At 52.9% G+C, this 121,896-nt stretch overlaps 4 protein-coding genes across 10 annotated transcripts; 2 read left to right on the top strand and 2 right to left on the bottom strand.

Annotated features, from left to right (window-relative positions):
- Nucleotides 1-6,872: 6,872 nt before the first annotated feature.
- RAB6A (RAB6A, member RAS oncogene family) lies at nucleotides 6,873-69,731 on the bottom strand. Of its 3 annotated transcripts, XM_064144200.1 has the most exons (9): nucleotides 69,391-69,731; nucleotides 31,687-31,745; nucleotides 26,989-27,042; nucleotides 22,420-22,560; nucleotides 22,204-22,309; nucleotides 17,397-17,508; nucleotides 16,221-16,314; nucleotides 9,035-9,101; nucleotides 6,873-7,398 (listed from the first exon to the last, which is right to left on the bottom strand). In XM_064144200.1, the coding sequence occupies exons 1-9, from the start codon at nucleotides 69,458-69,460 to the stop codon at nucleotides 7,334-7,336; spliced, it is 768 nt and encodes a 255-aa protein (XP_064000270.1). In that variant the 5' UTR covers nucleotides 69,461-69,731; the 3' UTR covers nucleotides 6,873-7,333. The 3 variants fall into 3 exon arrangements, with proteins under 3 accessions (XP_064000270.1, XP_064000269.1, XP_064000268.1); XM_064144199.1 differs by lacking the exon at nucleotides 22,204-22,309 and having other exon boundaries at nucleotides 22,455-22,560; nucleotides 69,391-69,729; XM_064144198.1 differs by lacking the exon at nucleotides 22,420-22,560 and having other exon boundaries at nucleotides 69,391-69,727.
- Nucleotides 69,732-70,102: 371 nt separating this feature from the next.
- Nucleotides 70,103-101,170, top strand: MRPL48 (mitochondrial ribosomal protein L48). Its single transcript, XM_064144069.1, has 9 exons — nucleotides 70,103-70,154; nucleotides 76,185-76,483; nucleotides 77,445-77,497; nucleotides 77,836-77,873; nucleotides 95,941-96,026; nucleotides 96,925-97,091; nucleotides 98,240-98,342; nucleotides 100,094-100,183; nucleotides 100,937-101,170. Exons 1-9 carry the CDS (start codon nucleotides 70,103-70,105, stop codon nucleotides 101,009-101,011), a joined length of 963 nt encoding a protein of 320 aa, XP_064000139.1. The 3' UTR covers nucleotides 101,012-101,170.
- Nucleotides 101,171-102,654: 1,484 nt separating this feature from the next.
- LOC135176437 (cytochrome c oxidase assembly factor 4 homolog, mitochondrial) lies at nucleotides 102,655-103,632 on the bottom strand. 3 transcript variants are annotated; one of them, XM_064145590.1, is made up of 2 exons: nucleotides 103,545-103,632; nucleotides 102,655-103,052 (listed from the first exon to the last, which is right to left on the bottom strand). In XM_064145590.1, the coding sequence occupies exon 2, from the start codon at nucleotides 103,038-103,040 to the stop codon at nucleotides 102,768-102,770; it is 273 nt and encodes a 90-aa protein (XP_064001660.1). In that variant the 5' UTR covers nucleotides 103,041-103,052; nucleotides 103,545-103,632; the 3' UTR covers nucleotides 102,655-102,767. The 3 variants fall into 3 exon arrangements, with proteins under 3 accessions (XP_064001660.1, XP_064001661.1, XP_064001663.1); XM_064145591.1 differs by lacking the exon at nucleotides 103,545-103,632 and adding an exon at nucleotides 103,424-103,447; XM_064145593.1 differs by lacking the exon at nucleotides 103,545-103,632 and adding an exon at nucleotides 103,281-103,304.
- A 53-nt stretch (nucleotides 103,633-103,685) lies between these two features.
- Nucleotides 103,686-118,454, top strand: PAAF1 (proteasomal ATPase associated factor 1). Of its 3 annotated transcripts, none has more exons than XM_064144179.1 (12): nucleotides 103,686-103,791; nucleotides 103,871-103,911; nucleotides 104,627-104,730; nucleotides 105,186-105,275; nucleotides 106,992-107,090; nucleotides 108,749-108,899; nucleotides 111,500-111,694; nucleotides 113,001-113,092; nucleotides 113,773-113,888; nucleotides 115,583-115,665; nucleotides 116,640-116,722; nucleotides 118,101-118,454. In XM_064144179.1, exons 1-12 carry the CDS (start codon nucleotides 103,745-103,747, stop codon nucleotides 118,176-118,178), a joined length of 1,179 nt encoding a protein of 392 aa, XP_064000249.1. In that variant the 5' UTR covers nucleotides 103,686-103,744; the 3' UTR covers nucleotides 118,179-118,454. The 3 variants fall into 3 exon arrangements, with proteins under 3 accessions (XP_064000249.1, XP_064000250.1, XP_064000251.1); XM_064144180.1 differs by having other exon boundaries at nucleotides 103,699-103,791; nucleotides 103,874-103,911; XM_064144181.1 differs by lacking the exons at nucleotides 103,686-103,791; nucleotides 104,627-104,730 and having other exon boundaries at nucleotides 103,896-103,911.
- Nucleotides 118,455-121,896: the final 3,442 nt, after the last annotated feature.

Here is a 121,896-nt window from a genome sequence, read left to right as displayed (position 1 = left end):
TTTTCCTTTCTTCCTTTTCTCTTTCACTTCTTTCCATTTTCCCCTTCTTTTTCTTTCTTCCTTTTCTCTTTCATTTCTTCCTTTCCTTCTTTCTTTCTTCCTTTTCTCTCTTTCATTTCTTCCTTTCCTTCTTTTCCTTTCTTCCTTTTCTCTTTCACTTCTTTCCATTTTCCCCTTCTTTTTCTTTCTTCCTTTTCTCTCTTTCATTTCTTCCTTTCCTTCTTTTTCTTTCTTCCTTTTCTCTCTTTCATTTCTTCCTTTCCTTCTTTTTCTTTCTTCCTTTTCTCTCTTTCATTTCTTCCCATTTCTTTTCTTTCCTTTCTCTCCTCTCTTTCCTTAATTGAATTGAATGCTCATTTCCTGGTCAAAAGTGGTGGTGAGGATCAAATCTCTTTCTCTTCTTCCCATTACCTCAATTTCTTTTCTTTCACTTCTTTAACCCAATTTCTTTAATTCCTTTCCTTTATTTCCTTTTACTTCTTTATTTTCCTTCATTGTATTTTCATTATTTCTCTTTTAATTCTTTTTCCCCTAATTTCTTTTAATTTTTCCTTTCCAACTCCTTTAATTTCATTTTCTTTAGTTCCTTTTTCTCTATTATGCCTTCTCTTTGATTGCATTTTTCTTTAATTCCTTTTAGTGCATTTTCCCCTTCAAATTCATTTTTCTTTGATTGAATTTCTTCTATTCCTTTTTTATTGAATTTATTCACTTTTCTCTCTTGTATTTTATTTTCTTTTATTAATTTTCTTTTTATTCCTTTCCTTTCTTTTATTCCTTTTATTTCTTCTCCCTTATTCCTTTTATCCAACTGATTTGTTCTTTCCTTTCTTCTCCCTTCTTCCTTTTATCCAACTGATCTGTTCTTTCCTTTCTTCTCCCTTCTTCCTTTTATCCAACTGATCTGTTCTTTCCTTTCTTCTCCCTTCTTCCTTTTATCCAACTGATCTGTTCTTTCCTTTCTTCTCCCTTCTTCCTTTTATCCAACTGATCTGTTCTTTCCTTTCTTCTCCCTTCTTCCTTTTATCCAACTGATCTGTTCTTTCCTTTCTTCTCCTTATTCCTTTTATCCAACTGATTTGTTCTTTCCTTTCTTCTCCCTTATTCCTTTTCTCCAACTGATTTGTTCTTTCCTTTCTTCTCCCTTATTCCTTTTCTCCAACTGATTTGTTCTTTCCTTTCTTCTCCCTTATTCCTTTTCTCCAACTGATTTGTTCTTTCCTTTCTTCTCCCTTATTCCTTTTCTCCAACTGATTTGTTCTTTCCTTTCTTCTCCCTTATTCCTTTTCTCCAACTGATTTGTTCTTTCCTTTCTTCTCCCTTATTCCTTTTCTCCAACTGATTTGTTCTTTCCTTTCTTCTCCCTTCTTCCTTTTATCCAACTGATTTGTTCTTTCCTTTCTTCTCCCTTATTCCTTTTCTCCAACTGATTTGTTCTTTCCTTTCTTCTCCTTATTCCTTTTCTCCAACTGATTTGTTCTTTCCTTTCTTCTCCCTTATTCCTTTTCTCCAACTGATTTGTTCTTTCCTTTCTTCTCCTTGTTCCTTTTATCCAACTGATTTGTTCTTTCCTTTCTTCTCCCTTCTTCCTTTTATCCAACTGATTTGTTCTTTCCTTTCTTCTCCTTGTTCCTTTTATCCAACTGATTTGTTCTTTCCTTTCTTCTCCCTTCTTCCTTTTATCCAACTGATTTGTTCTTTCATTTCTTTTCTCTTATTCATTTTATTCAATTGAATTTCTTGATTTTTTTTCTGTTCTTCAATTTATTTTCTTTATTTTCATCTTTTATGGAATTTCTTTTATTGAAATTAATTGTTAAAAAATATTTAATTGATTTTTTCTCCAAGTTTTTCTTTTATTTTTTTCTTTTCTCAAATTTTTCTTTTCTTCAAATTATTTGATTGAATTTTTTTTTAATTTAAATTCTTTTCTTGAATTTTTCTTTTCTGGAAATTATTTAATTGAATTTTTAAATGGAGCATTTCTTTGCTTGAAATTATTTTATTGATTATTTTAACTGAGTTTTTCTTTTCTTGAAGTTATTTTACTCTGTCTTTTCTTGACTTTGTCTTTTATTGAAATTATATTCTTGATTTTTTCTTTCCTTGAAATTCTTTTCTTGATTTTTTCTTTCCTTGAAATTCTTTTCTTGAATTTTTCTTTTCTTGAAATGATTTTCTTGAATTTTTCTTTTCTGGAAATTATTTAATTGCATTTTTTAATTGAGCTTTTCTTTGCTTGAAATTATTTTATTGAGTTTGAGTTTTTCCTTGAAATTATTTTATTGAATTTTGCCTTTCTTGATTTTTTTCTGCTTTTGAAATTATTTAACTGATTTGATTAATTTTTTATTCTCTCAAAATTAAGTTTTTCTTTTCTTGATTTTTTCCCTTTCCTTGAAAATATTTAATTGAATTTTTAAATTGAGTTTTTCTTTTCTTGAAATTATTTTCTTGAATTATTTGATTGAGTTTCTTTTCTTGCAATTATTTTATTGATTTTTTCTTTAATTTTTTATTTTATTGAAATTGAGTTTTTTTTCTTGAATTTTTCCTTTTCTTGAAATTATTTGGGGTTTTTTAATTGAATTTTTCTTTTCTTGAAATAATTTGCTTGACTTTTTCTTTTCTTGTAACTATTTTCTTGAGTTTTTCTTTTCTTGAGTTTTTCTTTTCTTGAGTTTTTCTTTTCTTTAAAATATTTAACTGAATTTTATTGAGTTTTTATTTTCTTGAAATTATTTTGACTTTCTTTAATTTCTTTTCTGAATTTTTATTTTGAGTTTATTTTCTTTAAATTATTTTCTTGAATTTTTATTTTATTGAGTTTATTTTCTTTCTTTTCTGAATTTTTATTTTCTTTAATTTCTTTTCTGAATTTTTATTTTCTTTAATTTCTTTTCTGAATTTTTATTTTCTTTAATTTCTTTTATTGTCTTTAATTTCTTTTCTGAATTTTTATTTTCTTGACTTTATTTTCTTTAATTTCTTTAATTTTCTTTTATTTCTTTTCTTGATTTTTTCTTTTCTTGAATTTCTTTTAATTTCCTTTATTTTCTTGAATTTATCTTAATTCCTTTTTTTTTCTTTCATTTAACTTCATGCCTTTTTTCCCCTTCCCCATTCCCTTTCATTTCTTTTTCCTTCCATCACCCTGCTCCAAAGCAGGTGCTGAAGATGCTTCCCCTTTTCTCTTTCTTTCCCTCCCCCTTGCCCTGGGGCTACTTAAAAGCTGCTCAGAAGGGGGAATCAAAGAGAAGAAAAAAAGAGGAGCCTGCAGAACCCCAAATCCTCCCTTGGCAACTCAGGGGCAGGCTCTGTCCAGGACACTGCCAACTCAGCCACATCCACCCAAGCAAACAAAGGTATTTACAAGTTGTGTTTTATTAACTCAACACAGCAACTTCACAAGGGACTAAGTCAAGATTATAAAGGGTGCACTTCTAGTGTGTTCCATTCCGTGGTTCTCAGGGAGGGTTTTAGCTAACACCTTGCCACAGCAGCAAAACAAAAGAGGTTCTACAAAAGGTTCCTCAGCCCCAGAAAATACAAAAAAAAAAGAAAACTAAAAATCAAGACTGATAAAAATTGAGTGGAAGAGGAAAAAGAGTAAGTGAAGGAAAAAAATGAAGGAAAGGGGGGAAATAAGGAGAGGAAACAAAATTAAGGAAAGAAAAAAAATGAAGAAAAAAAGCGCAAAATAAAAAAGGAATTAAAAAATTAAGAAAAAAAAGCAAAAAAAGAAATTAAAAAATAAGGAAAAAATAAGCAAAAAAAGGAAAATAAAAAATTAAGCAAAAAAAAGGGAAATTAAAAAATTAAGCCAAAAAAGGAAAATAAAAAATTAAGCAAAAAAAAAGGAAATTAAATAATGAAGCAAAAAAATAAGCAAAAACATTTAAGCAAAGAAAAAAAATTAAGAAAAAAAATAAGCAAAGAAAAAAATAAGGAAAAAAAAAGGGGAAAAATTAAGAAAAAAATTAAAGGAAAAATTAAAGAAAAAAATCAAGCAAAAATATTAAGCAATAGAAAAAGGAACAAATAAAGAGAAAAAAAATCAAGCAAAAAAATTAAGTAATAGAAAAATGAAAAACTGAAGAGAAAAAAAATCAAGAAAAATATTAAGCAAAAAATTAAAGGCAAAAATAAGCAAAGGAAAAATCAAGCAAAAAAAATAAACGAAGAAAAAAGTTAAGCAAAAAAAATAAGCAAAGAAAAAATAAGGAAAGGAAAATTTAAGCAAAGGAATAAATCAAGCAAAAAAATTAAGCAAAGAATAAATTAAGCAAAAAAAAAAGAGGAAAATCAGGGAAAGGAAGAATTAAGAAAAAAAAATAAGCAAAAAATAAGCAAAGAAAAAAATGGGAAGGAAAAAATCAAGGAAAAAAAACAAAGAAAAAATTAAAGCAAAGAAAAAAAGGCCAAAAATAGAAGCAAAGAAAAAATAAGGAAAAAATTAAGCAAAAGGAAAAAAATTAAGCAAAAGGAAAAAAATTAAGCAAAAGGAAAAAAATTAAGCAAAAGGAAAAAAATTAAGCAAAAGGAAAAAAATTAAGCAAAAGGAAAAAAATTAAGCAAAAGGAAAAAAATTAAGCAAAAGGAAAAATTAAGCAAAGGAAAAATTGGCAAAAAAATAAGCAAGGGAAAAAATTAGGCAAAAAAAAATCAGGCAAAGAAAAAAAGGCAACATAAAAGCAAAGGAAAAAAAAAAGCAAATAAAAAAGTTAAGGGAAGATAAAATTAAGGAAAGGGAAAAAATTAAGGAAAGAACAAAGGAAAAAGAGCAAAGGAAAAAAACAGGTAAGGAAAAAGTATTAAGGAAGGAAAACAAAGCAAAGAAAGAAATAAGGAAAAAAAGGAAGCCAAGAAAAAAATAAGCAAAAAATGAAGCAAAGAAGAAAAGATGAAAGAAAAACAAATTCAACAAAGGGGAAAAAAAAGAAGCAGAGAAAAAACTATTAAAAGAAATAAATATGGAAGAAAAAAGAACTCTAACGAATGGTTAATTGGTGAGGTTAATTAAATAGGAATCCTAACTGAAGTCCTTGTTGGAGCCAACTACAGCTCTAGGGAGACAAAAACTAAACCAACTTTGGAAGACTAAAACCAAAGGAAAAAAGGCAGAAATCTGCAGAATCAGAAGTTGGTCTCCACCCATCCTCCTCCTCCTCACCTGCCCTACCTCTCCCAGCTCAGATCTCTCCCTGGTTTTCTGGGGAGAACAAATCAAACCTCTCCCCCCACCTCCTTACCCCTTCCTCCTCACCCACCCTTCCTCTCCCAGGATTTCTGGGGAGAACAAATCAAACCTCTCCCCCCACCTCCTTACCCCTTCCTCCTCACCCACCCTTCCTCTCCCAGGATTTCTGGGGAGAACAAATCAAACCTCTCCCCCCACCTCCTTACCCCTTCCTCCTCACCCACCCTTCCTCTCCCAGCTCAGATCTCTCCCTGGATTTCTGGGGAGAACAAACCAAACCTCTCCCCCCACTTCTTTATCCCTTCCTCCTCACCTCCTTCCCCCATCCCAGCCAAGCTCTGTGTTATCACTGCCCCCACCCTGCTCCCAGCCCTGCCCTGCCCCAGGGGCTCTCCGTGGAGGTAAATCCAAGCTGCTCTCCCCTTTTTTTTTGTGGGGAGGAGGGAGGCAAACACGAAAAGGTTTTAGCTGAGCAGGTTTTGGTGCCTGGATTCAGTGAATCTTTCTCCCTAAGAAGCAGAAGCAAAGCAACAGCTCCAATGTCTTGCTCCGACCTCCGGGGCAGTGACAGTTCAGTGCTGGCTCTACTCAAAGGATGACCAAAAACCTGCTTTGGAAACTCAGCCTGCACCCAACACCTGTTCCTACACCACCCCCTCCCCACACACAGCTCTTCCCTGCAAGTGTTTTGCTAATGCACATCCACCCTTCTCCTTCCCTCACCTCTCTACCTCTTCCAGCAGCCCTCCATCTCCTCCAGAAAGCTATTTTTTGGGGCTGGTTCTCAGCTGGCTTTCTTGGGAATATCTGCAACAACTAATAATAATAATAATGATTAAAAAAAGGATAATTAATCATCCAGGACCTTTTTTTTTTATTGGAGGGGTGTCAAAACCCCCTCCCCCCACCCCGGTGCCGATAGGTTGGTTTGGGGCTTCTCTCTACTCCCAAAAGGGAGAGTTTGGCTTTCATTCGGTCAGCAGCAGCAGCAGCAGGAGGAAACCTTTCCAGCCCTGCCACCTCCCCACCCTCCTTTTTCTCTCCTGGCTGCTCTAAAACACCTCCCCAAGCTTGATCAGGGTTCAAAGATCTGCCAGCAAAGTCCCTTCTGGCTACCTCCTCTTAAAATCCCAGTTCCAAAATTAACTTATTTTTTCCCCTTTCCTATTTTGTTTCCTCCCCATCTTTCCCCCATCCCTTTTCTGTCTCCATCCTTTTTTCCCCCATGCTTCCCCCTCCCCTTCCTTTTTTAAAGCTTATCCTTTCTCTTTCCCCATCCTCTTTTCCCCATCTTTTACCCCAATCTATTTTTCCCCCATCCTTATTTTTCCCCTTTTTTCCTCCCCATCCTTTTTCTTTCCCTATCCTTTTCTCCCTCATCCTTATTTTCCCCATAATTTCCCCCCATCCTTTTCTTTTTCCCCCATCCTATTTTCCCCCACCCTATTTTCCCCCACCCTATTCCCCCCCCCATCCTTTTTCTTCCTCCTTTTCTTTTCCCCCCATCCTATTCTTTCCCCCATCCTATTCTTTCCCCCATCCTATTTCCCCCCCATCATTTTTCTTCCCCCACCTTTCCCTTCCCCCATCCTTATTTTCGTTTAACCCCCATCCTTTCCCTTTTTTTTCCCCCCCCAAAGTGCCACAGTTAAAAGGAAACCAAACCAAAAGGGAAGGTTAAGAAACTATTACCTAATTCGGTTCTGGTGGTTGTTGTTGTTGGGTATTTTGTTTGTTCCCTTTGTGTTTTCCAAGGCCTAACTTAGCACAATGCCGGAATCATTTGGGCTGCTTTTGGCCTTTCTTTCTCTCTCTCTTTCTTTCTCTCTTTCTTTTCTGGTCTTTTTTTTTTCTTAGAAATGCTGAAGACACTGACACCTTGGGTGTGGTTTTGTGTGTGTGTGCTTGTGTGAAGCTTAAAGGGATCATCTCCACGAGACAGCCAGCAATGAGGAGCTGCAGTTACTGGAAGGGGGGGGGGGAAGGTTTCAAGCCAATATTCACACCGCAGTCAATGAAGAGTTAAAAGGAGGGGGAGAAGAGGAGGGGAAGTGGGGGTGGGGAGGGGGGAAGGGAGGAGGGGAAAAAAGCAGTGATGGTTCTGGAGGGAAGGTAGAAGAAGCCACCATGGTATTAGCAGGAGCAGCCTCCTTCACTGACAGGCTGCTCTTGAGGCTTTTCCAGTTTTATGTCGATCACTGGAAGGTTGTGGGTTAAGGGAAACAGAGAGCCAGCTGCAGGGGTCCCAGCTGCAGAGCTTGCAAGTGCAGAGGTAGCAGCTGCACAGTTCCACATGCAGATGTTCCACCTGCAAAGGTCCCAGCTGCAGAGCTTTCAAGTGCAGAGGTATCAGCTGCAGGGGTTCCACATGCAGAGGTTCCAGCTGCAGGGGTTCCACCTGCAGAGACTCCAGCTGCATTGGTACCAGCTGCAGGGGTTCCACATGCAGAGGTTCCACCTGCAGAGACTCCAGCTGCATTGGTACCAGCTGCAGGGGTTCCACATGCAGAGGTTCCAGCTGCAGAGCTTTCAAGTGCAGAGATACCAGCTGCAGGGGTTCCACATGCAGAGGTTCCAGCTTTTCATCCTGCTCTGAGCAGGAGGACAGGAGAAGGAACCTCCCAACCCAGCTCACTCCAAGGTTGAAGAAGTCACATCTGCAGGAGCCACACTGGGGCTTGTCAGGCCTCTCTGTAGCTCTTTTCTCCCACTCCACAGTCTCCCTGCACCTTCCCCACATCCAATCTGCTCAAACACCAAGCAGAGGATCCCTATGGATCTGCTTGCCCCTTTCTGCACCTTCTTGCTGTTCTCCACTTGATTTTCATTTCATTGCCCTCACTTTCATGCTACCTTACAGCCCTCAGCACCTCCACTTCCCTTACCTCCACCCTTAACATCCCTAGTCCTGATCTTCTGCCCCACCAAGACTTCTTCAGTACCTCAAACCTGGAGGTCACTTCCCCTGTTTGCAGCCTTCTACCCCACCAAGCCTTCCTCAGGCTTGAAGGTTCTTTGCCCTAGCTCCAGCCTTCTATCTCACCAAACCCTCCTCAGGCTGGAAGGTTCCTTGCCCTAGCTCCAGCCTTCTATCTCACCAAACCCTCCTCAGGCTGGAAGGTTCCTTGCCCTGGTGCCAGCCTTCTATCTCACCAAACCCTCCTCAGGCTGAAGGTTCCTTGCCCTGGTTCCAACCTTCTATCTCACCAAACCCTCCTCAGGCTGGAAGGTTCCTTGCCCTGGTGCCAGCCTTCTATCTCATCAAACCCTCCTCAGGCTGGAAGGTTCCTTGCCCTAGCTCCAGCCTTCTATCTCACCAAACCCTCCTCAGGCTGGAAGGTTCCTTGCCCTGGTTCCAACCTTCTATCTCACCAAACCCTCCTCAGGCTGAAGGTTCCTTGCCCTGGTTCCAACCTTCTATCTCACCAAACCCTCCTCAGACTGGAAGGTTCCTTGCCCTGGTTTCAGTCTTCTATCTCACCAAACCCTCCTCAGGCTGAAGGTTCCTTGCCCTGGTTCCAGCCTTCTATCTCACCAAGCCTCCTTCTCCAGTACCTCAAACTCCAAGGTCACTTGCCCTAGCTCCAGCCTTCCATCCAACCAAGCCTTCCTCAACCTGAAGTCTACTTGCCCTGCTTCCACCCAGCCTTCCCCTTCACACTCAAAGGTCACTCACTCGCCCACACACCCCCTTCTCAGGCCTCTTTCTGGGGTGTCCACAAGCTGACCCAGGGTTTCAGAAGAGATATTTCTCCTTCCTCCTTGCTCTTCAGGACCCTCCTCCTCCTCAGCCAGGCCTGGCAGGGAGCTGGGGCAGGGCCAGCCAAAGGATACTGTCTTCTCTACTTTTGTCTTGTGTGCTTTCCATTCCAGGCAAGGCAGCTGCCACGCGTCGGAAAAGCTGGAAGAGAGCACAGAGAGGGAACAGATCAAAACCAGCAGGGGCTGAGGAGCAGGCAGAGCAGACAACGACTCCAAGCATCCCAGGGTGGCATCTTGCAGGGCTTACATCCAAGAGCCTGGCACCAAACATTGCCTTTCAGCTCAGGAAATGGCTCAGGGTTGGGTCTGAAGATCAGCTGCAGGCAGCAGAAGCTTTCCTCATCTGCTCTGGCTGGGATCCAGCATCTTCACCTCACAGCTGTCCCCAGGCATCAGAGGATCACTGAATGGGTTGGGTTGGAAGGGACCTTAAAGATCATCCAGTCCAAGCCCCCTGCCAGAGTAGAGGCAGCCAGGACAGGTCACACAGGAACACATCCAGGTGGGGTTGGAAGCTCTCCAGAGAAGGAGACTCCATAACTTCTGTGGGCAGCCTGCTGCAGGCCTCCAGCATCCTCACACCAAAGAAGCTTCTCCTCACGTTGAGGTGGAACCTCCTGGGCTCCAGTTTGTGTCCTATCACAGGGCACCATCAGAGCACCTTCACCTTGACACCCACTGGGTGGCACTGGGCATCTTCACCCTGACACCCACTGGGTGGCACTGGGTACCTTCACCCTGACACCCACTGGGTGGCACTGGGCACCTTCACCCTGACACCCACTGGGTGGCACTGGGCACCTTCACCCTGACACCCACTCTTCAGACACTTGTAGGCATTGATCAGGTCCCCTCTCAGCCTTCTCCTCTCCACACCAAGCAGCCCCAGGGCACTCAGCCTCTTTCCACAGCAGAGATGTTTCAGTCCCTTCATCATCTTCACAGCCTCCACTGGACCCTCCCCAGCAGCTCCCTGTCCCTCTTGAAGTGGGGAGCCCAGAACTGGACACAACACTCCAGATGTGGAAGGTTTGGGGGTCCACCAACCCCCAACAACTTGCTCATGTCGGGTAGGAACTCAGCCTTTGCATCTCCAGAGTTACAGGACACAGAGGATGGGACCAGGCTGTGTCCAGCAGTGCCCAGGGACAGGCCAAGGGGCAGTGGGTACAGAATGGAGCATCAGGAGTTCCACCTGAGCATGAGGAGGAACTTCTTGAGTTTAAGGGTGGCAGAGCCTTGGAGCAGGCTGCCCAGAGAGGTGGCAGAGTCTCCATCTCTGGAGACATCCCAAAGCCATCTGGTTGTGTTCTTGTGTGACCTGGTCTGGGTGCCCCTGCTTGGATGACCTCCAGAGGTCCCTCCTGGACCTGTGACTCTGTGACACACTGGTAAAGTCCAACACAACATCCAGGAGTCTGTCACCAGCATGGGCCAGGCTGGAGAGCACTGGAAAAGGGAATGTTTGTGGGGATAGGCTGAGAGAGATGGGGTTGTCCAGCCTGGGGAAGAGAAGGCTCCAAGGAGACCTCAGAGCTGCCTTCCAGCACACAGCCAGACCCCAACAGCTGCCACAGAGAACATTTTTACACCCCCCCAGAACCTTCCTTAGCAAGCACCCAGGACCCTGGCTGCTGCTGAGCTCTCAGCTCTCCATCCAGCAGCAGCCCTAAGATCACCTCCCTGCAGCCTGACAGCAGCTGGGGAGCCCCAGAACAGCTGACACAAGTCTGTTGTCAGCCTCAAGGTGTCTCAGCTGCTATCACTGCTCCTGCTTCCAGGCCTCTCCTCAAATGACCTGGAGCCCAACCACTGATTCCCAGTGACCCACTTTCCAGGGAGAACTGAGCCAAGCTGCTGCTGATGCTAGGAGCAGCTCTGGAGAGCTCTGTCCCAGTGCTTCTGGCCCTGGGCAAGGCTGAGAAGACATCAAGACAACTCTGTTGGCTTGGCAAGCATCCTCCACGCTGACCATGGTGTGGGCAGCAGGAGCAGGGCAGGGATTATCCCTCTGGGCTGGGCACTGGGGAGGGCACAGCTGGAAGCCTGGGGGCAGGGTTGGGCCTCTCAGTGCCAGAAGGACATAGAGGGGCTGGGGCAGGGCCAGAAAGTGGCTGGGGGAGGGTCTGGAGGACCTGGGGTTGGGAGGGTGTTGAGCCTAGAGCTAAGAAGGCTGAAGGGAGACCTCATTGCTCTCTACAGCTCCCTGGCAGGAGCTTGAAGCCCGGTGGGGGTTGGGCTCTTCTCCCTACTAACAAGTGACAGGACAAGAGGAGGTAGTCTCAAGTTGCCCCAGGGGAGACTTAGGTTGGACATCTGAAGAACCTTCTCCACTGAAAGGGTTCTCCCAGACTGGCACAGGCTGCCCAGAGAGGTGGTGGAATGCCCATCCCTGGAGTCAGAGCTGCAGTGCTGTGGGGCAGGGGTGAGCACCAGCCTTGGCAGAGTTGGATAGGATGATCTTGAAGGTCTTTTCCAACCACCAAGGCTCTCTGATTCCATTCAGAAGCCCTCCAGGCCCTTTGCAGGACAGGAGCACAAACAGCCCATGCCCACTGGTGTCTGCTCTCTGCCTGTCACTGACTGAAGAGACAAAAGGAGAGGACAAAGCCCACAGGTAGGAAAACCAACCCACTGCCCTGGCAACAACAACTGTGGCCTTGGAACACCAAACCTCCTATTTACCACAGAGGGAAGCAGACTCCAGATTCCCTCCACAGCTTTGTGTTGGTTTATTTTTGGCTGCAGCTGAATCACCAACTCCATTTTCTCCCAGGAGAAGCCTCAGAGGCTTGTAAGCTGGCAATTAAAACCAGAGCCACAATTGGAGCAGAGCTCCATTACAGGAGGAAGAATTTCCTCTGGAGGCTTTGCAAGCGAGGCTGCAGCTACACAAAGGGCTTTCTGCTCTGACAAGCTCATTAGCACAATCCCTGAATGGCTTCAGCATCAAAAGACCAGCAGCCGAAGTTTGTTCCTTCCTCCTGTGTTAAATGGAGCTGCTGTGCTCGATGCTGAAGGCTGCGGTGGCTTCACAAAGCCTCTGTGTCAGCCAAGGACAGCAGCTCCTGACAAAGCAGCCTGCAGGAGCAGCAGGCAAGACCTCACTGCTTGCACCTCAAATCCTCAAGGCTCCAACTGGCCCTCAACAGCCACAAACTGCCTTACAGGCTTGGGCAAAGGCTTCTGGAAAGGTGGCAGCTGCACAACAATTCCCTGCCTCACAGAGTGGCTCAGGGTGAGCTCTGAGCTCCCTCCACACCGTGCCCAGGGGCACCTCTCAGCCAGACTCAGCTGCTCAAGGCCTCATCCAACCTGGCCTGCAAAGTCCCCAGGCAGGAGGCAGCCACAGCCTCCCTGGGCAGCCTGTGCCAGAGGCTCAGCAGCCTCCTGCTGAACAACTCACACCTGGGAAAGAACAACCCCCAGGGATCAGGATGGGTTGGGGACTGAGTTGTTTGTTGGAAGGCAGTGAAGGGGAAAAGGACCTGAGTGTCCTGGTGGCTGGGAGGCTGAGCAAGAGCCAGCAGTGTGCTGTGGTGGCCAAGAAGGCCAATGGCATCCTGGGGTGGGCTGGAAGGGCTGTGGGTAGTAGGTGCAGAGAGGTTCTCCTGTCCCTCTCCTCTGTCCTGCTGAGGCTGCATCTGGAGTACTGTGTCCAGTTCTGGGCCCCCAGTCCAAGAGGGACACAGAACTGCTTGAGAGAGTCCAGCAGAAAGCCAGAAAGATGCTGAGGGGAATGGAAGAGCTCTGTTAGGAGGAGAGCCTGAGGGAGTTGGGGCTGTGCTGCTGGGAGAAGAGGAGCCTGAGAGGTGACCTCAGCTGCTGATGAAGCTGTGCAGGCTGAGTGCCCAGAGGCTGCAGCCAGGCTCTGCTGGGTGATGCCCAATGCCAGCCCAAGGGGCACTGGGGGGAAGTTGAGGCATAGGAAGTTCCATGGCAACATGAGGAGGAATTTTATCCCTGTGAGGCTGACAGAAGCCTGGAACAGGCTGCCCAGGGGGGCTGTGGAGTCTCCCTCTCTGGAGATGTTCCAGACACACCTAGATGTGTTCTTGTGTGATCTGCTCCGGCTGCTCCTGCTCTGGCAGCCGGTTTGGACTGGATGAGCTTTGGAAGAGCCTTCCAGCCCCTGACCTTCTGTGGTTCTGTGACTTTGTGAACCTCTGCCTCAGCTCCACTCTAAGCCTGCTCTGCCTCAGCTCCCAACCATTCCCCCTTGGCCTGTCACTAGACAGCTTTAGCCAAAGTCCCTCTGCAGCCTCCCTGAAGGATCCCTTCAAGTACTGGAAGGCAGCTAGGGAGTAGGCCAGAGGGAGTGCAGAGCTCCATCATCATCACTGCTCTCAGCAAGGCTGCTCTCTCAAGTGCACACCTCCAGTTCAAGCAATCATGAAGGATGCCAGCACTGAATCCCAGTCTTAATCACAAGGCAGGAGCCTAATCTCCAGTCTCAATCCACCCTCTTCCAGCTTCAATCCATTTCATAGAATCAGAATCACAGAACCAAGCAGGTTGGAAGAGAGCTCCAGGCTCAGCCAGCCCAACCTAGCACCCAGCCCTGCCCAACCAACCAGACCATGGCACTAAGTGCCCCAGCCAGGCTTGGCAAGAACACCTCCATCCAAGGCCACTCCACCACCTCCCTGGGCAGCCCATTCCAGTGCCAATCACTCTCTCTGACAACAACTTCCTCCTAACATCCAGCCTAGACCTGCCCTGCCACAGCTTCAGACTCTGGCCCCTTCTGCTCTTGCTGCTTGCCTGGCAGCAGAGCCCAACCCCACCTGGCTACAGCCTCCATGTAGGCAGCAATCAGCTCTGCCCTGAGCCTCCTCTGCTGCAGGCTGCACCCCCCAGCTCCCTCAGCCTCTCCTCACAGGGCTCTGCTCCAGGCCCACAAGCCCTTGTCAGAAGTCCCTCTCCACCTTCAGGTCCTAGAAGGCCACCAGAAGGTCTCCCTGGAGCCTTCTCTCCTCCAGGCTGAACAGCCCCAGCTCCCTGCAGCTTGCATTTCCACTTGACCAGACGATCAGCAGCCACAGCTCCATGTGAGAAACTGCTGGCTGGCAAAGCAGGATCCCATCCTGCAGGGCTGCTGGGCCCAGCCCTCTCCTCACCATCTGCTGGTGAGCATCTCTGTTACACAACCAGGGAGCTCCAGCACCACTGCCTCCCTGCAAAGCCCAGATCAGTCCTGACCACTTCCACCTCCTGACTCTTTGCCAGATGATTTCACTTCACTGTCCCAAGTGCTCAACCCTCACCCAGCAGCAGGTCAGAACCCAAAGAGCCTGCAGCTCCTCCTCCCAAAGCCAACCCTCATTCTGTGGCCCAGGAGACATTTCCCTGCTCTCCCCTGATGCCAAAGCAATTTGTCATCTCCCAGAAATAAACAGGCTTTGGCTCTCCCAAGAACATTTGCTCACACCTCCAGTGCCTCCCAGCAGTGTGGGAACACCACTTGACACTGCCTCCCTCTACAGTGGAAGCATCTGAAGTCATCACAGATCTCCTTGAGTGCTTTCACCCACATTTGGTCACTGAAGAGGTATCACAGCTCTCAGACCTGTGGGTCCCCAATTTTTTTGGCTCATGGCTTAAATCCTTCAAGCTAAACATCAAAGCTGCCTTGGCAGGAGCTCAGGAAGGGATGGTTCTGGACCCGCAAGGATTTGTCTTTCCTAGGGGGAAAGGGAGCTCCAAATGGCTTCAGGTTTGGGTTAGGCTGGACATTAGAAGAGGCTTCTCCACTGGAAGGGTTCTCAAGGACTGGCACAGGCTGCCTAGGGAGGTGGTGGAATCCTCATCCTTGGAAGGGTTTAAAAGAGGCAGAGATGTGGTGCTGAGGGTCATGGTTCAGCACCAGCCTTGGCAGAATCAGAGAATGGTTGGACTGGAAGATCTCCAAAGGCTTCTCAAGCAAAATGATTCTGTGATTCCACCATTCTCTAACTCTTTTGGAAGTTTAGTCTGGAGAAGAGGAAGGTGAGAGGAGACCTGATCTTGGAGGTCTCTTCCAATCTGGTTGATTCTATGAAAGGAGGAGCTGGGATTGGCCTCTGCTGATTCTATGGAAGGAGGCTGCAGTGAGCTGGGATTGGCCTCTGCTGATTCTATGGAAGGAGGTTGCAGTGAGCTGGGATTGGCCTCTGCTGATTCTGTGGAAGGAGGTTGCAGTGAGCTGGGATTGGCCTCTGCTGCCTAATCTCAGGTGATAGGATGAGGGGAAATGGCCTCAAGTTGCTCCAGGGGAGGTTAAGGTTGGAGATGAGGAACAATTCCTTTGCTCAAGAGTGCTCAGGGATTGGCACAGGCTGCTCAGAGAGGTGGTGCAGTCTCCATCCCTGGAGGTGTTGAAGAAAGCTGTGGCCATGGCAGCTGGGGCCATGGGTTGATGGCCCTGGTGGGGCTGGGCTGAAGGACTCAATGACCTTAGAGGGCTTTTCTAACCCAAGCCATGCTCTGGTATCAAACACAGATGTGATCATCCACCTACACACAGGGGGTGCCTGTGTTTGCTCTGGGGAGTCCCCCAAGAACAAATCACAGAATGGGTTGGAAGGGATCTCAAAGCTCAGCCAGTTCCAACCCCCCTGCCATGGGCAGGGACACCTCCCACCAGCACAGCTTGCTCAAGGCCTCATCCAGCCTGGCCTGGAGCACCTTCAGGGAGGGCACAGCCACAGCCTCCTTGGGCAACCTGTGCCAGTGTCCCTCCACCCACACTGCCAACAATTTCTTCCTTATCTCCAGTCTGAATCTCCCCTCTCCCAGCTTCAATCCATTCACCTCTTCCAACCAAACCAAGCCTCTGATTTGTTGCCAGCTCTGAACTCCAGCCACCAACTGAACTCTGAGATGTTTCCTGTTTCTTTCTTCATGGAGCAAAACTAGAAGTGGGGAGATTCAGATTGGGTGTTAGGAAGAAGTTCTTCAGCATGAGGGTGGTGAGAGCCTAGCACAGGTTGCCCAGGGAGGTGGTGGCAGCCTCATCCCTGGAGGTGTTCAAGTCCAGGCTGGATGTGGCTGTGAGCAGCCTGCTCTGGTGTGAGGTGTCCCTGGGCATGGCAGGGGGGTTGGAGCTGGCTGCCCCTTGAGGTCCCTTCCAGCCCTGACAATTTTTGTGCACTGACCACAAACATCCTCCAACACTCTCAGCAAGGGCTTCCCACCACCCAGGGCAGTCCTGCTTCCCCCAGAGTGCATCAGCAGGAGGAGGAGCTGTAGGGCTGGCAGTGCCCAGGACACCACTCACCTGTTTTACATTGTAGCCTGCTTTAGCACTAGTTTCAATGAACATTACATTCAGCTCTTTGGCTTTTCTTTCTCCTTCCTCAATGGACACTTGCCTGGGGAAGAACAAAACACAGTTAAGGGTGGGGGGAAGAAAATAAATAGACAAACATCCCCAAAAATTCCTATTTTCATCTTCAACCCCAATTTATTAACAGCTCTGAAAGCATTTCATGGTTGTTTGGTTTTTATTCTCTCCTGCAGGCATGCCACAAACTGAGCAGAGCTGGAGACAACAGCACCAGTTTGTTGGGTTAGATAATATCATGAAAGCTTTCCTCCAACCCAAATTCCAGGCTTCCAAGCTTGCACTTCCAATGGAACAGCCAGGAGGGCCCAGCAGGCAACTCCAAGCTCCTGTCCAGCAACCTGATCTAGATGAAGATGTCCCTGCTGATTGCAGGGGAGTTGGATAAGATAACACCATAAAAGGTCCCTCCCTACCCAATTTCCTGGCTCCTAAAGGCATCAGTGAGTTTGCAGATGGCACCAAGCTAGGAGCAGCTGTAGAGCTGCTGGAGGGGAGCAGAGCCCTGCAGAGGGACTTGGCCAGGCTGCATGGGTGGGCAGAGGCCAAGGGGATGAGACTGAACAAGGCCAAGTGCAGGGTTCTGCTCTTTGGCCACAACAACCCCAAGCAGCACTAGAGGCTGGGGCCAGAGTGGCTGAGAGTCCTTCTCTGGACACCTTCCAGCACATCCATAGCCCTCCTGTCACAGAGGCTCCAGAACTGGACCCAGAGCTCCAGGTGGGGTCTCAGCAGCACAGAGCAGAGGGCTGGCCACACTGCTCCTGATTCAGCCCAAGATGCCACTGGCCTCCTTGGCCACCTGGGCACACTGCTGCCTCATATCTATCTGCTGCCAACCAGCACCCCCAGCTCCCTCTCTGCCTGGCAGCTCTGCAGCCACTCTGTCCCCCCAGCCTGTAGCACTGCACGGGGTTGGTGTGGCCCAAGTTCAGAACCTGGCACCTGGACTTGCTCACACTCATGACACTGGCCCGTGCCCACCTGTGCAGCCTGCCCAGGTCCCTCTCTGCAAATACACTTCTATCAATAAATATTATTGCCTACCACAACCCCACCCAGCAGTGGACTGAGAGCCAAGGCTGGGAAGCTGAGGCTGTTCCTCCATACCTCTTATCTGCTAGGTCTGTTTTATTCCCCACCAGCATGATGATGACGTCGCTGCCCCTTTCTGTCCGGACGTCGTCGATCCACTTCGTTGTCTGCTGGAAGGAGTTGACATCTAGCAGAGAAGAGCAGAGAGAGGTCATCACTGGGGGGTGCCCAGCAGGGGTCACCTCTAAACACAGCTCCAAGGCTCAAAGTGAAAGCTTCACAACCTCTGCCATCAGCCTAGAAGAATGGGGGTGGGGGTGTGAAGAAGCAGCAAGTGAAACCCTGAGTGTGCCACCAAGATGAAGTGGAGCACTGAAGGGAACTCTGAGGTGGACCCAGGCTGAGCTAGACTTTGGCTGCCTGTAAAATGAGAAGCTTCAGCACTGTGGGTTTGGCCAATTTGCCTTTTGGTTATGGAGCAACAACATCAACTATTTCACAGAGAGGATGGGGTCTGTGTGCCAGAACAAGGTCTGCACCAGCAGGCTGCTGGAACACTGCAACAGGTTGCTTGGAGAGGTGGTTGAGGCCTCAGCCTTGGAGATATTCAAGCCTCAACCTCCAGAGGTCCCTTCCAACCCCTACCATTCCATGGCTCTCTCTTTGCCAACGTTGGTCTTTCGTTACACTCAGTGCCATGGTCTGGTTGACTGCCCAGGGCTGGGTGCTAGGTTGGACTGGATCAGCTTGGAGGTCTCTTCCAGCCTGGCTGATTCTATGATGACCTCCTAGGCTGCCAAGGGAAGCCTTTCCCAGCAGGTCCATGGAGAGAAAAGAAGTTCTGCACCATGAAGGTGCTGGAACACTGCAACAGGTTGCCCAGGGAGGTGGTTGAGGCCTCAGCCTTGAAGATGTTCAAGCCTCAACCTCCAGAGGTCCCTTCCAACCCCTACCACTCCATGGCTCTCTGTTTGCCAACGTTGGTCTTCCATTACACATCCCCTGGGCTGCCACAGGACAAGGGAAGCCTTTCCCAGCAGGTCCATGGAGAGAAAGGAACAAGTTCTGCACCATGAAGGTGCTGGAACACTACAACAGGCTGCTTGGGGAGGTGGTTGAGGTCCCAGCCCTGGAGATATTGAAGGTGAGGCTGGACAGGGCTTTGGACAACCTGACTTAGCAGAGGATGTCCCTGCTGACTGCAGAGGGGCTTGGACTGGCTGAGCCTTGGAGGCAGCCTCTGAGTTGTGGCAGGAGAACTGGTGGAGCCTGACCCTGAAGTCCTTGCTAAAGCTCTGGAAGGCAGCACTGAGGTACCACATCTATGGCTCCATTAGAGAGGGAAGCATCCTGCTGCTCCATCCCTGGAGATATCCACAGGGCTCTGGGCAACCTGATCTAGTGGAGGATGTCCCTGCTGAGTGCAGAGGGGCCTGGACTGGATGACCACTGCAGGTCCAACCCAGACCATTCTATGACTCTATGCTGCTCCTGATTTGGGTATCCATAAGCAGGAGGTTCCTGCAGCTTCACTGCTTCTCAGGAGTGCTTAATACCAGCTACACATCTGGAGCAGCTTCATCTGGAATAGGCTGGAGAGAAGGAAGACATTTTCACACTGAGAATAGTGAGATCCTGGCCCAGGTTGCCCAGAGAGCTGGGAGAAGCTTCATCCCTTGAATCGTTCCAGGTCAGGTTGTTTGGAGCTCCGAGAAGCCTGCTGTAGTTGCACATGTCCCTGCTGACTGCAGGGGGAGTGGACAGGATGACCCTGAAAGGTCCCTTCCAACCCAAACCATTCTGGGATCTCGTTTTTTCACTTGCCAGGTTCAGGATTTTCCCTGGGAATTATCAGCTTTATGCAATGAGTTTAGTCCCAGGGACAGGGGCAAGGGGCACAAAGTGGACCCCAGGAGGTGCCAACCTGAAGAAGAGGAGAAAGTTGTTTGGTGTGAGGGCACTGGAGACCTGGAGCAGGCTGCTCAGAGAGGTTGTGGAGTCTCCTTCTCTGGAGAGCCCCCAACCCCTGTCCTGGGCATTGTGTTGCTGGGCAAGCTGCTGTGGGTGCCCAGCTGCAGCAGGGGATGATCTCCAGAGGTCTCTGCCAACCCCATGCTGGGTTCTGTAACTTCCTGCATCTTCTACACTGAGGGTGGTGAGACCCTGGCCCAGGATGCTCTTAGAGGTGGCAGATGCCCAATCCCTGGAACCATTCCAGGCCAGGTTGTTTGGTGCTCTGAGCAACCTGAAGATGTCCCTGCTGGCTGCAGGGGGGTGGGATTGGATGACCTTGAAAGGTCCTTTCCAGCCCAAACCCTTCTGTGATTAAACCCTGAGCTCCAAACAGCTCCCAAATCCTTTGCATAGAAGCAGAAACTTCAATTTAAATTATCCACAGACCTTAAACCCCAATCTTACATCTCCACAGACCTTAAACCCCAATTTTACTTCTCCACAAACCTTAAACCCCAATTTAACCCCTCAAATCCCAATCTAACCTATTAACAGACCTTAAATCCCATTTTAACCTATCCAGAGACCTTAAAACTCCAATTTTACCTCCTTCAAACCCCAATTTAACCTCTCCACAGACCTCAACCCCAACTTAACCCATCCACAGACCTTATAGTATCATAGTATAGTATCATAGTATCATCAGGGTTGGAAAAGACCTCACAGATCATCGAGTCCAACCCTTTACCACACAGCTCAAGGCTAGACCATGGAACCAATTATATACCAATCCAACCTATCCCACAGACTCTGAACCCAAATTTAACCTCTCAACCCCCAATTTTACCTCTCCACAGAGCTTAAAACCCAACCTAACCTATCCCACAGACTCTGAACCCCAATTTAACCTCTCAACCCCCAATTTTACCTCTCCACAGAGCTTAAATCCCAACCTAACCTATCCCACAGACTGAACCCAAATTTAACCTCTCAACCCCCAATTTTACCTCTCCACAGAGCTTAAATCCCAACCTAACCTATCCCACAGACTCTGAACCCAAATTTAACCTCTCAACTCCCAATTTTACCTCTCCACAGAGCATTTACCCTTAAAAGCTGCCAGGTCAGAACTTTGGGAAGCTCTCCTCATCTAGTGAGGGCAGGCTGCTGGTGGAAAAGCTGCATGCCATGAGGAGCTGTAAAGAAGCTGCCTCGGGAGCTCCAGCAGCTACACAAAGAGCACCTTGAGGGGTTTAGCACTTGAAAAGGGAGGAGAGAGAAGCTCTGCAGCACTTCTGGAGGAGCACAGCAGTATCTTGCAAGACAGACAGGCAGGACTCCATCACTCTGCCAGCATCTCAATTCTTCTCTTCACTGCTTGCTAATAGGTCTGTTTGCTAGGGGGGGTGGAAAAAGCCCCAAACAAGTCCCATTTCCAGATAACCTCTCGTTTGGGCTCTCAGCTTTCTTTCCAAGCCCCTAAATTCCTGTTGTGGTTTGGTTTTTAGTTAGCAAGGCAAAGCTTGGGGTCGGGTTTTGCGTTTGTAGAGGAATTAGGTGACTGCTTCGGTTAGTTTTGGGTTAGAATGGAAAGGTTTAGTTGTCCTAAAGTAAAATTTCGGGGGGGGTTAGGTTTGAGTTTTCTTTTGCGGGGGTAAATAGTATGTAGGAGTGGGGGTGGGAGGGTCTTTGGCTTGAGAGAGGAGGAAGAGAAAGGGTTTGGAAAGAGCAATTGACAAAAGCTCAACGTACCTTAGGAAGGAAGCAAAGAGCAATTGTTAAAAGGATGAGGGCTCAGAGGGCAGCTTTAAGGGGCTGCAAGCTGAGGAAGATGCTGATTGGAATGCAAATGGAGTGTTAAGTGCATCCTCCCCCCCCTCCCCCACCCCAACGCCACCCCTCTCACCCCCAGCATTGGGTGGTGGGGGAGGGTAAATGAAGTGAAGCAAGCTACAGGTCTGGGGGTGTCGTTGGAACAGGCAGTGAAGCCCTCGACGTGATGATTCAGGTGGTGGAGACCCAAAACGGTGACATCAGGAGAAAAGGAAGGGTTAAAAACCAAAAGAGATGGAAGAGGAACAAGGAGCAAGAAGGCTTCCGAAAGCCAAAATGCAGGCTTCAGGAGAGCTTCCAACACGACAGCAACTGGGAGAGGCTTTAAACATCCTCTAGATGAGGCTGTCCCTGCTGACTGCAGGAGTGGGGGGCCGGGGGTTGGGACTAGATGACCTTTAGAGGTCACTTCCAACCCAGACCATTCTATGATTCTACACCAACAAGCTTCAAGCTTGCTTAGAATCAGTGGGGAGGTGGAAGTGTTATTATGAGGAGAGGCTGAGGGAGCTGGGGGGGTGCAGCCTGCAGCAGAGGAGGCTGAGGGCAGAGCTGATTGCTGCCTGCAGCTGCCTGCAGGGAGGCTGTAGCCAGGTGGGGTTGGGCTCTGCTGCCAGGCAAGCAGCACCAGAAGGGGACACAACCCCAAGTTGTGCCAGGGCAGGTCTGGGCTGGATGTGAGGAGGAAGTTGTTGGCAGAGAGAGTGATTGGCACTGGAATGGGCTGCCCAGGGAGGTGGTGGAGTGGCTGTGGCTGGAGGTGTTGCAGCCAAGCCTGGCTGGGGCACTTAGTGCCATGGTCTGGTTGGTTGGCCAGGGCTGGGTGCTAGGTTGGACTGGATGAGCCTGGAGCCCTCTTCCAACCTGCTTGATCCTCTGATTCCATGGCAGAATGAAGAAGGAGCCAGATGAGAGCAAGAAGGAACGTGCAGGGTTAAAAACCAAACTGAGCTTTATGGATGGAGTTAAAACCAAAACCAAACCAAAAGCAAAACCAAGAAGGGGGTCGAGGATCAGAGATGCAGAATTATGTCGGGGGGGGGGGGGGGGGGTTTGGTGGGTTGGGTGTTTTTTTTTTGCCCCCCTCCCCACTCACTTGTGATATCATAAACAACAACAGCAACAGTGGAGTCACGAATGTAGCTAGGGATCAAGCTCCTGAACCGCTCTTGACCTGCTGTGTCCCACAATTGCAACCGTACCTGACAAAAATCAGTCAAACAAGCAAGGGAAAAGAAGAAAGAAAAACAAACAAAACAAAACAAAACAGAAAGTCAAGCCCGAGGTGTTAAAAAAAAAAACAAACAACCACAATCAAAACAAATCCCCCCCCCCAAAAATACCTACTTGTGATATCGTAAACTACTACAGCAGCGGCAGAGTCGCGGATGTAACTGGGAATGAGGCTACGGAAACGTTCCTGACCCGCAGTATCCCACAGCTGCAACCTGATCTGCGATGGGGAGGGCGGGATGGAGGGGGGGGATGGAGGGGGGGAGGGGTGGAAGACAAATTAAACGAGCCCCCCAAGAAAACAAAAGCGCCGCTAAAATCCAACCGAAAGGACAAAGGGGGAATGAATGGATTCTCTGCCCAGCCCAGCCTGCCCCTGCCCACCCAGCCCACATCCCACCCCCCCCCAAAAAAAAAAGGAATGGAAAGGGAAAAAAGGCATGCGAGGAGGGGAGGGGGGGCTGGGGCGGGCGGCAAGCTCGGCTAGCTCTGCTGTTGGGTGCAGCCTGGCTGGGCTGTGCTGTAAGGAGCTGCTCTGTGCTGTTAGGCGCAGCCTGGCTGAGCTTGGTGCTCTCTGGGAGCTGCTCTGTAGTGTAAGGAGCTGCTCTGTGCTGTTAGGTGCAGCCTGGCTGAGCTTGGTGCTCTCTAGGAGCTGCTCTGTGCCATTAGGTGCAGCCTGGCAGGCCTTGGTGCTCTCTAGGAGCTGCTCTGTGCTGTTAGGTGCAGCCTGGCAGGCCTTGGTGCTCTCTAGGAGCTGCTCTGTGCTGTTAGGTGCAGCCTGGCAGGCCTTGGTGCTCTCTAGGAGCTGCTCTGTGGTGTAAGGAGCTGCTCTGTGCTGTTGGGTGCAGCCTGGCAGGCCTTGGTGCTCTCTAGGAGCTGCTCTGTGGTGTAAGGAGTTGCTCTGTGCTGTTAGGTGCAGCCTGGCTGAGCTTGGTGCTCTCTAGGAGCTGCTCTGTGCCATTAGGTGCAGCCTGGCAGGCCTTGGTGCTCTCTAGGAGCTGCTCTGTGCCATTAGGTGCAGCCTGGCAGGCCTTGGTGCTCTCTAGGAGCTGCTCTGTGGTGTAAGGAGCTGCTCTGTGCTGTTGGGTGCAGCCTGGCAGGCCTTGGTGCTCTCTAGGAGCTGCTCTGTGGTGTAAGGAGTTGCTCTGTGCTGTTAGGTGCAGCCTGGCTGAGCTTGGTGCTCTCTAGGAGCTGCTCTGTGCCATTAGGTGCAGCCTGGCAGGCCTTGGTGCTCTCTAGGAGCTGCTCTGTGCTGCTAGGTGCAGCCTGGCAGGCCTTGGTGCTCTCTAGGAGCTGCTCTGTGCTGTTAGGTGCAGCCTGGCAGGCCTTGGTGCTCTCTAGGAGCTGCTCTGTGCTGTTAGGTGCAGCCTGGCTGAGCTTGGTGCTCTCTAGGAGCTGCTCTGTGCCATTAGGTGCAGCCTGGCAGGCCTTGGTGCTCTCTAGGAGCTGCTCTGTGCTGTTAGGTGCAGCCTGGCAGGCCTTGGTGCTCTCTAGGAGCTGCTCTGTGCTGTCAGGTGCAGCTTAGCTGGGCTTGGTGCTCTCTGGGAGCTGCTCTGTGCTGTTAGGAGCTGCTCTGTGCTGTAAGGACCTGCTCAGCTGGGCTTGGTGCTCTCTAGGAGCTGCTCTGTGCTGTTAGGTGCAGCCTGGCAGGCCTTGGTGCTCTCTAGGAGCTGCTCTGTGCTGTCAGGTGCAGCTTAGCTGGGCTTGGTGCTCTCTGGGAGCTGCTCTGTGCTGTTAGGAGCTGCTCTGTGCTGTAAGGACCTGCTCAGCTGGGCTTGGTGCTCTCTAGGAGCTGCTCTGTGCTGTTAGGTGCAGCCTGGCTGGGCTTGGTGCTCTCTGGGAGCTGCTCTGTGGTGTAAGGAGCTGCTCTGTGGTGTAAGGAGCTGCTTGGCTGAGCCTGATGCTCTCTAGGTGCTGCTCTGTGCCATTAGGTGCACCCTGGCTGGGCTTGGTGCTCTCTGGGAGCTGCTCTGTGTTGTTAGGTGCAGCCTGGCTGGGCTTGGTGCTCTCTGGGAGCTGCTCTGCGGTGTAAGGAGCTGCTTGGCTGAGCTTGATGCTCTCTAGGAGCTGCTCTGTGCTGTAAGGAGCAGCCTGGCTGGGCTTGGTGCTCTCTGGGAGCTGCTCTGTGGTTAGGTGTAGCTTGGCTGAGCTTGATGCTCTCTAGGAGCTGCTCTGTGGTGTAAGGTACAGCCTGGCTGGGCTTGGTGCTCTCTAGTAGCTGCTCTGTGGTGTAAGGTACGGCTTGGCTGGGCTTGGTGCTCTCTAGTAGCTGCTCTGTGGTGTTAGGTGCACCTCTGTGGTGCTAGGTGCAGCTTGTCCTGCATTCACACTCTCTAGGAGCTGCTCTGTGGTGCTAGGTGCAGCTTGTCCTGCATTCACACCCTCTAGGATCTGCTCTGTGGTGCTAGGGGCAGCCTGTCCTGCATTCACACCCTCTAGGAGCTGCTCTGTGGTGCTAGGGGCAGCCTGTCCTGCATTCACACCCTCTAGGAGCTGCTCTGTGGTGTTAGGGGCAGCCTGTCCTGCATTCACACCCTCTAGGAGCTGCTCTGTGGTGTTAGGGGCAGCCTGTCCTGCATTCACACTCTCTAGGAGCTGCTCTGTGGTGTTAGGGGCAGCTTGTCCTGCATTCACACTCTCTAGGAGCTGCTCTGTGGTGTTAGGGGCAGCCTGTCCTGCATTCACACCCTCTAGGAGCTGCTCTGTGGTGCTAGGGGCAGCCTGTCCTGCATTCACACTCTCTAGGAGCTGCTCTGTGGTGCTAGGGGCAGCTTGTCCTGCATTCACACTCTCTAGGAGCTGCTCTGTGGTGCTAGGGGCAGCTTGTCCTGCATTCACACTCTCTAGGAGCTGCTCTGTGGTGCTAGGTGCAGCCTGTCCTGCATTCACACTCTCTAGGAGTTAGGGGAATGGACTGAAGCTGGAGGAGGGGAGATTCAGATAGGAGATGAGGAAGAAATTGCTGGCAGTGAGGGTGGGGAGACACTGGCACAGGCTGCCCAGGGAGGCTGTGGCTGTGCCCTCCCTGGATGTATTCAAGGCCAGGCTGGATGAGGCCTTGAGCAAGCTGGGCTGGTGGGAGGGGTTGGAACTGGCTGAGCTTTGAGGTCTCTTCCAGCCCATTCTATGAATCATCCCCAGACCTGTTCAGCTTCTAAACTGAGAGGTCCAAGGAGAAAATTGCTGGTTCTCTGTTCACCTCCAGCTCTGCCTACACCACATTTTCAGGCTCTGCTGCTATCCTTCCTCAGGGCTCACAGACATCACCTCCAGCAGCTTGGAGGATGGTTGGTGGTGGAAGAACCAGACCACCCTTGACACCTCTCTAGGGAGAGCCTTCAGTTGCTGTGAAAGCAGCGGAGAAGCTTCTGAAGGGAGGTGTTCAGGGAGGATAAAACGTGAGGCTCTCGGGAGCAGGGCCAGGGGAGGCCACAGCCATGCTGGGAGGGCTGCAGCCCTTCTGCTCTGAGGCCAGGCTGGGAGAGCTGGGGGTGTGCAGCCTGGACAGAAGGCTCCAGGGAGACCTTCTGGTGGCCTTGCAGGACTTAAGGGGGTCTATAACAAAGCTGGGGACAGTCTTGGGCAGGGCCTGTTGGGATGGTCTGAAACTCCAAGAGGGAGATTCAGACTGGAGAGAAAGGAGAAATGCAGCACTGAGGGTGCTGAGAGCCTGTGCCAGGCTGCCCAGGGAGGTAGGAGATGCCCCACGGCTGGCACCAGCCCAGGGCAGGTTGTTTGGGGCTGTGAGCAGCTTGCTGTAATTGAGGCTATCTCTGCTGACTGCAGAGGTGGGGTTGAAGTGGATGATCTCTGGAGGTCCCTTCCAACCTAAAGCCTTCCACGAATGTCTAAGCAGCTGCTCAGTTGTTAGTCTGTATTTAAGCCTTAGCCACAGAGCAAGAGTAAAACAAACATGCAGACAGATGAGGTTGGAGGTCTCTTACCATGGAGGCTCTGAAAGAAAAAGGCAGGACAGACTAAAAGCAGCCCCAGTGGCACAAGGTGCAGGAGGGCCAGCTTGGCTCTGGAGAGAACTTCCCATCACCAAAGCTCTTTCAAGGCCACCACACTCACCGTGGGGCTTGCCACAGCACCATGGAGCTTCTGCAGCAGCTCTGCACAACCTGCTCCTGCAAACAGCTCCCTGCTTGATTTGCCTTAATTAACAATCTGAGCTCATTTGCTTCCCCAGAGGAGGGATTTTCATTGCAGGGAGCTGGAGCTGCAGCAAGCCAAGAACCAAGTCTGGGGCTTGCTGCTGAAGGCAAGCTTGGAAAGCAAAGGACGTTGGCAAGCCAGCCTGAAACTGGCAGCATTTGGCCACTGGCATTTTATTTGGCCACTTCTATTTCAGTTGGCCAATTATATTCTGTGCTTTGATCAGAAACAGAAGGGCTGAAGCCTGATGCCCTTCTCCAATCCCCCCCTCAAATCATCCACACCATCCCAGAGGGTGACACCAGAGCACCTTCTAGCAGGTGAAGCAGCTGGTGGTGGTTGCCCAATATCCCCCAGCAGTGCCAAGCTGGAAGCAGCTGGTGGAGGAAGGCTCTTCCTCTGCTTCCCTGCACAAGGACAACAGCTGCTGAGCCTCATCCCAAGCCCAGAGAAGCACAACAAGAGCAAGAAGGCAGCAAATGGGACTCACTGTTCGATCCTCCAGGTACATGGTTTTCGATAGGAAGTCGATGCCAATTGTTGCCTGGGGGGGGAAAAACAACAGAAGATGGGAAAAGTAACCCCAAAATCTCTTCCATTCAACCCCAGGAGACTGGGAGAGGACAAAGGGTGATGGCCTGAAGCTAAAAAGGGAGGCTCAGACTAGAGGGAAGGCAGAGAGGTTTCCCAGGGTAAAGGTTTGCTGCTGTCACTTCAGAATTGATGTGAACAGGGGGAGGAGTTTTCTGCTTTCCTCTACCTAGAAGCAAGACTCAAGATTCAGAACCAAACCCATGCCATAAGGCACACAAAGTTCTTCACCTGACTTGCTGTGACCTCCATCCCTGCAGACATGCAAGGTGAGGCTGGACAGGGCTCTGGGCAGCCTGATCTAGTTGAGGATGTCCTTGCTGACTGCAGAGGGGCTTGGACTGGATGAGCCTTGGAGCTCACTTCCAGCCCAGACTATTCCATGATACTGAGGGATGAATCCAGGCAGCCAGATGGGTATCAGCATGCTCTGGGGGCACTTAGTGCCATGGTCTGGTTGACTGGCCAGGGCTGGGTGCTAGGTTGGACTGGATCAGCTTGGAGGTCTCTTCCAGCCTGGCTGATTCCATCCTAGGCTGCCAAGGGAAGCCTTTCCCATGGAGAGAAGGGAACAAGTTCTGCACCATGAAGGTGCTGGAACACTGCAACAGGTTGCCCAGGGAGGTGGTTGAGGCCTCAGCCCTGGAGATATTGAAGGTGAGGCTGGACAGGACTCTGGGCAACCTGATCTAGTTGGGGATGTCCCTGATGAGTGCAGGTGGGGCTGGACTGGATGAGCTTTGGAGGTCCCTTCCAACCCAAACCGCTCTATGCCATCACTCCTGGGGTCACACCAGCACTGGCTGAGTTTTATTCCAGGTGTTTTGAGTTTCCTTGACACAGGACAGGAAGTTCTGGGTTTAGATTCCCAAATGCTGCTTCCCCTGAAGTTTAGGGGTAAGCTGGAGGGCCAAGAGCTGAATTCCCTCTTCCCTAGCAGCCAGCAGGAGCAAGGCCTGAATGCACAGCAGAGATTTCACTCAGTGCTGCTTTCTATTTTTACCAACTGAAGACACAGAGACAAAAATCCCTCTTCAAATAATGATAGGCTGTGGCAGTGTGCACAAAATGGGCATCCAAAATGGATGAGGACTGTCCAGAAGCAGCAAAGCAGCCACCAGCTAACAGCCCTGCAGCTGCTGAAGCACCTACAGGGATGCTCTTGGCTTTGAGAGGACTCCAGAGGGTGCTGGGCACTGGGATGTTTCTGTCCTGTGGGTTTGAAGCTTTCATGAGTCATTTTGCAATCATTTGGTGTCATTATGGCAGCTCAGCCCCTCCTGTGATTAGCAGAAAGCACAGAGGGTCAAAGCTGCCTGAGAAAGAACTAGGACAAAGCTCTGTAGAGAGGAGAGGAGCAGAGCTGAAAGGAAAATGGTGTTGGGGGTGTGGGGAAAAAAACCCCAACCCAAGCAGGTTAACTAAGAGACCTGCACTCAGCTGACCATGTAATTACAGCAGGCAGAACCTGGGAGCATGGTGGCTCTCCTGGGAGCACTGCTGCCTACTGCAGCCCTCTCCCACCACAGAAGCTTTGCTTCTATGATTCTGCCTCATTTGCCTAGGAGCAGCAGTGAGGAACTACAGGGAAGGAAGCATCCAAAAGCAGCGTGGCCAGCAGGTGGAGAGAGGGGATCCTGCCCCTCTGCTCTGCCCTGTGGGGGGGCTCCCCTGCAGCCCTGTCTAGCTACAGGGCCCTCAACACAGCAGGGACATGGACTTGATGGAGCAGGTCCAGAGGAGACCACAAAGATGACTGAAGGGTTGAAGAATCTCTGCTATGGGGACAGGCTGAGGGGGCAGGGGCAGCTCTGGGGAGGAGAGGCTGAGAGAGCTGGAGTTTAGTCTGGAGAAGAGCAGCTTGCTATGGGGACAGGCTGAGGGGGCTGGGGGAGGTTCAGCCTGGAGAAGAGAAGGCTCCAGGGAGACCTTAGAGCTGCCTGCCAGGACCTGAAGGGGGTTACAAGAAGGCTGCAGAGGGACTGTTCCCAAAGGTCTGCAGGGACAGGATGAGGGCAGTGGTTTGAAATGAGAGCAGAGCAGATTGAGATTGGATGTGAGGAACAAGTTCTGCACCAGGAGGGTGCTGGAGCCCTGCAACAGGTTGCTTGGGGAGGTGGCTGTGGCCCCAGCCCTGGAGATCACAGAATCAACCAGGCTGGAAGAGAGCTCCAAGCTCAGCCAGTCCAACCTAGCACCCAGCCCTGCCCAATCACCCAGACCATGGCACTAAGTGCCCCATCCAGGCTTGGCTGCAACACCTCCAGGGATGGAGACTCCCCCACTTCCCTGGGCAGCCCATTCCAAAGGCAAATCACCACCACTCTCTGGGCCTGCCTCTCCAGCTTGGCCATCCCCATCCACTAGCTCAGCAGTGCCCCAGGTAAGCTGCCACAGCTTCCTACAGAGCTAGCAGCAGCAGGCTGAGGCTGGACAGGGCTCTGGGCAACCTCATCTAGCTGAGGATGTCCCTGCTGAGTGCAGGGAGGGTTGGACTGGATGAGCTTTGGGGGTCCCTTCCAACTCAAAGCATTCTAGGATCCTCTGGTTAAGAAGCAAAGAGCTCTAAATGAGATGCTTGGACAGAAGCAGAGAGCTCTAAATGAGATGCTTGGACAGAAGCAGAGAGCTCTAAATGAGATGCTTGGACAGAACCAGAGAGCTCTACATGAGATGCTTGGACAGAAGCAGAGAGCTTTAAATGAGATACTTGGACAGAAGCAGAGAGCTCTAAATGAGATACTTGGACAGAAGCAGAGAGCTCTAAATGAGATGCTTGGACAGAAGCAGAGAGCTCTAAATGAGATGCTTGGACAGAAGCAGAGAGCTCTAAATGAGATGCTTGGACAGAAGCAGAGAGCTCTACATGAGATGCTTGGACAGAACCAGAGAGCTCTACATGAGATGCTTGGACAGAAGCAGAGAGCTCTAAATGAGATGCTTGGACAGGCACCAAGCAACAGAAGAGTCACTGTGGGATTCCTGATGGTTTTTTTACCCCTTACCTCCTCCTCCCACCCCCCTAAAAACCTTTCACATTCAGCAGGGAACAGATTTGTTGTCTCAGTGCATTCAGAACCTCACCACCTGTAACCAAGTCATGTTCTGCTTGGAGAAGAAAGATTTTAAAGGACCTGCAAGACTTTGATAGCTTCCAACCTTTTCAAGATCAGCCTACATCCTGAGAGTGGCCAAGAGCCCCTGCCCCTTTTGCTCTCCTTCATGTCAACCCAACCTGACCTGTCACCCAACTGTCAAGCAGTGAGGCGGCTTCAAGGTCAGCTGAAATAAAAGCCAAGCACTGCTTCAGCCTTCCTTACATCACAAATAAGGAGGCACAGGGTGAGGAAGTGCACAGCAACCACTCCTGTGCTCTCTGCTTCAGCAGGCAGCCTGAAATGGTGTCCTAAAGCACTCCCAGGCTTTAAGCCCACTGCTTTCTGCTCCACCTGTCCTTCTTGGGGTCTTGAAGGACATCAAACTGTTGGAGGGAGCACAGAGGAGGCCACAAGGATGAGGTCAGGGCTGGGGCAGCTCTGCTGTGAGCACAGGCTGAGGGAGCTGGGGGGGTGCAGGCTGCAGAAGAGAAGGCTCCAGGGACACCTCAGAGCTGCTGCCAGGAGCTGAAGGCATCCTGCAGGAAGGCTGCAGAGGGACTTTGGCTAAGGCTGCCTAGGGACAGGCCAAGGGGGAATGGTTGGGAGCTGAGGCAGAGCAGGCCTAAAGCTTCCCTGGAGCCTCCTCTTCTCCAGGCTGAACAACTCAGCTCTCCCAGCCTGTTTCTACAGCAGAGGTTCTCCAGCCCTCTGACCATCTTGGTGGCCTCCTCTGGACCCACTCCATCAGATCCATATCTCTTAGAAAGAAGTTGTTCAGCAGGAGGCTGCTGAGCCTCTGGCACAGGCTGCCCAGGGAGGCTGTGGCTGCCTCCTTTGTGGGGGTGCTGCAGGCCAGGCTGGATGAGGCCTTGAGCAGCTGAGTCTGGCTGAGAGCTGACCTTGGGCATAGTGTGGAGGGTGAAGGAGATAATCTTCAAGGTCTCTTCCAACCTGAACCACTCTATGAAAGGTCCCTTCCAACCTCAGCCATTGTGACCCTCCAGCCCTCTGCAGAACCTCCTGCAGCTCAGCTTTTAGAAGAGAGGGACACCTGTGACTTTCCTCCCCATGGAGCCATCATCAGATCTGGGATGGGCTGATAATAAGTCACAGAATCAGGCAGGGTTGGAAGGGAGCACAAGGAGCAGCCACTCCCAACCCTCTGCCATGCCCAGGGACACCCTACCCTAGAGCAGGCTGCACACAGCCTCAGCCAGCCTGACCTCAAACACCTCCAGCCATGGGGCCTCAACCACCTCTCTGGGCAAAAATGGTGAGTGTGGGGGGGAGAAAACCCCTCCCTGGTAGACTGAACCTCTTGGGAGACAGAGAATCACAGAATATCAGGGGCTGGAACTTTTCAGGGCACATTCTCAAGTCACAGCTAAGCTGCTGGAACAGAATCCAGCTGCTCTGAGAGGTTATCAAAGCAGCAAGCTGCAATCCAGTGGATTCTCCCAAGGGAAGACATGGCAAGTGAAGAGCAGAAGTGAATTTACCTGGTAGGTGTTGTCAAAGCTGTCATACATGAACCTGGTGATCAAGGAAGTCTTCCCCACTGGAAAAGAGAAACAACAAAACACAGGATCAGGGAACAGCTTCAGAGAAGCTTTTAAGCAAAGTGACTTCCAAACAGGAGTTTTGCTGTGATCCATTCCCATGCCAAGGAACTTCCTACAAGCAAGAGAGCAGAGACTTGACCTCAGAGCTGCAAAGTCAGCAGCAGGTTTGGCTTTGTGAGCAAAGTTGGCTCCTGGAGGCTTAGAATCATAGAATCAGGCAGGGCTGGAAGGGAGCACAAGGAGCAGCCAGCTCCAACCCCCCTGCCATGCCCAGGGACACCCTACCCTAGAGCAGGCTGCACACAGCCTCAGCCAGCCTGGTCTTCAAGACCTGCTTCACAAGCATCAGTTGCACAGAAGTCACAGATTGCATCAGGTTGGAAGAGACTCAAAACCCATCCTGTCCAACCCCCCTGCCCTCAGCAGGGCCAGCTCCAGCCAGAGCAGCTGCCCTGGGCCAGCTCCAGCCTGCCCTTGCCTGCCTCCAGCAGCTCCCTGTGGCCTGTGCCAGCCTCTCCCCAGCCTCCCTGTGCAGAGCTTCTCCTCGTGGCCAACCTGAGCCTGCCCTGCTCCAGCTCCAGAGCCTTGTCCCTGCTCCTGCCAGCCCAGGCCCTTCTGGACAGTCCCTCCCCAGCCTGCCTGCAGCTGCCCTGCAGCTCTCCAGGTGCAGCTCTCAGCTCTGCCTGCAGCCTGCACAGCCCCAACTCTGCCAGCCTGGCCCCACAGCAGAGCTGCTCCAGCCCCTCTCAGCACCTTGCTGCCTCCTCTGCAGCCTCTGATCAGGTCCCTGTCTCTCTTGTGATGGGGGCCCCAGAGCTGGCCCCAGCCCTGCAGGTGAGGTCTCCCCAGAGCAGAGCAGACACCTCCCTGAGCAGCCTCTTCCAGTGCCTGACAACTGATGCAGGAAAGAAAAATCTCCTCAATGTTGTCATTCTCCACCCTGGTGAAGGTTAGAGCCCATGGTGGGTGTCTGCACCTGCAATCACAGAATCAGGCAGGCTGGAAGGGAGCTCCAAGCTCAGCCAGCCCAACCTAGCACCCAGCCCTGCCCAACCAACCAGACCATGGCACTAAGTGCCCCAGCCAGGCTTGGCTTCAACACCTCCAGCCACAGCCACTCCACCACCTCCCTGGGCAGCCCATTCCAGTGCCAATCACTCTCTCTGCCAACAACTTCCTCCTCACAGCCAGCCTAGACCTGCCCTGGCACAGCTTCAGACTCTGGCCCCTTCTGCTCTTGCTGCTTGCCTGGCAGCAGAGCCCAACCCCACCTGGCTACAGCCTCCCTGCAGGCAGCTGCAGGCAGCAATGAGCTCTGCCCTCAGCCTCCTCTGCTGCAGGCTGCACCCCCCCAGCTCCCTCAGCCTCTCCTCACAGGGCTCTGCTCCAGGCCCCTCCCCAGCCTTGCTGCCCTGCTCTCAACACCTTCCAGCACCTCAGCAGCTCTCTGCAATGCAGGAGCCCACAGCTGGACACAGCTGGACTCCAGGGGTGGCCGGAGCAGTGCTGAGCACAGGGGCAGAAGCTGCTCCCTTGTCCTGCTGCCCACACTGCTCCTCAGCCAGCCCAGGATGCCATTGGCTCTGCTGCCCACCTGGGCACTGCTGCCTCCTCTGCAGCTCCTCTCTGCCAGCTGTGTGTTCAGCCACCACTGACAGAGAGTAGGGACAGAGGCAAAGCCTTTTTCATGCAGCCACAGGTCCCTCCTCCCTCATGGCAAAGAACTTGTTCCTATCATCCAGTCCACATCTACTCTTCAAACTAGACCAGCTCCTGGTTGCACACAGAAGGCAACCAAGCTCCAACAAGGACTTTTAAGCTTGAATCCAGCTGTGCCCAGTTGAGGGGGTACAATCCCTGCCCTGCTCCTGCTGAGCATGCTCTTGGTGATCTAAGCCAGGCTGCTGGTGCCCTGCTTGGCCACCTGGACACCCCCTGGCTCCTCTTCAGCTGCTGGCAGAACCCCAGGTTCTTATCTGCTGGGCACTTTCCAGCCATTCTGCCCCCAAGCTTGGAGCCTTCCTGGGGTTGTTGTGACCCAGGTGCAGGACCCAGCCCTTGGCTTTGTTGAAGTCCACACAGTTTGCCTTGGCCCATGGCTCCAGCCTGGCCAGAGCCCTCTGCAGAGCCTTCCTGTCCTCCAGCAGATCAAACCTCCCACCCAGCTTGGTGTTGTCTGCTAGCACTGAGAGAAGAATACCCAATCTGCTGCCAGAGGACCTGCAGGAGAGTTTGGATCTTGTTCTGTTTGAATGCTTTCATGGTTTATGTTCCATTCCACAGCCCAGGGCTTGATCCAGCTCACAGAAGGCATCAATTTGGAAGCAACTGGAAGCAAGTTTGAGGAGAGAGCATGCCAAACAACCTTGCACAAAGCAGAAGCACCTTCAAGGGGAAAATGAAGCTCAGCAGGGAGAAGCAGCAGCAAAATAACACACAGAGGCAAGAGCTTGAAATGCAGACTGCAAACAAGAGCTTGAAATGCAGACTGCAAACAAGAGCTTGAAATGCAGACTGCAAACAAGGGGGAGAGCAAGCAGGGGGGGGAGTTATCTAAAGGAAGCAGCTAAGAAAGTCCAGACTTCAGCCTCATTTCATTAAGCTCTTTTTTAATCTACTGGGTTAATTTAATCTCTTGGCAAGATTTCAGCACACAAATGTAGCCATTAGTGAAGGCTGCAGCAGGATGTGACATCCTCAGGGTCAAGATATTTCTGGCATGTTGCTAGGATGAGAGAAAAAGGGAAAAATGAAGTTAATGTCATCCTTGGAGGAATTGAAGGTGAGGGAGGAAAGGCTGCAGCTGGGGTTTTACTGCAGCTTGGGCTGAGAGGGTTCTGCTGGCCAGGCTGACAGCTGTGGCACAGGGAAAGAGGGAATCATCTCAGCTGAGGAATGGAGAAGGAGGTTTTTGGCAAGGAAAATGCCAGCCTGCAGTAGGGGAGGGACAGTGGAGAACCTCATGCAGCTCAACAAGTCCAACTGCAAGAGCCTGCAGCTGGGGCACACCAAGCCCAGGCACAAAACCAGGTTGGGGGCAGAGGGGGTTGAGAGCAGCCCTGAAGAGAGAGGCTTGGGGGTGCTGGGTGCTGAGCAGCTGCCCAGGAGCCAGCAGTGCCCTCCTGCAGCCCAGCAGGCAGCTGTGTGCTGGCTGCAGCCAGAGCAGGGGGGGCAGCAGGGCAGCAGAGGGGATCCTGCCCCTGGGCTCTGCTCTGCTCACTCCTCACCTCCAGTGCTGCCTCCAGGGCTGCTGGCCCCAGCAGCAGGAGGGCACAGAGCTGCTGCAGGCAGCACAGAGGAGGCCACAAGGAGCAGCCCAGGGCTGGGGCAGCTCTGCTGTGAGCACAGGCTGAGGGAGCTGGGGGGGTGCAGCCTGCAGGAGAGAAGGCTCCAGGGGCACCTCAGAGCTGCTGCCAGGAGCTGAAGGCATCCTGCAGGAAGGCTGCAGAGGGACTTTGGCTAAGGCTGTCCAGGGACAGGCCAAGGGGGAATGGTTGGGAGCTGAGGCAGAGCAGGCTCAGAGTGGAGCTGAGGCAGAGGTTGCTGAGCCTCTGGCACAGGCTGCCCAGGGAGGCTGTGGCTGCCTCCTCTGTGGGGGTGCTGCAGGCCAGGCTGGATGAGGCCTGGAGCAGCTGAGCCTGGCTGAGAGGTGTCCCTGGACACGGTGTGGAGGGTGGAGGAGAGGAGCTCTGAGCTCTCTTCCCACCTGAGCCATTCCCTGATCTCATGGATTCAGTGCTAAGCACAGATGCTCTCCACCCTCTTGCTGAAGATCAAGCTCCAACAGCTCACAGCCAAGCACAAAGTCCTCCCACAAAGGACCTTTGAAGTGAGGTCGTTTAACTCTGAACCAATCAACTCAGCTGGGCAGTGGCTTCTCCTCCCTTCCCCTGGCACCCAGAGCTGTCAGGGGTCACTCCACTGGAGGGATTCACAAGGCAGGCATGGCAGAACTGTGTGAAGCAGAGGGGAAGCTCAGCAAGTGACTGAGCAAAGGATCCATTCCTTGCACCACTGCTGCACCTGGACATCAGTCCCGGAAGCTCTGTCAGCAAAGGGCTGAACATCACCAGCAGAGTGGAGTTTATCAGATGACTTTTCTGCTCCTTCAAGCTCCTGATCCAACACAGAAGTCCACATTACCCAGCTCCTGGCTGCACACAGAAGGCAACCAAGCTCCAACAGGAGCTGTTAAGCTTGAATCCAACTTCCTCAGGTGGTTTTCTGCAGCTCCACCAGCTTGGAAGGATCCCAGAATGGTCTGGGTTGGAATGGACCTGCAAAGCTCATCCAGTCCAACCTCCCTGCAGTCAGCAGGAACTTTGAGGTCCCTCCCAACCTAAACCATTCCATTATTCTATCCTCAACTACATCAGGTTGTCCAGAGCCCTGTCCAGCCTCACCTTGAGTATCTCCAGGGCTGGGACCTCAACTACCTCCCTGGGCAACCTCACAGTGCACAGCTTGCTCCTAGCAGAGATGACTGCTGGCTGCTAGCTGAGTTAGCTACTCACCCTCCCTAAGATCAGGCCTGAGGAGCAGGCAGTGCTGCACCTGCACAGCCTGCCTGCTGATTTATTCTCTCTGCAAGCTGCAGAGGAGCAGAGAGAGAGAGAGAAAGAGAGAAAGGCTTTGCTGTAGAAGGCAATGACTGGAAGCATCCACCCGTGTGGATTCTGGGAAGCTGCAGTGATTTACACCTTCTGGGACAGGAACTGCAGCATTACACAGAGCCTCAGCATGGTAGGCTTGGAAGGCAGCTCTGGAGCTCAGCCAGCACAACCCCCTGCTCCAACAGGGCACCCACAGCAGCCTGCCCAGGGGCACAGTGCCCAGGGAGGGGTTGGAAGCTCTGCACACAAGGAGGCTCCACAGCCTCTCTGGGCAGCCTGCTCCAGGCCTCCACCACCCTCACACCAAACAACCTCCTCCTCACCTCCAGATGCCACCTCCTGGCTTCCACTTTGTGCCCCTGGCCCTGGGCAGCACTCAGCAGCTGCCAGCCCCAGCCCCTTGCCCCCCACAGCCCCTTCAGCTCTTGCTGAGCACTGCTCAGCTGCCCTCTGGGGCTGCTCTGCTGCAGGCTCCCAGCCCCAGGGCTCTCAGCCTTTGCTGCTGCCAGAGCTGCTGCAGGCTCTCAGCCTCTGCCCAGCCTGCCCTGGCCTCTCTGCAGCCCTTGCCAGGCTCTCTGGCACTGGGCAGCCCAGAGCTGCTTTCAGTGCTGGGGCCACAACCTCTCTGGGCAGCCTGCTCCAGGCCTCCACCACTCTCAGATTACAGTAGAGTAGAACCTCCCTCGACCTTCTGCTGCCCACACTCTTCCTCATGCCCCCAGGACACCTCTGATTTTCTTGCCCTAGAGCCCCTTGCTGGTTCCTGGGCACTTCACTGTCCCCAGCACCCTCAGCTCCTCCACCTGGCAGCTGCCCCCCAGCAGTTCCTCCCTCAGCTGTGCTGCTGCAGGAGGTGGTCCCTGCCCAGGGGCAGGACCCTGCCCTTGCTCCGTCTGGCCTCCAGGAGCTTCCTCTCCCAACTCTGCAGCCAGCCAAGCTTGGCTGCTTCAGAAATCTGTTGTGCAGCTGCAGCAGCCTCTGCTACTGAGCCACTCAGCCTCTCTCCAGCCTCCCCTGGACTCTCTCCAGTTGTTCTCAGTCTGTCTTCAACTGAGGAGTCCAGAACTGGAGCCAGGACTTCAACTCTGGCAGATCAGATGGAGTGGAGAACCTCCCTCAGCCTGCTTCTGGCCACACTCCTCCTCATGCTCCCCATTATTGGCCTTGTTGGCCAGCAGGTCACACTGCTGGCTCCTGGGCAACTTGTCCCCCAGCACTGCCAGCTGCTTCTCCTTGGAGCTGCCTCCCAGAAGGCCACCCCTCAGCTGTCCTGCTGCAGGGCTGGTTCCTCCCCAAGAAGGATGACCTGGACTGCAACTGAAAATTCCCAGATGGAAGAATGTGAGCCCTGCTGCAGCAGAGGAAGCAGTCAATGCCCAAACCCTCACTCATCCTCCCTAAATCACCAACTGAGCCAGTGGCAGTCAACAGCAAAGGCTCCAAGACACAGAACTGAGTGTAAAGAGGAGCAGAACCTCGTGAAGCTGCTATCAGCCAAGCTGCCACGAGCTGCCAGGGCCCAAACTCAAAGCCTGCAGCAGCTAATTGAGTGCAGCAGGATCGATGCTCTTTGTCTGGCAGCCCTGAGCCACTGCCTAGCACCGATGCCACAAAGAGCATCCATCTGCAAGAGCAGATCAATGCCCTAATCTCCTGCTTCCAGCAACTTTGATCCCACAGCAGCCACCAGAGAGATTTCAAGGTCAGCCAAATCTGATTGCTGAAGAAAGCCTCATCCTGCAGCTGGGGGCCTGGGGGGGAGATTTGTTCCTCTGATGCCAACCACCACTGCTGCCTCCCACTGATGGGGAGCACCAAGGAGCCCAGAATGTGCTGCTAGGAGCTGTGCAAAGCAGCACTCCCCATGCTGTGTGCCCTAACACAGGGGGCAGGAATGGAAGAGCCCCATTAGATAACCACAAATCATCATCATCATCATCCTCTCCCCCTCCCTCCCCAGCATGGGATTTAGGAGGTCAGCTGTTGCCAGGCAGAGTCTGCAAAGGGCTCAAGCAACAGGCAAGAGCGACCTACAAAAAAGGAAGGGGGATTTGGATTGTGCTGCTTCTGCTGGGTGATGGAGGGGGAGCAGCTCTTACACCCCCACTTCACTTCCTCAGGCATCTCTTTGGCCCCCTCAGAGCTGAAATTCTCACTTGAGGACTCCACCAGAAAAGCCACACTCAAAGCTCTCAGCTCTCATTAGTTGTGGGTTAGCAGCTTTTAAAAGCAGCAGCAATAAAGCAACCCAAACAAGCCCCCCAAAACCATCCCCCCAAAAAATACAACCCAAAAGCCAACTCCCCCCACCCAGAAAACAAACCCTCTAAATAATTCCCTTCTAAATAAACCCACCCTGACCCCCCCCAAAAAGAGCCCCACAGGCAACCTCCATAACCCTGCAGCAGGCTGCCCAGAGAGGCTGTGGAGCCTCCTCCTGTGCAGAGCTTCCAACCCCCCCAGCCCCTGGGCAAGCTGCTGTGGGTGCCCTGCTGGAGCTGGGGGGTTAGACTGGCTGAGCTCCAGAGCTGCCTTCCCACCTCAACACACTGGAATGTTGTGCACACTTGGATGAGGAGCCAAGGAACAACCAGAGTGAGGCTGTGGAGTCTCCTTGTGTGCAGCTTCCAACCCCCCCTGGGCACTGTGCTGCTGGGCAAGCTGCGGTGGGTGCCCTGCTGGAGCTGGGGGGTTGGTCTGGCTGAGCTCCAGAGCTGCCTTCCCACCTCACCATGCTGGGGTTGTGTAATGCTGCAGTTCCTGTCCCATAAGGTGTAAATCCCTTCCTGAGGAACCTGCTTTGGTTCCCCCTGCTTCAGTGGAAGGGTTGGACTGGATGACCTCCAGAGGTCCCTTCCAACCCCACCACGCTGGGATCCTGCCCTCAGCTCTCACAACAGAGGACCCAGTGCCACTCAAAGAGTCCTGCTGAACGCTTGAGCTCCAAGACCTTCAAGCCACCAACCTCACACCAAGCTTCAGCCTGGATCTGTTGCCACTTCAGACCCAAAGAGTTGCTGAAACTCAAAAGGTTTCATGGTCAAGATGGGAGAATTTGTCCAGACCTGACAAAAAGCTTCCCAAGACAAGAGGAAGAAGCAGCAGCAGCTCTGCTAAGAGCCATGGGCTCAGTGCTGAACGTGTGGGAGCTGGGTTTAGATCTCTGTTCACCAAGAAGCCCCAGAAGGAGCCTGCTCTGGGTCGACTCAAAACAGGGAGGCAGTAATCAAGAGGAGTATTTTTAGCTCTGCCAGCCTCAGCTCCCAACACAGAAATGTTGCATTCAAGTGAGGCAAGCAGCAGCTTCAGAAGCAAAAATCCTCCTTCTGCTCTTTGCTGCCAGGAGATGGAAATTTCACTCCCCAAAGCAGGAGCCAAAACTCATTCATGACCCTGAAGACACTGACAGAGCCAGCAGCTGCATCCACAGAGCCCTAGGATGGGCTGGGCTGGAGGGGACCTCCAAAGCTCATCCAGGTCCAGCCCCTCTGCACTCTGCAGGCTCACCCCCAACCACAGCAGGCTGCCCAGAGCCCTGTCCAGCCTCACCTTCAATATCTCCAGAGCTGGGGCCTCAACCACCTCCCTGGGCAACCTGTGGCAGTGTCCAGCACCCCCTGGTGCAGAACTTGTTCCTTTCTCTCCATGGACCTGCTGGGAAAGGCTTCCCTTGTCCTGTGGCAGCCCAGGGGATGTGTAATGAAAGACCAACGTTGGCAAACAGAGAGCCATGGAGTGGTAGGGGTTGGAAGGCACCTCTGGAGGTTGAGGCTTGAGTATCTCCAAGGCTGGGGCCTCAACCACCTCCCCAAGCAACCTGTTGCAGGGTTCCAGCAGTCTCCTGGTGCAGACCTTGCTCCTCACATCCAAGCTCAATCTGCTCTGCTCTCGTTTCAAACCACTGCACTCATCCTGTCCCTGCAGGCCTTTGGGAACAGTCCCTCTGCAGCCTTCTTGTAACCCCTTCAGGTACTGTCAGGCAGCTCTAAGGTCTCCCTGGAGCCTTCTCTTCTCCAGGCTGAACTCCCCCAGCCTGTCCCCACAGCAAACTGCTCTTCTCCAGACTAAACAGCTCCAATTCTGTCAGTCTCTCCTCCCCAGAGCTGTCCCAGGCCCCTCAGCAGCTTTGTGGCCCTTGCAGAGCCTGATTAAAACCCAAATCACTCTTGTTAATTAAAACACACACAGCTGGAGGGTGGTTCTTTCCCCCCATTGTGTTTAGAGCCAAAGGCAACATTAAATGCACATTTAGCAAACATCTTTCAAGGAGCCCAGAGCCCAGCATGGGGAGGGTGAGAAGGCAGCTCTGGAGCTCAGCCAGTCTGACCCCCCCTGCTCCAGCAGGGCACCCACAGCAGCTTGCCCAGCAGCACAGTGGCCTGGGGGAGTTGGAAGCTCTCCACACAAGGAGACTCCACAGCCTCTCTGGGCTGATGACACCAAACTGAGTGGTGTAGCTGATAAGCCAGAGAGAGGCTCTAAAAGGGCCCTGGGCAACCTCAACCTGAGTTGAGGATGTCTCTGCTGATTGCAGGAGGGGTTGGAACAGATGAGCTGCATCTGGCTCTGGAGCCCCCATTCCAAGAGGGCTGTGGAGATGCTGGAGAGTGTCCAGAGCAGGGCCAGGAGGATGCTCAGAGGCTGCAGCAGCTCTGCTGTGAGCACAGACTGAAAGAGTTGGGGCTGTGCAGGCTGGAGCAGAGGAGGCTCCCAGAGGACCTTCTTGTGGCCTGCCAGGACCTGAAGGGGGCTCCAAAAAAGCTGGGGAGGGACTTTTGAGGCTGTGAGGGAGTGGCAGGAGTGGGAGGACTGGAGCAAAGGTGGAGGTGGGGAGAGTGAGGCTGGAGGTGAGGAGGAAGTTGTTGAGCAGGAGAGTGGTGAGAGGCTGGACTGGGTTGCCCAGGGAGGTGGTTGAGGCCCCATGGCTGGAGGTGTTTGAGGCCAGGCTGGCTGAGGCTGTGTGCAGCCTGCTCTAGGGTAGGGTGTCCCTGGGCATGGCAGGGGTTGGCACTGGCTGCTCCTTCTGCTCCCTTCCAACCCTGCCTGATTCTCCAATTCTAGCTTTGCCCAGCCCCTTCCATGATTCCATGATCCAGACAAGCCTGAGAGGTGGCATCCCAGAAACCTCCTGAGCTTCACCAAGGCCAAGTGCAAGGTCCTGCACCTAGGCTGGGGCAATCCAATCACGATGGGTGTTGGATGGAGCTCATCCAGTCCATTCCCCCTGCTCCAGCAGGGCACCCACAGCAGCTTGCCCAGGACTGCAATGGCCAGATGGAGTTGGAAGCCCTCCAGAGAAGGAGACTCCACAAGTTCTGCTTTGACCACAGAGCATAAAGGTAGCTGCAGGTTGCCTCCCAGTGTGGTTGTGGCCACGGAACAGCTGCCTCCATTCACCTCCAGAAATCAGAGCCTTTTGTGCAGCTCAAGCTAACAAACAGCTCCTTTTCGTGCTGCCTCTCTGCTTCTTACAGCATGCCAGAACAGCAACAGCTCCTTTCTGTACAAACACAATGCCTCCAAAAGCCTCTTTTCAGGGAATTTCATCCCAGATTAGTTTAAAAAACCCATCTAAGTGAGACATTAACTCTCTCCAATGGAATCTTTAATCACAGAACCCTGGAATGATCTGGGTTGGAAGAAGCTCATCTCTGCAGCCAGCAGGAACATCCTCAACCAAATCAGGTTGCCCAGAGCCCTGTCCAGCCTCACCTTCAATATCTCCAGAGCTGGGGACTCAACCACCTCCATGGGCAACCTGTTGCAGTGCTCCACCACCCTCATGATAAAGAAAGTCCTCCATGAATTATAGAACTGTGGAAGTTGGAAGACACTTTTGAGATCATCAAGTCCAACTCTCACAATCCTACCACTGTTGCTAAGCCACCACCACTAAACCACAGCCCTCAGCACCTCATCCATTGCCTCTTTTAAATCCCCCAGTGATGGTGACTCCACCACCACCTTGGGCAGCCTCAAACTTCCCCTATTTATCCAACTTAAACTTCCCTGCCACAAGCTGAGGCCATTTTCTCTATCACTTGCTCCTTGGGAGAAGAAACCAACCCCACCTGGCTGCAAGCCCCTTTCAAGAAGCTGCAGAGAGCAAGGAGGTCTTCCCTCAGCCTCCTTCTCCAGGCTCAGCACCCCCAGCTGCTCCTCACCAGTTCTCCAGACCCTTCACCACCTTTGCTGCCCTTCTCTGGACATTCACCAGCCCCTCAATGTCCTCCCTGGAGTGAGAGGCTCAAAACCAACCCCAGGATTGTGAGCTGTGGCCTGACCTCATCTTAAATCTTGCTCACCACTTTGTGCTGCAAGAATTTTCTGAGCAAAACCTTTTCAAGGCTCAGTGAAGTCAGCAGCAGCTCCCAGCAGCTCCAGCAAGCAGCCACAGTGACATCATCCTCTTCTTAGCTCAGCAGGCAGCCTTCAGCAGGCTGCTGTTCAAATAGGAGCTGCATTTCACAAGCTAGAAGGGGAGCTGGAGCTAAGGCCCCATGTCTAAAGGGCTGGCAGGAAGCAGACATGAATATTTATGAGTGTCTGGTGGAGAACAGCAGGGAGGGAAGCAACAGAGTGGAGTGAACCTAAGCGTGGTCTAACCAGGAATGACATCCAGACAGCAGATGAGCAGCCAAAGCTGTGCTGTGGATGGCTGCTACCAGCTGCAGCTCCTTTCTCACCTGCTGCAGGGATGAGGACACAAAGGAAGGAAGTTCAGAACCCTAAGATGCTGTCATCCTGTGCCGGGACACCTGATGCTGTTCCCTCCCTGCTCCTCCTCACACAGATTGAGGTCAAGATAGCCAGGTGGGGTTGGGCTCTTCTGCCAGGCAAGCAGCAACAGAACAAGGGGACACAGCCTCAAGTTGTGATAGGATGAGGAGATTAGATTGAAGCTGGAAGGGGAGCCCAGAGGGGAGACTGAGACTGGAGATGAGGAAGAAAGTGTTGGCAGTGAGGGTGGGGAGACACTGGCACAGGTGGCCCAGGGAGGCTGTGGATGCCTCTTAGAATCACAGAATCAAGCAGGCTGGAAGAGAGCTCCAGGCTCATCCAGCCCAACCTAGCACCCAGCCCTGCCCAGTCAACCAGACCATGGCACTAAGTGCCTCTTCCCTGGAGCTGTTCCAGGCCAAGCCGGATGAGGCCTTGAGCAAGCTGTGCTGGTGGGAGGTGTCCCTGCCCATGGCAGGGTGGGGTTGGAACTGGCTGGTTTTCAAGGTCCCTTCCATTCAGTGGCTCCTAGAGCCCAACCCAAGCCACTCCATGAATCCTGGAGTCCAACCATCACAGCTCCATCCACAATCACCCAGGTCTCACCTTGCTAGAAGCCACATCCTGCTGAGAAGCAAAGAGCACATCTCATTTGCCTGATCCCTGACCTGCTCTAGGGTAGGGTGTCCCTGCCCAGGGCAGGGGGGTTGGAACTAGCTGATCCTTGTGGTCCCTTCCAACCCTGACCCATTCTATGATCCCAGGGTTCATTTTGTCACAGAGCAAAGGGGTTTTAGTTCCAGTCAATCTCCCTGGGCAATAAACCCCCACACAGAGTTTCCATGCCTGCTGCCTGGCCAATTGCTCTCTCTCTCTCTCTCTCCTGTCAAGCACTTCCATGATTTAGCAGAAGGGGCCCAATTAGTCTCTTCTCCACAACCAGCAGTAATCAAATGATTAACACTCCAGTTAACTGCCCCATAAAGATGCCTATGGAAATGCACACGAGTCTGGAATGCTCATTAGCAGCAATTTCCATCTGCTCTGCTCTTCCAGGACCTCAGAAGAGCATCCACACAGAGCTGTGGAGCCAGGAGGTGCTGCCTGTGCCACAACACTTCACCTCAGACAGAAGGAAATGGAAGTTGAGGAACTCTTCTGACCTAAAAAGGATTTCTTTCTCAAGAGCCTGTGGGCCCAGCAAAGCTTCTACCACCTGAACCTGGTCCTACACTACAGCAGAACTCCACCAGCAGCAGGTTTCCATCCTAGCTGCTTCTCTTCACAGACTGCAGTGTGTTGAAAGGGACCCTTCAAGCTCCCTCAGCCTCTCCTCACAGGGCTCTGCTCCAGGACCCTCCCCAGCCTTGCTGCCCTGCTCTCAACATCTTCCAGCACCTCAGCAGCTCTCTGCAATTCAGGAGCCCACAACTGGACACAGCTGGACTCCAGGGGTGGCCTAAGCAGTGCTGAGCACAGGGGCACAAGAACCTCCCTTGTCCTGCTGCCCACACTGCTCCTCAGCCAGCCCAGGATGCCATTGGCTCTGCTGCCCACCTGGGCACTGCTGCCTCAGCTTCAGCTCCTCTCTGCCAGCACCCCCAGGGCCCTTCTTTCCTGGCTGCTCTCCAGCAGAAATGCAGCTCTAAGGTCTCCCCAGAGCCTTCCCTTCTCCAGGCTGAGTAGCCCCAACTCTCCCAGCCTATCCCCACAGAAGAGGTGCTCCAGCCTCAGATGAGTTCAGCAGAGCAGAGGGGCAGAATCCCCTCCCTGCCCTGCTCTCTCCCTGCTCTGGCTGCAGCCAGCACACAGCTGCCCCTGGGCTGCCAGCAACTACTGCTGGCTCCTGGGCACTTTGGCACCACCTGACACCCCCAAGGCCTTCTCCTCAGGGCTGCTCTCCAACTACTCCTCCCCACCCAGCCTGGATTTGTGCTTGGGACTCAGGTGCAGGACCTTGCACTCAGTCTTGTTGAACTCAATGAGGTTGGCTTGGGCTCACCTCTCTCCAGCCCACCCAAACCCCTGTGGATGCCTTCCCACTGCTAACTGCTTTCAGGCAGCACATCCTGAATCCTCCTTTGGCTCAGCTTAGCATCCTCAGCACCACAGCTCCTGAAGAGCTGCTCTATGTAACCATCACATGATGCACTCCAATCATCTCCAGCCCATGCTAAACCTCACTTCCACCTTCCCAAGGGACAGCAAATGGATGAGAAATTGGCTCTAACAAGCAGATGAATGACTCTCCCAAAGGATCCTACCTTCATGCAAACACCCTACAAGGAAAAAAGCAACCCCACACCACTAAACCCAGGGAGTGCTGCAGCTGCCAGCTGGATGCTGAAGGACAACTGGCTAAAAGCCTGCTGTGACCTGATCTAAGGATTCAGCAGCATATGGAGGTGTTTTCTGCTGTCTCCAGGCACTTGCAGACCAGCAGGAGAAGCAAAGCACTGTCACTTGTGTTTAAAGCTGAGCTGCAGCTGAAGGGAAGAAGGATCAGCAGAGATACACTGGGAGAAAGACAATGAGGAGCTGGAGCGGGGCCAGGGAAGGGCAAGGAAGGTGGGGAAGGGGCAGGGGGGACCAGGGGGTGCTGAGCCTGGAGAAAAAGGAGGCTGATTGATAGAACAGCAACTTCTGAGCCTCAGAGATCAAAACCTTCTCCTGTTTCATAATATCAGAGAATGGGTTGGGTTGGAAGGGACCTCAAAGATCATCCAGTTCCAACCCCCCTGCCATGGGCAGGGACACCTCCCACCAGCCAGGTAGCTCCAGACCTCTTCCAACCTGGCCTTGAACACCTCCAGAGAGGGCACAGCCCCCCTGAGCAACCTGTGCCAGTGTCTCCTCACCCTCACTGCCAACAATTTCTTCCTCATCTCCAGTCTCAATCTCCCCTCTCCCAGCTTCAATCCATTCTCCTCATCCTTGTCCCCAGCTTAGAGACCTCTTGAAGCACTGAAAGTCACCTGAAGGTCCTCATCTCCACCTTCTTTCAGCTTCAGTCCATTCCCTTCATCCTGCTGAAGCCCAGCCCTTGTCAAAAGACCCTCCCCAGCTCTCCTGTGGCCTCCTTCAGGCACTGGAAGGCTGCTCTAAGGTCTCCCTGGAGCCTTCTCCAGGCTGGGCAGCCCCAACTCTCCCAGCCTATCCCTATAGTGCAGATTCTCCATCCCTGTGACCATCTTGGTAGCCTCCTCTGGACCTGCTCCAGCAGCTCCACATCCCTCATGTGCTTTGGGCCCCAGAACTGGAGGCAGTGCTGCAGGTACTTCACCCATACAAGTGTCTGACATTAGATTCTGCCCAAGGATCCTTCTGGAACTGGTGGCATCCATGGGACCTCAAAGCTCATCCAGTCCCAACCCACCAATTCAGGTCACTTGAGGCCTCATCCAGCCTGGCCCTGAACACCTCCTGGGAGGGGACACCCACAGCCTCTCCGGGCAACCTGTTCCTCACTCTAAAGCAGTTCTTCTCAAGCTGCAGTCCCAATCTCCCCTCTTCCAGCTTCAATCTGTTGCCCCTCATCCTATCACCATCATCACAAGTCCCTTCCTGGCTTTCTTGGAGGCCCCTTTCAGGTACTGGAGGGATGAAGGACCTGGGGTTGTCAAGCCTGGAGAGAAGGAGCCTGAGGGGACACCTTCTGGTTCCCTACAGCTCCCTGAGAGGAGGTTGGAGCCAGGTGGGGCTTGGTCTATTCTCCCAAGGAACAAAAGACAGGACAAGAGGAGATGGCCTCAAGCTGCCCCAGGGGAGGTTTAGGTTGGACATCAGAAAAAACTTCTCACTGAAAGGGTTCTCAAAGCCTGGAAGAGGCTCCGTGGTTGAATCCCCATCCCTGGAGGTGTTTCAGAGAGGCAGAGCTGTGGTGCTGAGGGCCAGAGGTTAGCACCAAGCTTGGCAGAGTCAGAGAACTGCTGCAGATCCTGAAGGTCTTCCCAAGCACAAGTCCATGATTGCAAAAGCAGGCCTTTCCCAGTCTAAATCCTGAAGCCAGTAGCAGCCTGGCTGCTTTTCTTCAGCTGTGCCACAAGCCCACTTTGAATCACACAATCAACCAGGTTGGAAGAGACCCCCAAGGTCATCCAGTCCAACCTAGCACCCAGCCCTAGCCAGTCAACCAGACCATGCTTTGTGAGCTCCAGTTCTTGAGGGAGATGCAAGGCAGAGATACCAAAGTCAAATTCAAACTGTTCCAGCAGCAATAAGCTTAGCCACATATTGAGGCTGACCACTGCCAGCCTGAAGAACCACTGAGTGGCTTCAGGTGAGTCCAACCACTCTTCACCTCTCCCAAGCCTGCTGTTAAACCAGGTCCCTCATCAATAAAATGTTTTAAACTGAGTATTTGCCATTAAGCAAATCCCAGGAAGCAGGAGGGAAGGTGATAAAGGCAGAGGTGATAAAAGCAGAACACCACAAGTGATGATTAATGCATGGGCAGGATGCCCCCGTGGGGACAGGCACCAAGGTGAGTGACAATGACAACACAGCCTGGCTGATGAACAGCTTCACTGTCTCCTGGGGGCTGTGTCTGCAATTAGCTTTGCTTTTCCTCCCCAAAATGGGCAGGAGGCAAAAACATCTTCTGCCATTTCCTCACTCGTGGCCGTGAAGAAATGAGCCCCAGACCATGGCTCAGCCACAGCATCCCAGCCTGCTGGGGGGCTGCAAGGGACCTCTGGAGCTCAGCCAGTCCAACCCCCACTCTGCTCCAGCAGGGCAGCCACAGCAGCTTGCCCAGCAGCAATGTCAAGGTGAGTTTGGAAGCTCCCCAGAGAGAGACTCCACAGCCTCTCTGGGAGGTGTGAGAGCAAAGCAAGCTGCAGGCTGCTCCCTGCAGAGCTGCAGGAGGGGCTGGGGAGGCAGCTGCTGGGGCTCTGGTTGAAGGGGGCCAAATGAAAGGCTCCTCAGGAACGAGAGGCAGTGAGTTTTGATAGCCCAAGCAAGGACCTGGCTCTAGGAGATGCTCAGAGTCTGTGAGTCCAGAGCAGAACAGCCTCAGGACCAGGTCTGTACAGAACCACAGCAGGGCTGGGTGGGAAGGCAGCTCTGGAGCTCAGCCAGCCCAACCCCACCCTGCTAGAGCAGGGCACCCACAGCAGCCTGCCCAGGAGCACCATGCCGGGGGTGGGTGGCAGCTCTGCACACAGGGAGGCTCCACAGCCTCTCTGGGCAGCCTGCTCCACTGTTCTGCCATTCCCAAAGTCAAGAAGCTCCTCCTCGTGTTTAGATGGAACTTCTCATGCTCCACTTTGTGCCCCTGGCCCTGGGCAGCACTCAGCAGATGCCAGCCCCAGCCTCTTGCCCCCCACAGCCCCTTCAGGGGGCTTCACTGCAAGGGGATTGGACTGGATAACTCTGACAGGTCCCTTCCAACCCAACCCATCCTTTGGTTCTATGACCACCCCTAGAGGCATTTAAAACAACTGCAGGGGTGGTGGTGAGGGAAATGGGCCTGTGGTAGACCTGCCTGTGCTGGCTTCATGCTTGGGACTTGACCTGAAAGGTTGCAGATGTCCCTGCTGACTGCATGGAGCTGGGCTGGATGACCTTGCAAGATCCCTTCCAACCCAAACCATTCCAGGATTCTATGGCTCTAAATACACCACACAGCCAAAATTAGCATCTCAAGCTGAGGACCTTCAGGCAATTTCAGTTCTCCCCATCTGATGTAACACCAAGCAGCTGGGAAGTTACACAACAGCACCTTCTGAAGAACTTTCAGTTGCCTGCTAGCCAGAGCAGCTCTGCCTCTGCCAAGTTCACAGCTCTGAACCTTCCAGCATTCTACACAGAAAGGGCAAGTATTTATTTAGCTTCAACACTGAACTGAGCTGTGCAGAAGCAGGATGCTGCCTGCTGAGGAGTGATCAGAGAATCAGCCAGGTTGGAAGAGAACTCCAAGCTCAGCCTAGCACCCAGCCCTGCCCAACCAACCAGACCATGGCACTAAGTGCCCCAGCCAGCCTTGGCTGCAACACCTCCAGCCACGGCCACTCCACCACCTCCCTGGGCAGCCCATTCCAGTGCCAATCACTCTCTCTGCCAACAACTTCCTCCTCACATCCAGCCCAGACCTGCCCTGGCACAGCTTCAGACTCTGGCCCCTTCTTCTTTTGCTGCTTGCCTGGCTGATCCAAGCCAGGCTGCTGGTGCCCTTCTTGGCCACCTGGGCACTCCTCTGGCTTTTGCCTAGGAGGAAGAGAAGCTCAAATCTTGTGAAGTCCTGCAACAAAGATGCTCCTCTGACTGAAACAGGGCCTGGGAAGACATGCAAGAGGAGAAGGAGGATTCCCTCACACGCTGATTGCTACACAGTGTGGTCAGTGTGGTTTCACCCAAACGAGCAGAGAGCAAAAAGAGGAACAAGAAAACCCAAGATAAGGTCAGAGGAGGGGCAAGAACTAGAGCTAGAAATCCCTACTGAAGGAAAACAAAAGGAGGAGATTCAGGAGCTTTGCCCAAGCCATAAAAGGGAACAGACAAAACACCCAGAGGAAAAAAGGTCTCAAATAGTTTCAGCTCCTGAAAGGTACAGGACTGCAGCCTCCAAGCATCAGTTGAGGGTCAGAGAATCATGAAGAGTCCAAGAGATGAGGTGGAAGCCTCATCCCTGGAGGTTTTTAAGGTCAGGCTGGCTGTGGCTCTGGGCAACCTGCTCTAGTGTAAGGTGTCCTTGCCCAGGGTGGGTTGGAGCTGGATGGTCCTTGAGATCCCTTCCAAATCTGACAATTGTGTGACTCTGGTCACAGTCCCTGGACAGCAATCTTGGCCCCTCTGAGGACACAAATGACAGCAAATGCAAAGTGAAACTCATGCTAGAGTAGCCTGGATGAGGCACTCAGTGACATGGTCTAGCCAACTGGACAGGGATGGCTGCTAGCTTGGATTGGATGAGCTTGGAGGTCTCTTCCAACCTGGTTGACTCTGAGTCTAAGTCTGGATACAAACACTGGTGGGAGATGGAAGTCAGCTCTGGAGCTCACCCAGTCCAACCCCCTTGCCAAAGCAGGGCAGCCACAGCAGCTTGCCCAGCAGCACAATGGCCAGGGGAGGCTGGAAACTCTCCACACAAGGAGACTCCACAACCTCTTTGGGCAGCCTGCTCCAGGCCTCCAGCACCCTCAGGCCAAATAAATTTCTCCTCATGGTCAGACAGAATCATAGAATCAACCAGGTTGGAAGAGACCTCCAAGATCACCCAGTCCAACCCATCACAAATGGAACCTTCTGTATTCCAGCTGGTGCCCACTGCCCCTAGTCCTGTTGCTTAGGCACCACTGAGAAGAGTCTGACCTGAGAGGGTTAGGTTGGACATGAGGAAAGATTTGTTTGGTCTGAGGATTGGCACAGGCTGCCCAGGGAGGTGGTGGAGTCTCCATGCCTGGAAGGGTTGAAGAAACCTTGGGCACATGCTTTGGTGTTGGGCTGAAAGGTGCACCCAATGATCTTGGAGGCCTCTTCCAACCCAGCCAATGCTATGCTTCTAAGTGCTCACATTTGCTGTGTGAGACAGGCAGCAAAACAGGGAATAAGAAAGTTATTAAGCTCAGTTAATTAACTAAAAGGTACTCAGAGGTCAGCTTTGCATTTCAAAGTCTGCTGCTGAATCTCTTCTTATCTGCCAGGACTGAAGAAAACCCAAACCCAACACTTCCAGTCTCAGGAGGATCTGTTTCACCACAGCCTGGGGGTTCTGCTTCCCTTCTTATCTCACTGAGCTTTTACAAACAAGTTTCCAGTCAGGCTGAAAACATCCTCCAAAGGACCTGCTTATTTTAGCTGCTTGCAAAAGGCCTCAGGAGTGAGGAAACTACAACCAGCCTCAGCCTCAATGATGGCAATGCCAGGCAGCACCTCTCAGAAAGCTACAGGAACCTCACTGAGCGCAATCAGGGCCAGGGCAGGGTCCTGCCCCTGGGAGGGACAACTTCCTGCAGCAGCACAGCTGAGGGGGGACCTGCTGGGGAGCAGCTCCATAGAGAAGGAGCTGGGGTGCAGGGGCACAACAAGCTGCCCAGGAGCCAGCAAGGTGCCCTGGTGGCCAAAAGGATAAAGGTCTTCTGGGTGCATGAAGAAGTGTGGCCAGCAGCAGGTCAAGGGGAGGTTCTCCTCCCCCTCTTCTCTACCCTAGTGAGGCCACTTGGAGTGGGTCCAGTTCTGGGCCCTCCAGTTCAAGAGAGCCTGGGAAGTGCTGGAGAGAGTCCTGTGGAGACTGAGGAGATGCTGAGGGGCCTGGAGCAGCTCTGTGAGGAGCAAAGGCTGAGAGCCTGCAGAAGGGCAGCCCCAGAGGGGATGTGCTCAATGACCTGGATGATCTCCAGAGATCCTTTCCAGACTCCACCACTCTGACTCTGGAAATCAAAGAGCATTTGGAAATACTCTAAGGCACAGGCCAAGGTTCCTCAGATCAAGTCTGACCATGAAGCTAAGCAAGAAACAGACTCAGCAGCACTGAAGTCCATTTGATCAGTCTCTGGGATTATTAAATCATGGAAGTGTAGAGGCTGGAAGAGACTCCTGGAGAAGGAGTCCAAGTCCCCCTGCCAAAGCAGGATCACCTAGGGCAGGTCTCACATCCAGAAGATTGAAGACACTGGAACAGGCTGCCCAGGGAGGTGCTGGAAGCCTCATGCCTGGAAGTTTTTAAGGCCAGGCTGAACGTGGCTCTGAGCAACCTGCTCTAGTGTGAGGTGTCCCTGGCCCACAGCAGGGTCCTTGAGGTCCCTTCCAGCCATTCTGTGACTCTAAGACTTTACTTCTATGAATGTAGGTTACACAGAAACTGAATTTCTGCATCCTGCCAGTGTGGACACTGCCAAAGCATCTCCACCTTTGCCACCAAGCTCTGGCCCTCAGGTCAGCTCGTTGCAGGAAGGCCTCTTGTGAAGTTCTGTTGCTGAGCATTGTGCTGAGGTGAGAAATGTACTGACCTGTGGATGCCACACTCCTTGGAGCCCTATCAATGGGATTGAAGCCAGACCAGGAAAGTTTGGTCTATTAAATGTTTCCTCAGGCTGCAAATGGAGCTGGTTGGTTGGTTAGCAGCTGGGTGCTGCTTTGGTTGGGTTCTTTCAATTGTTTTAATGGTTCACTTGATTTCTATCCCCAGAAAACAAACAACAACTTGAAGCCACCAAGTTCAGAAGATCAGACTTTGAGTTTGAACCTCTCAAGTCTTCTTAGCAGAGGGCTGGTGAGGAGCAGCTGAGGGACCTGAGGTTGTTGAGCCTGGAGAGAAGGAGGCTGAGGGAAGACCACTCTAGGTGGGCAGCAGGACAAGGGAGGTTCTTGTGTCCCTGTGCTCAGCACTGCTCAGGACACCCCTGGAGTCCAGCTGTGGGCTCCTGAATTGCAGAGAGCTGCTGAGGTGCTGGAAGGTGTTGAGAGAAGGGCAGCAAGGCTGGGGAGGGGCCTGGAGCAGAGCCCTGTGAGGAGAGGCTGAGGGAGCTGGGGGTGTGCAGCCTGCAGCAGAGGAGGCTCAGGGCAGAGCTGATTGCTGCCTGCAGCTGCCTGCAGGGAGGCTGTAGCCAGGTGGGGTTGGGCTCTGCTGCCAGGCAAGCAGCAAGAGCAGAAGGGGCCAGAGTCTGAAGCTGTGCCAGGGCAGGTCTGGGCTGGATGTGAGGAGGAAGTTGTTGGCAGAGAAAGTGATTGGCACTGGAATGGGCTGCCCAGGGAGGTGGTGGAGTGGCTGTGGCTGGAGGTGTTGCAGCCAAGCCTGGCTGGGGCACTTAGTGCCATGGTCTGGTTGGTTGGGCAGGGCTGGGTGCTAGGTTGGGCTGGATCAGCTTGGAGCTCTCTGCCATCCTGCTTGGTTCTATGAGAGATTCCCTCAACCTTCTGTGATTCCATGAAACATAGTGGGGGAACCCTCCTATTCCTGCAAACAGCAGCAGCTGAATGCTTCCTCCAACTGAGCTGCTCCTGCAGCATTTAATCCTCTGAAGTCATCTCCTTCCCCTACAGCTGATGTCCTCCTAATTAAACCCTGCTCTGTGCACTCATTACAGGAGACACCACTCTGGCCTCTGCCACCACAGCATCTGCCATTCTGCTGGCTCCATGAGCTGTCCTTGTCCTTTCTTCCTAAGCCAGGAGGCTTCATTTAGGTTCCTTAGGGCCACAATTACCTGCCACCACATTTCCACACTGCCCAGGCACAGCTGGATCCCCTCCTCACCAATCTTGTGATGTACAACCCTGCTAGATGGAGCAGACAACTTCATCAGCCCAGCTGCAAGCTGGGCAGACACGGACAGGGGCATTCTTCCTGCCAGAAGCTGTTTGTGCCAACAGGAAGAGTGACAGGGAAATCCTGATAATTGGGACACAAAAGAATCCAGCCTCTACCTGACTCCACCACAAGGCTTCACATGGTTGTTCTCTCCTTTCCCTCCACAGGCACATGCAGAGTGCAGCCTCTTGGTTCTTGATTTCCACCTAATCCACTCACTCTCTGTTAAGCAGCTGCATAATTTCACAGACTCTCAGCTCCAGAGGGGATGGAAGGCAGCTGGAGCTCAGCCAGCACAACCCCCCTGCTCCAGCAGGGCACCCACAGCAGCCTGCCCAGGGGCACAGTGCCCAGGGTGGGGTTAGAAGCTCTGCACACAAGGAGGCTCCACAGCCTCTCTGGGCAGCCTGCTCCAGGCCTCCACCACCTTCACACCAAACAACCTCCTCCTCACCTCCAGATGCCACCTCCTGGCTTCCACTTTGTGCCCCTTGCCCTGGCCCTGGGCAGCACTCAGCAGCTGCCAGCCCCAGCCCCTTGCCCCCCACAGCCCCTTCAGCTCTTGCTGAGCACTGCTCAGCTGCCCTCTGGGGCTGCTCTGCTGCAGGCTCCCAGCTCCAGGGCTCTCAGCCTTTGCTGCTGCCAGAGCTGCTGCAGGCCCCTCAGCACCTCCCCAGCCTCCCGTGGCCTCTCTCCAGTAGTTCCCAGGCTCTCTGAATGTGGGGAGCTCAGAATTGGACCTAGGACTCACTAGAGAGGGAGAATTTCCTCCCAGCTGCTGCTGGCCTCATTCTTCATGCCCTACAGGAGCCCTGTGGCCACCAGCACATGTCACTGGCTCATCTTCCTCCAGCACCCCAGCTCCTCCCTCTTGGAGCTTCTTTCCAGCAGGTCCTCCCTCAGCTGTCCTGCTGCAGGAGGTTGTTCCTCCCCAGAGGTAGGACCTTCCACTTGCTCTGCTCGAACTTCAGAGGTCCCTGCAGCCTGTCCACCTCAGGCAGGCTTCCTAAGTTAGCTCACTGAAAAGAAATCCCTAATCATGAGTGGTGAGTTAAGGGAGAAGTAGATAAAGTCCCAGGGAGCAGACAGCCGTGGTGAGAGAGGAGACAGCACAGATGAAGTCTGTCTCACAGGAGCCAGTTCTCCTGCATGGTTTCAGCAGGGTGACAATATCCTGAGGCAGACAACAGCTGCAGAAGGGAGGAGATCAAATGAGTGGCCACCTGAGCATGTTTCTGGAGTGAAGCAATGATGGTTTCATCCAGTCATAGAATGGGATGGGATGGAAGGGACCTCCAAAACTCATCCAGTCCAACCTCTCCCCCACCTGGAGTCAGCAGGGACATCCTCACCTTGATCAGGTCACCCAGAGCCTTGTCCAGCCTCACCTTGAGCATCTCCAGGGATGGGCATCAACCACCTCCCTGGGCAACCTGTTGCAGTGGTCCAGCACTCTCCTGGTGCAGAACTTGCTCCTCACGTGCAACCTCAGCCTGCTCTGATCTCATTTCAATCCATCCCCCTCAGCCTGTCACTCCCAGCCCCTGTCCAAAGTCCCTCCCCAGCTCTCCTGGAGCCCCCTTTAGGTGCTGCCAGGCTGCTCTAAGGTCTCCCTGGAGCCTTCTCTTCTCCAAGCTGAACCCCCCCAGCTCCCTCAGCCTGTCCTCATAGCAGAGCTGCTCCAACCCCCCCGATCATTTTTGTGGCCTTCCTCTGGACCATCAGGTCCATGTCCTTCCTGTATCTCTACTCTTCTCAGCACTCAGAACCATCCTGATGCAAGCTAAAGCAGCACAGCAGCTCAGGCATCACTTCCCATGCTGCGTGGAGCTATCAGCATCTTCCTAAACACTTTCTGCCCCTCAGTGCACCACAGCCAAGGCTAAGTCAGGCTCTTCAAGCAACCCATTAGGGGAGTTTCAGGAGACCAATTAAAAATGCTACAGATTCTCACCAGCTTCCCATCCCTCCAGCCTCTAGTCAATTAAAGCTTTCCCTACCACTTCCCCAGCACCATTATCCACCTGGAAAAACAAGGGAACTCCTCCTCCTGCTCCTTCTTTCCGTCCCTCTCCACCCCCATGCTGCTCTCTCACCCCAGGAGACCATCACCCTCCTTGGCCATGAGGGCACACTGCTGGCTCTGGGCAACTGAGCACCACAGAATCACTCACAGAGAATGGGTTGGAAGGGACCTGAAAAGCTGATCCAGTTCCAACCCCCTGCCATGGGCAGGATCACCCCACACCAACCCAGCTTGCTCAAGGCCTCATCCAGCCTGGCCCTGAACACTTCCAGGGAGGGGGCAGACACAGCCTGACTGGGCAACCTCTTCCTGTCTCTCCCCACCCTCACTGGAAAGAATTCCTTCCTACTCTCCAGCCTCTCCCACCTTCAACCCACTCCCCTCATCCTGTCACTCCCAGCCCTTGTCAAAAGTCCCTCCCCAGCTCTCCTGGAGACCAATTCAGGTACTGCAAGGTTGCTCTAAGCTCTCCCTGGAGCCTTCTCCCCAAAGAAGGAGCAGCTGCCTTTCATTTCTCAGCCCAGTACAGCACAGAGTCACTTTGGCTTTCTGCAGCTGAAGGCAACATCAGCAGAGCACCTTTGCTTCTCCCTTGGAATGTCACCACAAGGCAGCTTGGGACTGGGTTTACCTGGCAGTGAGTCAAAGGCAGAGCTTGAAGCACATCCCACTTGGACAGAAGATCCACATTTGAAGAGGGAAGGCTGCTCAGCTGCCAGAAGAAGCTGCCCAGAAGTTCCCCCTTGTCCTGTCACTCCCAGCCCTTGATAAAAGTCCCTGCCCAGCTCTCCTGGGGCCCCTTTCAAGTACTGGCAGGCTGCTCTAAGCTCTCCCTGGAGCCTTCTCTTCTCCAGGCTGAACAGCCCCAACTCTCCCAGCCTAGCTCCCAGCCCTGTGATCGCCTTCATGGCCTCCTATGGACTTACTCCACCAGTTCCATGTCCTGCTTGTGCTGGGGGCCCCAGAACTGGATGCAGTGCTCCAGGTGAACTCATCCAGCAGCACTCCCAGCTCCTTCTCTGGAAAGCTGCTTGCCAGCAGACCACAACCCCTCCCTGTGCTGCTGCAGGAGGTTGTCCTTCCCCAGGGGCAGGACCCTCCACTTGCCCTTGCTGAACGCCAGGAGGTTCCTCTCCCCCAACCCAGCCTGGACAGGACTTGCTGGAGAGCAGCCCAGCCTGAGGAGTGCCACCACAGCTCCCAGTTTTGTTACAATGAGCAAACTGGTCGAGGTGCCCTCTGTGGCCTCATCCAGGCCATCAATGGACATGTTGAACAAGACTGGAGCCAGGACTGACCCCTGAGGAACACCACAAGCTCCAGGCCTCCAACCAGACTCCGCAGCAGTGCTCACAACCCTCCGAGCTCCATCCTCCAGCCAGAACCATTTTCTGAGCAGCTCTGGAAGGACCAAGGCTTGACCTGAGACCTTTCCACACAGGGAGCTGCAGAGAACAGCTTCCACAAAAGCTCTCTGACTCTTCAGGCAGACACACAAGTGAGGACTTCTCCTCAAAGAAGCCTGAACAACATCTTAAAATAGGCCTGATTTCAGGTCGATGCAGTCTGGCTTCTGCAGAGGCAGCTTGCAAGGATGGGAACAGAAGTGCAGAGAGAGAACATTCTGTGCACTCCTCCCATGGAGTGCACCTCTCCACACAGCAGGAACTCAGCCAGCCTCTGCTGATCTGAGCTGACAAGGATGGCCCTGGACAGCACCTGGGGACTGGGGCAAAAATAGCTAAGCCAAGATGCAGAGTGCTCAGCACCACAGCCCACAGGGGTTAGCACGTAGGATGCAAGCCCACAGCAAGGCAGGAGGGAAAGAGCTGATCACAAAACAGCAGCAGAGAACCTGGATGCCAGCAGCAGCACAGGAGCCTGGCTGCCAGAGAATCGTGATGATCTGGATCAGTGATGCTCTGGAGCAGGGGACTGAGTCCAGCAGCAGTGAGTCTGCAGATGGCACCAAGCTAGGAGCAGTGTGGAGCTGTTGGAGGGTAGCAGAGCCCTGCAGAGGGACCTGGCCAGGCTGCATGGGTGGGCAGAGGCCAAGGGCATGAGACTGAACAAGGCCAAGGGCAGGTTCTGCACTTTGGCCACAACAACCCCAAGCAGCACTGCAGGCTGGGGCCAGAGTGGCTGAGAGCAGGCAGGCAGAGAGGGCCCTGGGGGTGCTGGAGAGAGGAGCTGAAGCTGAGGCAGCAGTGCCCAGGTGGGCAGCAGAGCCAATGGCATCCTGGGCTGGCTCAGGAGCAGTGTGGGCAGCAGGACAAGGGAGGTTCTTGTGCCCCTGTGCTCAGCACTGCTCAGGACACCCCTGGAGTCCAGCTGTGGGCTCCTGAATTGCAGAGAGCTGTTGAGGTGCTGGAAGGTGTTGAGAGAAGGGCAGCAAGGCTGGGGAGGGGCCTGGAGCAAAGCCCTGTGAGGAGAGGCTGAAGGAACTGGGGGTCCCTCAGCTGCTCCTCACCAGTTCATTGCCCTTCTCTGCACAAAGCCTTGCAGCAAGGGGCCCTAAACTGCCTGCAGTTCCCACAGTGCTGAGTCCAGGGGAACAGAATCAAAGCCTGAGAAGCTGAAGAAGTTTGGGTCTCCTCAAGACACTTAAGCCCAGGCAAGACAAGGCCACAAGCACCTGCTGGTAGGAAGTGTATCTCAACACCACACTCCCTGTTTGTCCTTCACAGCTCTCCTCCTCCTCCTGGGGCAGCAGGGTACAACCAAGGCCACCGGCACAGACACTTCACCCTCCCTGCTGTCTGCTGCTCTACCTGTGATGCCCATCTGAGAACTCCAAGCTCCAAGGATGTGGATCTGGCAAACCAAACAATGTTAATCCAGCACAACTTTCATCCTTTCAAAGGTCTAAAACCTTCCTCACTCAGACACAGACTCCTCTGTCAGGAGCTCTGAGCAGCTGACAGTGAACTGGTTCCTTCCCAGCTGCATTCCACAAATGCCTTGGAAAGAAGCCAGGGAGCCTGAGGGATCTGCAGACCTAAAGTTTAATATTCTCTAGAAGAACTCAAAGGCAAAGAGCTTTGAAAGATAAAGATTTGGTCCCAAAGAGCCAATGGAACTAGGCTGGGGGTTGGTTTGAGTTTTACTTCCTAAAGGCAATGCCAGGAGGGTTAAAAACCAAAAGACAGAAATGGAGTTTGGGCTCAGTGCTGGTCAACACTTCTGTCAGTGCACCCTCAGCAAGGCTGCAGGTGGCACCAAGCTGTGTGGCACAGGAGACTTGAGAGATGGCAGGGATCCACCCAGAAGCACCTGGGCAGGCTGCAGAGCTGTGCCCAGGCCAACCTCATGACATGCAACAAAGCCAAGTGTAAGGTCCTGCACCTGGGTGGGCACAATCCCAAGCACAGCTCCAGGCTGGGTGAGGAATGGCTGAGAGCAGCCCTGAGGAAAAGGCCCTGGGGGGGGGTCTGTGCTGATGTTTGCATCAACAGGAGCCTGCAGTGTGAGTGCAGCCCAGACACAACCCTGTGATGGTGCAGCAAGAGCAGTGTGGGCACAGGGCAAGGGAGGGGATTCTGCCCCTTGGCTCTGCTCTCCTCACACCCCACCTGCAGTCCTGGGGGCAGTGCTGGAGCCCCCAGCACAAGGACATGGAAGTGTTGGAGCCAGTCCAGAGGAGGCAGAGGGCTCTGCAGCAGCTCTGTTCTGAGGACAGGCTATGAGAGTTGGGGCTCTGCAGCCTGGAGAGAAGGCTTGGAGGAGACCTTGGAGTGGCCTTCCAGGATATGAAGGGGACTGCAGGAGGGCTGGGGAGGGACTACTGACAAGGTCTGGGAATGACAGGAGGAGGAGGAATGGGTTTGAAGTGGCAGAGGGGAGACTGAAAGAGGATGTTAGGAAGAAGTTGTTTGCAGTGAGGGTGGTGAGACACTGGCACAGGTTGCCCAGGGAGGTGTTCAAGGCCAGCTTGGATGAGGCCTTGAGCAACCTGGGCTGGTAGGAGGTGTCCCTGCTCATGGAGGTGGGGGGGTGGACCTGGCTGAACTTTGAAGTCACTTCCACCTCAACCTATTCTAGGAACCTGTGAATCTGTGAATTCAGTCTCCCAGGCTCAGCAGCAGCTACTCGAACCTCCCCCAGCAGGGATCAACCTGCAGCAGCCACTGCTTGGAGCTCTGTCAGCATGATCACAGCCTCCCCTCCTCCAGCTCCATCTCTTCCAGATTGAATTTCCTTTCCCTTTGTGTCACACCAAGAACATTAAGAAAATGGACTGGCTGTAGCTTAGCCCCAGAGAGAGGCAAGCACAGGAAGCAGGGCAGGAAGCACTTAGAGGAAAGGAATAGAGTGGCCTCTGCATTTATCACAGAGCTGCTGGAGTGCAATGGGGGTTTTGTGCTGCAGCCATCAGCCGTGGCCCTCCTAGAAGCAAGTCATTAACAAACAGCATTCAGCAGGAGGAGCCCAGCTCAATTACATGGCCACAAACGGTGACAGGACAAAGGTTTTAAGCAGTCACAATTCAAGCCATGAAAGAGAGCAAGTGAAAGCTCAGAACATTTACTCGTTAGCAGGTTTGCCCACTCACCTTCCACTGCTGCAGCTGCCTTTGGCTGTGAGCCCAAGCTGTGTGTGCCCTGGGTCCACTTGAGGGCAGGGATGGCAGCCAGGAGGATCTGGGCAGGCTGGAGAAGTGGGGCAGGGACAGCTGCAGCAGGGTCAACAAGTCCAAGTGCAAGAGCCTACAGCTGGGGCAGGCCAAGCCCAGCACAAATCCAGCATGGGTGCAGGGTGGGCTGCAGAGGGACTTTGGCTAAGGCTGCCTAGGGACAGGCCAAGGGGGAAGGGTTGGGAGCTGAGGCAGAGCAGGCTCAGAGTGGAGCTGAGGCAGAAGTTGCTGAGGAGGAGGCTGCTGAGCCTCTGGCACAGGCTGCCCAGGGAGGCTGTGGCTGCCTCCTCTGTGGGGGTGCTGCAGGCCAGGCTGGATGATGCCTTGAACAGCTGAGTCTGGCTGAGAGCTGTCCCTGGGCATGGTGTGGAGGAGACTCTCTCTGAGTTCCCTTCATCCTGAGCCATCCTGTGAAGATAAAAGCTACCTGGCTCACCAGTATCCCCCCAAGATTTCTTCCTAACTCTTTCAGTTCTGGGCAAATATCCTTTAGATTCCACCCAAAGCTTTAATTCTGTGTGTTGATGACACCTACACATGTCTGGATAAGAGAACACCAGGAGCCTGCAAAGCTCAGAATAGCTGTGTGGCATCTCCAGGGGATACTGGCAGCTTGCCAAGGCATGGAAACTCTCAGAAGTCTCAGAGAATCACAGAACTCCAGGCTGGAAGGGACTTCAAGGCTCCAGGCTTCATGGGCAAAAGCATGGTCTAGACAAGACAGCTCTGTGCACTGAAATGGAAGCAACAACCACAGGCAGCATCAGTGTGCACCTGCACCCAGGGGAGCAGCCAAGGTCAAGCAGGATTTGCTTCAGGAGTTGCCAGCTGGACTGCACTGCAGCTGCCAGTGGCATTTCCAGCTCTGGGGGCTGTGATGGAACTAAAGGAGAAAGATAAATGCACACAAAAAACTGCTCCAAGAGAAGGAAAGGGACTTTGGAGCATCTCCTGCCTTTAGCTCATTCTCATCCCTACTGAGTCTCCAGGACTGTGTCCAGCTGTGGTACCCCAGCACAAGGAGGACTCTTGGAGAGGGTGAGGAGGAGACCATGAAGCTGAGAGGGTTGGAGCACCTCTTCTATAAAGACAGGCTGAGAGTTGGACTTGTGCATCCTAGAGAAGAAAAGGCTCCAGAGAGGCCTACTAGCAGCCTTTCAGTACTTGAAGGGGGCCTCCAGGAGAGCTGGAGAGGGACTTTCTGCAAAGGCATGGGGTGACAGGACAAAGGGTGATGGCTTCAAACTGGAAGATGATGGATTTAGATCACTTATTAGGAAGACTTTCTTCCCCAGGAGGCTGGTGAGGCCCTGGAACAGGTTGCCCAGAGAAGATGTGGCTGTGCTCAGAGCCAGGTTGAATGGGGACCTGAACAACCTGGTCTGGTGAAGGTGTCCCTGCCCATGGCAGAGGTGTTAGAACTGGATGATCTTTAAGGTCCTTTCCCACTCAAACTATTCCATGAGGCTCCCAGGTGACCTTCTTGTGGCCTGCCAGGACCTGAAGGGGGACTCCAAAAAAGCTGGGGAGGGACTTTTGAGGCTGTCAGGCAGTGATAGGACCAGGGGGACTGGAGCAAAGGTGGAGGTGGGGAGAGTGAGGCTGGAGGTGAGGAGGAAATTGCTGAGAGGCTGGAATGGGTTGCCCAGGGAGGTGGTTGAGGCCCCATGGCTGGAGGTGTTCGAGGCCAGGCTGCCCAGGGAGGCTGTGGCTGCCTCCTTTGTGGGGGTGCTGCAGGCCAGGCTGGATGAGGCCTTGAGTAGCTGAGTCTGGGTGAGAGGTGTCCAGGGCATAGTGTGGAGGAGATGAGCCTCCACCCTGAGCCCTTCCCATGATCTTACTAGTTGATTACCCACATGCATCCACCTCCACCTGAAAAGGATCTCTAAGTTGGTTTAATTGTCTGGGTGTACCAGCTCCCTACCCCTCAACACATTTACTGAGCCCTGCAATAGCCCACACAGGTGAAAAAGCATTTCTCTGGATTTCATTTCAGGTCATATTTGCTCTCCAGATCAACATTTTTAATTCCTGCTGCACTAAGCTGCATTTGGCTAAGAGATAACACTACTGAAACAGACAAAAAAGGCTCTCCCATTCCCCTCCCCACCTAGTTAATATTCCAAAACCTATTTGGCTCATCATGTTTGGAACACAAACAGAAAATTCACTGCTGTAAAGGAATTGATTCAGTTCTTAGCTGTCCCTGGGCCCTCCAATCTATTAGAGGCAGAAGAATTTGGTTGATGCTGAAGGGAAAACAAAGATCCCATTTATTTAGCATCTCAGCTGTGGAAGCTAAGCAAATAAATCAGGAAAATGGGCCTGAAAAATTCTCTTTTCCCTGCCAGTCCATCTTTTGACTGCTGGTTGGTTGCTGAAGCACACTTTAGACATTTAGACTTCCAGAAATCATTCATAGTGATGGGTCAAAGTGGTAAACATTTGGATTCTACCAACTCATTTCCAAATCAAAAGCTTTCAGTCTTTTCCTCTCCAGCTCCAGCCCTAAAGAGATGTAGCAGAGCTCCTGGGCTTGCTCACAAGCATGCAGCTGGCAGAAGGTTCATGCAGGTTTCAGGACACAGGAGGTGAATTTTGGAGGTTGGCTTGGAAAATCTGATGGTGCTAATGGCAAAGAGTGAAATTCTCTTTCTCCAGAGTCATATTTCAGACCAGAGAGAGGTTTGGTTTGCTTTTGATCATCAGTGTATACAACAGGTACACACAGGAGTGAAACAAATGCCTTTAAGCACAGACCCTCAGCATAGAGGTGGGAAGGGACATCTGGAGCTCAGCCAGTCCAACCCCCCCTGCTCCAGCAGGGCATCCACAGCAGCCTGCCCAGCAGCACAATTGCCAGGGACAGTGGAAGCTCTCCGCAGAAGGAGACTCCACAGCCTCTCTGGGCAGCGTGCTTCAGGCCTCCACCACCTTCACACCAAAAAATCTCTTTCTCTTCCTCCACATCTCCAGGTGGCACCTCCTGGGTTGCAGTTTGACTCCCTTGACCCTTGTGGGCAGCACTCAGAAGATGCCAGCCTCAGCCTCTTGCCCTCCACAGTCCCTTCAGCTCTTGCTGAGCACTGCTCAGCTGCCCTCTGGGGCTGCTCTGCTGCAGGCTCTCAGCCCCAGGGCTCTCAGCCTTTGCTCCTCACAGAGCTGCCTCAGGCCCCTCAGCATCATCAGAGCTTCCGCTGGCCTCTCAGCAGTAGTTTCCTGTCTCTGGAACTGGGGAGTCCAGAATTGGACTCAGCACTCCAGATGTGGCCTCATTATAGTAGAGTAGAGCCTTCCAGCAGCAGGTTGAGGAAAAATTCTTCATGCCCTCCAGGAGCCCTTTGGCCTTCCTGGCCACCAAGGCAAATTGCTGGCTCATGGGCAACTTCTTGTCCCCCAGCATTCCTATGTCCTTCTCTGTGAAGCTGCTTTCCAGCAGGTCACCCCTCACTGCTCTTGGTGCAGAGGGCTGCTCCTCCAGGTGCAGAACCCTCCACTTGCCCTGGATGAAGTTCATCAGGATCCACTCCACCCAACTCTCCATCCCGCCCAAGCCTTGCTGAACAGCAACACAGCCTGAGCAAGAAGAAAGGCTGACAGTTATTGCCTCTGCTACTTCTCAGCTGCTGGACCTTCTGCTGAGGTGGCCTCAGATGAGGTTCCTCACCTTTGTTTCTCTGTCAGTCCCATTTACAGCTTCATCAAAAGCTTCAGACAGCAGCTTTGTACAACCTGAATCCTGTGCTACGAACCAGCGAAGACCTCACTGCTCACAGATACCAAATGCATCAGAAATCAAAGGCTGAGATCTTTTCCTTCCAAGTTCACCAATTATTTCTCAGACAGAAACAGACAGACACAGGGAAGTGCAGAAAGGGAAAGCTAATCATCCTTTGAAGAGATGTAGCTTCTGCAGAGGCTTCCACAAACAAGGCAGGCATCAAGAGGCACCACGAGGTCAGGCACCAGAGAAACACTTTTAAGCCATTTCCTCCAGCTCTGATGTTCTTCTTCCAGACATCACTGCAGGAAGGGTCAGCTCAAAGATGGAGAAAGGAAAGAACTAGGATAATACTCAGCCTCCAGCTGGACCCAAGAACATGACATCAGGAAGAAGTCCCTCACAATGGGAGTGGTGAAAGGGTGAAACAGGCTGCCAAGAGGTGGTTGAGGTCCCTGTCGATACGCAAGATCGGACTCGATGTGACCCTTGGGCAGTCTGGGTTAGTTGGAGGTGTCCCTGCTGACTGCATTGTGGTCGGACAAGACGACCTTGGAGGGTCCCAGTGCAATCTGTGGGTGCCTTCCAACTCAACCACTTGTGTGTACAGCACAAATACAATCCCAAATACCTGATTACAGCCACCCAAGACACTTGGAAGAAGAGAGGAGGGAAGCAGCTAAGACTTCCAACCCCTGGGAGGACAAATTAGAGACTGTTTGGAGCTCAGAGAGATGAGACTTCCTTAAAAAAGGAAGGGATTAGAAGTTGCAGAGGGATAGCACTCCCTGCAGATGGGATGGGTTGTGACCAGTTACACACAGACCATCTGCAGCTCCCCACTTAGCTAATGAGACACCACACTGTTAGCAACAACATCATGCAACAGAAGAGTTCCCTGCTGGTTCCCAGGCACTCCCCAAGTTATGTTGGACTTGGGAGGCTTCTTCAGCAGTCAAAACCTCAGCATCTGATGAGGAAAATTAGAGCAAATTAACCCTGCTCACTGTCCAGGTGGAGACTGGTGACGAGTGCAGTTCATGTCCCACTGGTCCTGAGTCCACTGCTGCTTAACATCTTTGTCACCAACATGGACAGTGGCATTGAGGCACCCCCAGAAGGGTTAGGGGTGGCACCAAGCTGTGTGGTGCCCTGGGCTCACTTGAGGGCAGGGATGGCAGCCAGGAGGATCTGGACAGGATGGAGAAGTGGGGCAGGGACAGCTGCAGCAGGGTCAACAAGTCCAAGTGCAAGAGCCTGGGTCACATCAAACCTGGGCACAAATCCAGCATGGGGGCAGAGGGGGTTGAGAACAGCCCTGAAGAAAGAGCTTTGGGGGTGCTGGGTGCTGAGCAGCTGCCCAGGAGCCAGCAGTGCCCTCCTGCAGCCCAGCAGGCAGCTGTGTGCTGGCTGCAGCCAGAGCAGGGGGGGCAGCAGGGCAGCAGAGGGGATCCTGCCCCTGGGCTCTGCTCTGCTCACTCCTCACCTCCAGTCCTGCCTCCAGGGCTGCTGGCCCCAGCAGCAGGAGGGCACAGAGCTGCTGCAGGCAGCACAGAGGAGGCCACAAGGAGCAGCCCAGGGCTGGGGCAGCTCTGCTGTGAGCACAGGCTGAGGGAGCTGGGGGGGTGCAGGCTGCAGAAGAGAAGGCTCCAGGGGCACCTCAGAGCTGCTGCCAGGAGCTGAAGGCATCCTGCAGGAAGGCTGCAGAGGGACTTTGGCTAAGGCTGTCCAGGGACAGGCCAAGGGGGAAGGGTTGGGAGCTGAGGCAGAAGTTGCTGAGGAGGAGGCTGCTGAGCCTCTGGCACAGGCTGCCCAGGGAGGCTGTGGCTGCCTCCTCTGTGGGGGTGCTGCAGGCCAGGCTGGATGATGCCTTGAGTAGCTGAGTCTGGCTGAGAGGCATCCAGGGCATGGTGTGGAGGAGAGGAGCTCCAAGGTCCCTTCCCCCTACAGCTCTATGATTCCATGGTTTTTTTAAGCTCTTATGCAAGGCCAAAGGGGACAACAGAGGCTGCTTTTGCTTTCTGTAACTATTAACGCCCTTCAGGCTTGCTCACCACCAGAAGCTGCAGCACAAACCCACGTGATGAAAGAATATTTCATCTGTGGTGCCCCAGCAGTGTCTTCTGCTGTTCCTGTGCTAGATGGAACTGGAGATGTAATTAATATTTGGCCAGATACCATCTTTACTGCAAGCTACCCTAGCTCAGGTGCTGTGTATGCCAACTGATACGACCCAGAACTCAGAATTTCTTCACCTTGAGGTGTTAGGATTGACAAAATCAGCTGATAAACACAACCAAAAGGCAGAAAGCAGCAAGATTTTTCCTCATCACCACCACAGCTCTATCTAATCCCTCAGCACAGATCTCTCTCTGCCTTTTCAGAGAAGATTTAGCATATATAAAGCTGCTAAACTATGTTTAATCTTCGACCATTGAAAAACAGTTAATTCAATTAAGGCCAGCAGTGGGGAAACTGCTTCAACCGAATCACCTCCTTGCAGTATTCTGTGGTGATCTTAGGTTGAAGGTTGGATTCAATGGATCTTAAGAGATCTTTTCCAACTGAAACAATTCTATTTGTTTTAAAACATGTATCATAAAGATAGAGGGAGGAAGAGAAGCTTCTTCTAGCTGGACACGGATGATGGTGCAGGCTCAGGATGAATCCTCAGTGCATGCGGCAAGCAGCCAGACTGGGCTGGGAAGGGGCAGTGAGAAGGGGACCCAACAACCGTATTGCTGTTGAGAAGCAAGGACTTGAGAAGCAATGACTTGCAATAAATCCTGAAGGCAGCTGTGAGTGACCCAATGTCATTTAGCCAACACACAGCCCCACTAACCAAGGGCTCAGGAGCCGTGGATGGAGCTGCAGAGAGCTGTCAGCTCACCGCCGCACCGGGCGCTTGAGGAGCTGGTGCAGGGGAGGCAGAGGATGCGAGTGGCTGACAGGGGTGACAAGATTTGGAGGGCTGGGGGAGCAAGGAAAGGAGGAGCCTCTAAAATAAATCAGCATCTCAGCAATGAGCCTGCAGCTGTGTGAGGAGCAAGGTAACTGGGAAGAACCACCGCAGTGCACAGGCATGCCGAGGTAATACGGCATTGGGCTGAGGACAGCAGTGGCAAAATCCCTGCACCCACTCTGCAATCCCACTTTAAAGAGAGGAGAAAACCTCTAGGGATGCTTCCAGATCTCACAGAGGATGATACAGTCTTTGCTGGAAAGGCTGGGGAGCCTGCACGGAGAATTTCCCAGCCATAGCAGGGACGTTTATTGATGAGGCTGGGTGCAGCCGGCACGGCAGGGTTGAGCTCTGCTGGCTGAGGCAGCTGAATCGCCATCGCAGCCCTCCAGAACCTTTCATGTGTCACTGCAAAGTCCCTGAATGTAAATGAAGCAGAAGGCTTCAGCCTCCCCACCACCAGCAGCAGGACAGATCTTTAATTACAGCCTCCCAACAGGGCAGAGAACCTTTGGAGCTGAACAGGAAGAGAAGGCAGCAACAGTTGTACAAAGAGATCTCCTCCTTTACCAAAGCTGCTCCGATTCAAAACCCAACTTTATCCCTCCGTTTTCCTTTAACCTTTCCAAACAAAGGACCACAAAAGGCAGCTCCACGTAAGCAAAGCCCACTCCAACTCCCTCTGCAGCACACCAGCGATGCTTCTGCAATGATCTCAGGCGTCCAGAAGAAACATTATTAGGGCATTTATTCTTCCAGGAGCCATTTGTAAGGGGGAGCTTCTACGCCCTTTGGACAGTAAAAAAACGAGACAGGATGACATCATGACAGCAGCATCCACAGGAAAAATTCAGGGGAGGAAAAAAATAAAAAGCCATTTCTCCACCAGCAGAGGAGAATCATCCAAAGAGGGCTGAGCTGGAGCATGCCCACGCCGCTGCTGCAGCAGCCGTGGGGCTGGCGTGGACGCACCGAAGGCTTTTTTACGCTGCCACGCTCAGCGCAGATCAGTCACGGAGTCATCGCCCAGGAGCTGAGACAAAGGCAGGTCTGAAACCCACACACCACAGCTGCTGCTTGGGTCCTAACCGGATAGATTGAAACCGGTTTGAAGCCATCTGCAAACCACAGTCAAAACAGTAGCTATATATATACGGAGAGAGGGAGAGGGTTTGGAGCATTTTGTGGCGCCAGACCCACAAGATCCCCTCTTTCCTGCCCAGATTTCATGCTGCAAACAGGAATTATTTGAAACCTTCCAGTAAAAACACGAGGTGAGAAGGAAGAAAAATATGACAGACTAGAGGAAGTAGACATCTGATGTTATGTCTGCCAGAAGAGACAAGAAATCCACGTGTAAGCAAAGAGCTGTCGCGACTGAACACCTGCACCAGGTGCTACAACCACCCAGGGAGGAAAAGCTTTGTGAAATCAAAGCTTGGAAAGATAAGGTTAAAAAAAGGCATTCTGAATAATTAAGATTCCTGATATTAAATACCCTGGGAGGGGGGAACCAAGCAAGTCACCAACCCACCCTAGTTACCTTCTATATATGACCCTCTTCCAAATTCCTCCTTAAAATGGCTGGCCAAATAGTCCGTTCCCCCCATCCCCACCCCCAAGTCAATCAGGGGATATATTCTTCCCCCTCCTCCAAAACATAGCCAAGCTGAACTGATGCTCCTTGAATCCTCACTATGGAGAAAAAAGCTTTGCCAACAACACCCCTCCCCAACAGGAAAACAATCCAAGATTAAAAAGGAGCAGGCTAAATCGCTGATGTCAAGGTGAAGAATATCTAACAGCAGCCTCAGCACCAAGCTCGCCTCCAGAGTGAGGAAACAATCAAGAGCCAAGTCATGGAGAGAAGGAAAAGAGGGAGGGGAGGGGGAAAAAGGAAAACTCTAACAGTATTTCATCATCTTCTACCACAAGAGACGCAAAGGTGGTTGGAGGGAGCAAATACCCCGCCCTGAGACAGGAAAACATTTCGCACGACGGCAAAGATCCGAGCGGGGTTACACACAAAGCACCCCAATAAACATTTACTTCCACACCCCCTCCCCAGTAAAAACCCCCAAACTCCCCCCAAGCTTCCAAACGGACACAGAGAGAGGCCTTCTGCGGAGGGAGGAGGAGGAGGCCACGTCAGTTAGGGCTTGGCGTTGGTGGTTTTATTCCAAAGAAAGAGCTCTTTGACTGCAGCCACTACTTAGAGCCTTGGATCCAGTTTGCCATGACAGAACTCACCGCTCCCGAGGTATTTACGTGGGAAGTAAACAGGGGGGGATGGAGACCTTGGCCCCCCCGAAACACCATTGGGGTTGAGATACAAATGAATCAGCAACTGTTTCTGGAGAGGTGGCTGCAGGGTTTTGGTGGCTTGGGGTGGGTCTTTATTAAGCCGAGCTGGATCCTTCCCTGTCACCGAAGCGGCAGCACACAGGGGCCGCGGCAGCCCCTAGGAGGGGCTGGCAAAAACACCTGGCAGCAGCCCCAGCCCCACGGAATACAGCCGGGAAGGGGCTGAAAACTCTCTTTCCCCCTCAGAAAGTGGAGTTTTGGCACAGCCAAAGGAGGGCCAAGCGAAGGGGGGGAATCTCCTCAGGCACGACCCCAGCCTCTGCCCCCGAGAAGGGTGGATCCGCCAGGGCGGGAGGGAGGAACCCACCGCACCGCCGCTGCCTAAGGGAGACCCGAGCCGGGCTGTGACTCACCGCTCTGCTCTCCCAGGAACACCAGCTTGAATTTCCGCAGCGGGTTGCCGAAGTCTCCGCCCGACGACATGATGGAGGAGCCTCCTCCGCCGCTGCCGCCGCCCCACTCTCGCTCCTCTCCCCGCGGCGGGACCCGCGACCGTCCTACGCTCGCTCCTTTCCGCCTTCCTTTTTTCTGCTCTGAGAAGGCCGCGGGGAGCCGGAGGCCGCAGAGGGAAGCTCCGGCGAGGAGCAAAGGGCTGAGGCGGTGCCGCTGCCGTTGCTCCCCTCAGGGCCGCGCCGCTTCCCGCGCTCCCGCCGCCTGCTGCACCGCGGCCGCGCGCCCCTGACGTCATGCATCGCGGTCACGCGCCCCGGCGTGCCCCGTGCGTGGCGGCAGCCAATCAGACCGGGGAGGGGGCGGGGCGATGCGGGGAGGGGGCGGAGCGATGCGGGGAGGGGCGGGGCGATGCGGGGAGGGGGCGGGGCGATGCGGGGAGGGGGCGGGGCGTGCCGCGCTGCGGGCTGTACGCGGAGGTCTCCGCTCCGGAGCCCAGCGGTGACGGCGATGGGATGGGGTCCGGAGGCGTCAAGGGCCGAGTGCTGCTTCTGAGTCACAACAACCCCAGCAATGCCCCAAGCCAGGGGAAGAGTGGACGGAAACTGCCCAGCAGAGAGGGACGTGGGGGCAGGGTGGTTGATAGACAGTGAAGATGAGTCAGGCTGTGCCCACATGGCCAAGAAGGCCACCAGCATCGTGGCTTGGATCACCAAGAGTGTGGCCAGTAGGAGCAGGGCAGATACTGTCCCCCTGTGCTAGGCAGTGGTGAAGCCACACGTGGAATCCTGGGTTCAGTTCTGGGCTCCTCAATCCAAGGACATTGAGGGGCTGGAGCAGGTCCAGAGAAGGGCGACACAGCTGGGGAGGGGTCTGGAGAACAGGGCTGGGGAGGAGCAGCTGGAGGGGGGTGAGGCTGGAGAAAAGAACTTTCAAGGGAGACCTTCTGGCTTTCTACAGCTCCTTAAAAAGAGCTTGGAGCCAGGTGGGAGTGGGTTTCTTCTCCCAGGGAACAAGGGATAGGATGAAAGGAAACAGCCTCAAGATGCACCACAGGAGGTATAGATTGGACATCAAAACTTCACTGCTGCAAGAGTGGTCAGCATTGGAACAGGCTGCCCAGGGAGATGTTCAAAGAGCACAGATGTGTCACTGGGGGACATGGTTCCTTGGCCAGGGAGGTGTTGAGTTGATGGTTGGATTGGACTGGATGATCTCAGAGGTCTTTTCTGACCTCAGTGATTCTGTGGGTTTCCTGGAGGCTGGGCTGAAATCCTGCTCACTGCAGTCACTGAATTGGGAGAGGAGGAACCAAAAGGTCTGAGGAACTAGCAATGTCCTTGAGACCAAAGGTCTGAACCCAAAGTGACACAGATGTCACAGAGGAGCATCTCCTGAGGATGCTCACCCCAGGAGTAAAGTCTTGGGGTTATTCAGGTGGCCTTCAAGGGGCCAAGAAGAAAACTGGGGACAGACTTTTGAGCAGGGCTTGTGGGGACAGGACAAGGAGTGATAGTTTGGAGCCCAAAGAGGGAGATTCACACCAGAGAGAAGGAAGACATTTTTGACTGAGGGTGGTGAGAGTCTGTCCCAGAGGTTACCCAGAGAGGTGGGAGATGTCCCATGGCTGGCACCATTCCATGTCAGGTCGTCTGGGGCTCTGAGCAACCTGCTCTGGTTGGAGATGTCCCTGTTGGGGTTAGACTAGATGACCTTGAAAGGTCCCTTCCAACCCAAACCAATCTCTACAACACTCCTGCTCTGGGCACACCACACCTCAAATCTATCTCCTCTCACACCTCAAATCCATCTCCTCTCAGGAGAAGGCCATGGGTTGCAGCTGGCATTCCTCCATCCCCACCTGGCCTTGGATTTGCACATGGTCCACGCAGCCAAGAGAGGCTCTCAGCAAGGACTTGCTTACAGGAAGGTCGCCCTTGGGTATCAACATCCTTTCTTTGATGTCTCCAGCCACAGGGTCATGGAATCAGAGAACCACAGAACAGTAGGGGTTGGAAGGGACCTCCAGAGATCACCCAGTCCAACCTCCCCAGGCCAAAGCAGGGTGACCTACAGCAGGGCACACACGTCCAGGTGGGTTTTGAAAGTCTCCAGAGGAGGAGACCCCAAAACATCTTTGGGCAGCCTGCTGCAGGCCTCCAGCACCCTCACAACAAACAACTTTCTCCTCAACTTCAGACAACCTCCTGGGTTGCAGCTTGTGCCCCTTGCCCCTTGTGCTGTCCCTGAGCAGCACTCAGCAGATACCAGCCCCAGCCTCTTGCCCCCCACAGCCCCTTCAGCTCTTGTTGAGCACTGCTCAGCTGCCCTCTGGGGCTGCTCTGCTGCAGGCTCTCAGCCTTCCCTCACCAGACAGGCTCTGTCTCTGCTCATCCAACCTTCCTGCTCCAAACGTGTCATTCCTGGATGTGAGTCTAGCAGCACCCAGAATCCAGGTCCAGAATTAGACATGGATTTGAAACCCAAATGCTCTCTGCTTTCTATTTTTGATCCTTTCATTTGCACTCCCTCAGCATGATGAAAGCTTCTCCGTGGGCCCTGAACTGCTGGGTCACCCTCACTGTAGAGAATCATCATGATCATCACAGCCAACCATCATCTCACTCTACCAGGACCACCACTAAACCCAGAGCAGCCTTCCAGTACCTGAAGGGGGCTACAGGAGAGCTGGGGAGGGACTTTTGACAAGGGCTGGGAGTGGCAGGATGAGGGGAGTGGATTGAAGCTGGAAGAGGGGAGATTGAAACTGGAGATGAGGAAGAGATTCTTGCTAGTGAGGGTGAGCAGAGACTGGCACAGGTTGCCCAGGGAGGTTGTGGATGTCCCCTCCCTGGAAATGTTCAAGGCCAGGTTAGAAGAGGTCTGGAGCCACCTGGGCTGGTGGGAGGTGTCCCTGCCCACGGCAGAGGGGTTGGAACTGGCTGAGCTTTCAGGTCCTTTCCAACCCAAACCTTTTTATGGATCTACAAATGTCAAAAGACTTCTCCAGCCACAGTGATTCTGTGATTGGTTTTAGTATCTCTCTTGTCCTTGTTGGCACCCTGGGATGGATTCAAGGACCCTTCCTGCTACTCCCAGGGAGAGGTCTTGACTTTCCCTCTCCCAGGGAGATCTCCTGACTGTTAGTAACAATTATTTTTATCCCAAAAGCTCTGCTCTCTGCTAAGCCTCAGCATCTCCTCGTGCCAGCAAAGGAAAGGTTTCTGCACTGCCTGCCAAAGAGGATGTGGAGGAAGCTTTCAAGATAAAGCAGCTGAGGGACCTGCCTCTGCTCACTGAAACCAGAGGAGATCATAGAGTCATGGAGTAGGTTGGGCTGGAAGGGACCTTTAAAGGTCATTCTCTCCCAACACCCTGCAGTCAGCAGGGACATCCCCAGCCAGAGCCCCAAACAACCTGAGCTGCAGTGGTTCCAGGGATGGGGCAGCTCCCACCTCTCTGGGCAGCCTGGGCCAGTGTCTCACCACCCTCATTGCTACAAATTCCTTCCTTCTATCTAATCTAACCATGGAATTGTCAGGGCTGGAAGGGACCTCAAGGATCATCCAGCTCCAACCCCCCTGCCATGGGCAGGGACACCTCACACCAGGCCAAGTCTAAACCTCCCTCTTTTAGTTTCAAGCCATCACCCCACTTCCATCCTTCCCCCAACTCCTGTGGGCCTTAGGCATGCTCCTAAGAAGTGCTGCAAAAGGTAGAAGAGGAAACACAGGTCAGAGGTGTCCTTCTGAGGTGCATTTAACCACTCTTTGATTGTTTCTGCCATCAGCCAAGTCCAAAAAGGAGACTTTCAGATGCTGGATCTCAAGTGTCCTAGGACACCTGCAGGGAAGGCACATCCACAGCCTGCCTGGGCAACCTCTTCCTGTCTCTCCCCACCCTCACTGGAAAGAATTCCTTCCTACTCTCCAGCCTCTTCCACCTTCAACCCACTCCCCTCATCCTGTCACTCCCAGCCCTTGTCAAAAGTCCCTCCCCAGCTCTCCTGGAGACCAATTCAGGTACTGCAAGGTTGCTCTAAGCTCTCCCTGGAGCCTTCTCCCCAAAGAAGGAGCAGCTGCCTTTCATTTCTCAGCCCAGTACAGCACAGAGTCACTTTGGCTTTCTGCAGCTGAAGGCAACATCAGCAGAGCACCTTTGCTTCTCCCTTGGAATGTCACCACAAGGCAGCTTGGGACTGGGTTTACCTGGCAGTGAGTCAAAGGCAGAGCTTGAAGCACATCCCACTTGAACAGAAGATCCACATTTGAAGAGGGAAGGCTGCTCAGCTGCCAGAAGAAGCTGCCCAGAGCTGCACTCTCTTTGTATCCAGGAACAATTGAGAGCAGGAACCTTTCTCTTCCACTGAAAGAGCAGAGATCTGCTTCCATCCAGCTGAGAGTCAGCAGAAATCCATAGGCTGTGAAGTGCAGGAGCCTGAAGGAGATGATTTAATTGTCCCTTCTGGCCTTAAGATGTGCTAGATGTTGGAGAAGCTCTGCAGTGAGGATCCAGGCTGCTTTTCCACTGTGTAGGACAACGCTGGCTATTGGGAGGGGTATGCTTGGATCAAGTTTAGCAGTGACTGTTGTACCCTAAGCTCAGGCTGGAGCAATGCTCCCTCCTCAGGCACATTTTGTGGGTGGGTGGCAGAAAGATCACAGAATCTCAGATTCCCATCATGGTGAGGTGGGAAGAGAGCTCTGGAGCTCAGCCAGCTCAACCCCCCCTGCTCCAGCAGGGCACCCACAGCAGCCTGCCCAGGAGCACAATGGCCAGGGAGGGTTGGAAGCTCTGCACACAAGGAGGCTCCACAGCCTCTCTGGGCAGCCTGCTCCAGGCCTCCTCCACCCTCACACCAAACAACTTTCTCATCATCTTCAGTTGGAACCTCCTGGGTTCCAGTTTGTGTCCACTGCCTCCTGTCCTGTTCCTGGACACCACTCAGTAGGGTCTGGCCCTATCTTCTTGCCCCTCACCCTCTAGGTATTGATCAGCATTGATAGATCTCCTCCCAGTCTGCTCCAGGCATTGGGAAGATCCCCTCACAGTCTTCTCCAGAGAAGTCCCTGTGGGGAGCAGAGGACTTTAGGGGGTGTAGTCCTCCTCCAGGAGCACACATCTGAGCTCACAGAACAGGTTGTGAACAGGACCTGCTCTTAATTAGGGTGCCTGTCATAGCCTCTTCCCACAAATGCAGGGCCAGGCAGTTCCCTTCCTTCCTCTGCCAAGGAATTCCCTCCAGGGCTTTGACCTTCACAAGAGGAGAAGCCCAACTTTCCTGGGATGGGGGTGCCAGCCTCAGCTCAGCTCAGACTCCGGCTCAGTCCCTTGCTCAGTGTCACTCAAACAAGCCTCACCGCCAGGCTGGCCCAGCCTGGGGCCGTCCAGGTGAAGCTCAAAGGGCAGCAGAACCTCCCTACCACATCAGCAGTTTTATGGTGTCCTGGGAGAGTCACAAAGCCACAGCTGGCAGCCTCTGTCCTTGCAAAACGTGGCGAGAGCAAAGGTGGTGTAGATGCCCTCTGCTATCTCCACATGCTGAGCAGGTTGGGTGGGGAAGATAGCACAGCCCTGACCCTGGCACAGAGCCTGCCTGGGCTCTTCTGGCAGCCAGACCTTGTCCTCTGCTCTTCCTTCCCTACCCTCCCTGCCCTAGATCACAAGGAGGACAAATACCTGGGGTGTCAGGTGTGCTGGTGGCTGCTCCAGGCACTCAGCAACGCAGGTCAGGGCCCGTCAGGCTGGATCAGAGAGCAGGAATTTGAGTGCTCAAGTCTGGTCTGCAGCAGAGGAGCACTGCCACGTCAGGGAGCACTGATGAACTGGGGAGAGAAAATCCACCCTGAGCCCTAACAGCTCCAGCCAAAAGCAATCAGAGCAGCAATCAGTCAGCAGAGCTGGAAATCCTGACTCAAAATCAAGCTGCCAGGCAGCTGCTGCCCAGGACAGCAACGAGATGGGGCAGGAGGGCTCAGGGAAGTGGGCAGGAATATCTGCCACAAAAGAAGGGGGAAATTTGGGGCAGGCAGGAGGGAAGGGTGGGAGAAAGAGCCCAGGAGAAGTGAAGAGGGAGCAGCCTGCTGCTGAGGGGAGCCTTTGGCTTTGTTCCCCCAGAAGCCAGAGGCACAAGGGCCGCAGAGCTTGGGTGCCTCACACGGACACACTGCTGCCCTTCCAAGGCCAGGGGCTGCTGCCAGTGGGGACACAGCTCACCCTGGCCCCTTACACATCCCTTGACTGCAGGGTAAGGTCCAGCCCTGCCTCTGCAGCCTTTAGGGTGCTTGTGGCAGCTGGCAGGGCCACATCAGGCAGCTTCAGTGTCAGAGCCTTTGGTCTGGCTTCAGGCCTGCACACCCAGGCAGGCCTCAGCTTCCTCGCACCCCACAGGCCCTGGCCACAGACTGGAGCAGAGGCTCCCTCCGGGTCCCTGGCCTGGAATCCCACAGCCAGCAGGGACAGTGTGAGCTGGCTGAGGGCTCATGGACGCAGATCCCCCTTCGCCTCGGAGCCTGCTCCCCGCTGGCTGCCTCCCTCCACCTCCGCTGCCTCCTCAGGGAGCTGCGTGCGACATGGCAGCCGCAGGGCAGCGCCGGAGAGGCCACACTCAACATGGCGGCGGCGCCACGCCGTGCGCCTGTGCAGCCAGGCCACACTCAACATGGCGGCGCCGGGGCTTGATGGACGCGGCCAGAACCCAATCAGCATGCGAGGAGCGGCCGTGTGGGCGGGACGCAGCTGGCAGGTCCATAAGCAGTGCCGGTACCGCTGTGGCGGGGGGACAAACCGGGGGCGAATTCCCTGCCGCTGCCGTGCCCTCAGGCCCTGCCCGCCCCTTCGCTAAGGCGCCCGGGGCTCTGCGAGCGGCAGGCTGCCGGCAAACGCTGCCGCTCCCTTCCCGGGGAGGTCTCGGCGGGCGGAACGCTGGGCGGGGGCTGCGGGGCGCGGGGAGCCGAGCGGGGCGCACCGGGGCGCGGGCCCGAGGGGGCCGCTCTGAGCGGCGGACGCGGCGGCGGTGCGGGCCGGGCCGGCAGGATGAGCGCGGCCCTGGCGCAGGTAGCGGCGGCACCGGGCCCGGCCCTCGTACCGGGCGGGAGCGGACAGGGGCCAGGCCCGGCCCTAGGGGTGGGGAGGGGACGGGACGGACAGGCCTGGTTTGGGGACGGGGAGGCGGAGGGTGAGGCCCAGTCTCGGTGCTGGGGGTCTGGAGGGGGCGGACAGGTCTGGCCTCGGGGCTGCATTTATGGGCCCAGTGTGCCTCTGGCGGCGACGCGGGCCTGGGCCTGGGCCTGAGCCAGGGGCTGGGTCGTGAGGGATGTGGGCAGCAGCAGCAGGGCAAGGGAGGTTCTGCTGCCCTCTGCCAGGCCACAGCTGCGGTGCTGGGGCCAGCTCTGGGCTGCCCAGTGCCAGAGAGCCTGGCAAGGGCTGCAGAGAGGCCAGGGCAGGCTGGGCAGAGGCTGAGAGCCTGCAGCAGCTCTGGCAGCAGCAAAGGCTGAGAGCCCTGGGGCTGGGAGCCTGCAGCAGAGCAGCCCCAGAGGGCAGCTGAGCAGTGCTCAGCAAGAGCTGAAGGGGCTGTGGGGGGCAAGGGGCTGGGGCTGGCACCTGCTGAGTGCTGCCCAGGGACAGGGCAAGGGGCACAAAGTGGAAGCCAGGAGGTGCCAACTGACCAGGAGGAGGAGGTTGTTTGGTGTGAGGGTGGTGGAGGCCTGGAGCAGGCTGCCCAGAGAGGCTGTGGAGCCTCCTTGTGTGCAGAGCTTCCAACCCCACCCTGGGCACTGTGCCCCTGGGCAGGCTGCTGTGGGTGCCCTGCTGGAGCAGGGGGTTGGGCTGGCTGAGCTCCAGAGCTGCCTTCCAACCTACAATGCTGAGAGTCTGAGGTGGCTGCTGGGCCCTGTGAGAGCTTGGGAGGGTTCCTGGTGCATGCTGAGGGTCTCAAATGCATCCTGAGGGGCTCAGGTGTTGTTCTGAGGGCTGGATTCTGGCGTCCCTGAGCAGCTGCTGTGGTGGCTCCTTGCAGGTGCTGTGCCTGAGGAAGGAGGTGTTGCTGAAGCAGCTGCTTGCCCTGAGCAGGTGAGTGGGCTGGAACCAAACCCAGTGGAGCCCAGCAGGAGGCATTAAAACCACTCAGTGCCTTCTGCTGGCAGCACCAGACAGCATCCACCACCCACAAATGAGGCACATTTCAATAAGGAAAACATTTTAATTGTGGAAGGGAGAGCTTTGGGTGGTGCCTGGGAGGTCAGAGGGCTGTAGGCTGTGGGCAGGAGAAAGTCGTTGGCTCAGGGGATCTGCCTGTGCGTGGAGGGGGTGGTGGGGCTGAGCTTGTGGCCCAGGAGGTTGGGCTGAAGTGTTGTGCTGGCTCAAATGGGTGAAGTCAGAGCTTTTAATCATTCTTTTCTTCCCTGCAGAACAGCAGCTCCCAGAGAAGGTCCCTTGTGTGCTGCAGGTGAGGCCCCTTGGTAACCCAAAACAGGTCAGGATGTCATTTACCCCTAAAACACCACAGATGGCAGTGGCTGTGCCTCCCTTTGAGTCCTCCTAGCCAGTTTTGGACTGCTTAAATAACCTGAGCCACTGCCAGATCTCTTTTCCCTTCACCCTTTCTGCTCTTTGCCTGCTCCTGGCTAAGCAGCTGGTGCCAGTGGTGCTGTTGGCTCCACTCCTCCCTCTGCTGCTGCCTCCCTGTCAGCTCCCAGAGGAGTTCCCTGGCACCACCTGGAGCAGAATTGGTTTTTGGTGCTCACCCCTGGCCCTCAGCTGGAACTGGCTGGCTTCAGCTCCTCGGGGCTCAGTTTCTCTTTGCTACTCTGAGCTTTACTGATTGCTGGGAGGGTCACTGAGGGTCCCAGTTTTACCCTAGAGAAGGAAGTCAACATCAGAGCTGATTCCGTCTTGATTTGGCTTCCTCATCCTTGCATATTTGAATGGGAACTGCCTGGAGGGCAGGGTCCAGAGAGTGGTGGTGAATGGTGCCAGATCCAGCTGGCAGCTGGCACTGGTGGTGTCGCTAGATGTCGCTGTTTGCATGCTGGCTGCTGCTGAAGTTGAGGAAAAGGACTTAGGGAATCCAATATAGATTGTAAAATGTAAGCCGTTTAATACAAAAATCAGAAGGCTTTTATACTATATCAGAAGGCTGTTATAGGATTACATCAGAATTACATGTTAATTTCTAATTGGTCCATACTACACATTGCTACATATTTTGTGGTTAAGGCATATTCGTTAATGAGTACAAAGGCATATTGAATATTGAATAAACAAAGGCATCACTCAGTATGATTAGCTAGGGAGGCATCGTCCTTGTAGGCCAGGATACAGCTAATTCTAAAATATATCTATGACTATTTTATTACTATGTTTCTTCTACACAGCTGCACAACAGGGACACAACATCTTTACCCGCTTTGTTCAAGTCGCTTACATATTGGTTGCAAAGCAACAGCTCCTACAAAGTTTCCCACATCTCCCCCTTTCTTTTCAAAGACCGTAGCAGCAATCCGATGCGTTTGCCAGGATAGACATCGGAAGATGCAAGGGCCTAAAAGCAGTAAAACAATGACAATGAGCAATACTATTCCTACAGTCTTAATCAACTCCTTTGCCCAAGCTGGAATTCCCCATGACATCAACCAATCATCAAAAGGATTGTGATTCTGTGTAATCTTCTCTGTATGATGTTGAAGCCAATCTATTTTCTTATGGATTGAATCACTATGATCAGATAGGTTAAAACAACACATTCCTTCTACATCTTCACAGCCTTTTCCTTGTATTAGAAGCAAGTAATCTATGGCAGCTCTATTTTGCAAGGTAGCCTTTCGCAAACTATTTTGATCTGTTGCAAGCTGAGAAATAACACTAGTAGTAACATTGGCTTGTTTTGCTGACCAACATGCTAATTCCTGGATAGCAGACAAAGCGTGCGCTGTCCCTGCTTGGGGAAGCAGTGCTCCAAAAAATCTTGCTGTATAAGACCAAAGTTCTACCTCATCATTACAGTTAGGGTCTAATGTGCTAATGCTTCTAATCTTTCTGAATTTGTTAGTATCACTTACACTAAGGTGACGTCGGATAAATGCAGAGTTAGGTGTTAGTAGGGAAAAGTGTCCCAAATAACAAGGTCCTCCTTGACTCTCCTTTGGGATTCCTGACCAGGCTCTTCGTCCACAAATCAAAAACACACCTCTTGGTAATTTTAAGGCCTTGGTGACATTAAAATACATCCCATTTCTGCCTAGCCCATATATGGTATTTTTTGCACAGAATTTATCACTGCTCCAGTAAGGGAAATGATGAGGCGTCACATCTACAATTTGACGATTTGTTAGATCATATGACCCAAAAATCAAACATCCTGATTGATTTGGTGACCTAATTCCTAAAATCTTAAATTCTTGAGGATCCCATAACAAAGGTTCAGTTAAACTTGTAACCATCAATGCCATACAATGACTTAAATTTTTTGCTGTAGAACAATCTTGACGTGTGAGGGATGAAAAAGAAGCTACCAGAGTGCGTTGATCATCAAATGGCAAACCTATCAAACAAGTTTGAAATGGGTCAGAAGCAGCTGATAAGTGTAAGCAAAAGGATGGGTTATTCGTCCTGTTAGCCCAATTCACCCAAAAGTTTCCTTGACTAGCCAAACTAAATTTCTCCTGCACTACAGAAATAATTACAATAGCAGATAACCAATACATATTGTGAAACATTTAGCTCAGTTCAGTTGTCTTTGGTGATGTTGTGTAGAGCTTCTAAGTCAGCAGTCTCTTCTATCGCCGTTTGATTACCCTCATTTTCTTTGGTTTCAGCACGTAGCCAGGGTCGCACCCACTTAGCTGGTAACCACTGTTCTCCGTCCTCTGTAATGACACAAGCATACCCACGACCCCAAGTTATTAATCTCCATGGTCCACCCCAGGTGGCTGATGAGGGATCCCAAATTTGCACAGAAACGTGTGATTCTTTTAAGGGATTGTTTTGAGTAAAATGTCTAAAGATAGGGGTTGACCCGACTTCTTGATTCGATTTTTGTGACCAGAGTTTCCAATTTAAAACATAAATTGCTTTCGAAAGGATATCATGGGGCGAATGAGAATGGGAAAACTCCCCCTGTCTTTGAAAAATGGCAATATATCGTTTGAGATCAGAATGCTTTCTTTCAACAATCGCCTGTCCTGTGCTATTGTAAGGAATTCCAAATAAATGTTTGATATTCCAGGCTGAAAGAAATGCTTTAACAATTTGGCTTTTGTAATTTGGACCATTGTCTGTCTTAATTGTCTGGGGGTTTCCTAACACAGCAAATGCCATTCTCCAATGTCGACACGTTGCTGATGCCCCCGATGATGTCATGGCAGATGCCCACAAGGCTGAACTATAGGTGTCTACCGTGACATGAACATATTTTAGACGTCCAAATGATGGAACAATTGTAATGTCTGTCTGAAATAACTCTCTTGCCTCAGTTCCCCTAGGATTAGTACCTTCCGATTGTAGGGGTGAGACTTTGGCACAATCAGGGCACGAGGCAATAATGCCACGAGCAGTTTGTAGTGATATGGAGAATTCTTTAGACAAACTTTTTGCAGATTGGTGAAAGAATGCATGACTTACTTGTGCTTGCTTAATTGCCTGTGTGACTGATTTGACAGAATCAGAAGGTTCATCAGTTTCATTTTGTTGAGCTCCAGCACTCACCACCTCATCAGCTTTCGCGTTTCCTTCTGACAAAAATCCAGGCAAGTTAGTATGACTACGGATATGAGTACAAAAATATGAACATTTTCTGTTTAGAATCAAATTCAGTAATTCAATAACTACTGTTTCAATAACTCTGTTAGAAATGTGTCCGATAATCGACTCTTCTACTCTATTCACAACAGAAGCTACATACATAGAATCAGTAATAATATTTACAGGAACATCTACAAAGTCTTTAAACACCATTGTTACTGCCTTGAGTTCAAGACATTGAACAGAAACTTCTTCTAGTTCTTTCACTACAGTTGTCCATTGCTTGGAAATGTCATTCCATTTGACATAACCATATTTGTGTGTTTTCCCAGAAGCATCAGTAAAAACAGTAACAGCATTTTCAATAGGTTGTTCACATTTCAACGTTTTCTGATTTAACAACAATTGAGTAGCAAATAAAGGAAATGCAGGATAATGATTATCGATAGATGTAGCAATCACTGCAGTGGCAAAAGGATATGACATGTTACACCACTCTTCTATCATTGATTTCATTGCAAATGGTAACATAATCTTAGTTACTTCTACCCCAAAAACATGACGTACTCTACGTTTTGCCTTTAATAGCAAGGAACCAACAAGGTCAAGTTTATGTACAAGTGATGCATGAGGCTGACTTTTTGGAAATAACCATTCCAATAGCAGAAATGTTTTTTGATCCTGTTCCTGTCCTATTGCTAGATAGTAATCATTGTCTTGTTGGCATAAATAAACATTGATTGGCAAGGCAGCATTGTAGCGATATGCTTGTAATTCAGCTATTTTATTACTAATTTTTTCAAGTGCCTCATAGTGTTGACTTTGCAAAGTTCTAGGTTCTGCTGGATGTTTTGATCCTTTCAGTAATTCACGAAGAGGTTCAAGATCTTTATTAGTAATCCCTATCCATTGTCTGATCCATTGTAATTCCCCTAATAATTTTTGAACATCGTTTACTGTTTCTATTTTCACATGCAGTGTAATTTTTTGAGGCCTGATTCTGCTTTCTGTGACTATCAGTCCTAGATAGTTCCATGGTTCTTGGGCCTGAATTTTATCTGTTGCAATTGTCAATCCCCAGTCCTTGAGGGTCTGTGTTAATGTAGTCTTTTCAATTTCTGTTAAAGGAATAGGAGAAGCAATTAAAATATCATCCATATAATGTAATACCACGTATGTAGGGTGTGAACTCTTCCAATTTTGTAATGCTTGGTTAACATACCATTGGCATATGATTGGGCTATTTACGCATTCCCTGTGGCAGAACTACCCATTCAAATCTTCGCATGGGAGCACTGTTATTTTTGGATGGTATACTAAAGGCAAATCGTTGAGTATCAGCAGGATCAAGTGGAATACTAAAGAAACAATCCTTGAGATCAATAATGTAACCAGCCCAATTAACAGGTATTGCAGCTGGAGAAGGTAGGCCTGGTTGTAACGCTCCCATTGACATCATTTGTTCATTAACTGCACGGAGATCGTGCAAAAATCGCCATTTTCCTGATTTTTTTCTGAATAACAAAAACTGGAGTGTTCCAAGGACTAAAAGATTCTTTTATATGACCTTTCTCTATCTGTTCATCTACAAGTTGGTTCAGGTGCTCTAGCTTTTCATCAGTGAGCGGCCACTGATCGACCCACACAGGTTCATCAGTTTTCCAAGTCAGCTTAATGGTGGGGAGAGCACCTCTGTCAGTGGCCGCTATGAAAAAGGAGTAGACAAAACAAGTTGCCATTGGGAGAGTACATCTCGACCTAGCAACCATAAAGGTGTGTCCATAATTACAGGTCTCACTTTTGCAATGTTCCCTTCATTGTCTTTGATATCTAATAATACAGCACTTCTTCTCATTTCTGCCAGTCCTGCGATTCCCAGAACCTTTTCAGATGAATTTGTACTCGGCCAAGCTTCTGGCCAATATGCAGCTGGCACTACAGTGACATCTGAACCCGTGTCAATCATCATCTCAGCTGTGATGGTGTTAGGGGTTACCTGAGTGTTAGGATGGATAATGGTAACAGAACGTGTGGGTTTATTGTTAGTTATCATCTCAGAGAAAGCTATTAGTGGTTCTGTAGAACCAAACCCTCCTGCTCCTCTGATTTTAGATGTTGAATGTGGTACACAGGCTTTGAAAGGAATCAATTGTGCTATTTTACTTCCCTTTGGAATAGTGATTGGAGGTGTAAAAACTTTAATCATAATGTGAATAACCCCTGTAAAGTCAGCGTCAATCAATCCTGGTTGTACAAAAATTCCATTTCTTGTAGCTGAAGATCTACCTATTAACAAGGCAGAAAGTCCATACCCTAATGGTCCTTTACTAGTAGTAGGAATTAGTGTAACCTCCTGTGTTGTGATTGTTGTTGTTTCACTTACGACCAAATCAAGACCAGCACTTCCTCTGGTGGCGGCGAGCAGGTCATCGAGGCAGCCACCGTTGTGGGGGGTCTGGTTGCTTTTGGCGAGATCTGAGCCGCGCCCCCCACGCGGCCTCTCCCGTTTCCCTGCTGGGGCACAAGAGGTGTTCCATCCTTCTTGAATCGGGACTTGCAGTCCGACGCTCTGTGTCCGAACTTGTCACACTTGTTACAGGTACCTGCGAAAGGAGAACTTACCGACGACATTTGGTTAGTAACAGCCTTAATTGTAGGACAATGCTTTTTAAAATGACCTGTCTGTCCACACTTAAAACACATGGGATTTGAGCCCCTGTCCCCTTTTCCCTGTGGCGAGCATTTAGAGAATGCAGCCGCTAATGCAGAGGCATGAATCCGAGCTTTTTCCTTTTCTTCTTCGATTGGTACTCGAGAGCATTGTTCCACGATTTGCAGTAAAGAAGCTGTAAGGGGTAAAGTAGCAATTAACCTTCGACAAGCAGCATTGGCGTTTTGCAGAGCAATTTCTTTTACCAATGTCTCTTTCATGTTGGCTGGAATGTCAGGTGCCATTTCAACACCTTCTGTAATTCTGTCAACAAATGCCATAAATGACTCAGAGTCTCTCTGTTTAATTTGCAAGTATGGTTGTTTTGGAGTGCCGACTTGTGGCAGACTGGAGAAAGCTTCAAGGGCAGCCACTTTACTTTGAGCCAAAATTCGCAAGTCTAGCGCAGCTTGCCGCTGTGGGTCAACATACTGACCAGTCCCCATCAATTGCTCTAGGGAGGCCACCCGTAAGGGATCTCCATGCGGTAATGCCAAGTTATCAAGCTGTTTCTGCTCTAATCTTTCCTGCCATTTGCTAACAAACATCATATAACTCGTAGGTCCCAGCATCAGTTCAAAAAGATGTTTAATATCTGTGGGTATTAATGTCTGATGTTTTATGAATGTTTCCATTTGCCTCCTCACTAGTCGATTGTCTATTCCATAATCTAAAATTGCTTTCTGTATTTTGGCAACTGTGGTCCAGTCTATGGGTTGCCAACTCCTCTGTCCATTATTATCAACAACTACTGGCACGGCTGTAAAATTAAAATCTCCAGTAAGTTCAGCATTAGTTATAACTCCTTTCCACCGGTTTGACATGTCAAAGTTAGGATCTTTCGGAATGGAGTCAGAATGTTCCTGATTAGGAGTCTCCTTTGATTTATTTTCACTCGCCTTTCCTCTCCACCACTTCCAGACATCATCCATCATTCCACTTGCTGAACTCTCTTTCTTTTTAAACTGAGGATACAACGCAAACCAATCTGCAAGCTTATCTTCCACAGACAATCTCGCTTCTGAACCGTACTTAGATCGTAAATACCAGTCACCCTCCTCTATTCCCATTTCACCATCTCTGATACTGTGCAGCACCCATTGACGAGCCCTTTCCATTAGCATTTTACCGTCTGCATTTCCCTCCCCAGTAACAGCAGGTTGCACACAATTACTAGACTCAGTCTTTAACAGCTGATTCTCAGTATTTTTCAGTCCTTCAACAATAGACTCATGTGCTTTATGATAGTTCTCTTTGATCACTCTTGATTTAGAACCTTTATCTAACCGTTGCATCTCTTTTAACAGTTTAGTCATTGCATCTGCTTGCTCATGTAAAAGAGCCTTTAATTCCTCTTCCTCAGGAGGCAGAGGGACGGTCGAAGGGTCTATCATTTGCGGAGCTGATGGCACCGTGTGTCCCACCTCCATGGGCTCGGGTACTTGTGAACTTTCCGCTCCCTTATTGGGGTCCCAATCAGGAATGAGATAGTCATAAGGACCTCGGGTAGCAGGGCAAACAGTTTTTGTCTCAGGTTTTGTCTCCGCGGCAGTTTTTGTCTCCGCCCCCGACCCCGATCCCGAAGTTACTTTATCTTTAGCGTCTTTCAAGATTGTCTGAATAATTGCTTCAATCTCCGCCTCCGCGCCTATTTTTTGTATCAAGAGTCTGATCTGTCGATAGGTTGAAGCAAGTCTTTTTGCTTCTTTATTATCAGTCTGGACAGATTCCCATATTTCCTCCCCTATACGCTTCCATGTCTCGTCTTTAAAAATTTGTGCAGTTTCCTTGAGTAAGCCTTTACGGCGTGCCCAAAGCACTAAATCAGTCACTAGAGCCCGATCCAGCGGGTCTCCAGCCTTCTGTCCAAATTTTAACAAGGCTTCAATAGTAGCCTTCTCTATTGCCGGGGCCGTATTCCCCATTCCGCGCCTTTTCCCCTGCTCAAGGCAGCCTGCTCAAGGCAGCCGACTCACCCGTTGAGTCGAAGGTCGTGGTACCACTCACGCCTCTTTCGGACGCCCGGCCGCAGCCGCCGCGGAATTTCTTTTCGTTTCCTCGCTTCTGCAGTCTCAGCTCGGTCTTTTTCCCGGGTATCAGGTCTCTTGCTGATCACGTCGCGGGGTCACCAGATGTCGCTAGATGTCGCTGTTTGCATGCTGGCTGCTGCTGAAGTTGAGGAAAAGGACTTAGGGAATCCAATATAGATTGTAAAATGTAAGCCGTTTAATACAAAAATCAGAAGGCTTTTATACTATATCAGAAGGCTGTTATAGGATTACATCAGAATTACATGTTAATTTCTAATTGGTCCATACTACACATTGCTACATATTTTGTGGTTAAGGCATATTCGTTAATGAGTACAAAGGCATATTGAATATTGAATAAACAAAGGCATCACTCAGTATGATTAGCTAGGGAGGCATCGTCCTTGTAGGCCAGGATACAGCTAATTCTAAAATATATCTATGACTATTTTATTACTATGTTTCTTCTACACAGCTGCACAACAGGGACACAACATCTTTACCCGCTTTGTTCAAGTCGCTTACATATTGGTTGCAAAGCAACAGCTCCTACAAAGTTTCCCACATCTCCCCCTTTCTTTTCAAAGACCGTAGCAGCAATCCGATGCGTTCGCCAGGATAGACATCGGAAGATGCAAGGGCCTAAAAGCAGTAAAACAATGACAATGAGCAATACTATTCCTACAGTCTTAATCAACTCCTTTGCCCAAGCTGGAATTCCCCATGACATCAACCAATCATCAAAAGGATTGTGATTCTGTGTAATCTTCTCTGTATGATGTTGAAGCCAATCTATTTTCTTATGGATTGAATCACTATGATCAGATAGGTTAAAACAACACATTCCTTCTACATCTTCACAGCCTTTTCCTTGTATTAGAAGCAAGTAATCTATGGCAGCTCTATTTTGCAAGGTAGCCTTTCGCAAACTATTTTGATCTGTTGCAAGCTGAGAAATAACACTAGTAGTAACATTGGCTTGTTTTGCTGACCAACATGCTAATTCCTGGATAGCAGACAAAGCGTGCGCTGTCCCTGCTTGGGGAAGCAGTGCTCCAAAAAATCTTGCTGTATAAGACCAAAGTTCTACCTCATCATTACAGTTAGGGTCTAATGTGCTAATGCTTCTAATCTTTCTGAATTTGTTAGTATCACTTACACTAAGGTGACGTCGGATAAATGCAGAGTTAGGTGTTAGTAGGGAAAAGTGTCCCAAATAACAAGGTCCTCCTTGACTCTCCTTTGGGATTCCTGACCAGGCTCTTCGTCCACAAATCAAAAACACACCTCTTGGTAATTTTAAGGCCTTGGTGACATTAAAATACATCCCATTTCTGCCTAGCCCATATATGGTATTTTTTGCACAGAATTTATCACTGCTCCAGTAAGGGAAATGATGAGGCGTCACATCTACAATTTGACGATTTGTTAGATCATATGACCCAAAAATCAAACATCCTGATTGATTTGGTGACCTAATTCCTAAAATCTTAAATTCTTGAGGATCCCATAACAAAGGTTCAGTTAAACTTGTAACCATCAATGCCATACAATGACTTAAATTTTTTGCTGTAGAACAATCTTGACGTGTGAGGGATGAAAAAGAAGCTACCAGAGTGCGTTGATCATCAAATGGCAAACCTATCAAACAAGTTTGAAATGGGTCAGAAGCAGCTGATAAGTGTAAGCAAAAGGATGGGTTATTCGTCCTGTTAGCCCAATTCACCCAAAAGTTTCCTTGACTAGCCAAACTAAATTTCTCCTGCACTACAGAAATAATTACAATAGCAGATAACCAATACATATTGTGAAACATTTAGCTCAGTTCAGTTGTCTTTGGTGATGTTGTGTAGAGCTTCTAAGTCAGCAGTCTCTTCTATCGCCGTTTGATTACCCTCATTTTCTTTGGTTTCAGCACGTAGCCAGGGTCGCACCCACTTAGCTGGTAACCACTGTTCTCCGTCCTCTGTAATGACACAAGCATACCCACGACCCCAAGTTATTAATCTCCATGGTCCACCCCAGGTGGCTGATGAGGGATCCCAAATTTGCACAGAAACGTGTGATTCTTTTAAGGGATTGTTTTGAGTAAAATGTCTAAAGATAGGGGTTGACCCGACTTCTTGATTCGATTTTTGTGACCAGAGTTTCCAATTTAAAACATAAATTGCTTTCGAAAGGATATCATGGGGGGAATGAGAATGGGAAAACTCCCCCTGTCTTTGAAAAATGGCAATATATCGTTTGAGATCAGAATGCTTTCTTTCAACAATCGCCTGTCCTGTGCTATTGTAAGGAATTCCAAATAAATGTTTGATATTCCAGGCTGAAAGAAATGCTTTAACAATTTGGCTTTTGTAATTTGGACCATTGTCTGTCTTAATTGTCTGGGGGTTTCCTAACACAGCAAATGCCATTCTCCAATGTCGACACGTTGCTGATGCCCCCGATGATGTCATGGCAGATGCCCACAAGGCTGAACTATAGGTGTCTACCGTGACATGAACATATTTTAGACGTCCAAATGATGGAACAATTGTAATGTCTGTCTGAAATAACTCTCTTGCCTCAGTTCCCCTAGGATTAGTACCTTCCGATTGTAGGGGTGAGACTTTGGCACAATCAGGGCACGAGGCAATAATGCCACGAGCAGTTTGTAGTGATATGGAGAATTCTTTAGACAAACTTTTTGCAGATTGGTGAAAGAATGCATGACTTACTTGTGCTTGCTTAATTGCCTGTGTGACTGATTTGACAGAATCAGAAGGTTCATCAGTTTCATTTTGTTGAGCTCCAGCACTCACCACCTCATCAGCTTTCGCGTTTCCTTCTGACAAAAATCCAGGCAAGTTAGTATGACTACGGATATGAGTACAAAAATATGAACATTTTCTGTTTAGAATCAAATTCAGTAATTCAATAACATGTTAATTTCTAATTGGTCCATACTACACATTGCTACATATTTTGTGGTTAAGGCATATTCGTTAATGAGTACAAAGGCATATTGAATATTGAATAAACAAAGGCATCACTCAGTATGATTAGCTAGGGAGGCATCGTCCTTGTAGGCCAGGATACAGCTAATTCTAAAATATATCTATGACTATTTTATTACTATGTTTCTTCTACACAGCTGCACAACAGGGACACAACATCTTTACCCGCTTTGTTCAAGTCGCTTACATATTGGTTGCAAAGCAACAGCTCCTACAAAGTTTCCCACATCTCCCCCTTTCTTTTCAAAGACCGTAGCAGCAATCCGATGCGTTCGCCAGGATAGACATCGGAAGATGCAAGGGCCTAAAAGCAGTAAAACAATGACAATGAGCAATACTATTCCTACAGTCTTAATCAACTCCTTTGCCCAAGCTGGAATTCCCCATGACATCAACCAATCATCAAAAGGATTGTGATTCTGTGTAATCTTCTCTGTATGATGTTGAAGCCAATCTATTTTCTTATGGATTGAATCACTATGATCAGATAGGTTAAAACAACACATTCCTTCTACATCTTCACAGCCTTTTCCTTGTATTAGAAGCAAGTAATCTATGGCAGCTCTATTTTGCAAGGTAGCCTTTCGCAAACTATTTTGATCTGTTGCAAGCTGAGAAATAACACTAGTAGTAACATTGGCTTGTTTTGCTGACCAACATGCTAATTCCTGGATAGCAGACAAAGCGTGCGCTGTCCCTGCTTGGGGAAGCAGTGCTCCAAAAAATCTTGCTGTATAAGACCAAAGTTCTACCTCATCATTACAGTTAGGGTCTAATGTGCTAATGCTTCTAATCTTTCTGAATTTGTTAGTATCACTTACACTAAGGTGACGTCGGATAAATGCAGAGTTAGGTGTTAGTAGGGAAAAGTGTCCCAAATAACAAGGTCCTCCTTGACTCTCCTTTGGGATTCCTGACCAGGCTCTTCGTCCACAAATCAAAAACACACCTCTTGGTAATTTTAAGGCCTTGGTGACATTAAAATACATCCCATTTCTGCCTAGCCCATATATGGTATTTTTTGCACAGAATTTATCACTGCTCCAGTAAGGGAAATGATGAGGCGTCACATCTACAATTTGACGATTTGTTAGATCATATGACCCAAAAATCAAACATCCTGATTGATTTGGTGACCTAATTCCTAAAATCTTAAATTCTTGAGGATCCCATAACAAAGGTTCAGTTAAACTTGTAACCATCAATGCCATACAATGACTTAAATTTTTTGCTGTAGAACAATCTTGACGTGTGAGGGATGAAAAAGAAGCTACCAGAGTGCGTTGATCATCAAATGGCAAACCTATCAAACAAGTTTGAAATGGGTCAGAAGCAGCTGATAAGTGTAAGCAAAAGGATGGGTTATTCGTCCTGTTAGCCCAATTCACCCAAAAGTTTCCTTGACTAGCCAAACTAAATTTCTCCTGCACTACAGAAATAATTACAATAGCAGATAACCAATACATATTGTGAAACATTTAGCTCAGTTCAGTTGTCTTTGGTGATGTTGTGTAGAGCTTCTAAGTCAGCAGTCTCTTCTATCGCCGTTTGATTACCCTCATTTTCTTTGGTTTCAGCACGTAGCCAGGGTCGCACCCACTTAGCTGGTAACCACTGTTCTCCGTCCTCTGTAATGACACAAGCATACCCACGACCCCAAGTTATTAATCTCCATGGTCCACCCCAGGTGGCTGATGAGGGATCCCAAATTTGCACAGAAACGTGTGATTCTTTTAAGGGATTGTTTTGAGTAAAATGTCTAAAGATAGGGGTTGACCCGACTTCTTGATTCGATTTTTGTGACCAGAGTTTCCAATTTAAAACATAAATTGCTTTCGAAAGGATATCATGGGGGGAATGAGAATGGGAAAACTCCCCCTGTCTTTGAAAAATGGCAATATATCGTTTGAGATCAGAATGCTTTCTTTCAACAATCGCCTGTCCTGTGCTATTGTAAGGAATTCCAAATAAATGTTTGATATTCCAGGCTGAAAGAAATGCTTTAACAATTTGGCTTTTGTAATTTGGACCATTGTCTGTCTTAATTGTCTGGGGGTTTCCTAACACAGCAAATGCCATTCTCCAATGTCGACACGTTGCTGATGCCCCCGATGATGTCATGGCAGATGCCCACAAGGCTGAACTATAGGTGTCTACCGTGACATGAACATATTTTAGACGTCCAAATGATGGAACAATTGTAATGTCTGTCTGAAATAACTCTCTTGCCTCAGTTCCCCTAGGATTAGTACCTTCCGATTGTAGGGGTGAGACTTTGGCACAATCAGGGCACGAGGCAATAATGCCACGAGCAGTTTGTAGTGATATGGAGAATTCTTTAGACAAACTTTTTGCAGATTGGTGAAAGAATGCATGACTTACTTGTGCTTGCTTAATTGCCTGTGTGACTGATTTGACAGAATCAGAAGGTTCATCAGTTTCATTTTGTTGAGCTCCAGCACTCACCACCTCATCAGCTTTCGCGTTTCCTTCTGACAAAAATCCAGGCAAGTTAGTATGACTACGGATATGAGTACAAAAATATGAACATTTTCTGTTTAGAATCAAATTCAGTAATTCAATAACATGTTAATTTCTAATTGGTCCATACTACACATTGCTACATATTTTGTGGTTAAGGCATATTCGTTAATGAGTACAAAGGCATATTGAATATTGAATAAACAAAGGCATCACTCAGTATGATTAGCTAGGGAGGCATCGTCCTTGTAGGCCAGGATACAGCTAATTCTAAAATATATCTATGACTATTTTATTACTATGTTTCTTCTACACAGCTGCACAACAGGGACACAACATCTTTACCCGCTTTGTTCAAGTCGCTTACATATTGGTTGCAAAGCAACAGCTCCTACAAAGTTTCCCACATCTCCCCCTTTCTTTTCAAAGACCGTAGCAGCAATCCGATGCATTCGCCAGGATAGACATCGGAAGATGCAAGGGCCTAAAAGCAGTAAAACAATGACAATGAGCAATACTATTCCTACAGTCTTAATCAACTCCTTTGCCCAAGCTGGAATTCCCCATGACATCAACCAATCATCAAAAGGATTGTGATTCTGTGTAATCTTCTCTGTATGATGTTGAAGCCAATCTATTTTCTTATGGATTGAATCACTATGATCAGATAGGTTAAAACAACACATTCCTTCTACATCTTCACAGCCTTTTCCTTGTATTAGAAGCAAGTAATCTATGGCAGCTCTATTTTGCAAGGTAGCCTTTCGCAAACTATTTTGATCTGTTGCAAGCTGAGAAATAACACTAGTAGTAACATTGGCTTGTTTTGCTGACCAACATGCTAATTCCTGGATAGCAGACAAAGCGTGCGCTGTCCCTGCTTGGGGAAGCAGTGCTCCAAAAAATCTTGCTGTATAAGACCAAAGTTCTACCTCATCATTACAGTTAGGGTCTAATGTGCTAATGCTTCTAATCTTTCTGAATTTGTTAGTATCACTTACACTAAGGTGACGTCGGATAAATGCAGAGTTAGGTGTTAGTAGGGAAAAGTGTCCCAAATAACAAGGTCCTCCTTGACTCTCCTTTGGGATTCCTGACCAGGCTCTTCGTCCACAAATCAAAAACACACCTCTTGGTAATTTTAAGGCCTTGGTGACATTAAAATACATCCCATTTCTGCCTAGCCCATATATGGTATTTTTTGCACAGAATTTATCACTGCTCCAGTAAGGGAAATGATGAGGCGTCACATCTACAATTTGACGATTTGTTAGATCATATGACCCAAAAATCAAACATCCTGATTGATTTGGTGACCTAATTCCTAAAATCTTAAATTCTTGAGGATCCCATAACAAAGGTTCAGTTAAACTTGTAACCATCAATGCCATACAATGACTTAAATTTTTTGCTGTAGAACAATCTTGACGTGTGAGGGATGAAAAAGAAGCTACCAGAGTGCGTTGATCATCAAATGGCAAACCTATCAAACAAGTTTGAAATGGGTCAGAAGCAGCTGATAAGTGTAAGCAAAAGGATGGGTTATTCGTCCTGTTAGCCCAATTCACCCAAAAGTTTCCTTGACTAGCCAAACTAAATTTCTCCTGCACTACAGAAATAATTACAATAGCAGATAACCAATACATATTGTGAAACATTTAGCTCAGTTCAGTTGTCTTTGGTGATGTTGTGTAGAGCTTCTAAGTCAGCAGTCTCTTCTATCGCCGTTTGATTACCCTCATTTTCTTTGGTTTCAGCACGTAGCCAGGGTCGCACCCACTTAGCTGGTAACCACTGTTCTCCGTCCTCTGTAATGACACAAGCATACCCACGACCCCAAGTTATTAATCTCCATGGTCCACCCCAGGTGGCTGATGAGGGATCCCAAATTTGCACAGAAACGTGTGATTCTTTTAAGGGATTGTTTTGAGTAAAATGTCTAAAGATAGGGGTTGACCCGACTTCTTGATTCGATTTTTGTGACCAGAGTTTCCAATTTAAAACATAAATTGCTTTCGAAAGGATATCATGGGGGGAATGAGAATGGGAAAACTCCCCCTGTCTTTGAAAAATGGCAATATATCGTTTGAGATCAGAATGCTTTCTTTCAACAATCGCCTGTCCTGTGCTATTGTAAGGAATTCCAAATAAATGTTTGATATTCCAGGCTGAAAGAAATGCTTTAACAATTTGGCTTTTGTAATTTGGACCATTGTCTGTCTTAATTGTCTGGGGGTTTCCTAACACAGCAAATGCCATTCTCCAATGTCGACACGTTGCTGATGCCCCCGATGATGTCATGGCAGATGCCCACAAGGCTGAACTATAGGTGTCTACCGTGACATGAACATATTTTAGACGTCCAAATGATGGAACAATTGTAATGTCTGTCTGAAATAACTCTCTTGCCTCAGTTCCCCTAGGATTAGTACCTTCCGATTGTAGGGGTGAGACTTTGGCACAATCAGGACACGAGGCAATAATGCCACGAGCAGTTTGTAGTGATATGGAGAATTCTTTAGACAAACTTTTTGCAGATTGGTGAAAGAATGCATGACTTACTTGTGCTTGCTTAATTGCCTGTGTGACTGATTTGACAGAATCAGAAGGTTCATCAGTTTCATTTTGTTGAGCTCCAGCACTCACCACCTCATCAGCTTTCGCGTTTCCTTCTGACAAAAATCCAGGCAAGTTAGTATGACTACGGATATGAGTACAAAAATATGAACATTTTCTGTTTAGAATCAAATTCAGTAATTCAATAACATGTTAATTTCTAATTGGTCCATACTACACATTGCTACATATTTTGTGGTTAAGGCATATTCGTTAATGAGTACAAAGGCATATTGAATATTGAATAAACAAAGGCATCACTCAGTATGATTAGCTAGGGAGGCATCGTCCTTGTAGGCCAGGATACAGCTAATTCTAAAATATATCTATGACTATTTTATTACTATGTTTCTTCTACACAGCTGCACAACAGGGACACAACATCTTTACCCGCTTTGTTCAAGTCGCTTACGTATTGATTGCAAAGCAACTGCTCCTACAAAGTTTCCCACAGGTGGTGTGCCCCAGGGATCAGTGCTGGGCACAGTCCTGTTCAGTGTCTTTATTGATGCTCTGGAGCAGGGGATTGAGTCCAGCAGCAGTGAGTTTGCAGATGGCACCAAGCTAGGAGCAGCTGTGGAGCTGCTGGAGGGCAGCAGAGCCCTGCAGAGGGACCTGGCCAGGCTGCATGGGTGGGCAGAGACCAAGGGAGGTGGTGGAGGCACCGTCCCTGGGGGTCTTCAAGAAAAGACTGGATGAGGCACTTAGTGCCATGGTCTAGTTCACTGGATAGGGCTGGGTGATAGGTTGGACTGGATGATCTTGGAGGTCTCTTCCAACCTGGTTGATTCTATGATTCTATGATTCTAAGGGGATGAGACTGAACAAGGCCAAGGGCAGGTTCTGCACTTTGGCCACAACAACCCCAAGCAGCACTGCAGGCTGGGGCCAGAGTGGCTGAGAGCAGGCAGGCAGAGAGGGCCCTGGGGGTGCTGGCAGAGAGGAGCTGAAGAGGAGGCAGCAGTGCCCAGGTGGGCAGCAGGGCAAGGGAGGTTTTTGTGCCCCTGTGCTCAGCACTGCTCAGGCCACCCCTGGAGTCCAGCTGTGTCCAGCTGTGGGCTCCTGAATTGCAGAGAGCTGCTGAGGTGCTGGAAGGTGTTGAGAGAAGGGCAGCAAGGCTGGGGAGGGGCCTGGAGCAGAACCATGTGAGGAGAGGCTGAGGGAGCTGGGGGTGTGCAGCCTGCAGCAGAGGAGGCTGAGGGCAGAGCTGATTGCTGCCTGCAGCTGCCTGCAGGGAGGCTGTAGCCAGGTGGGGTTGGGCTCTGCTGCCAGGCAAGCAGCAAGAGCAGAAGGGGCCAGAGTCTGAAGCTGTGGCAGGGCAGGTCTAGGCTGGCTGTGAGGAGGAAGTTGTTGGCAGAGAGAGTGATTGGCACTGGAATGGGCTGCCCAGGGAGGTGGTGGAGTGGCTGTGGCTGGAGGTGTTGCAGCCAAGCCTGGCTGGGGCACTTAGTGCCATGGTCTGGTTGGTTGGGCAGGGCTGGGTGCTAGGCTGGGCTGGCTGAGCCTGGAGCTCTCTTCCAGCCTGCCTGACTCTATGAAGTGAAGCTCAGATCCATTGCTGCTGTCACTTACAGGCATTTCAGCAGTGTCCTCTCCCTCCACTGCTGCTGACAGGTTTGGTTTGGGGATGTTCTGGAGCATTTCTGTTGCTGTTTGCTGGAGAACTCAACTGAGAACTGAGTCCATTTGAATCCCTTTCCTTATTTCTGTCTCACCCTGAGGGCCTTGCTGTGATGTCAGTGAGGGGGCAGAGATCAGCCAAACCTTTTCCCTACCTTTATCTCCCCACTAAAAGCCTGAGGGCAAATTCTCCCAAAGACCTGAAGGCAAATCCTTGCTCCCAGGGTGGATTTGGGGCTCTCCAAGCACCATTCTGGGCCTGTTAGGAGCTGGCTGCTCTTCAGCTAAACCCAGATCTGCTTTGCTTTGCTTTTTAAGGTGCTGCACCCCTGAGCTGCCCCAGGCACTACAGATCCCATCCTACTCATGGCATTGGGAGGTATAAATACCTCCTCCCAAAGGAGGTGAGTATCCAGACTGCCCTGCTGTCCTCTCTTCACCCAGCTCTTCACAGTCTGATTCAGGTGTTGGGATGATGAATTCCAGCTCTGATCCATCAGACCAAGAGTTTCCTGCTGCTCCCTTATCAAGTGTGTCCCATGTAGCCCACTCACAGCACTCTGGAGATACTTCACCTACTACAGACTTGCTTCCATGCAGTGACCTGGGTACCCCTCTGGTGGGTGGTGAGGACAGCATCCAGCTGCATTTTGGATCCTCTCTCCTCCAAGAACTGCACTTCCTTGGGTTTGCTGGGCATGGCATAGCTGCAGGAGGGCAGAGGCAGTGCTCAGGAGAGGCTCAAGCACAGGGCAGGCTCAGGAGACAGAATGAGAGACTCATGGAATGGCTCAGGGTGGAAGGGAGCTCAGAGCTCCTCTCCTCCACCCTCCACACCATGCCCAGGGGCACCTCTCAGCCAGGCTCAGCTGCTCAAGGCCTCATCCAGCCTGGCCTGCAGCACCCCCACAGAGGAGGCAGCCACAGCCTCCCTGGGCAGCCTGTGCCAGAGGCTCAGCAGCCTCCTCCTCAGCAACTTCTGCCTCAGCTCCACTCTGAGCCTGCTCTGCCTCAGCTCCCAACCATTCCCCCTTGGCCTGTCCCTGGACAGCCTTAGCCAAAGTCCCTCTGCAGCCTTCCTGCAGGATGCCTTCAGCTCCTGGCAGGCAGCTCTGAGGCTGCTTGGCCTCCTGTGTGGGTAAGAGTCAGAACCATAGCACCACAGGATGGTTTGGGTTGGAAATGAGCTTCAAGGTGATGGAGTTCAACCATGACCTAACTCCGGTGCTAAGCCCTGGCCCTCAGCACCACAGCTCTGCCTCTTTGAAACACCTCCAGGCTTTCCCCTTCTCCCTTTTCCAGGCCCCAAAGAAGAAGAGAGTGCAGATGAGAGAGATCAACCCTGGGACAGAGCATGAGTATGGAGACCTCAACATCCAGCTGACCTCCCACGACCTGTGCCAGGTGGAGCTCTTTGCGCAGTACCTGCACAGGCTCTGCAACCGCCTCCGCCTCAGGGTCACCGAGAGGTAGGAGCAGCTCAGCCCTGGGCTGCCACCCTCCCTGGGCTGCCACCCCCCCTGCCTGTCCCTCAGCCCCCGGGGGGTGCTCTCATTGAGTCCTGCTCTGCTGGGAGGCCTTTCAGCTCAGCCAGTCCAGCACTGCCAGTTCCCTGGCACCACAGCTTGGCTACCCCTGCGGGGGTGGGACTCCACCGCTGCCTTGGGCAGCCTGGCACAGGCCTGGGCAGCCCTTAAGGGACACAGATTGTTCCTCGTGGCCAAGCTGAACATCCCTTGGTGAAACCTTGAGGCTCTTTCTCTAACCCTTCCAGAGCAGGAGTTTCACCTCATGCCCAACCTGGGGCAACCTGAGGCTGTTTGCTTTTGTCCTGTTCCTTGGGCAAAGAGCCCAACCCCCACCTGGCTGCAACCTCCTCTCAGGGAGCTGCAGAACCCCAGAAGGTCTCCCCTCAGCCTCCCCCAGCTCTCTCAGCTGTTCCTCCCCAGCCCTGTTCTCCAGACCCTTGCCCAGTTTCTGTGCCCTGCCCCAGCCCCTCCAGCTCCTCCTGCCACTGCTGTGCCCAGCCCTGCCCCCAGCCTGCCAGCTGTGGCCTCCTCAGTGCCCAGCCCAGGGGCACAAGCCCTGCCCTGCCCCTGCTGCCCACACCACTGCAGCTCCATGCCAGGCTGCTGCTGCCCTCCTTGCCCATCTGGGCACCCTCTGGCTCCTCTCCAGCTGCTGGAGGGCCTTTCCCACCAGTCTGCTCCTCAGAAGTTCTCCAGACCCTTGCCCAGCTTCATTGCCCTTCCTTGGACATGCTCCAGCCCCCAAAGCTGGAGGTGAAAAGAGAGCACCAAGCAAGTGCAGGATCTGGATTTCCATCTGGGAATCAGAGATCAGAAATGCAGGGAGTGGAAGCTGCCTGTCAGCTGCTGTCCCCTCACTCCAGGACACTGAGAGGACACATCTGGAGTCCTGGGTCAGAGCTGGGCTGCCCAGTGCCAGAGAGCCTGGCAAGGGCTGCAGAGAGGTGTCCCTGGGCACGGCGTGGAGAGTGCAGGAGAGGAGCTCTGAGCTCCCTTCCACCCTGAGCCATTCCATGAGTCTCTCATTCTGTCTCCTGAGCCTGCCCTGTGCTTGAGCCTCTCCTGAGCACTGCTCTGCCCTCCTGCAGCTATGCCATGCCCACCAAAACCGAGGAAGTGCAGTTCTTGGAGGAGAGAGGATCCAAAATGAGGCTGGATGCTGTCCTCACCACTCACCAGAGGGTTGTCCAGGTAGGACTTGCTCTTTTCTCCTCTCTTCAGGCTCTCCAAACCTTTGAACACCTCGAGCTCAGTCCCCTGACCACAGGCAGTGTTCTGAGGGCCCAGCACAGGAGGAGCGCTTCAGAGGAGGGCAGTGGATGTGGTCTAGATGAGCTCTGGAGGTCCCTTCCAACCCAACCATTCTGCTCTGACTTCAGGATGGCTTTTGGCACTGTCTCCCATAGCATCCTGCCAGCCAAGCTCAGCAGCAGCAGGTTGGGTGAGTGAGCTGGGAGGTGGCTGAAGGACACAGCTGAGAGAGCTGTGGTCAGTGAGGCAGAGTCCAGTTGCAGGCCTGTGCCCAGTGCTGTCCCCCAGGGGCTGCTACTGCTGCTGGCTCCAGCCCCACTCCATGTATCCAGCACTGACCTGGATGAAGGGACAGAGGAGGGGACCCTCAGCCAGTCTGCTGAGGACACCACCCTGGGAGCAGTGGACACCACCCTGGGAGCAGTGGTGACAGCCCTGAGGCTGTGTCAGCATCCAGCAGGACCTGGGCAGGCTGCTGGCTGGGAAGAGCTCCACTGCAGGTCCCTGAGGGCAGCTGTGGAGCCCTGGCCCTGGGGAGCAACAACCTCCTGCAGGAGGGCAGGCTGCAGGCTGAGCTGGTGCAGAGCAGCTCTGGGCAGGAGCAGGCAGTGCTGGTGGCCAGGAGGAGCAGCAGGGTGACCCTGGGGACGAGGCAGCTGCTGGCACCCTGGGCTGCAGCAGGAAGAGTGTGGCCAAGGGAGGTTCTGCTGCCCTCTGCTCTGCCCTGCCCAGGCCACAGCTGCAGTGCTGGGGCCACTGCTGGCTGCCAGCTGCAGAGGGACAGGGACTGGCTGCTGAGGGGCCTGGCACAGCTCTGGGCAGGGGAGGCTGAGAGCTGGAGCAGAGCAGCCTGAGGGGGAGCTCAGCACTGCCGAGCAGCACTGCGGGGCTGGGGGCAGCAGCTGGGGCCAGGCTGTGTCCAGCGGTGCCCAGGGGCAGGGCAGGGGGCACAGAATGGAGCACCACAAGTGCCAGCTGAGCATGAGGAGGAGCTTCTTGGCAGAGCCCTGGAGCAGGCTGCCCAGAGGGGAGCTGCAGGCTGCATCTCTGCAGACATCCCAGACCCACCTGGCTGTGCTCCTGGGTGCCCCTGGCTTGGCAGGGGGCTTGGGCTGGGTGAGCTCCACAGGTCCCTTCCAGCCTCTGCCACTCTGTGACTGTGAAACCGAAGCACGAAGAGGTCTCCTTTGGTTTCTTGCTGAAGGTTGCTCAAGAGGTGGAAGCAGAGGAGGAGCTCCTGGAGGCTCTATTTAGGGCTTTGTTATCTGTCTGATGTAGAAGGCTTGAACCAGGAGGCAGAGAAGTCCTCTTTGAGGGTGAATCATGAGACAAACTCAAAGCAGTTTCAATACTTAGTCTCAGAGCCACCTCCACGTTCTCTAGCTGACTGTGGGCAATAATTCATTCTCCCAAGCCATTTTCCCCCCTTATTTTACAACCTTTTCCCTCTAAACCTCCCCTGAACCCCATCTGAAACCCAGAGGTGAAGCTTGCCACTGGGAGAAGGCTTCTGTGTGGCCTGCACTGGGCCTTGCAGGGGGCCTGTGGCACTCTTGGTGTTGCAGCCTCACCTAAGCTAAAGATCTTTGTGTCTCTGAGGTGCAGAGACATGGACCTGAGAGGTGAGCACTTGGTGGCCAAGGAGCCACCTGCTGCTCTGCTCCACCACCAGTTTTGGTTTCTTCTTGCAGGTGACTGGTTTGAGCTCAACCTTTGCTCCCATACTCTTGGATGTTATTCAGAGCAGTCAGCCTGAGGGGGTCCACCTCTTGGTGAAAGAGGTAAGTTCTAAACTCTCCTTGGGCAGGTAGGCTGCAGGTGGGGGGGAAGGGGAGGTTGTGACCCCAGCCTGCTTTGGAAGTGCTCTTTTGGAGTGACCAAGAAGGCCAAAGGACCCCTGGAGGACATCAAAAACAGTGTGGTGAGTGAGGGAGGTTCTCCCCTCCTCTGCTTCACCTTGGTGAGGCTTCATTTGGAGTCCTGGGGCCAGCTCTGGGTGTTGGAACTGCCTGATCCTGGTGGTCCCTTCCACCCCTGACTGATTCTGTGACCATGCAGCCTCAGGCTGAACCCAGCAGTGCCAAGGGTTTGGCATCCATCTGCAGACAAAACAACCCCAGCAAGGCCTTGGTTTGCTGCAGGGAGTGGAGAGTTTGGTAGCCAGGGGAAGACAGCAGAGGAAATGCAAACAGGAGACCAGAGCTGAGCTCTCAGGTGGCCTCTGAAGAGTCTTAGCTTATCTCCAGCTCTGCAGAACCAGAGGCAAGCTGGGAGGAGGTCTCTTGAGGCTGCTTTGGTCACACTCCTCTGGCTGCCAGTTCTTGCCTCGAGGTTGGCTGTGCCTCAGGAGGGTGAAGTGTGGCACTGTGCCACCTGCAAAGTCACTGCAGGGAGCCCAGGGGACAGACCCAGCCTTGGCAGAGAGAAAGCTTTGAGATGCAGAGTTCTGCAGAAGAGCTCCTGAAGACACTAGGAGGAGTCTGAGCTCAGGATGTGATTCTGACCTGCTTGGGTTTGCTTTTTGCCTTCCACAGCACACAGAAGCTGACTTCAAGAGCAGACTCAAGTCCAGACCAGAGCTTGAAGAGCTGCTGGCCCAGATGAACTGAGGTGAAGAAGGCTCCAAGCATGTCAGAGGCTTCTCCTCCTCCTCCTCTGTGGCTGCTGGAGCCTCCAGAAGGTGACTTTGGGAGAGCTCTTGTGGATCATTTGGGGAAGTGGAAGAAGTTTCCACTCTTGCTCTTAATAAAGACAAATCAGTGTTGGGATCTGACTGGTTTGTGGTGGACTGAAGGAGGTCCCAGGGATTTGTTGTCCCCCTCCTGCCCCAAGCTTCAGGAATCTCTGCAGGTGATTAATCACAACCCTGGAATGGCTCAGCTTGGAAGGGGCCTCAGAGATGATCCACTCCTCCCTCCCCACCACAGGCAGGGACCTCCTCCACATGCTCCTGATGTGCAAGTGGCTGCCCTGCTCCTGCCATAGAAGGTTTTGGGTGGGAAAGGACCTCTCAGGGTCATCCAGTCCAAGCCCCCTGCAGTCAGCAGGGACAGCCCCAACCAGAGCAGGTTGCTCAGCCCAAAACAACCTGACCTGAATTGTGGCAGCTGCCCCATGGCTGGCACCTCTCTGGGCAGCCTGGCACAGGCTCTTAGCACCCTCAGTGCCAAACATTTCTGCCTTCTCTCTGCTCTGAATCTCCCTCTTTGAATTCCAAAGCACCCTCCCTTGGCCTGTGCTAACAGGCCCTGCTCAAAACTCTGGCCCCAGCTTTCTTCTCAGCCCCTTCCAGCCCTGCAAGGCCACCAGAAGCTCCTTCTGGAGCCTTCTTTTCTCCAGCCTGGGCACCCCAGCTGTGCCAGCCTGACCTCCCAGCAGAGGGCTGCCAGCATGGCCGTGGCCTCCTCTGGCCCTGCCCCAGCAGCTCCCTGCCTGTGCCCAGCTGAAGGTTGCAGCAATGCACCCTGATGCAGCCCCAGCCCCCACCACAGCACCCAGCTCCACCAAGCACCTTCTTGGGAAGCAGCCTGCAGGGCTGCCTCTGGCAGAAGCCACACAGGAGGTTAAAAGTGAGTGGGGAAGAGGAAAGGGCCTCAGGTTTTCCCCAGGGGAGGTTCAGGTTGGGCATCAGAAGGAACTTCTTCACTGGAAAGGTTCTCAAAGCCTGGCCCAGGCTGCCCAGGGAGGTGGTGGACTCCCCACTCCTGGAGGTGTTTCAGAGGCAGAGCTGTGGTGCTCAGCATCAGCTTGGGGCAGTTAGAGTTGGACTGGAGCATCTCAAAGGTCTTTTCCAACCAAAGTGACTCTCTGATCCTGTTCTATTCTTCATGGCTTATTTGCTTCCTAGGAGGTGGCACTCAGATCCCTGGAGGTGTTTCAGGCCAGGCTGGATGTGGCTCTGAGCAACCTGCTCTGGTGTGAGGTGTCCCTGCCCATGGCAGGGGGGTTGGAGCTGGCTGATCCTTGAGGTCCCTTCCTCATGAGACTTCCCTTTTCCCCCCATCCCTAATCCTCCTGAGGCTTCCCAGGAGACAAATCCTCCCCCAGAAAAGTCCTCTCCCCAAAGAAAAGAGCTTTGGGACAGTGCAGGGCAGGACGTTAGGGGTTAAAACCCGCAGCAGCGCTGGCTGCAGCCGGGCTGGGGATCAGCGCTCCCGGGTTGGGGCATTCGGGGCTGGAAATGCCCATCCGACCCCCACCGCTGCCCCTGCCAGCCCCTGGCTATCCCTGGCAGCACAGACGCAGACAGCTGTGGGCAGGGCAGCGACCAGCACCAGGTTTAATTCCCAGCGAGCTCAGGTGTCGAAATAAGCTCCCCCCAGAAGGGGGTCACAAAGGCGCTGCTGACCCAGCCCCGAGCCCCGTTCAAGTCGGGGCCGGCGAGGGCCGGGCCGGGCTGGGCGCTGGCCCCGGCGGCTCCCGGGGGCGCTGCCTCTGCGCCATGCACTGGCCGAAGGCTCGCAGCTGGGGCTGGCAGCGGCGCCAGTCCTGCCACTGCGCCATGCACTCCTGCAGCGCCCGGTGCGGCCCCGCGCAGCCCGAGCGGGCGATCCGCGCCTCCAGCGGGTCCTCCTCATCCCCATCCTCCTCATCCTCCTTCAGCGGCGAACGGCTCCGGCCGTGCCCAGGCACTGCCATCGCCGGGCTGGGCTGCAAGGAGGCAGGGAGGAGTCGCCTGGAGCGCCCGGGGGACCCAGCACCCCCATGCCGGGGGCGTTCAGGACCCCTCTCATTGGGTGCTCAGCATCCTCCGTGCCCGCCGTGGGTGCCCAACAACCTCCGCAGCCCTTCGCTGCCCATCCCCTCCATGGGTGCCCAAAGTCTCCCGCTCCGGTACCTGCCCACCCCCACCCATGGGTGCCCATCACCCCCACGCACCGTCCCGAGGTGCTCAGCACCCTCCGCGCTTCTCCCGTGGGTGCTCCCACGGCTGCCCACCCCCCCCACGGGTGCCCAGCACCCTGCCCCACGCGCCGCACCCCCGCCCATGGGTGCCCGCCCCCTCAATGGGTGCCCAGCACCTCCGTGCTCCTCCCGTGGGTGCCCCGCAGGTCCCCCGCCCATCCCAGCGGCACCCTCCGCGCCCCCGGCAGGCGCCCCCGGCAGGCGCCCCCGGCAGGCTCCCCCGGCCCCCCCCCGCACCTGCCCAGCCGCTGCGAGGCCCCTTTAAGGCTGCCGGAAGAGAAGGCAGCGCTGGGGCGGGGCGCGGCGCGAGGGCGCTCGCTCATTGGCTGATGCCGTCCCGCGAGGGCTGACGGGACGTAAGGAGGCGCAGGCGCATCCGCGCCGCGGGGGGTGCCGGGAAGGCGGAAGGCGGAAGTGAGCGCCGCTGCCGCGGCAGGATGGCGGCGACGCTGCGGATCCAGAGCGACTGGAGCCGGGCGCTGAGGTGGGCGCAGTCCCCTGCTCCCCTGCGGCTGCCCCCGGCCCCTGCCCCAAGCTCACCTCCCCGCTCTTTGTTCCCGCAGCAGGGACGAGGGCGAGGCCTGGCTGAGCTGCCGCAGCCCGGGTGAGTGCCGGGGGGCCTGGAAGGGCCTCAGGGGGTGTCCGGCGGCTTCGGGGGACGACCTGTGGGGGATGGGGAGAGACTGGAGATGAGGAAAGGGTGAGGGCAACTGGGGGGGTGCCCTGTGGGTTAGGAGGGGTGATGGAGGCTGCGGGGTGCCCTGTGGGTTAGGAGGGGTGATGGAGGCTGCGGGGTGCCCTGTGGGGTAGGAGGGGTAATGGAGGTTGGGGGGTGCCCTGTGAGCTAGGAGAGGTGATGGAGGTTGGGGGGTGCCCTGTGGGGTAGGAGGGGTAATGGAGGTTGGGGGGTGCCCTGTGAGCTAGGAGGGGTGATGGAGGCTGGGGGGTGCCCTGTGGGGTAGGAGGGGTGATGGAGGTTGGGGGGTGCCCTGTGAGCTAGGAGAGGTGATGGAGGTTGGGGGGTGCCCTGTGGCGTAGGAGAGGTGATGGAGGTTGGGGGGTGCCCTGTGGGGTAGGAGGGGTGATGGAGGTTGGGGGGTGCCCTGTGGGGTAGGAGGGGTGATGGAGGTTGGGGGGTGCCCTGTGGGTTAGGAGGGAAGGAGGGAAGTTGTAGCAGCCTCTGATCCTGGAGGAGTAAGAGCCGTTGCAGGGTTCCCTGTGGTCCAGGAGGGGGTGAGGATGGCTGGGGAAGGCAGTGAGGGGGCTGAGGGGAGTGTGGGGCGGGGGGCAGCCTGAGCTGCTGGCTGCTGTCCCTGCAGGGCAGCCCACCCTGTACGGCAGCCTGACCCGGCGCGGGCTCGGCGCCGACGGCGTCCCAGACATCGCCGCCTCCGAGGGCTTCCTGGTTGGAGAAGTCACCAAGGTGCCAGGGCTGGGGTGGTGCAGGGGCTGGGGACCACCTTCCCTGCCTGCAGGGGTGGGTGACACTCACAACAGCAGCATGAAGCTGTCTTCCCCTTCGTGACCGTGGTGGCCTTGGGTTGAAGGTTGGACTTGCTCCTAAAGGTCTCTTCCAACCAAAGAATTCCCCAGCTGTGTTTCCAGTGCCCTGCACAGTGCCACCCATGGGCCTCCCACCTCTGTAGTGCCCTGGGGCTGCTCTGTATCATGCCAGAGCTGGGCTGCAGCTGTGCAAGAGCCTCCCCTCTCCTGGGGTCTGCACCTGGAGGAGGTGGAAGGAGACACATGCCCCATGCTGCACTTTCCCCCAGCCTTCAGGCTGTGTGAGAGACCTCAGCCAGGTCCACACCTTGAGAGCTGCTGTGTTCCAGCAGGGCTAACAGCACCATTTCTTCTCTCCTCTCTTTCGTCCTCTAGAAGAGCATCCTCATTTCTTGTCCTCATGAAAATGTGTCCACAAAATTCCTGGCTCCCTACACAACTTTCAGTAGGATCCATCAGAAAAGTGTAAGTAAGCTCCTGGTGTCAGTGGGAACAGAACTGGTTGTGACCAAGGGGCTTTCATCATCATCATCATCCCTCAGAGCCACCAGAGATCCCCTGTAAAGGAGCTGAAAGGTCAGAATTGGTTCTCTGCAGCTCTGGTGGCTTCAGATCCATCACTGGTTTTACCCTGGCTGCTTGCTCCTAGGTCATGAAATCATTTTTGTTCTTCTCTGTAGGAATTCCTGTTTGTGGGGCTAGGAAATTAGTGTGGCCCTGCTCTGGTAGGGGAGTTGGACTCGGTGATCTCCTTGGGTCCCTTCCAACCCCTGACACCCTGTGAGCCTGTGAAGTAAATGTGGCATAGAATCACCTTGGCCTGGGGGGGATTTAGAGGCTGGAAAGGTTCAGCTGGTTTGGAGCATTCACTCACCTCTGGGAGCCACAGAGTCCCTGAATCCCAGCGTGGGGAGGGTGGGAAGGCAGCTCTGGAGCTCAGCCAGTCCAACCCCCCCTGCTCCAGCAGGGCACCCACAGCAGCCTGCCCAGGGGCACCATGCCCAGGGTGGGTTGGAAGCTCTGCACACAAGGAGACTCCACAGCCTCTCTGGGCAGCCTGCTCCAGAAGTTTCTCCTCATGCTGAGATGGAAACTCCTGGGTCACTCTGCCCCTTCTCCTGTCACTGGGCACCATGAGAAGATGCCAGCCCCATCCTCTTACTCCCCACAGCCCCTTGAGCTCTTGCTAAGCACTGATCCACCTTCAGCTACTGGAAGGTCTCCCAGGAGCCTTCTGTGCTCCAGGCTGAACAACCTCAACCTTCTCAGCTTGGCCTCACAGCAGGAAGTTCCCAGCCCTCCTCTGAACTTGTGTAGCAGTTCCATATCCTTGTGTTGGGTGCTCCAGAGCTGGCCCCAGTGCTGCAGGAGGGATCTCAGCAGAGCAGAGGGGCAGAATCCCCTCCCTTCACCCACTCCAGCTGCATTCATCCCCATCTAGAACACCTCTGCCTTCTCCAAAGGCAGCAATCATGGACTCGGGGACTGGTTTGGGTTGGAAGGGACACAAAAGGTCACCTGGTCCCAGCCCTGCTGCCATGGGCTGGGGACACCACATGGAGCAGGTTGCTCAATGCGTGGCATGAGGGGGAAGGGGAACACAAGCTCCACATCTGTTGACCTCCCCCAGTCTTGTTTCAACCTTAAGTGTGACATTGAGGGTAAGGAACTGGCTTGGAATTAAGGCTTGAGAACATTTGGGGCAGCTTTTGGCTTCATAAATCCCTCAGACAGTGTCCTGGGTGGAGGCCTCTGAGTCAGGGTGCTCTGGAGCTGTCCAGATACCTTGGCTCAGCTTTGAATTCCTTAAGGGCTTCATTCCTATCTCCTAAAACATCTGGAGAAGGTGAGGAGGGAAAAGCCTGCAGAGTTCTGGCTTGGGAGTTAGGATTTGATCAGGACAAAACTCTTCTGCCAGGAGTTTGGGAGCAATTTTGGGGTCTTTTAAATGACCCCAGGCTCACAGAGTGGTTTTGGTTGGAAGAGACCTTCAGGAGCATCAAGTCCAAGCATTAATGATGTCATTAGGAAGTCTTCCCCCAGCACAGAGTTCAGCCTCCTGAGGTGAAATGCTGCTTTCTAGGCAGCTGCAGGGGATACAAGCACTGAGTTTCTCCTGCACTAGAGAAGAGGTGAGAAGCAGACTCACAGCTTGGTGATGCTTTTGTCTGTCTCCTGCAGGTCACCTGTCTTGATATTTCCAGTGGTGGAGGCCTTGGTGTGTCTGCCAGCACAGATGGGACCATGAAAATCTGGCAGGCTGCAAATGGAGAGATCAGAGTAAGAGCCTCCAGCCTTGGTGCTGTGGGGGGGGTGTCTGTGAGGCTGCTGAGGTCATTCAGCCCTGGCTGTGGTCTAGGGTGGGCAAGAATCTGCCTTCTGAGTGAAAAACCAACTGGGAGTTAATATCTGCAAGGCTTTGAGTCAAACCTGTTGGAAAGCAGGACTTCTCCTAAGGAACATGAAGCAAAATGATCCAGGGAGATGTCCCAGGGTGACAGTGACAGTAAGAGTGACAGCCAGAAGGCAGCTGGCAGCTCCTAACCTGCAGGGTACGAGCACCAAATTGCCCCTGCAGTAGAGAAGAGGTGAGGAGGAGACTCCTGCCCGTGATGGCTTAACCACCTCAGGGCTTCTGCCTGCCCAGTTAAGGGGTTTCTTAGGGAGCTTCACCTCTCAGCTGCTTGTTTGGCAGAGGATGAAAGCACTGAACCCATGCTTGGAGACATCTGATACCCTCTCTGCTGCTCAGAAAGTGTCTCTCTGGCCCCTTTGCCTGCCTCAGATTCAGACGAGTCCATGCCAGGAGCACAACCCAGGGGATCTGAGCTTAAGCACAGACCCACAGCCTGTCCCCAAAGCTCAGCCAGTTCCAAACCCCTGCCATGGGCAGGGACACCTCCCACCAGCCCAGCTTGTCCAAGGCCTCATCCAACCTGGCCTTGAACCCCTCTGGGGAGGGCACATCCACAACCTTCCTGGGCAACCTGTGCCAGTGTCTCCCCACCCTCACTGCCAACAATTTCTTCCTCATCTCCAGTTTAAATCTCCTCTCTTCCAGCTTCAATCCAATCTCCTCATCCTGTCACTCCCAGCCCTTGTCAGAAGTCCCTCCCCAGCTCTCCTCTAGCCCCCTTCAGGTACTGGAAGGCTGCTCTGAGGTCCCCCAGGAGCATTCTCCAGGCTAAACAGCCCCAACTCTCCCAGCCTGACCCCTTAGGGGAGGTTCTTCAGCCCTCTGATCATCTCCATGGCCTCCTCTGGGCCTTCTCCACCACTTCCTCTTGTGCTGGGGGCAGCAGATCTGGAGGCAGTGGTGCAAGTGTGGTCTCAGCAGAGCAGAGTGGCAGAGTCCCCTCCCTGCTCTGGCTGCAGCCAGCACACAGCTGCCTCTGGGCTGCCAGCAACCACTGCTGGCTCTTGGGGAGTTTGTCACCAACTGGCACCCCCAAATCCTCCTCCTCAGGGCTGCTCTGGTGCCACTCCTTGCCCAGCCTGGATTTGTTCTTGATACTCTCCATTAACTTCCTAATCAGAACCACAGAACTGTCAGGGTTGGAAGTGTCCTCAGGGATCATCCAGCTCCCACCCCTTGTGCCATGGGCAGGGACACCTCCCACTAGCCCAAGCTGCTCAAAGCTTTACCCAGCCTGGCCTTAAAGACTTCCAGGGATGGAATGGGTTGGGTTGGGTTGGAAGGGACCTTAAAGATCATCCAGTTTCAGCCTCCCCTGCCATGGGCAGGGACACCTCCCACTCGCCCAGGCTCACTCAAAGCTTTTACACACCTGCAGGCTTGAGGTGTCCCCAGCTTCTCTGGGCTGCTTTACCCTTGGGAGAAGGCAGATTCTGGAGCGTGGCAGTGAAGAGCTGGGCAGCAGCAGGGTGATGATGGTGATGATGATGATGGCACTAGCACCCAGCTCTTTGTTTTCCAGAGGCAGCTGGAAGGCCATGTCTCTGATGTGAATTGTTGCAGGTTCTTCCCGTCGGGCCTGGTGGTTCTGAGCGGGGGAATGGATGCCCAGCTCAAGGTCTGGTCAGCAGAGGATGCCAGCTGCGTGGTCACCTTCAAAGGGCACAGAGGAGGTACAGAGAGCTCAGCTTTTCACTTGCATCTTCTCTCTGGGGTGTTGCCTGGCAGCCAAGGCTTGTGGTGGGCACTCAGCTGCCTGCTGCACTTCTGTGGGATTAGGGAATGGTAGAGGTTGGAAGGGGCCTCCAGAGAGGATCGAGTCCAACCCTCCCTGCCAGAGCAGGAGCAGCCAGGGCAGGTCACACAGGAATGCCTCCGGGGGGGGTTAATGTCAGCAGTGAAGGAGACTTCACAGCCCCTCTGGGCAGCCTGTGTCACCCTCACTGTACAGTAGGTTCTTCTCATGTTGAAGTGGAGTTTCCTGACTTTGAGTTTTCAGCCCTTGCCCCTGGTCCTGTCACTGGAAAGGGAGTCTGGCTCCATCCTCCTGGCAGCCACACTTCAGGTGCTTCAGGATATTGAAAAGGTCCCCTCTGAGCCTTCTCTTCTCCAGCCTAACCAGCCCCAGGGCTCTCAGCCTTTCCTCACCACACAGATCTTCCAGTCCCTTCATCATCCTCCTAGCCTCTGTTGGACTCTCTCCAGTGGTTCTCTGTCCCTCTTGAACTGGGGAGCCCAGAGCTGGACACAGTACTCCAGATAGGATCTCACCAGGGCAACAGTGTCAGATTTGGCTCTCCCCATTCCTCTGTCACCTCTGACGTGCAGATGGCATCTCAGCAGGGCTGAGCAGAGGGGGAACAGAACCTCCCTCCACTGTGCACTTGTGTTGGATGCCTGAAGCACCTTTGTGTCCTGGGAGCCCGTGGCAGGTTATCAAGCTTCCAGAACCTGAACCAGGAGATTGGTGGCTGTGCTGTCACAGGGTACCTTGGTTGGAAAAGCCTTCTGAGATCATCCAGTCCAACCATCAACCCAACACCACCATGGGCATCAAATCACCCCCAGGTGCCATGCCCACACCTTCTCTGAACACCACCAGGGAGGGTCACTGCACCACATCCCTGGGCAGCCTCCTCAGGGAGTGAGGTCTCATCCTTGTGCCAGGTGATGGCTCCTGCTCTCTGTGCTGTGGGACCTGGGGTTAGAGTCACACAACTGTCAGAGCTGGAAGGGACCTCAAGGATCAGCCAGCTCCAACCCCCCTGCCATGGGCAGGGACACCTCACACTAGAGCAGGCTGCTCACAGCCACATCCAGCCTGGCCTTAAACACCTCCAGGGATGAGGCTGCCAACACCTCCCTGGGCAACCTGTGCCAGGCTCTCACCACCTTCATCCTGAAGAGCTTCTTCCTAATGGCTAATTTCAATCTCCCCTTCTCTAGCTTGGATTCATTCCCTCCACCCCTATCACTACCTGACACCTTAAAAAGTCCCTCCCCAGCTTTCTTGTAGTCCTCTTGAGATCCTGCAAGGCCACAGTGAGGTCTCCTCAGAGCCTTCTCCTCTCCAGCCTGCACAGCCCCAACTCTCTCAGCCTGTCCCCACAGCAGAGCAGCTCCAGCCCTCTGCTCATCCTCATGGCCTTCTCTGGACACCTTCCAGCACCTCCACACCTCTCCTGTCACAGAGGCTGCAGAACTGGACCCAGAGCTCCAGGTGGGGTCTCAGCAGAGGGGCAGAATCCCCTCCCTGGCCCTGCTGCCCACACTGCTCCTACTGCAAACCAGGCTCTGCTTGCTCTCTGGGCTGCAAGTGCACACTGCTGGCTCCTGCTGAGCTTCTCAGCTACCAGCACCCCCAAGTCCCTCTCTCCAGGGCTGCTCTCAAGCCTGGCACTGCCCAGCCTTTGTCAGTGCCTGGAGTTGTCCTAGCCCAGGACCCTGCACTTGGTCTTGTTAAACTTTATGAGGTTGGCTTGGGCTCACCTCCACAGCCTGCCCAGGTCCCTCTGGATGCATCCTTCCCTCCAGCCTCTCACCACATCACACAGCCTGGTGCTGTTGGTGAACTTGCTGAGGCTGCCTCAGTGCCACTGTCCCTGTCACCAGCAAAGATGTTGAACAAGAGTGGTGCCAGTCCCAGTACTGATCCTTGAGAGCCTCCACTTGTCACTGGCCTCTCCACCTGGATGTGGCCCCATGGACAGCCACTCTTTGGGTGCAGCCATCAAGTCAGTTGTCCATCCCTCTATCCATCCAACCTGTGTTTTGCCAGCTCGGAGACCAGGGTGTTGAGCCTGGAGGAACAGCCTGAAGGGAAGACCTTGTGGCTCTCTGGGAGCTGATGCCTCCCTTGCACCCCCCACTCCTAGGCCCACAGTGCAGCCCATACCACGTGGCTGAGTGTGGCTGGTGGCACTCCGTGGGGGCAGCAGCAGTTCACAGAGCGTCAGGGGCCGGAAGGGACCTCCAAAGCTCATCCAGCCCAACCCCCTGCAGAGCAGGATCAGATCACCCAGAGCAGAGCACACAGGAGCCCACCAGGTGGCCTTTGAGTATCCCCAGAGAGGGAGACTGCACAGCCCCCCATGGCAGCCTGCTCCAGTGCCCTGCCACCCTCACAGGGAGGAACAAGGAGCTCCTCCCTGCCTCCCCGGAGCTTCCTGCCAGCCTCCTGAGTTCACTGGGGTGAGGCTTGTGGCTGGGGTTCCCCCTGGGAACAGAGGTGCTTTGCCTGCCTGTCTGAAGCTGTCCTTTGCCTTCCCCACAGGGATTTTGGACACTGCCATCGTGGAGAGGGGCAGGAACGTCCTCTCCTGCTCCAGGGACGGCACCGCTCGCCTCTGGGACTGCGGCACCGCCGCCTGCCTGGGCACCGTCGCTGCCTGCAGCGCCCCCATCAATGGCATCGCCCTGGGCACTGCCCCCTGCTCCCTCACCCTGGGCACACCTCAGCAAGCTCCCAGTAAGGCTTGGCCTCACCCTGCTCCCGTCCCTGGCCCGGGCTGCTGAGCTGCGGCACCCGGGAGCGCTGCAGGGCACCCTGTGGTGTGGCCTCGCAGCCACCGAGGCAGGGGGCACCAGAAGGGAGCACTGCAGGCCTGCAGAGGAGCTGAGCCTTGCAAGTGGTGGGAGATGAGGACCTCTCTCTCGGTGGGCTCTGTGGGCAGCAAGCTCCTCATGAGCCAGCAGGGTGCCCTCGAGGTCAAGAAGGGTCTTGTGGGGTGTGACAAAAAGAGTGTGGGCAGCAGCAGGTCTCCTCCCCCTCTCCTCTGCCCTGGTCAGGCCACAGCTGCAGTGTTGTGTCCACTCCTGGGCTCCTCGGCTCAGGAGAGCCTGAGGACTGCTGGATAGAGGCCAGGGGAGGCTCTGGAGGCTCAGAGTCACAGAATGGGTTGGGAGGGACCTCAAAGATCATCCAGCTCCAGCCCCCCTGCCATGGGCAGGGACACCTCCCACTAGGCCCAGGTTGGTCAAGGCCTTATCCAGCCTCCAGGCAGGGAGCAGCCACAGCCTCCCTGGGCAGCCTGTGCCTGTTGATCAGGGGCCTGGAGCTTCCCTCTGAGGAGAGGCTGAGAGCCCTGGGGCTGTTGAGTCTGGAGAGGAGCAGCTGCAGAGGGAATCTGAGCAATGCTTCACAAGAGGCCAAGGAATTGTGGGGGCAAGAGGCTGGGGCTGGCATCTGCTGAGTGGTGCCCAGGGACAACACAAGGGGCATGGGGCACAAAATGGGACCCAGGAGGTGGCATTTGGAGCTGAGGAGGAGGTTGTTTGGTGTGAGGGTGCTGGAGGCCTGGAACAATCTGCCCAGAGAGGCTGTGGAGCCTCCTTGTGTGCAGAGCTTCCAACCCCACCCTGGCCCTTGTGCTGCTGTGGGTGTCCTGCTGGAGCAGGGGGGGTTGGGCTGGCTGAGCTCCAGAGCTGCCTTCCCACCTCCACCATTCTGGGGTTCTAACAGTGGTGCTAACACTGCTGTAGGTCCAGCAGGGCCAGAATGGGCTGTTGCAGTTGGAAGGGACCTACAAAGCTGCCCTTGTCCAGCTGCCTGACCACCAAAAGTCCCTAAGGACCTGTCCAAATGCCTCTTGAACACTGACAGGCTTCCTCAGCACCTCTCTGGCAAGCCTGTGCCAGTGTTTGAGCACCAGGGGTGCTTCCTGATGCCCCCCAGTGCAGCTTTGAGCCACAATCCAGGCTGTCAGGTTTTGGTACCACCAAGACTCGTGGCCTAGCCACTGCTGGGCTGAGCTGACTGTGGCTCCTTTTGTCAGGTGAACGTGAGGTTGGCACAGAAGGGAAGCTCCTGCTGCTGGCACGGGAAGATAAGAAGCTGCAGGGAGTGGGACTGCAGAGCAGGCAGCAGGTAAGGAGCAGCAGGAGCTCAGAAAGGCTCTGAGCTGCTGCTGGGAAGGTGTCTCCAGGACCTCAGTCCTTTCCTCTCTCCTTGGCCTGTGAGCTGCTCCTCACAAGGCTGGCTTGAGGAATCCAGGCAGGGTGAGGCTAACCTGGATGGTTGGTGGTAAGCCCAGCTCCACTCAGGAAAGATCTGGAGGTGCTGGAGCATGTCCAGAGAAGGCCCAAAGGATGAGCAGAGAGCTGGAGCTGTTCTCTTGTGAGGAGGAGCTGTGAGTTGGGGCTGTTCAATCTGGAGAGGAGAAGGCTCCAAAGAGACCTTACTGTGGCCTTGCAGTATCTGAAGGTTGAGGCCCAGAGCCTTGTCCAGCCTCACCTTGAATATCTCCAGGGATGGAGCCTGTTGCAGTGTCCCAGCACCCTCATGGTGCTGTTCCTCTTGGCAAAGAGTGCTGGAGTTGGAAGGCTTTAGCCTGTGTGCCTGCCACAGGGACACATCCTTCCTGCAGAGAGCAGCTCCAGGAGTGGTCAGGGCCTGCACTTGTTTGCTCCTGGAGCAGAGCTGAGGGCTCATTAACCTCCAGGGCTGCCACTCTGGCTCATGGAAGCGACTCCAGTGACTGCACTTCCTTCCCCTGGGTGTGCTTTGTCCTCCTCTGAGTGCCTGACATCTGTTCCTGCCATTCCCAGGTGTTCCTCTTTGTGGGATCTGATGCCTTCAACTGCTGCACCTTCCTCTCAAGTACCTACCTCCTGGCAGGGACTCAGGATGGGAACATCTACCAGCTGGATGTGAGGAACACCAGGTGAGTGCGTGCCTGGCACAGCTCAGGTGCTGAGGAGAGCCAGGTGGAGAGTGCTGCTGTCCCTGCTGCAGGGGGTCAGAGTGCAGGCCATGGCACTGAGCTCAGGAGCCTCCCAAAGCCACTTCTTTTCTTGGGGAGGGCCTTTTGCTGGGGTTGGTGATCTAGCAGGGTGTTCTCCAGAGGGCATCTCCTAGAACCATAGAATCACTGTGGTTGGACAATACCCTTAACCAGTCCAACCATCCTTTAACTCTACCAAGGCTGAGGCTAAACCATGGCCCTCAGCACCAGCTCTGCCTCTCTGAAACACCTCCAGGGATGAGGACTCCATCACCTCCCTGGGCAGCCTGGGCCAGGCTGTAAGAACCCTTTCAGTCACCAATTGTCTTCTAATGTCCAACCTAAACCTCCCCTGGGGCAACTTGAGGCTATTTTCTGTTGTCCTATCACTTGTTGCTAGGCAGAAGAGACCAACTCCCAGCTGGCTCCAAGCTCCTTGGAGGGTGTTGTAGAGAGCTTCTCAAAGCCCTTCTGCAGCCTCTCTGCAGGCCCCTTCAGTTACTGAAAAGCTTTTCAGTCTTGGCCTGTGACTGCACAGCCTCACCTCTCAGACTGTGAGTCCTCCAGCCTGGTGAGGTGGGGAGGCAGCTCTGGAGCTCAGCCAGTCCAGGTCTCCCTGCTCCAGCAGGGCACCCACAGCAGCTTGCCCAGGGGCACCATGCCCAGGGGGGGTTGAAGCTGTGCACACAAGGAGGCTCCACAGCCTCTCTGGGCAGTCTGCTGCAGGAGGTTCTTCCTCCCTCAGGGGCAGGACCTTCCCCTTGCCCTTGCTGAGCTTCAGGAGGTTCCTCTGCAGCCTGCTGCAGGCCCCCAGCACTCTCCCAGCAGAGAAGTTTCTCCAAGGTTCCACTTTGTGCCTGTCCCTGGGCACCAGTGAGAAGAGTCTGCCCCCCAAGCCTGCCCCTCTTGCCCTCCAAGGGCCACTAGAAGCAGCTGCAGACCCTTTTAGTCCCCAGCTAAGGATCCAACCAAGCCTACTCCAAGCCTCTGGCAGCAAAATGCTACTAAGGTACCTTCAGGTCCTCTTTCCTCAAGAGTGGCCGACAGCTCCTGTGTGGTTTTTGCTGGGGGTGGTTGGCTACTTCACACAGATGTCTTTGTGCCTGTGTGCTCTGCATGCTGTGTCCTGTGCTTGTGTGAGGAGATGCAGCCAGTGTGTAACGCAGCAGAGGTGGGAGAGGGCTGGGGAGGATCAGCTGAGGCCCCTGAGGGTGTTGAGCCCAGAGAGAAGGAGGCTGAGGGAGCCTGGAGCCAGGTAGGTGCTGGTCTCTTCTCCCAGGGAACCAGAATTAGGACAAGAGGAATCACAGAATGTTAGAGGTTGGAAGGGACTTGCAGAGATCATCCAGGCCAACCCCCAGGCAAAAGCAGGAGCAGCCAGGGCAGGTCACCCAGGAACACATCCAGGTGGGTTTGGGAAGTCTCCAGAGAAGGAGACTGCACAACCTCTCTGGGCAGCCTGCTCCAGGCCTCCAGCACCCTCACACCAAACAACTTTCTCCTCATCTTCAGCTGGAACCTCCTGGGTTCAAGTTTGTATCCGTTGCTCACATCCCTCTCGTGGGGTTTGCACATGGAATGGGCTCTGGACTGTTGGCCATAAGACTCATCCTTTGTTCTGTTCCTCCCTCCAGTGCCCCAATCCAGGTGATCCACAGATCAGGAGCTCCTGTGCTTTCACTGCTCCCCTTCCGAGATGGCTTTGGTGCCAGCCAAGGTAAGCCAGGTGCTGGGGCACACCAGCAGAAACCAGCAGTGGAGGACTTCTGTGCTCTTTGGGTCAAGAAGGTCAAGGTCTGTCCTGCCTCAGCATTTATTCTGGGGCAGCCTGAGATCAGCAGATTCCAGAGCTCTGTGCTTACAAGTCACAGAGTCACAGATTGCATCTGGTTGGAAGGGACCCTCCAAGGTCATCTTGGCCAACCCCCTGCAGCCAGCAGGGACAGCTCCAGCTAGTGCAGGCTACCCTGGGCCACCTCCAGCCTGATCTTGAATGTTTACAGTGATGGAGCCTCAGCCACATCCCTGTGACCTGTGCCAGCCTCTCCCCACCCTCACTGTGCAGAGCTTCTCATGTTCAACCTAACTCTGCCCTGCTCCAGCTCCAAACCCTTTCTCCTCATCCTGTCAGCCTTCTGGACACTCCCTCCCCAGCCTGCCTGCAGCTCCCCTTCAGATACTGAAGTGCAGCTCTGAGCTCTCCCTGCAGCCTTCTCTTCTCCAGGCTGAACAACCCCAATTCTGCCAGCCTGGCCCCACAGCAGAGGTTCTCCAGCCCCTTCTGATCACCTTAGTGGCCTCCTTTGAACCCTCTCCATCAGGTCTATGTCCTTCCTGTGCTGAAGGCCCCACTGACAGCACTTCTCCCTGTTCCTGGAGGCTCCAGACCCTGCCACCAGGTGTTTCATAGAACAGTCTGGGTTGGAAGGGATCTCCAAAGCTCATCCAGTCCCTTCTGCAGTCAGCAGGGGCAACCTCAACTAGATCAGGTTGCCCAGAGCCCTGGGGAGTCTCACCTTGAGTATCCTCAGGGATGGGGCCTCAAACAGCTTCCTGGGCAACCTGCTCCAGCACACTGCTGGTGCAGGACTTGTTCCTGACCTCCATCTGCTGGTGCTCTTGGAGAGAGGCTCTGCTCCTCTTTGACTAATGGGCTGCTGTTGCTGCTTTGCTTGGTCTCTGCTCCTGCAGGTGATGGAACCTGCTTTGTCATGCAGCAAGACCTCGACCACGTCCTCGATCTCACAGAAGCTGACTGTGACCCTGTGTACAAGGTAAGGAATTTGATCTCAAACCCAAGAGGAAGGCTGCAGGAAAAGCTGATGGCAGGCAGCAGGCTCAGGATCTGGCAGCCTGCACCACAGGATCCTTCATGTGGTTGTGGTTTTCTTCTTCCTCCATGAGTAGTTTGCTTAAACAAGACTCTCTGCTGGATCCTGGTGCTATCTCCCTGGTGCAGGACCAAAACTGAGGCAGTGAAGGAGTCTCCTCTTGCCCACTGGTGACTTGAGAACAGGTCTTGGTGTTGTGTTTAGTGTGCAGACCAGGGAGGGTGAGCTGGGCTGTCAGCCTGGTGCTGCTGGTGGAAATCAGCTCTTGTTTTACACAAGTAAAGGCTCAGAGCTCCTCTCCTCCACCCTCCACACCATGCCCAGGGACACCTCTCAGCCAGGCTCAGCTGCTCCAGGCCACATCCAGCCTGGCCTGCAGCACCCCCACAGAGGAGGCAGCCACAGCCTCCCTGGGCAGCCTGTGCCAGAGGCTCAGCAGCCTCCTCCTCAGCAACTTCTGCCTCAGCTCCACTCTGAGCCTGCTCTGCCTCAGCTCCCAACCCTTCCCCCTTGGCCTGTCCCTGGACAGCCTTAGCCAAAGTCCCTCTGCAGCCTTCCTGCAGGATGCCTTCAGCTCCTGGCAGCAGCTCTGAGGTGCCCCTGGAGCCTTCTCTCCTGCAGCCTGCACCCCCCCAGCTCCCTCAGCCTGTGCTCACAGCAGAGCTGCCCCAGCCCTGGGCTGCTCCTTGTGGCCTCCTCTGTGCTGCCTGCAGCAGCTCTGTGCCCTCCTGCTGCTGGGGCCAGCAGCCCTGGAGGCAGGACTGGAGGTGAGGAGTGAGCAGAGCAGAGCCCAGGGGCAGGATCCCCTCTGCTGCCCTGCTGCCCCCCCTGCTCTGGCTGCAGCCAGCACACAGCTGCCTGCTGGGCTGCAGGAGGGCACTGCTGGCTCCTGGGCAGCTGCTCAGCACCCCCAAGGCTCTTTTTTCAGGGCTACTCTCAACCCACTCTGCACCCAGCTTGGGTTTGTGCCATTCCAGCTCTGTGGTTCACTTCTCCCTCTTTAACCAACCCACATCCTCAACATTTACTCACAGACTCACACAGAGCTAAGATGTGCCCTGCACAGCTCATTGGCAGGAGGACAACAGAAGGAAAGTGTGGAAAATGTTGGGTTTTCCCTGGCAGATCTGAGAGAAGATTCCCTGTGTGAGCACTTAGGGACTCCCTGAACTCCTGGGGAAGCCTTAAAAGCCCACAAAAGCTGTTTCAGGGAAGATTCTTTTCATCTTCCATCTGCAGAAGTCCAGAAGGAAAGCTGGTATCTGAGACTTTCTCCCTCTCACTCTGCTTAGATGTTCCCATTTTCCATCCTCTTTTTCAGGTGGCTTCTTGGGAGAAGGAGATTTACACCTGCTGCAGAGATGGGGTCGTGAGGAGATACCAACTTGCTGACCTTTAAGTCACTGAAGTGTGGAGAAAGCTCTTCCCAGCCTATTGTCGTGTTCGAGATGTGAACAGAGACGTTTCTGAGCCTCTTGTGAGGACCAAGCTCTGCCCAGAGGCTTTCTGGTGGCAGCTGCTGTTTCCTACAACTCATCTCTGATCAGTTTTAACTCAGAGAGTGGCTTCAAGGTGTTAAAGGAGGATGCAAAATGTTGTTCACTGCTGGTTCTAAGGGAGGGAAGTAAGAAAATACATTGAAGGGAGGAGGCAAATAAAAAGGAGTCTGAAGGAGGGTGAAGGCAGCAGTGTCACAGTGGGGACTGAGCAAAAGCAACTGCTTGAGCAATGCAGTGTGGAAAAGAAGTTCTTTGAGACACTGAGGCTGTTGGCCTGGCTGGATTCACAATGCAGGGATGAGCAGGAGCTGGGAGAAAAAGGAATCCCAGCACAGGGGGGTTGGAAGGCAGCTCTGGAGCTCAGCCAGCCCAAGCCCACCCTGCTCCAGCAGGGCACCCACAGCAGCCTGCCCAGGAGCATAAGGGCTGGGGGGGTTGGAAGCTCTGCACACAAGGAGGCTCCACAGCCTCTCTGGGCAGCCTGCTCCACTGTTCTGCCATTCCCAAAGTCAAGAAGCTCCTCCTCGTGTGTAGATGGAACTTCTCATGCTCCACTTTGTGCCCCTGGCCCTGGCCAGCACTCAGCAGGTGCCAGCCCTAGCCCCTTGCCCCCCACAGCCCCTTCAGCTCCTGCTGGGCACTGCTCAGCTGCCCTCTGGGGCTGCTCTGCTGCAGGCTCCCAGCCCCAGGGCTCTCAGCCTTTGCTGCTGCCAGAGCTGCTGCAGGCTCTCAGCCTCTGCCCAGCCTGCCCTGGCCTCTCTGCAGCCCTTGCCAGGCTCTCTGGCACTGGGCAGCCCAGAGCTGGCCCCAGCACCGCAGCTGTGGCCTGGCAGAGGGCAGCAGAAGCTCCCCGCACTGCTCCTCCGGCACAGCTCCGCCGCTCGCCGGGGCCGGGGCCGGGCCCGGGGCAGGGCCGGGCCGGGCAGGAGCCCTCCCCCGCGCGCCGCTGCCGTTCCCGCCCGGGGCCGCCTCGCGCGGGCTGAGCTCTCGCCCCCGGGGGTCCGGCGCCATCTTGGCAGGGCTCCGCTGCGCTCTGCCGCCTCGGTGCCCGCTCTGCCGCCTCGGTGCTCTGGGCGGCAGCTCCTGAGGGGGCTCCGGGGCCGCCTCTGCTCCGGCCCTGGAGAGGAGGGGGCGCAGGCCTTGCTCGGTGCACGGTGCCCTCACCTGCTGCGTGCGCAGGGGCTCCCTGCTGGGCGCTTCGGTTCCTTCCGCGCCCAAAGAACGAGTGGAGAAGAACCCCCGGGGCAAAGCAATCCACCGCCGACCGAGTGCAGCGCACCCTGCCTGGCCGCGGGCTCCCTGCCCCTCGCCTCCCCTGCCCCATGCCCGGGGACCTGCTCTTGCTGGCTCCCCACTGGCTCTGCGGGGCTCTCTAACGCAGCTGCTGCCCAGCAGCAAGCCCAGGCAGGGCAGGGAGCCGAGGGGCTGCACACAGCCATGGTGCCCAGCCCCAGCGCTTGCCCAAGCCCTGCCTAGCGCCAGGCTGCTGCTGAGGGCTGCGCTCCAGCAGCGCAGCAGAGGTGCTTCTGCCCCAGCCCAGGGATCTGCTCCTGTTGGATGCCCTTTGCTCCTCCTTGTTAAAACTGAGCCACCAAAAGCTTAGAGATCAGTTGAAGGAGCTGTGTTTTGGCAAGCCAGGAGCAGCGCTGGGCACAGGGAGTTCAGCTCTGCAGCTGCACACTGCACACATGCGGCTGCAGGAGTTTTGTGTCCTGCTCACACACACACTCACAGAGCAGTTCAATGCATAGTCAGATACTGCCCGAGGAGTTGGTGGGTTTTCCTGGAGCTGTCGGGCATGCCTGCTAATCCTCCTGAGGGTCTCTCTGGCAGCCGTGAGGCTGAAGTAAGGAGTTTTCCTCAGGTGTCTTTGTGACTCGGCTATTTGCATCTGCACACCTGCGTGCTTTATGGTCTCTTACCTACCCTGCTCATGGTGTTTTCTGTTATGGTTCATCCCTGGCCTTGCTCAGTGAGCTCTGGCACACCCCTGTCATCAATAACAGACACAAACTGGCGTTCATGCATGTCATCTATAACAGACACAAACTGGCGTTCATGCATATCATCAATAACAGACACAAACTGGCGTTCATGCATGTCATCTATAACAGACACAAACTGGCGTTCATGCATGTCATCTATAACAGACACAAACTGGCGTTCATGCATGTCATCTATAACAGACACAAATTGGTGTTCATGCATGTCATCAATAACAGACACAAACTGGTGTTCATGCATGTCATCTATAACAGACACAAACTGGCGTTCATGCATGTCATCAATAACAGACACAAACTGGCGTTCATGCATGTCATCTATAACAGACAAACTGGTGTTCATGCATGTCATCTATAACAGACACAAACTGGCGTTCATGCATGTCATCTATAACAGACACAAACTGGTGTTCATGCATGTCATCTATAACAGACACAAACTGGTGTTCATGCATGTCATCTATAACAGACACAAACTGGTGTTCATGCATGTCATCTATAACAGACACAAACTGGCGTTCATGCATGTCATCTATAACAGACACAAACTGGCGTTCATGCATGTCATCTATAACAGACACAAACTGGTGTTCATGCATGTCATCTATAACAGACACAAACTGGCGTTCATGCATGTCATCAATAACAGACACAAACTGGCGTTCATGCATGTCATCTATAACGGACACAAACTGGTGTGCATGCATGTCATCTATAACAGACACAAACTGGCGTTCATGCATGTCATCTATAACAGACACAAACTGGTGTTCATGCATGTCATCTATAACAGACACAAACTGGTGTTCATGCATGTCATCTATAACGGACACAAACTGGCGTTCATGCATGTCATCAATAACAGACACAAACTGGTGTTCATGCATGTCATCTATAACAGACACAAACTGGTGTTCATGCAAGTTAAGGCTTTAATAGAGTTGCAGGAACCAAGCAATGCAGAGGCCTGGGTGCGAGGGGAGGCTCTGCTCTGCCCTAACGCACAGCCTTTGCCTTCAGTTCTCTCTTTTTATCCCCTATTCTCTTACATATTCGTTACTAAGCTCTGAGAAAAGGTTGGGATTTCTTTATCAGTTTTTAGGAATGGGAGGTGTCTCTTCCACACAGGTCTCCTTTTATCCGGTGGTCCCTCTGGAGGTCTTTGATGAAGTAAGGGTCTTCTCTTCAGTGTTCTTCCTCATGAACTTCAAAGTCCTTGTTGTTCTTCTGTTTGCTGATGCAGACAGGTGGCCCCAGGAGGAATGCATTTCCATTCAGATATGCAAAAGACAATCTGTCTGAGCTTTGGCTGCAGCTTTCTGCTCCTTCCTCTTACACCCCAGCTTACTTCCCCACCAGTCCTGCAAGAAGCCCCAGGAGCTGGGTGAGTCTGGAGCACCTCCAGCACCAGCCCACCCCAGAGTGCAGCTGTGACACTTACCAAGGCGTTCATCGTGAGGGAGACCAAGAGAATTGGCAGGAGAACAGACATGGGGTCCATGGCTGCGACGCTGGAGAGTTGGGAGCAGGGGGAAAGGGAATTGGGAGCAGGGGGAGAGGCAGTCCGGAGCAGGGGGGGAAAGGAGTTTGCCGTTGCAGCGTCCTACCGCACTTG

Source organism: Pogoniulus pusillus, chromosome 6 (genome assembly GCF_015220805.1).
Source record: "Pogoniulus pusillus isolate bPogPus1 chromosome 6, bPogPus1.pri, whole genome shotgun sequence".
NCBI lineage: Eukaryota > Metazoa > Chordata > Aves > Piciformes > Lybiidae > Pogoniulus > Pogoniulus pusillus.
The sequence above is the reverse complement of the archived record's forward strand: the minus strand, read 5'-3'. Positions and strand labels throughout refer to the sequence as shown.

Coding starts and splice junctions, on each gene's coding strand:
- MRPL48 (XM_064144069.1), top strand. CDS start 70,103: ATGGCCAAGAAGGCCACCAGCATCGTGGCTTGGATCACCAAGAGTGTG. Junction 70,155..76,184: donor GATCACCAAGAGTGTGGCCA/GTAGGAGCAGGG, acceptor GTCCATAAGCAG/TGCCGGTACCGCTGTGGCGG. Junction 77,498..77,835: donor CAGCTGCTTGCCCTGAGCAG/GTGAGTGGGCTG, acceptor TCTTCCCTGCAG/AACAGCAGCTCCCAGAGAAG.
- RAB6A (XM_064144200.1), bottom strand. CDS start 69,460: ATGTCGTCGGGCGGAGACTTCGGCAACCCGCTGCGGAAATTCAAGCTG. Junction 22,310..22,419: donor GGGGGGGATTTGTTTTGATT/GTGGTTGTTTGT, acceptor GATTTTTGTCAG/GTACGGTTGCAATTGTGGGA. Junction 16,315..17,396: donor ACAGACCTAGCAGATAAGAG/GTATGGAGGAAC, acceptor GTTCTTCCCCAG/GCAAGTGTCCATTGAGGAAG.
- PAAF1 (XM_064144179.1), top strand. CDS start 103,745: ATGGCGGCGACGCTGCGGATCCAGAGCGACTGGAGCCGGGCGCTGAG. Junction 104,731..105,185: donor TGGTTGGAGAAGTCACCAAG/GTGCCAGGGCTG, acceptor TTCGTCCTCTAG/AAGAGCATCCTCATTTCTTG. Junction 116,723..118,100: donor ACTGTGACCCTGTGTACAAG/GTAAGGAATTTG, acceptor CCTCTTTTTCAG/GTGGCTTCTTGGGAGAAGGA.
- LOC135176437 (XM_064145590.1), bottom strand. CDS start 103,040: ATGGCAGTGCCTGGGCACGGCCGGAGCCGTTCGCCGCTGAAGGAGGAT.